The sequence below is a fragment of the Schistocerca piceifrons genome, chromosome 9, assembly GCF_021461385.2.
Source record: "Schistocerca piceifrons isolate TAMUIC-IGC-003096 chromosome 9, iqSchPice1.1, whole genome shotgun sequence".
NCBI classification, from domain to species: Eukaryota; Metazoa; Arthropoda; class Insecta; order Orthoptera; family Acrididae; genus Schistocerca; species Schistocerca piceifrons.
Window position 1 is genome coordinate 172,579,200 of NC_060146.1, and position 144,179 is coordinate 172,723,378.

Genomic DNA, 144,179 nt, shown 5'->3' on the forward strand with positions numbered 1-144,179 from the left:
CATTAAACCTAAGAACAGTTTTGAAAGTGCCATTACATATTTGTACACATGAGCTATAACTTCCAAAAAACCACGTGTGTTAGCCAGTCCAGAGATAATGACAGTTATCTACAAGACCACCACACTAAGTAATATGGGATCGAACACCCACGTGTAAGAAAACTTCATACGTCTGACTACTTTACAAATGAGTTAGTGTGTTAAACATTTGACTTTAAGCATGTAAGGAAGAAAAAATTTTAGGAAAGGTTTGAAATCCATTAGGAAGATTAGTTCTCTCGTAATGAAAAACTGGATTAATATAGTGTGCGTAATTTGAGTTCTGTTTTGAGCATTAGCTCGTGTTTCACGCACCTCAACGTTTAGTACATCTTATCTCCTGTGTCTCGTACACACCATATTATTTTGCAGGCACATTCAGTGGTATATTTAGATACTGTCTGCAGAGTACGTCGCGAACAGAGATAATAATAAACAATTACGAAGTTAAAACATCATGTCTGGTGCTAAAGTTTGGCTGCATGAAAAGCTAAAATGTAGTAAGCAATAAATTTGTTTTTTTCCACAGTTTTGTGGGGGGGGGGGGGGGGGCAGCGAGAAAAAGTTTTGTAAAGGTTCTTATAGACGAATGATTACTGTCCGCCCCGTCTGTTACGCTGCCTTAAGGAAAACTCGTATTTTCTAACTGTAGTATTTGCTCATTGTGTCAGACATTTAACGTCAGATTATACCATTCGATGAGCAGATTATGACAACATTTTAAAATTTTAAATTCAGCGAATAATTACGCGCAATGTTAGAACTCGATTATTTGTTGCCCCTGTAAGCCTTTAAACAGGCAACTTGCACCTAGTTTTAGGTTCCGTGCTAGCGGTGTAATAATACAGACAGATGCAACTCACGATTATGTATTCCAGCTGAATGTTATATTGATATGCCGGCCGGAGTGGCCGTGCGGTTCTAAGCGCTGCAGTCTGGAACCGAGCGACCGCTACGGTCGCAGGTTCGAATCCTGCCTCGGGCATGGATGTGTGTGATGTCCTTAGGCTAGTTAGGTTTAAGTAGTTGTAAGTTCTAGGCGACTGATGACCTCAGAAGTTAAGTCGCATAGTGCGCAGAGCCATTTGTTATATTGATATTCTGAAATTTATGGACATGTGTGTTTGTTATATTGATATTCTGAAATTTATGGACATGATATGTTTTTAAAAACGTATATTCGTTAGTTAAAATTTGAGTAAAAATATAAGAATAAAAAAGAACCTTCTTAAGCGTTAAAATTTTTGTTGTATTCAGAGTTAAATTTCTTCTTTTAAAGTGTTTCTTCTTATTCTTTCTTCAGACTTCCTATGAGTTAACCTACTCCAAGCCTTAAGAGTGCTATTCCCAGTATGTTGCCAAACAATTTTTTTTAAGTTACCGGCTCTTTTGGTAGAGAACTTCCATATAGGGAATTAAGTGGATAAATTTATTATCGCCTCTCATATTAATTACGTAGATGACATAATTTCCAGGTATCCACATTACAATGTAATTCTTTGTAATGGAATACAGTTAAGACTTGGGACGAAGTAGGAGGTCTGTCGTGATGATTCTTTCGGACGGCCTCGTTAAAAGAGTAGGACTATTCCTAATCTGTGGATCTTCTCCTTTGCTGCATGGTATTCTTAACAACTCTGTACCATGCTGATGTATTGTCACATGTTGTTGTTGTTGTAGTCTTCAGTCCTGAGACTGGTTTGATGCAGCTCTCCATGCTACTTTATCCTGTGCAAGCTTCTTCATCTCATGTCACATGTACGTATTTTAAATGAATCGTTCGCCCACACAGTCTCCCAGTAGGTGTCTGGTTGATCGTATTCTATATTGGTTGGAAAAACAAGCCCTAAGCAAAGAAGGGGTTGTTGAAATGTGGAAGGAGTGTATATATATTGTCACAGAAGAAGCTGAGTAGCACAGTATTCGTGTCGTAGTGGTTATGATACTAGACTGTTGCATGGAGGGTCGTGAGTTCAAAACTCACCTGAACTCTATAACTTCAGTACTTTCCAGTACATTCTAGAAATATCAACAAATGTCAAGAATCATTGTACTGGAATGTTCTGTAACTGTATATATACTGTCTGTGTTCTGGGCGGAGGCAAGTCGCTCCACGCTCTTGTATGTGCAAGTGCTGATTCCAAAATATGTATAATTAATGTAGAAGGTACATTAAACTAAGAACAGTTTTGAATTGCAACCAAATATTTCTACACATGAGCTATAACTTCCAAAAAACCATGTATGTTAGCCAGTCCAGAGATAATGGCAGTTACGTACAAGATCAGCACACTAAGTGCTGGATAGATAGATGGATAGATAGATAGATAATACGAAGATCAGATGAGGGACATGGTACTACGAGAAGAATTTGACACAGTACTGAAAGGCCTAAGTCATAAAAAGGCCCAGGGAGTACAAGACTCTTCGTCAGGACTACTCACAGCCCTGGGAGAGCCATTCATGACAAAACTCGTCCATGTGGGGTGCAAGATGTATGAGATAGTCGAAACATCCTCGGAGTCCAAGAAGAACGCAACAATTCCACTTCCAAAGAAAGCAGGTGCTGACAGGAGTGAAAATTACAGAACTATCGGTTTAATAAGTCATCGTTGGAAAATACTAACAGGAATTATTTACAGAAGAATGGGAAAACTGGTAGAAGCCTACCTCCAGGAAAATCAGTTTGGATTCCAGAGAAACGCAGGAACACGCGAGGCAATACTGACCCTACGACTTCTCGTAGATGATAGGTTAAGGGAAAGCAGACCTATGTTTACAGCATTTCCAGCTTTTGACACTCTCTTTCCAATTCTAAAGGTGGCAGGGGTAAAATACAGGGAGCGAAAGGCTACTTACAATTTGTACAGAAACCAGATGGCAATTATAAGAGTCGAGGGGCATGAAAGGGAAGCAGCGGTTGAGAAGGGAGTGAGACAGGGTTGTAGCCTATCCCCCATGTTATTCAATCTGTATACTGAGCAAGCAGTAAAGGAAACAAAAGAAAAATTCGGAGTAGGATTTGAAGTCCAGGGAGAAGAAATAAAAACTTTGAGGTTTGTCGATGACACTGTAATTCTGGCAGAGACAACAAAGGCAGCAAAGGACTTGGAAGAGCAGTAGAACGGAATGGACAGTATCTTGAAAGGAGGATACAAGATGAACACAAGAAAAGCAAAACGAGGATAATGGAATGTAGTCGAATTAAAACAGGTGATGCTGAGGGAGTTAGATTAGGAAATGAGACACTTAAAATAATAAATATGTTTTGTTACTTGGGAACCAAATAACTGATGATGGTCGTAGTAGGGAGGATATAAAATGTAGACTGGCAACGGCAAGAAAGGCAGTTCTGAAGAAGAGGAATTTGTCAACATCGAATATAAATTTGTGTTAGGAGGTCTTTTCTGAAAGTATTTATATGGAGTGCATCCGTGTTTCGAAGTAAAACGTGGAGGATAAACAGTTTAGACAAGGAGAACAGAGATTTTTGAAATGAGGTGCTACAGAAGAATGCTGAAGATTAGATGGGTAGATCAAGTAACTAACGAGGAATTACTGAATGGGATTGGGGCAAGTTCTTGGCACAACCTGGCTGGAAGAAGGGATCACTTGATAGGAAACGTTCTGAGGCATCAAGGGGTCACCAAGTTAGTACTAGAGGGAAGTATAGGAGACAAAAATCGCAGAGTGAGACCAAGAGATGAATACGCTAAGCATATTCAGAAGGATGTAGGTTGCAATAGGTACTGGGAGATGAAGAAGCTTGCACAGGATAGAGTAGCATGGAGAGCTGCATTAAACCAGTCTCAGGACTGAAGACCACAACAAGAACACTGTTTTCTCGTCTTTTGTCACTCACATTGACACAGTCTCGTGTTGTCATGTGGTTCATCCTTAATGAACTAACGTCTACGAAATTGGCTTGGAGGTAGAATTCTCTAACATGTTGTAACTTGTAGTCACTTTTACTTATGTCGCTGGGGGATGCATATTTGTGTTGCTCACAGTTCAGTTGAGAAGAGCTTTGTCAATATATTTACTGCCTTTCAATTACCATTGTTATCATTAAGGGACATTTTGAAGTTTTCAATCTTGGCTGCTTTCGGCAACAATTCAATTTACTATATTTGGCACGATTGGCCTATTTTGGCCTTACAGGTGATTTGCAGCGCAGTCTATAAAGAAGCAGTTCCAAAATACAGCACATACCGTACAAGTTTGGCTTACTGACGTATTTTTCTTCCTATGGCCAGTCTCCATTTTATATTATCTCTAATCGACCGTCATAAGCTATTTTGCTGTCGAATTAGCAGAACTCGCCTACTTTTCGTGTCTCATTTCCTGATATAATTTCCTCAGCAACGCCCGATTTTATTCGATTCCTGAATTCCAATCAAGAACAACCGCCAGGATGAGAAACATAAAAGTAGATATCCTCGGAGTAACGAAGTAGCTTAAATCACTTAATAAAGGCAAGGCCTCCGGTCCAGATTGTATACCAGTCAGTTTCCTCTTAGAATATGCTGATAAAATTGCTCCATATTTAGCAGTTACATACAACCACTCGCTCACAGAAAGATCCGTGCCTAAAGACTGGAAAATTGCTCAAGTCACACCAATACCCAAAAAGGGAAGTAGGAGTAATCCGCTGAATTACAGGCGTATATCACTAACGTCGATTTGCAGTAGGGTTTTGGAAAATATGCTGTATTTGAACATTATGAAATACCTCGAAGAAAACGATTTATTGACACATAATCAGCATGGTTTCAGAAAAAATCGTTCTTGTGAAACACAACTAGCTCTTTATATTCATGAAGTAATAAGTGCTATAGACAGGGGATGTCAAATTGACTTCATATTTTTAGATTTCCAGAAGGCTTTCGACACCGTTCCTCACAAGCGTCTTCTAACCAAACTGCGTGCCTACGGAGTATCGCCCCAGTTGTGCGACTGGAATCGTGATTTCCTGTCAGAAAGGTCACAGTTCGTAGTAATAGACGAAACTCATCGAGTAAAACACAAGTAATATCCGGCGTTCCCCAAGGAAGTGTTATAGGCCCTTTTTTGTTCCAGATCTATATTAACGACATTCGAGACAATCTGAGTAGCCGTCTTAGATTGTTTGCAGATGATACTGTCATTTGCCGTCTTGTAAAGACACCAGATGATAAAACGACTTGCAAAATGATTTAGATAAGATATCTGTATGGTGCGAAAAGTGGCAATTGATCCTGAATAAAGGAAAGTGTGAAGTTATTCACATGAGTACTAAAAGAAATCAGCTCAATTTCGATTACGCGATAGGTCACACAATTGTGAAGGTTGTAAATTCACCTAAATACTTGGGATTACAATTAAAAATAACCGAAACTGGAACGATCACATAGATAATATTGTGGGTAGAGCAAACCAAAGACTGTGATTCATTGGCAGAAGACCTAGCAGGTGCAACAGGTCTACTAAAGAGACTGCTTACACCACGCTTGTCCGCCCTATTCTGGAGTACTGCTGTGCGGTGTGGGATCCGCATCAGGTGGGACTGACGGATGACATCGAAAAAGTACAAAGAAGGGCAGCTCGTTTTGTATTATCGCGAAATAGGGGAGATAGTGTCACAGACATGATACGTGAATTGGAACGGCAATCATTAAAACATAGGGAGAAGTGATCATCACGATAAAATAGAGAAATGAGGGCTCGCACAGAAAAATTCAAGTGCTCGTTTTTCCTGCGTGCCGTTAGAGAGTGGAACAGTAGAGAGACAGCTTGATGGTGGTTCATTGAACCCTCTGCCAGGCACTTAATAATAGTGAACGCGTAGATGTAGATGTAGACGTAGACTACAATCGATTATTCTTGTTTCAGCAGTGTTTATGTTCATCTCCTTACTTCTTTTCAAGATACCACCCATTCCAAGTACATTGCCCTCTCTGACAGAATTACAATGTCTTCTTCATGAACTTCAATTCCCTTCCGAGATTTATCTTTTGTTTCGTCTAATGCTTTTTCATTGTGCAGACTGAATAAAAACAGGGATACGCTACAAACCTGTCTCACTCCCTTCTTAAGTACTGCTTCGCTTTCACGTTTTTCGACATTTGGACTGCATTCTGTGTTCTGCACAGATTGTATATAAACTTTCACTCCTGATATCTCATCCTGGCTACTTTCAGAATTTCAAAGAGTGTATGCCAGTCAACAATGTCAATAGATTTCTCTAAGTCTACAACTACTATAAATATAGGTTTGCCTTTTCTATTTATCTTCAAAGATAAGTGTTAGCTCACGTGTTCCAAGATCGTCCGAACTCAAAATGATCTACCCATAGGTCGGCGCCTCTAGTTTTTTTTCATTTTTCTGTAAATAATTTTAGTAACTATTTGCAACCATGGCTCACACTCCGGTAATATTCACACCTGTCATACTCTGTATTCTTTTGGATTGGAATTTTACATTTCTTGTTGAAGCGTGCAGTTATTTCACCTGTCTCTTGCATCTTACACATCAGTTAGAAGAGTTAGGTCGTGGATGGCTCTCCCGGGGATGTCAATAATAATTTTTGTTCCAACCTAAGCATTTCAGTGCCCTTTTCGTAGTATCATATCTTACATCTCCTCTTCATGTGCTTCCTGTTCCCTTTCTACAGTACTGTTTTAAGTTTCATTTTCCTTATGCGGCCCATTCACGTATTCTTTCTTCCTTTTCAGCTCTCAAATGGCTCTGAGCACTATGGGACTTAACATCTGAGGTCATCAGTCCCCTAGAACTACTTAAACCTAACTAACCTAAGGACATCAGACACATCCATGCCCGAGGCAGGATTCGAACCTGCGACCGTAGCGGTCGCGCTGTTTCAGACTGAAGAGCCTAGAACTGCTCGTCCACAACGGCCGGCTCGTTTTCAGCTTTCCCTTCTTTGCTGAGAACTGGTTTTCCATGTGAGCTTCTGATTTTCGTGCAGATGCTTCTTTTCTCCGGACGTTTCTTTAATTTTCCTATAGGTGATGTCTATATTTCCCTTAGTTATAGGTCGGCCAGTGTGGCCGAACGGTTCGAGGCGCTTCAGTCTGGAACCGCGCGACCGCTACGGTCGTAGGCTCGAATCCTGCCTCGGGCATGGGTGTGTGTTACGTCGTTAGGTTAGTTAGGTTTACGTAGTTCTAAGTTATAGGGGACTGATGACCTCAACGTTAAGTCCCATAGTGCTCAGAGCCATTTGAACCATTTGACCCTTAGTTATACCTGCGCTTACTGTCTTGCATTTATCCTCTATCCATGCCTTCTTAACTGTTTCGCGCTTCACGACGACGTGTGCATTCACTTTCACCTGATTCGTTTGCTGCATTTTTATGTTTTCTACTTTCGTCAGTTCAGTTCAGTATCTTGTTCGAGGACTTCTCCCAGGCTTCGACTTTTTATGTGTTTGATTCTGTGCTGCATACTTTATTTGTCTCTCCATATTCGTCTCCTGTTGGATACCTACCCCCGTTTCAGTCAATAGTTGCATAATCATACGTTTGAATCTCTCAACAACCTCTGCTTTCTTTCTTTCTTTCTTTCTTTCTTTCTTTTTTCTTTTTTTTTCTTTTTTCAAGTTAAGCAGGTACTGACCCGTGCGTGGCTCGTGTTCGTGCCATCTTTTATTTAACACCCTGTTTTTACCGTACTGCCGCCTCGTTATGTTAATTTTCAATTATTGGTGTCACTGAGTTGTTGCCTTGCATGCCCGTGAGTGGCAGCAGCAACGCTTATCGATATAGGCCCCTTCCGTATTATCTTTGATGGACTGCTCTTACTTCCTGGCCGTCGTGTGTCGTCCAACGAGTTGGAACGCGCCAGAAGGGCAGTTCGGACCGGGCGATGAAGTCAGTTGGAACGCACCTGCAATGGAGTTCGGACCTGGCAGTTGTAGAGTTGAGACGCGGCAGGTGTCGGTCGGGTTGGAACTGCAGTGAGGTTGTTGAGACGTGGCAGGTGTCGGTCGGGTTGGAGCCGCAGTGAGGTTCGGATAGCCCGACCGTTGCCAGCACACATGGCTTCAGTGGGCACGGTCTTGGTTGATCGTCGGTTGGTCGTCTTACCGGACGGCGTGTATTTGCTGGCCGATCGCTTATGGGACGGCGGTGTGTGTCTCAAGACGTGGTTTGTCCTTGTGATTGTACAGTCACTGCTTTAGCATTGGTCGCGTTCTTCGTCCAAGTGTTTGTGAAACTGTGTGTAGCCTGTGATGTCGACTGCCCAGTTATTTTAGTGCTGTCTCCTTACCGATGTGTAGCAGTTGGTCGGACACGAAAGTTGAGTTTTGATTTAACCTACCAGCAAGTCAAGACTGTTCACATTGTATCGTTTGGATTTCGTTGTCGGCTGTTGGGACATACCGCGAGCAACATCGTGGTTTTCAAGTCGGAAAGTTCTAGCCACCCTCCGGTGCAGTTTCACTGTATTTGGTTATTTGAATTGAAGTGCACCAGCGGAATCTTCTGCCTTGTGGCCGTTAACGTTCCGGATATCTGCCCTGGCCATTGACGTAAATTTCAGGAAGTGTAGGCCGGCCGGAGTGGCCGAGCGGTTATAGGCGCTACAGTCTGAACCCGCGCGACCGCTAAGGTCGCAGGTTCGAATCCTGCCTCGGGCATGGATGTGTGGAAGTCCTTAGATTCGTTAGGTTTAAGTAGTTCTACTAGGAGACTGATAACCTCAGCAGTTAAGTCCCATAGTGCTCAGAGCCAAGCCGGCTGTGGTGGCCGAGCGGTTCTAGGCGCTTCGGTCCGGAACCGCGCTGCTGCTACGGTCGCAGGCTCGAATCCTGCCTCGGGCATGGATGTGTGTGATGTCCTTAGGTTAGTTATGTTTAAGTAGTTCTAAGCTCTAGGGGACTGATTACCTGAGATATTAAGTCCCATAGTGCTCAGAGCCATTTTTTTGCTCAGAGCCATTTGGACCATTTGAACCAGTAAGCGTAGTTTCCTCATAGTGTTGTTACTGTCCATCACGGTGTGTAGTTTGGCAGCTCCATGTATGATTGGTTGTGGGTGCCAATATCTTCTACGTTGTTCCGTTGAACTCACTGTTGTGCCCTGGTCGGGAAAAGTGGAAGTTATCTTGTCGGTGGGTCCGTTGACCGTCAGTCGGTTGGGCTGTCGCCGGATCGTGAATGGTTGGCCCAACTGCCTGTCTCACCTAAGCGAGCGTTAGTGTTCGTATTCCTAGCCGACCCTAGAACATCTGAGTGCCCTTGGATGTTCTGACCTATTTTTTTTCTTGTTCTTATTGTTTGTACTTGTATGGCTTCTGGCCGATTTTTTTCTTTTTTCAGATTAGAGTTGTCTTGCTCTTAAGGCTTTCAGCCTAGTTTAAAGTCCTGTTTCACGTAAGCCCTTCAGCTTTTTAAAAATTTTAATGTTGTTGAGTTTTTAAGTCTTCGGCCTTCAGCCGATTTTGAGTTAAAGTTGTTTCTAATGCCTTCAGCCTAAATTAAAGAACTGTTTCAAGTAAGGCCTTTGGTAATTAGAAAAAATAATGTTATGGAGTTTTAAGTGTTAGGCCATCAGCCGATATGAATTTAACTTGTTTACTTCAGCCTAATTAAAGAACTGTTTTAAGATATGGCTTGCCTTTTAAATTTCTGATTATGCTTGCGTTTTAAGTTACTGGCCTTCAGCCGTCTTTAAATTAAAGTGGCTTTCAGTCTGTAATTAAGTACCAAAGATTAAAGCTGTGTGTTTTAAAAAAATTTTTTTTTGGGCTCTTGTAATGTTTGGTCAAATAATAAAGTTCTATGTTCGAGTGTAACTGACAGTCCCTTATTTTGGCACATTTCCACAATTTATACTATCTGTCCTGTCCTGTGGGATTAGCAGGGAGTTTCAGGTACTATCTCCTCATTTCCTATCTCTTTGTGTTTATTTGGTATTAATCTGTGGTTCATAACAATAAATTGTGATCAGAATACACACTGTCCCTAAAATGTCGTGCAGTGTAAAATCTGTGTCTTACCACTATACAGGGTGATTTTTTCCACCGTGTACAAACTCTAGGGACTGACCGATGAGGGGATACAGAACAAGAAAGGTCTAATGAACTTATGTCCGGAAATGCATGGTTTCCATGCTGGAGACCATTTATTCAATCATACATTTTTACAGACACTACAGTCTAATACACGGCCTACCATGCAGCCGCAGTTACAGTATGTGTTAAAAATGGTTTGCATGTGCCTCAACGCACGTGTGTAACCGCCGTACCATATTCTGTCTCACACGATCACATCGGTCAGGCTGCATCCGAACAGTGTGAAAGGCAGCACGAATACGTTGGTCCATTGTCTCCACTTCTGGAATGGGCTCTGCATACACGATGCATAAGCAGAAATAGCACGGGTTGAGATCCGGTGAACGAGCAGGCCATGCAACTCGACGCCCTCGTTCGAACCGTCGACCAGGGAAAACACGACTGAGAAGCGTGCAGACGTTAACGGCGAGATGCGCTCGGGCACCACTATGTAGCAGACAGATGACCCTTTATCATCAATGGCACTTGGCCCAGGAGCGAAGGGAAAGTCATCCGTAAAAAACGCCGATAGTTCTGGCGTGTAATGCGACGTGGAAGGAAGGCTGGTCCCAAAATACGGTCGCCAATTACCCGGTCCACACATTCCGGCTGCAATTATACTGATGATTCGCTGTCACCATACCACTGTCCCACAGATGACTGTTATGAAAGTTGAAGATACCGCTCAGCATAAGGCGGCCTCATCTGTGAACAGGATGGATGACACAATTGCCTGCTAACTGCTAACAGTTAGGAGTACATCCTGAGGAAGGCGTCTTGCAACAGTCGCCGAAAAGTCGGAATTTTTTGGTTGGCAATGCGGCCTCAAACCCAGAAGAACTTTATTGACTGTGTTATTTTCAGTGTATCGTGTTTTTCTGTAACTGACACCATCTTTCCCGATTATTTTTGTGCGTTAATATATAACTCATCAAAGAATTCAAGTTTCGCGCGACGAGTATGCCATGTAACAAACTTGAACAATTTTGCAGGCCAAAGTTGCTCCGTAAAGATGTGAGGTTCATATTCTCGATATATAGATGATGATGATGACTCCCATACTGCTTTACAGAGCGTAGGGGAACGACGCGGGAGACCCGCGCCGCCTTACTAGGCAAGGTCCTAGTGGAGGTGGTTTGCCATTGCCTTCCTCCGACCGTAATGGGGACAAGACGACACAACAACACCCAGTCATCTCGAGGCAGGAAAAATCCCTGACCCCGCCGGGAATCGAACCCGGGACTCCGTGCTCGGGAAGAGTGAACGCTACCGCGAGACCACGAGCTGACTTTTTTATTTGCTAAAAAAAAAAAAAAAAAAAAAAAAAAAAAAAAGGCTCTGAGCACTATGGCAATTAACTTTTCAGGTAATATGTCCCCTAGAACTAGAACTTAGAACTACTTAAACCAAACTAACCTAAAGACACCACAAATATCCATGTCCGAGGCAGGATTCGAACCTGCGACCGAAGCGATCTCGCGGTTCCAGACTGTAGAGCCTAGAACCGCACGGCCACCCCAGCCGGCTATTTATTTGCAGATGGCTGACACACTCAAGTAAAGATTGCGTGTAAGTGACGCAATATAGCTGATTATTATGTCATTTTCACTCTGCACCGGAGTGTGCGCTGATATGAAACTTCCTGGCAGATTAAAACTGTGTGCCGGACCGAGACTCGAACTCGGGACCTTTGCCTTTCGCGGGGAAGTGCTCTACCAACTGAGCTACCCAAGCACGACTCACGCCGCGTCCTCACAGCTTTACTTCTGCCAGTACCTCGTCTCCTACCTTCCAAACTTAAGATAAGCTCTCCTGCAAACCTTGCAGAACTAGCACTCCTGAAATAAAGGATATTGCGGACACATGGCTCACCCACAGCCTGGGGGATGTTTCCAGAATGAGAAATTCACTATGCAGCGAAGTGTGCGCTGGTATGAAACTTTCTGGCAGATTAAAACTGTGCGCCCGACCGAGACTCGAACTCGGGACCTTTGCCTTTCGCGGGCAAGTGCTCTACCAACTGAGCTACCCAAGCATGACTCACGCCCCGTCCTCACAGCTTTACTTCTGCCTGTACCTCGTCTCCTACCTTCCAAACTTAAGATAAGCTCTCCTGCAAACCTTGCAGAACTAGCACTCCTGAAATAAAGGATATTGCGGATACATGGCTTAGCCACAGCCTGGGGGATGTTTCCAGAATGAGAAATTCACTATGCAGCGGAGTGTGCGCTGGTATGAAACTTTCTGGCAGATTAAAACTGTGCGCCCGACCGAGACTCGAACTCGGGACCTTTGCCTTTCGCGGGCAAGTGCTCTTCAACTGAGCTACCCAAACACTATGCAGTGGAGTGTGCGCTGGTATGAAACTTTCTGGCAGATTAAAACTGTGTGCCCGACCGAGACTCGAACTCGGGACCTTTGCCTTTCGCGGGCGAGTGCTCTACCAACTGAGCTACCCAAGCACGACTCACGACCCGTCCTCACAGCTTTACTTCTGCCAGTACCTCGTCTCCTACCATCCAAACTTAAGATAAGCTCTCCTGCAAACCTTGCAGAACTAGCACTCCTGAAAGAAAGGATATTGCGGAGACATGGCTTAGCCGCAGCCTGGGGGATGTTTCCAGAATGAGATTTTCACTCTGCAGCGGAGTGTCCGCTGATATGAAACTTCCTGGCAGATTAAAACTGTGTGCCGGGCCGAGACTCGAACTCGGGACCTTTGCCTTTCGCGGGCATGTGCTCTACCAACTTTTAATGTTAAATTCTTTTTGACTGCTGCAACGTTTTCTCATGTACCTATAAATAGGCCTACATCAACATCGATTAACTTTAACAAGAGGTATCCCGATGATTTGCCTAGAGGAACAGGGAACTTTTTGACTGAGAAACTCCACAAGTTCTATCGGGTTTATTACGTGAAGCTGCAATATCCCTTTCTGTGCAGTAACTACATCATTTATCATTTCTTCATACTCTGGTTTTGTTTGTAAATACATACGTTTCAGTAATTGTTCTTAAATGATTACATACGTTAAAACTCCTTTAAGCCCTATGTCTGCCTCCTTAATGAATCTTTCTTTTCTTTCCATCCCAAATTTTACCGTGTCTCCTTTTCTTTCATCATGCTAACAGTTCTGTTTACCCCTCATAATATGACACTCACCGCTGTCACTTATTCTTTGGAATCCATCTTCGTTTTCTCTGCGCTTTCCCTGTATCACATAGCAGTTCCTTCATCCAGCGTACCGAATAGTGTCATACTTACCTCACCGACGAAGTTCAGCAGGCTTCTCTTCTTTCTGGTCTCATGCCCTGCCAACTGGTCTACCAAACTTTGTAACTCTGTTAGCTTTTCTATGTCACGAGTCACCTGTTGGTCTGCCAAATGATTTTACATTAAACCTACAGAAAGTTCTTTTAGAGTGTCCCTACATCTCTGTACTACACGTCTGCCATATCTTTCTGCCTTTTGAAAACGTTCAGTTATAGAATCTAAACTTACATATGTTACTGTCCTCCATGTGGTTCTGTATATTTCTACTTCTCCTAAATTATCATAGTATAACCCTGAAGACTCATCCATTTTTGAAACTTCGTAATTCGTTGTCAATGATTTTGCATTAGCGCTTGCCGTGTCTGCAGGAGCATAATGAGGAACGTCATTTAATTGTATTATAGGTTGTAAGGGCACAAGCGGCAACCAGAAAAGTGTGTGTTCTTAAGAAAAGAGGTGATCTTGTTGGGTCATTGTATCATGGACAACGGAACATCACTGGACGTGGTAAAAGTGGAGAAGGAGAAGGTGAAGTTCTTTCCAGAGCCAAGAACAGAGAAGGAACTGAAATCGTTTCTAGGTCTAATTGGGTGCTACTCCATGAATGCTGAAGAAAGATGTAAAATTTGAATCGGATGAAAGCCAAAGCAACGCTTTTGAGAAGCTAAAGGAGCAATTGGTTAACCCCCCACTATTCAGATTTTACAGAGCTATTCATAGTTAAACAGATGCAAGTAATTCAGCTTTAGGCAAAGTTCTGCCGCAAGGTAGGTAAACAAAATATTTAATTGAATGGAGAGCTGCCAAAACTGTGATCATTAATCACTGGAAACAACCTAGGTATCATTTCAGTAACATGGGCACTTGTCTGTATTCGTAATTTGATAGTGTGCGTCTCCTCCTTCAGTACAGTATCCGCTTTTATGTTCAGGCATCGAGAAGTACTTTGCTTATCCTAGTTGGTCCAAGATACTGGAGATATTTGATAGTGGAAATATATCGCTTACAGTGAAGTCATTTAAATGCCTGTAGTCAACTACAGCTCGCCTGTTTGCCAATGGCATCTCTTTCTTTGGGACTAATGATAAAGGTGCGTTACATGTGGCCTAGTTTTCGGCAGTTGTCATCTTTCAGTATCTGTTGTATCGACTCTTGCAAAACCTGTTTCTGTGTTTCAGGTTTTCTGTACCGTATAGTGTTTATCACTGTGCCTGCGTGTTCTGGGGTATCAGAATTCTGTGTATGTGTGTGACATTTTGTCGCCTGGTGGATGACATACATCGACATACTTTGTCCAAACTTTAGTAAACACCAGCATGACTTCCTGTTTATCCTACGGCCTCGTCACCATCTTTTACTTCACGTACCTTTGCCAGTTGCGACAATTCTTCCATCACAAAACTGTCGCTCTTTGTTATTCTGATCGCACATACTACGCACCTGTCATTTAGCACTTTTACTAATGACTCCAGAAAGTACACCTCTTGCATAATTTCTTGTTTCAGGATCAACACATACCTTTTGCTACACTATGTGATCGAAAGTATCCGGACACCCCCAAAAACATACGTTTTTCATATTAAGTGCATTGTGCTGCCACCTACTGCCAGTTACTCCATATCAGCGACCTCAGTAGTGATTAGACATCGTGAGAGATCAGAATGGGGCGCTCCGCCGAACTCACATACTTCGAACTTGGTCAGGTGATGGGTGTCATTTGTGTCATACGTCAATACGTGAGATTTCCACATTCCTAAACATCCCTAGTCCACTGTTTCCGATGTGATAGTGAAGTAGAAACGTGAAGGGACACGTACAGCACAAAAGCGTATAAGCCGACCTTGTCTGTTGACTGACAGAGACCGCAGACTATTTAAGAGGGTCGTAATGTTTAATAGGCATGGTGTGGGTGTGGCGAATGGCCGGTGAACGTCATCTGCCAGCGTGTGTAGTACCAAGAGTAAAATTCGGAGGCTGTGGTGTTATGGTGTGGTCGTGTTTTTCATGGAGGGGGTTTGCACCTCTTGACTTTGCGAGGCCCTATCACAGCACAGGCCTACATTGATGATTTAAGCATCTTCTTGCTTCCCACTGTTGAAGAGCACCTGTTCATAATGCACGGCCCGTGGCGGAGTAGTTACACGACAGTAACATCCCTGTAATGTCGTGGACGTGCGGTAGCGTTCTCGCTTCCCACGCCCGGGTTCCCGGGTTCGATTCCCGGCGGGGTCAGGGATTTTCTCTGCCTCGTGATGGCTGGGTGTTGTGTCCTGTCCTTAGGTTAGTTCGGTTTAAGTAGTTCTAAGTTCTAGGGGACTGATGACCATAGATGTTAAGTCCCATAGTACTCAGAGCCATTTGAACCATCCCTGTAATGAACTGGGATGTTTTGGATCGCCGACTTCGTGCCAGGCCTCACCGACCGACATCGATACCTCTCCTCAGTGCAGTATTGCCATTCCCCAAGAAAGATTCCAGCGCCTGATTGAACGTATGCCTGCGAGAGTGGAAGCTGTCATCAAGGCTAAGGGCGAGCCAACACCATATTGAATTCCAGCATTACCGATGGAGGGCGCCACGAACTTGTAATGTCATTTTGAACCAGTTATCCGTATACTTTTGATCACATAATGTATCTCACGGTACTTTACTGTCCTCCTTCAACTGCAGTGTCTTTACCTCTCTTGCCAGATTTCCCTTTGCATTCCTGAATGGCCTCGAACTCATTTTCTTTCAGTAGCTCCTCCACAGTTATGGGTTTATCTTGCTCTTTTAATCTTAACACTTTTCCCATAAATCTAACTTGACGCCGCATTAAAAAATTTCTACTTATCAACCCGCTATATGGGATGTTTGATCCTGACCCACACACATGATACTTGTGCCGAACTTCTCCGTCACCTTCGAAACTTACGTGTATTTTCATCGCACCTAACGCGCATACCACTTCACTGGTGACATCCATCAGCCGAAGACTTTCTACTTCATCTATTCTATCTGCAAAGTTTTCAGGAATCCTCCTTTGCGTTAACAAATACAGCGGGATGTGCGCCTGTAGCTGTTAAGCATTTTAATTTCATCTTTACACAATACAACACTAGCACATCATTTTCTGTCGCACATTCTATCACCCTAACTGTAGCCTTATTTAAAGTCACAATATTCGACAGTGCTGCTTCGTCACCCTTTGGTTTCCCTGTGCTTTCTATACATTGGCACTGCAACCTTTCTCTATGCATCACAAGAACCTTCATGACAATCCTTAGCAAAGTGCGCTGTTCGTTTACTCTTGAAACAAGTCAGATCTTTTACCACAGTGCGTGGGCCACCGTAGTTCTCTGTCAGATTACATTGTGGTATCTCCATTCATGCAGTAAATGTAGTTCGCTGACCCCTTTGCAATTCCCTTTTAACGTGCTGGATGTCTGTTTCCTTCATTTTCTTGCCATGGATTCCGAGCCTGCGTCACCTGGTTCATCACAACCATAGAAGAAATTTGTAAATTGTTTTGCCATCATAGCGAGAACCCTTTCTTCATCCTTGTTTCTCCCACCCTTAGTTGCTATACGCTCTCGTAACCTACATGTACAGCATCTTAACTCTTTACTTTCCCTAGGCGACTTCATGGTATCTTTTCTGCACAGTCATTGTCTGCGGGGCTATTCCTCTTCCTCTCATTGACAACAGAACTTATTTTCCCCGTAACGCTAATTTCACCACTACAGATAATCCAGCTCCGTCGCCACGATTTCCGACTATCGTCCGTATTCGATCGTTCCTCAACCTGTGTATAAAACATTACTGTTCTCTCTACGTATGACACCGTTTATGGTTTCCCTAAAGTATCTCTTCATTTCGTCAGTCTTATTTTCTCATGAGGATATTGGCTCCCCGTGACCTTAGCTTCGCTGAAATATTCTGCAAGCGTAATGGTTTATCGTCGGCTTGCTTTTGTGAATCTCTTTTAAAATACGTTTTATCTCTTCCCACGCACCCGATCTCTCGAACATGCAGTCTCGATCTTGCCTCAACTGAAATTTTTGCTTTAACAAATTTAAACAAGATTCCATGTGCCTCTGGCATCACTAGTTCAAATGCGGGAACTACACTGAAGAGACAAAGAAACTGGTACACCTGCCTAACATCGTGTAGGACCCCCACGAGCACGCGGAAGTGCCGCAACACGACCTGGTATGAACTCAGCTAATGTCTGGAGTAGTGCTGGAGGGAACTGACACCATCAATCCTGCAGGGTTGTCCATAAATGCGTAAGAGTACTAGGGGTTGGAGATCTCTTCTGAACAGCACGTTCAAGGCCTCCCAAATATGCTCAATAATGTTCATGTCTGGGGAGTTTGGTGGCCAGCGAAAGTGCTTAAACTCAGAAGAGTGTTCCAGCAGCCACTCTGTAGCGATTCTGGACGTGTGGGGTGTCGCATTGTCCTGCTGGAATTGTCCAAGTCCATCGGAATGCACAAGGGCTTGAATGGATAAAGGTGACCAGACAGTATCCTTATGTACATGTCACCTGTCAGAGTCATATCTAGACCTATCAGGGGTCCCACATCACTACAACTGAACACACCCCACACCATTACACAGCCTCCACCAGCTTGAACAGTCCCCTGCTGACGCAGAATTCATGGATTCATGAGGCTGTGTCCATACTCGTACACGTCTATCCGCTCGATATAATTTGAAACGAAACTGTTCCGACCGGGAAACATTTTATCAGGTATCAACAGTCCAGTGTCGGTGTTGACGGGTCCAGGTGAGGTGTAAAGCTTTGTGTCGCGCAGTCATCAAGGGTACAAGAGTGGGCCTTCTGCTCCGAATGCCCATGTCGATTATGTTTCGTTGAATGGTTCGTCAGCTAATACGTCTTGATGGCCCAGCATTGAAATCTGCAGCAATTTGCGAAAGGGTTGCATTTCTGTAACCCTGAAAGCTTCTCTTCAGTCGTCGTTGGTCCCGTTCTTGCAGGATGTTTTATCGGATTCCTGATATTCAAGGTACACTCGTGAAATGGTCGTACGGGAAAATCCCCACTTCACCGCTACCTTGGAGATGCTGTCTCCCATCGCTCGCTTGCCGGCTATAACACCACGTTCAAACTCACTTAAATCCAAATAACGTGCCATTGTAGCACCACTAACCAGTCTAAAAACTGCGCCAGACACTTGTTGTCTTCTATAGGCGTTGCAGACCGCAGGGCCGTATTCTGCCTGGCTACATATCGCTGTATCTCATCAAGCATGCCTATATCAATTTCCTTGACGCTTGGTGTATATGCCTTTTTATGCAACAGTGGATCCCTAAAAGTTAAAAGAGAGTCTGTAGAGTTTTAGTGAACGACAGATACTGTCTACAGGACAGCGATACAGATGGCCGTAATGTAGGTGCAACCACAACGGAGGGGTATCTGTTGGGAGGCCAGACAAACGTGTGGTTCATGAAGAGGGGCAGCAGCCTTTTCAGTAGTTGCAGGGGCAACTGGATTGATTGATCTGGCCCTGTAACATAACCAAAACGGCCTTGCTGTTGTGGTACTGCGATCGGCTGAAAGCAAGGGGAAACTACAGCCGTAATTTTTCCCGAGGACATGAAGCTTTATTGTGTGATTAAATGATGATGGCGTCCTCTTGAGTAAAATATTCCGGAAGTAAAATGTGGGTTCCTGTAGTCATGTCCAAGTTCATGAACCACGGGCAACGTATGAGGGCCAAGTGGTCCCGACAGTCGGGATACCAGTTACTTTGGAATAAGGCTGGGCATCTCGGACATATTCTGAGGCGTGGTCACCTTTGTGCTCATACGGCAAAGACTACCAAATCCACCGGTTAGTCCCTCAGCCGTTAGGGGTAAAACCCAATGGGACTCAGGGCAAGTAAGGCTAGCAACCTGCTTCCCTGGTACTTTAAATATGATGCTGGCAACAATCAGAGCAAAATGCCTCGGACCTTTGGAGGTGACGGAGTCCCACCTCTAACTGACAAACCAGGGACTCCTGAGATACGACTTGGCAAACAAATGGTAATGAGATGGGGAGCTATTAATATCAATGGGGGCTACTCTGGGAAGAAGGTAGAGCTGGCAGAGGCTGCAAGTAAGATGGGGCTGGACGTTTTAGCTGTTAGTGACATTCGGGTAAGGGGTGAGAAAGAAGAGGAAGTGGGAGAATACAAGGTCTACCTGTCAGGAGTCAAAGCAGGAATAACACAATGGGGTGTAGGGCTTTACATCAGGAAAGAAATGGAACCCAGCGTAGTTGCAGTAAGGTATGTAAACGAACGACTGATGTGGATAGATTTGACAGTGTCTAGCAAGAAAATTAGGATTGTGTCAGTATATTCGCATTGTGAAGGGACTGATCAAGATAAGATGGATAGTTTTTATGAGGCACTCAGTGATGTAGTTGTTAGAGTAAAGGACAAGGACAGTGTTCTGCTCATGGGTGATTTTAACGCCAGGATTGGAAATCGAACAGAAGGGTATGAAAAGGTTATGGGTAAATTTGGAGGGGATATGGAGGCCAACAGGAACGGGCAGCAACTCTTGGATTTTTGTGCCAGTATGGGCTTAGTAATCACAAACTCCTTTTTTAAACATAAGAACATTCACCGGTATACTTGGGAAAGCAGGGGAACCAGATCTGTCATTGGCTATATAATAACAGATCAGGAATTCAGGAAGGCTGTGAGGGACACACTTGGATTCAGGGGATTCTTTGATGACACTGATCATTATTTAATCTGCTGTGAAATTGGGATTGTGAGGCCGAAAGTGCAGGAGGTCAGGTCCATATGCAGGAGGATAAGAGTGGAGAAACTTCAGGATAAGGAAATCAGGCACAAGTACATAACAGCGATCTCAGAAAGGTACCAGTTAGTTGAATGTAGTCAATTACAGTCATTGGAAAAGGAATGGACAAGGTACAGGGACACAGTACTAGAAGTGGCTAAAGAATGTCTTGGAACAGTAGTGTGTAAAAGTAGGAGGAAGCAAACAGCTTGGTGGAATGACAGTCAAGGCAGCCTGTAAAAGGAAAACGAAGGCGTATAAAAAATGGCTACATACTAGAACTCAGGTAGACAGAGAAAGTTATGTTGAAGAAAGAAACAAAGCCAAACAGATAATTGCAGCATCCAAGAAGAAATCTTGGGAAGACTTTGGAAACAGGTTGGAGACATTGGGTCAAGCTGCTGGAAAACCATTCTGGAGTGTAATTAGCAGTCTTCGAAAGGGAGGTAAGAAGGAAATGACAAGTATTTTGGACAGGTCAGGAAAACTGCTGGTGAATCCTGTGGATGCCTTGGGCAGATGGAGGGAATATTTTGAAGAGTTGCTCAATGTAGGTGAAAATACGATCAGTAATGTTTCAGATTTCGAGGTAGAATGGGATAGGAATGATGATGGAAATAGGATCACGTTTGAGGAAGTGGAGAAAATGGTCAATAGATTGCAGTGCAATAAAGCAGCTGGGGTGGATGAAATTAAGTCAGAACTCATCAAGTACAGTGGAATGTCAGGTCTTAAATGGCTACACAGGATAATTGAAATGGCCTGGGAGTCGGGACAGGTTCCATCAGACTGGACAAAAGCAGTAATCACACCAATCTTTAAACATGGAAACAGAAAAGATTGTAACAACTACAGAGGTATCTCTTTAATCAGCGTTGTGGGTAAAATCTTCTCAGGTATTGTTGAAAGGAAAGTGCGAGTATTAGTTGAGGAGCAATTGGATGAAAATCAGTGTGGGTTTAGGCCTCTTAGAGGTTGTCAGGACCAGATCTTTAGCTTACGACAAATAATGGAGAAGTGTTATGAGTTGAACAGGGAATTGTATCTATGCTTTATAGATCTAGAAAAGGCATATGACCGGGTTCCTAGGAGGAAGTTATTGTCTGTTCTACGAGATTATGGAATAGGAGGCAAACTTTTGCAAGCAATTAAAGGTCTTTACATGGATAGTCAGGCAGCAGTTAGAGTTGACGGTAAACTGAGCTCATGGTTCAGAGTAGTTTCAGGGGTAAGACAAGGCTGCAACCTGTCTCCACTGTTGTTCATATTATTTATGGATCATATGTTGAAAACAATAGACTGGCTGGGTGAGATTAAGATATGTGAACACAAAATAAGCAGTCTTGCATATGCGGATGACTTAGTTGTGATGGCAGATTCGATTGAATGTTTGCAGAGTAATATTTCAGAGCTAGATCAGAAATGTAAGGACTATGGTATGAAGATTAGCATCTCCAAAACGAAAGTAATGTCAGTGGGAAAGAAATATAAACGGATTGAGTGCCAAATAGGAGGAACTAAGTTAGAACAGGTGGACGGTTTCAAGTACTTAGGATGCATATTCTCACAGGATGGCAACATAGTGAAAGAACTGGAAGCGAGGTGTAGCAAGGCTAATGCAGTGAGTGCTCAGCTACGATCTACTCTCTTCTGCAAGAAGGAAGTCAGTACCAAGACTAAGTTATCTGTGCACCGTTCAATCTTTCGACCAACTTTGTTGTATGGGAGCGAAAGCTGGGTGGATTCAGGTTACCTTATCAATAAGGTTGAGGTTACGGATATGAAAGTAGCTAGGATGATTGCAGGTGCTAGTAGATGGGAACAATGGCAGGAGGGTGTCCACAAAGAGGAAATCAAAGAAAAACTGGGAATGAACTCTATAGATGTAGCAGTCAGGGCGAACAGGCTTAGATGGTGGGGTCATGTTACACGCATGGGAGAAGCAAGTTTACCCAAGAGACTCATGGGTTCAGCAGTAGAGGGTAGGAGGAGCCGGGGCAGACCAAGGAGAAGGTACCTGGATTCGGTTAAGAATGATTTTAAAGTAATAGGTTTAACATCAGAAGAGGCACCAATGTTAGCACTGAATAGGGGATCATGGAGGAATTTTATAAGGGGGGCTATGCTCCAGACTGAACGCTGAAAGGCATAATCAGTCTTAAATGATGATGATGATGATGATGATGATAAAATAGTCCCCCATTCGGATTTCCGGGCGGGGACTACTCGAGAGGACATCGTTATCAGGAGAAAGACAACTGGCGTTCTACGGATCGGAGCGTGGAATGTCAGATCCCTTAATCGGGCAGGTAGGTTAGAAAATTTAAAAAGGGAAATGGATAGGTTAAGTTAGATATAGTGGGCATTAGTGAAGTTCGGTGTCAGGAGGAACAAGGCTTTTGGTCAGGTGAATACAGGGTTATAAATACAAAATCAAATAGGGGTAATGCAGAAGTAGGTTTAATAATGAATAAAAAAAAAATAGGAGTGCGGGTAAGCTACTACAAACAGCATAGTGAACGTATTATTGTGGCCAAGATAGACACGAAGCCCATGCCTACTACAGTAGTACAAGTTTATATGCCAACTAGCTCTGCAGATGACGAAGAAATTGAAGAAATGTATGATGAGACAAAAGAAATTATTCAGGTAGTGAAGGGAGACGAAAATTTAATAGTCATGGGTGACTGGAGTTCGACAGTAGGAAAAGGAAAAAAAGGAAACGTAGTAGGTGAATGTGGACTGGGGATGAGGAATGAATGAGGAAGCCACCTGGTAGAGTTTTGCACAGAGAATAACTTAATCATAGCTAAAACTTGGTTTAAGAATCATAAAAGAAGGTTGTATACCTGGAAGAATCCTGGAGATACTGACAGGTTTCAGATAGATTACATAATGGTAAGACAGAGATTCAGGAACCAGGTTTTAAATTATTAGACATATCCAGGAGCAGATGTGGACTCTGACCACAATCTATTGGTTATGAACTGTAAGTTTAAACTGAAGAAACTGCAAAAAGGTGGGAATTTAAGGAGATGGGACCTGGATAAACTGAAAGAACCAGAGGTTGTACAGAGTTTCAGGGAGTGCATAAGGGAACAATTGACAGGAATGGGGGAAAGACATACAGTAGAAGAAGAGTGGGTAGCTTTGAGGAATGAAATAGTGAAGGCAGCAGAGGATCAAGTAGGTAAAAAGACGAGGGCTAGTAAAAGCCCTTGGGTAACAGAAGAGATACTGATTTTTAATTTATGAAAGGAGAAAATACAAAAATTCAGCAAGTAAAGCACTCAAAAAGGAATACAAACGTCTGAAAAATGTGATCGACAGCCTAAGCAGGGATGGCTAGAGGACAAATGTAAGGATGTAGAAGCTTATCTCATGAGGGGTAAGATAGATCCTGCCTACAGGAAAATTAAAGAGACCTTTGGAGAAAAGAGAACCACTTGCATGAATATCAAGAGCTCAGATGGAAACCTAGTTCTAAGGAAAGAAGGGAAAGCAGAAAGGTGGAAGAAGTATATAGAGGGTCTATACAGGGACGATGTTCTTAAGGACAATATTATGGAAATGGAAGAGGCGGTAGATGAAAATGAAATGGGAGATATGATACTGCGTGAAGAATTGACAGAGCACTGAAAGACCTAAGTCGAAACAAGGCCCCGGGAGTAGACAACATTCCATTAGAACTACTGACAGCCTTGGGAGAGCCGGTCCTGACAAAACTCTTCCAACTGGTGAGCAAGATGTATGAGACAGGCGAAATTCCCTCAGACTTCAAGAAGAATATAGTAATTGGAATCCCAAAGAAAGCAGGTGTTGACAGATGTGAAAATTACCGAACTATCCGTTTAATAAGTCAAAGCTGCAAAATACTAACGCGAATTGTTTACAGACGAATGGAAAAACTTGTAGAAGCCGACCTCGGGGAAGATCAGTTTGGATTCCGTAGAAATGCTGAAACACGTGAGGCAATACTGACTCTACGACTTATCTTAGAAGAAAGGTTAAAGAAAGACAAACCTACGTTTCTAGCATTCGTAGAGAAAGCTTTTGACAATGTTGACTGGAATACTCTCTTTCAAATTATAAAGGTGTCAGCGGTAAAATACAGGGAGCGAGAGGCTATTTACAATTTGTACAGAAACCAGATGGCAGTTATGTCGAGGGGCATGAAAGGGAAGCAGTGGTTGGAAAGGGAGTGAGGCAGGGTTGTAGCCTCTCCCCGATGTTATTCAATCTGTATATTGAGCAAGCAGTAAAGGAAACGAAAGAAAAGGTCGGAGTAGGTATTAAAATCCATGGAGAAGAAATAAAAACTTTGAGGTTCGCTGATGACATTGTAATTCTGTCAGAGACAGCAAAGGACTTGGAAGAGCAGTTGAACGGAATGGGCAGTGTCTTCAAAGGAGGGTATAAGATGAACATCAACAAAAGCAAAACGAGGATAGTGGAATGTAGTCGAATTAAGTCGGGTGATGCTGCGGGAATTAGATTAGGAAATGATACACTTAAATAGTACAGGAGTTTTGCTATTTGGGGAGAAAAATAAGTGATGATGGTTGAAGTAGAGATTATATCAAATGTAGACTGGCAATGGCATGGAAAGCGTTTCTGAAGAAGAGGAATTTGTTAACATCGAGTATTGATTTAAGTGTCAGGAAATCGTTTCTGAAATTATTTGTATGGAGTGTAGCCATGTATGGAAGTGAAACATGGACGATAAATAGTTTAGACAAGAAGAGAATAGAAGCTTTCGAAATGTGGTGCTACAGAAGAATGTTGGAGATTGTAGATCACGCACTAATGAGGAGGTATTGAATAGGATTGGGGAGAAGAGAAGTTTGTGGCACAACTTGACCAGAAGAAGGGATCGGTTGGTAGGACATGTTCTGAGGCATCAAGGGATCACCAATTTAGTATTGGAGGGCAGAGTGGAGGGTAAAAATCGTAGAGGGAGGCCAAGAGATGAACACACTAAGCAGATTCAGAAGGATGTAGGCTGCAGCAGGTACTGGGAGATGAAGAGGCTTGCACAGGATAGAGTAGCATGGAGAGCTGCATCAAACCAGTCTCAGGACTGAAGACCACAACAACAACAACATTACATGTGATGATGTGGGTACTAGGGTCGAACGAAAAGGATCTAATAAATTAGCAACAGTTACAGTTGTTTTACAACTTTCTGTAATTCTGAGTCACATGCGACTGTGGACGAACATCTTGTTTCCTTCAGAGCGCGCTGCCCTTTTAGTTTAGAGTGTATACGAAGTCGGAACTGGAAATATACGTCTAAAAAATCTGGACTATGGTTGGTGTAAAATGAAAATGTTATATAAACTTAGAAGCTTATACCGTAAAACTGGTAAATTCAAGACGAAAAAACCAAGGACAACTAGTTGTGCTTGACCTAAGGAACCTTCTTCAAGGATGTAGCGGTGTCACACCAGATAACTTATTTACCTCTGTTCCTCTTGTACAAGAATTTTATAAGAAGAAATTGACCCTCTGAGGTACCTTCAGAAAGAACAAGGCAGATATTCGTAGTCCTAAATTGTCTTCAAAGATAAAGTAATAATGGTCTAATATGTACCGATAAACGCAAGCTGTAATTTTGCTAAGTAGAGAGCATCATAATAAGAGAACTGAAAATGTAATCGAAAACCGAAAACCACAAACAATTGTCTATAACAAAACAAAACAAAAGGCTGTGTTGATACAATGGCTGAAATGATCTGCGGAATTTCCACAAACTGCACAACACGAAGATGGCCGTATGTTCGGTTCGTGAACTTCATTGACATAGGGTCACTAAATGCGGTCACGAAGTATTATGTAAACCGAAAAATCTTACGTGAAAAGCAGATTCTTCACATATTCTCTTCTAGAACTAGGAAAGGAGATGGTAATCCCACATGTGAAGAAGAGGATACAAACTCTATTCGGCGTACACATAGTTATTACAGATGCCTTACAAACCTGATCCAGGAAGAGAAGGACACAAAAGTAGCAGGAGGACCAGTGAAACTAAAAGACCGACGTCAGTTACGTCCAAAAAGAAAAACTGGAATTAAGTGTTTGAGTTGCAAGAAGTTCATTTGTGATACCCACTGGAAGAAAATGCAAAGAACAGGGTGTCTCGAAAGTTGCACTTAGTGAACATGAAATGTAAACCAACATGTAGTACACTTAAATAGTACTGGTAGCACTCTATAAGAATGTTAGAATTAAGTTATCCTAGTGGAAAATAAAACACAAAAGGAAGTGAAAAATAAAACAAGTTATTTCCTACGATGTAATAGTGCAGAAACATAAAAATAGTACTGTAATTTGTAATCCCGTTGTTTGTTTGAAAATGCTAGTTTTGATGTACATTGTTAGTAAAAACCGTTGGGACATCACAATTGTTGTTTTATTCTGCTTTTTCTAAGTTGAAGATGATTATATTGTGTTAATTCGAGTTTTCTGCCTGAAGTCCACTTGGATCCCTCTCAGTGCTTTAAAGTGGTACAAAATCACAGCAGTCTGAAGGTTAATACATATCGGAACTGCTGTCTTTCCAATACTTCGTGTTCACATGTCATGATCAGTTTCGTTTAATCGATGTAAGCACTGAGTAATTTCTCAGCATTTCGCTGTATTGATTTCACACCTTTAAGGGTCAGTTTGCGTTTCGACCAATGGGAAGCTTCCGCAGGTTGCAAGCCACAATTAAAACATTTTCCATTTGTTATGTATCCAGGTGGAAAACGTTTTAGTTGTGGTTTTAATGTTTTGACTAGAGCGATGTCGCTCAAATTTCCTTTTAACCACACGTAAGATAACATTTTCTTCTGAAGAAGGCGCCCCTAGTTGCCGTTGAAAACTAGTTAAAGAATTTTAAATTCTATTTGCAACCGGTTGGCTGGAAATTTGCGACATTGTGAAGTGTTTGGATCATTTTGGTACCGATCGGTTGCGATTACTCCGCGATTAGGGCCGGCCACGGTGGCCGAGCGGTTGTAGGCGCTCAGTCCGGAACCGCGCGACTGCTACGGTCGCAGGGTCGAATCCTGCCTCGGGCATGGATGTGTGTGATGTCCTTAGGTTAGTTAGGTTTAAGTAGTTCTAAGTTCTAGGGGACTGATGACCACAGATGTTAAGTCCCATAGTGCTCAGAGCCATTTGAACCATCCGCGATTAGGAATGGGACACTGTGCTTGCATGTAGCAAAATGGAAACTTGCGGATTGCTCGTATCTGACTCTATGGCAGCTGATTATAGCGCAGTATATTTTCTTTTCTCTTCATCGTACTGTAAATTCAACGTTGTTACCCTCTCCTGAATTGTGAAATAGTTTTTGCTACTTTTAAAACCATGATGTGAGAACGTGATCTTCCGATTACCTGTCGCGAGTTTGCCTCCTGTACCGCTTGCTTTTACGAGGGTCACTTCAAAAGAAATGCACACTATTTTTGTAAGAATACAGTTTTCATTCTGCATGTGTGAATGTTTTACAGTATGTTGATACATCCTTCTCGCTTGTTTCCAAACTTAGTTCACATGTCAGTCAAAAAACCATGGAAGCGATCACAAAACTGGGATGGACAACACTGAAACACCCGCCTTACAGTCCTGACCTGTCTCCATGTGACTATCATCTCTTTGGGAAACTGAAAGACTCTCTTCGTGGAATAAGGCTGTGCACTCTGCCAAACAGTGGCTCCAACAGGTTGGCCCAGAATTTTACCGTGCGGGTATACAGGCGCTGGTGGCGTAAGGCAGTTGAGAGGGATGGGAATTATGTGGTGAGATGAAAATTTGGTTCTTAAAGGATGTATCTACACACTGTAAAACTTTCAAACATGTAGAATAAAAGATGGATTTAAAAAAAAAAAAGTGTGCATTTCTTTTGGAGTGACCCTCGTAATAGGCCAGTCACATTAGTGTGACCACCTGTCAAAAGCCTCAATAACACCTTATTCAGCGATGACCGCTGCAAGACCTGCTGGAAGAGAGCCACTGAGGGTCTGGAAGGCACCAACAGGATCTGGAGCCAAGCCGACTCCAGCGTCGCCGCCAGCTGCGGTAGGTTTCTCGGCTGAGGATCCGTGGCGCGGGCAGAGCAGTCGAGGCGGCGCCACAGATTCTCGATTGCATTTAAGTTCCAGGACTTTGATCGCCGGGTGAGTACACCTGTGTCAAGACGTCGGCCAAAGACTGAAAATGTCTAATGAAGGTGACTGAGTAGGAGGTCACGATCGACTGGGGGTTGATACCGCGGCAGGAATCGATCTCACGGCCTCCAGTGAAGTCGGCGAACGTGAAGGAGACGGGCGTGGTGATTGCGAGAGGGAAACGCCACAGCTTGATGACTTCCCTACATCGTCACTTTTGGATGGTATCAGTTTTTCACCCTAAAGCGAGCAGAAAATTAAGGGTTAAGTTGTTATTCCGACTTAACAGCACGTCAATAAAATTACAGGTACGTAATTGAAACGCCCGCTAAATCACGCAGGGCTAACAGGTAATTACGATTGTGGAAAGGGCCAAGGAAGTTGCGGCCGGATTCATTTCACAATTGTAATTTATTATCATTTAGTTCACAAATACACTTTTGAAAGAATTAAATTTGCTTCGCGGCTGAAGGCCTCCAAACAGATGCTTTAGAATAAGTCCAATTTTGAAATGACATGACACACAGTTAAATTTACGAATAAAATATATCGTATACATATATGAGATCAGCATGCGGAACGACTGAAGGCCGCCGTATTAAATCTTTAAAATTCCAAATATACTATGATGATTACCGAAGGCAGAAGGCTATAATATTTTAAGATGCCACAAGGTGCACAGAAAGAGATAAACAAACGCAATAAGATGGCTGAAGGCCGCAAAGTTGAATTCTGCACATTAAGGAAATATACAGAGTGTTACAAAAAGGTACGGCCAAACTTTGAGGAAACATTCCTCACACACAAAGAAAGAAAATATGTTATGTGGACATGTGTCCGGAAACGCTTACTTTCCATGTTAGAGCTCATTTTATTACTTCTCTTCAAATCACATTAATCGTGGAATGGAAACACACAGCAACAGAACGTACCAGCGTGACTTCAAACACTGTGTTACAGGAAATGTTCAAAATGTCCTCCGTTAGCGAGGATACATGCATCCACCCTCCGTCGCATGGAATCCCTGATGCGCAGATGCAGCCCTGGAGAATGGTGTACTATACCACAGCCGTCCACAATACGAGCACGAAGAGTCTCTACCTTTGGTACCGGGGTTGCGTAGACAAGAGCTTTCAAATGCCCCCATAAATGAAAGTCAAGAGGGTTGAGGTCAGGAGAGCGTGGAGGCCACGGAATTGGTCTGCCTCTACCAGTCCATCAGTCTCCGGATCTGTTGTTGAGAAGTGTACGAACACTTCGACTGAAATGTGCAGGAGCTCCATTGCGCATGAACCACATGTTGTGTTGTACTTTTAAAGGCACATGTTCTAGCAGCATGAAATCATGATAACGTGCTGCTCTGACCGTAGGTGGACGAAACTAAAATGAGCTCTAACATGGAAATTAAGCGTTTCCGGACACATGTCCACATAACATCTTTTCCTTATTTGTGTGTGAGGAATATTTCCTGAAAGTTTGGCCGTACCTTTTTGTAACACCCTGTATATTGCAACAATCGCTAAAACAATACATTAGGTTTAAAAATTTCCTTTTTGCAATACCAACGGTGGAAGGTCCACAATAACTTGTAAAATCTTTCAGAGGAAATTACAATAACCTTTCAAGAGCAGAGGGCGATAATGTTTGAACGTGAAGGAAACTCTGAGAACATGTTTCCAGGGCTGAAGGTCCATAATTAACCTTGCCATATTAAAAATATAAAATACAGTTAAATTACAACAACATTAAGACTGCCAGAAGGATAATTAAGAGAACGGCACTTAGAGTCCCCAGTGCATCGGTCTGCCCTCGTTCACTTAGGCGAGACAGGTGGTGAGTCCTGCTACACTTCATTCGTGCCAACCCAAACAAGGGACAGTGACGGACCGACCCACCAACCGCTTGCTTGCCACGATGGAGTACACGAGAATTCAAGACCCCTAAAAAATTACAAGTATCACTATCCCCAAACAAACGCGTATGTGAACTGAGCTGCTAAAACTACACACCATGCCGCGCGGGATTAGCCGAGCGGTCTAAGGCGCTTCAGTTATGGACTGTGCGGCTGGTCCCGGCGGAGGTTCGAGTCCTCCCTCGGGCATGGGTGTGTGTGTTTGTCCTTAGGATAATTTAGGTTAAGTAGTGTGTAAGCTTAGGGACTGATGACCTTAGCAGTTAAGTCCCATAAGATTTCACACACACACACATACACCATGTTGGGCAGCAACAACAGGTGAGGAAAAGACACTGCCTGCAAACTACATCAGTGCCCAGGGCAGGTAACCGGAACACTAACGGCCACAATGCAGAAAGTTCCACTGGTTCACTCGAATTGTAGTCAACCAATATAGTTAATTGCACCACATTGTGGCTAAATTTCATCAATAGAAACATTCTGTGTTGCTCACAGAGAAACCTCCCCAACAGCGAACCACCGAAACGACCCACACAACATGAATGGACGTGGCTTGGGTAGAGGAAACCACTACTCAACTTTGACGTCCTGGGTCGGTGAACCACGAAGCTCGTAGCGATCGGACAGCTCCACACACGCTCCAACACTGCGCAGGGACCGGCAGCGGACCCAGCCGACTGCACCGCGCGGAGAAAACTTCCCTCGTCCGCAGCAACCGACTGACCGCCTCAGAATGCTGGTAACATCTAAAATAGTCGTCAGTGGACATAACGCGAACTACACAGACAACCTGACAAACACTGCACGAAGACCTGAACGACACCCAATAGTAACTACGCATGCATGAAGACACATCGGGAGTCGATGCACGCACATACGCCGACTCATGAACGATCGGCGAGCCAAAACGCGTCGTCCGGTAGGACTACCGACCGCAATCGGGAGAGCCATGTCGACGCAGACCTGCTCCAACCCGACTGCACTAGTGCCGCATTGCATCTCCCTGACTGGCAGGTCCGGACAGCTGTAGACGCGTTCCAACTGACTGGCAGACCCGAACTCATGGCCTGAACTCACTTCCGACACACAACGACCGGGAAGTAATAGCAGTCCAGCAAAGATACTACTGGAGGGGATATATCGACAGTCGGCTGTTGTGGCCGAGCGGTTCTAGGCACTGAAGTCCGGAGCCGCCCTGCTGCTACGGTCGCAGGTTCGAATCCTGCCTCGGGCATGGATGTGTGTGCTGTCCTTCGGTTAGTTAGGTTTAAGTAGTTCTAAGTCTAGGCGACTGATGACCTCAGATGTTAAGTCCCATAGTGCTGAGAGCCATTTGAACCATTTGCTATATCGACACGTGCTGCTAACGCCCCTCACGGCCAGACAAAGCAGCAAATCAATGACAGTAGTAATTTAAATTAACGTAGTGAGGTGCAAGTACGTTAAAAACAGGGTGTAAAATACATGACGGTGGGAATACGAGCCACACACATCTCAGTAATAAAATTTGCTTTCTCTTCCATGGAACATTGTGGACGTTTACCACTTATGTGGAGAGGCAAGTTCATTGTGCCTCCTCTTCGTTTTCAGTCTTGTAAAGCAAATGGAGCATTCATTACTACTGCACTTAGTAAGATACTTCCAAATTGGGGATGGTGGCATTCTGCAATACAACCGATGTGTAAGGAAATTACCGTATAGATTAGGTGGTGGCGAGTACTGTGTACTGCACATACACACAGGACAAGCCACATGGCAACAGCTATCCAAGACGTACCAAAAAGACTCAACCGATATAACATGTACAATGAATAGGTGTTCAACACGTTCCCCCTTGAGATCTACGACATATGCGTTATTCAAATTGTTCCCACACTCCAGCGAGCCTGTCTTGAGTTACAGCTTCCACAGCTGCTGTTATGAAATGTCTCTGTTGATTCGCTGTTGTTGGTGATGGAGGCACATAAACAGTCTTTCATAAACCCTCACAAGAAATAATCACATAATCAGGTCCCGTGACTTCGGAGGCCAGTAATGTAAGGCTGAATCAATTAGTCCAGAGCGACCGATCCATCGTTCAGTAATCTTTTGATTTAAAAATTCTCGCACTTTCATTCGCGAGTGTGGCGGTGCCCCATCATGCTCGTAAATGAAGTCGTTCGAATCAGCCTCCAACTGTGGGAAAGGAAAGTTCTCAAGAATGTCGAGATATGTGCTTCCTGTAACAATGTTCTCGCCCAAGATTGTACTGTACATCTTTTCCCGTGAAACTGCACAAAGCACATTAAATTTTGGAGGGTCAGTCTCATTTTATACAGCTTCATGTGGTTGTTCCGTACCCCGTATTCTCACATTATGGCGGTTCACCTTTCCATTTAAATGGAATGTTGCCTCGTCACTAAACACTAAGCGTGGAGCAAAACTGCCATCCTCCATCTTGCTAAAAACGAAATTACGTAACTCCACACTTTGTTGTTTGTCACCTCCACGAGAAGCTTGCAGTAGCTCAATTTTGTATGATTTCATATCCAAACGTCGACGCAACACGCGCCAGACGGACGTCGGGGGCATGTTGAGCTGTCGAGCTGCACGGCGAACGGATTTCTGCGGACTCCAATAACTATGGCGGGATGCGTTCGACGTCTCTGTCAGACGTTCGGGGACGGACCGGGGATTTGCCTTTACACAAACAACCTGTTTCTCGGAACTGTTCATGCCGTCGTGTAATGCTCTGTGTTGTAGGAGGATCCACACCATGCCTAGTACGAAAGTCACACTGAACATTTGTTACTGATCTGCACTGTGCAAAACATAGAACACGAAACGCTTTCTCTTGTACAGATGTTATTTTTACTAGAACTGAAGTGTGCGCACACTGCTGTCACCTAGCGGGAACCATGTAAACTCGAGAGTTTGCTCTTTCTAACAGTACGTTCCTCACACACATATCCGAAGTAGCATAATAGTTATGATTTTTTTTAAATCAGATGATCGTTTTTTATTTACTCTGTATTACTCTTTCTGATGTACTGTACCGATTCGTATGCAATTTGTTGGTCGCTCATTTCTAACTGTGGACATTGTTATGAAAGTAGTTGCTGAACTATTTCCCCAGTTTCTGTGATAATCTAGTATTTCAAAGCAATGGTGGTTTTGCAAAAATCATTACTCACGTTTGAAAAAAAAACGTTTTGTTTAGAAAAAAATGGTTCAAATGGCTCTGATCACTAACAGATGATGTGTGTAAAATCTTATGGGACTTAACTGCTAAGGTCATCAATCCCTAAGTTTACACACCACTTAACCTAAATTATCCTAAGGACAAACACAAACACACCCATGCCCGAGGGAGGACTCGAACCTCCGCCAGGACCAGCCGCACAGTCTGAGACCGCTCGGCTAATCCCGCGCGGCTGGGAGTTAACATCTGAGGTCATCAGTCCCCTAGAACTTAGAACTACTTAAACCTAACTAACCTAAGGACATCACAAACATCCATGCCCGAGCTAGGATTCGAACCTGCGACCGTAGCGGTCGCGCGGTTCCAGATTGAAGCGCCTAGAATCGCTTGGCCACTCCGGCCGGCTTTGAGGAGAGCTAATTCTTTTAAATTTAATCTTTTGGGGGTTTTATTTGAATTTTCTCTTTGGGGTTCCTTCGTTGTGCTTGGTTAAATGTTTACTTGTATAGCGGGAAGTGACTCCTGGTTAAAACTCGGAGAAGGTGTTTGATGTTACTGCCGCCTCCGGCATTTGTCTTTTCAATTAAGTGTTGTCATCCCTTCGAGTGACCTGGTGTCACTCCTCGTTAATTAATGCTGGTTTATGTGTACTTAATTTTGAATTGGACATTTGAATTAATATTTTAGAGCGCAGTATAGCACTAAGGCAACCTCATTGTATACCACCTTGTTCCCTTGTCTAGTACCTTAATTTTCATTGGCACGAGTTAGCTGCACTACCGGTTTTACTGGTGTGCTCCCTTCAAAATCTTGTCTTGTATAAGTTTGCCCCATGTGTGTCTGGGAACACAGAGATGAGCTTTACTCTGACTTCAGTGCTAGTCAGTTAATGGAATCTTCATTTTGGCTTGGCTTCCACTGAAGAGTTTCGGTGGAGCGTAGTGTGTTTGATTTGTTATTCATTTAATTACTGTAAGTATGTTTATTTAATGGGGAACAAGACATTTAAAGACTGTTGGTATTAACTCCCCTAGTTACGGGGTATTGCTAATTCGTTCCAAATGGCCTACTACTTATTCAATGGCAGTCTGTTGATTAGTTGGTTACGGTGAGTACAAATTCACGCTATTTATTTGTTGCCAAAATTGTTAAAGTGTATGTGTCGTGATTCAACCACTAGCTACGAGTTTGAGCTAAATTGATATAAACCTTACATTGCCTCCTTAAAATTTGTTGCCAGTAGAAACCCCTAAGAGAACTAAGTTTTGTCACTGCTTATGTTAACCCTTACCGGGAGCAATATTTCATGTAGTTAAATTTTGTCTTAAACTGTGTATTTTTCTGATGTAATAAACGAGTGATAAAAGAAAAAAGCAAAGGGGCCTGGTTCTTCCTGTTGTGTCCGGTTTGTAACACGTATCAAGCAGTAGCATTAGAGCTTAGGAAAACGAGTGGATTACGAAAAGACGTGCAGCTAACGATACCGTTGCTAGGAGACTAGTGTTTGCAACATAGCCGACAATGGACGACTAACAAAGCAGCGACGATCGGCAGTTGTGTTACTTGTTCGTGAAACGAAAAGCCCTTCTGCGACTCAGAGGCGGTTTCTGCAACAGTTTAACACACTGCGCGCCCCTTGCAAGAGAACCATGCACAAGCTGTATGATCAATTTATACGGGAACGGTCAATACTGGAAGCGAAGCGAACTCGTCCGAAGCGTCTTTGTTCGCCGGAGATTATTGAGGCGGTGCGGGTGGCTCTACAGAGAAGCCCCGGCAATTCGTGCACAAAGGCAGGAGTGTAACTGGGCGTATCCAGTCGCTCAGTTCGACGGATTCTTACAAGCTACCTCCGGATACAGATGACACGATGGCCAATGTGCTTTTCGTCCAAAGCGCTGGAAGAGTTCATTTGTTAGTTAGGAAGGGGAGGCCGACAATGACTGCCACCTTAGGCCGGTCAGCGACGACAGAATCGATGTAAACGCCCTGCAGTCTTTCTCAAACGATATCACAGGAAGTATCCCGTCAAAAAATTTACTTTTTGCTTTACTTGTCGCTTTATATGTCAGGTTCTTGATGATGGCTCATCATTTCGTTAATGGTTATAGTTATTGTCATATTTATTTATTTATTTATTCAACCTGATCAGATTAGGGCCATCAGGCCCTCCCTTACATCTGACCAGTGTTCCACACATGCAGCATTTCACAAATCAGAGTTACATCACGACAATAGTTTAAATAAGAAAATTAGATTACTCTAGTGACAATATGAATAAAGAGTAAGTGCTGGCAGTATTTTTACAACAGGTGCTATACATACAAATTATGATAAAAGCAATAATAATAACATTAAAAAAATCGAATAATAATGATAAACATGAGAAAAATTGTCAATAGTAATGAAGATTTGTGCAGATGTACCTGAATAGTGTAAATTCGCGTAGTCGTTTGTCTTCTGTTTTTGTTTTGAACGGCCAGTGTCGGTTGGTTACAGTCAGTGTGCTCCCTGCCGTCGTTGGATAAGCAGCTGCAGCAGCAAGTCGTATACTCGTAGCTCACTCATTTGTTACATAGTTTAATTCTTAATTTCTTTGCGTGTTTTTGGTACTTGCATTGTTTAATTCATAAATTTCTGGCGTATATAGTATTTGAGAGTTGTAGCATCGCGTTTTAGTACCTGAATAGTGTAAAATAGCGTAGTCTCCTTCCGCCGCCGAGCAGTGTGTCAACAGCGCGCAAGTAGCAGCATTACTGCATTTACTAGGCGATCTTGTATTTTAATAACCATTTAAATTTTGTGTCGATTTGTTTGCGCTCTCTGTAGATTAGTTCAGACGTTCTTTGCACAACAGTTTTTAGCATGGATAGGGACTGCAACTGCTGTGTTCGGATGCAGGCTGAATTGGCATCCCTTCGCTCCCAGCTTCAGGCAGTGTTGGCTTCGGTCACACAGCTTGAGGCTGTTGCCAATGGGCATCACTGTGGGGTTCCGGATGGGGGTTTGTCGGGGACGGCCAGCTCGTCCCACGCATCCCCCGATCGGACTACGACTGTGGTTGCCCGGGATACTGGCCGCATTGAGCTGATCCCTCACCTGTGGTAGAGTGGGAGGTCGCCTCAAGGTGTGGCAGGGGAAGACATTCTGGAGGGCTGAACGGAAGGCCTCTCCAGTTTGTCTGACGAACCGGTTTCAGGCTCTGTCTCAGGCTGATACTGTTCTTCGGCCTGACATGGCTGCTTGTCCTGTTCCAGAGGTTGCCCCTCAGTCTGCAAGATCCGGGCGGTCGCAGAGGGTGGGCTTACTGGTAGTTGGGAGCTCCAACGTCAGGCGCGTAATGGGGCCCCTTAGGGATATGGCAGCAAGAGAGGGGAAGAAAACCAATGTGCACTCCGTGTGCATACCGGGGGGAGTCATTCCAGATGTGGAAAGGGTCCTTCCGGATGCCATGAAGGGTACAGGGTGCACCCATCTGCAGATGGTCGCTCATGTCGGCACCAATGACGTGTGTCGCTATGGATCCGAGGAAATCCTCTCTGGCTTCCGGCGGCTATCTGATTTGGTGAAGACTGCCAGTCTCGCTAGCGGGATGAAAGCAGAGCTCACCATCTGCAGCATCGTCGACAGGACTGACTGCGGACCTTTGGTATAGAGCCGAGTGGAGGGTCTGAATCAGAGGCTGAGACGGTTCTGCGACTGTGTGGGCTGCAGATTCCTCGACTTGCGCCATAGGGTGGTGGGGTTTCGGGTTCCGCTGGATAGGTCATGAGTCCACTACACGCAACAAGCGGCTACACGGGTAGCAGGGGTTGTGTGGCGTGGGCTGGGCGGTTTTTTAGGTTAGATGGCCTTGGGCAAGTACAGAAAGGGCAACAGCCTCAACGGGTGCAGGGCAAAGTCAGGACATGCGGGGACCAAGTGGCAATCGGTATTGTAATTGTAAACTGTCGAAGTTGCGTTGGTAAAGTACCGGAACTTCAAGCGCTGATAGAAAGCACCGAAGCCGAAATCGTTATAGGTACAGAAAGCTGGTTGAAGCCAGAGATAAATTCTGCCGAAATTTTTACAAAGGTACAAACGGTGTTTAGAAAGGATAGATTGCATGCAACCGGTGGTGGAGTGTTCGTCGCTGTTAGTAGTAGTTAATCCTGTAGTGAAATAGAAGTGGATAGTTCCTATGAATTATTATGGGTGGAGGTTACACTCAACAACCGAGCTAGGTTAATAATTGGCTCCTTTTACCGACCTCCCGACTCAGCAGCATTAGTGGCAGAACAACTGAGAGAAAATTTGGAATACATTTCACATAAATTTTCTCAGCATGTTATAGTCTTAGGTGGAGATTTAAATTTACCAGATATAGACTGGGACACTCAGATGTTTAGGACGGGTGGTAGGGACAGAGCATCGAGTGCCATTATACTGAGTGCACTATCCGAAAATTACCTCGAGCAATTAAACAGAGAACCGACTCGTGGAGATAACATCTTGAACCTTATGATAACAAACAGACCCGAACTTTTCGACTCTGTATGTACAGAACAGGGAATCAGTGATCATAAGGCCGTTGCAGCATCCCTGAATATGGAAGTTAGTAGGAATATAAAAAAGGGAGGAAGGTTTATCTGTTTAGCAAGAGTAATAGAAGGCAGATTTCAGACTACCTAACAGATCAAAACGAAAATTTCTGTTCCGACACTGACAATGTTCAGTGTTTATGGAAAAAGTTCAAGGCAATCATAAAATGCGTTTTGGACAGGTACGTGCCGAGTAAAACTGTGAGGGACGGGAAAAACCCACCGTGGTACAACAACAAAGTTAGGAAACTACTGCGAAAGCAAAGAGAGCTTCACTCTAAGTTTAAACGCAGCCAAAACCTCTCAGACAAACAGAAGCTAAACGATGTCAAAGTTAGCTTAAGGAGGGCTATGAGTGAAGCGTTCAGTGAATTCGAAAGTAAAATTCTATGTACCGACTTGACAGAAAATCCTAGGAAGTTCTGGTCTTACGTTAAATCAGTAAGTGGCTCGAAACAGCATATCCAGACACTGCGGGATGATGATGGCATTGAAACAGAGGATGACACGCGTAAAGCTGAAATACTACACACCTTTTTCCAAAGCTGTTTCACAGAGGAAGACCGCACTGCAGTTCCTTCTCTAAATCCTCGCACAAACGAAAAAATGCCTGAAATCGAAAAAGTGTCCAAGGAATAGAAAAGCAACTGGAATCACTCAACAGAGGAAAGTCCACTGGACCTGACGGGATACCAATTCGATTCTACACAGAGTACGCGAAAGAACTTGCCCCCCTTCTAATAGCCGTGTACCGCAAGTCTCTAGAGGAACGGAAGGTTCCAATTGATTGGAAAAGAGCACAGGTAGTCCCAGTCTTCAATAAGGGTCGTCGAGCAGATGCGCAAAACTATGGACCTATATCTCTGACGTCGATCTGTTGTAGAATTTTAGAACATGTTTTTTGCTCGAGTATCATGTCGTTTTTGGAAACCCAGAATCTACTATGTAGGAATCAACATGTATTCCGGAAACAGCGATCGTGTGAGACCCAACTCGCTTTATTTGTTCATGAGACCCAGAAAATATTAGATACAGGCTCCCAGGTAGATGCTATTTTTCTTGACTTCCGGAAGGCGTTCGATACAGTTCCGCACTGTCGCCTGATAAACAAAGTAAGAGCCTACGGAATATCAGACCAGCTGTGTGGCTGGATTGAAGAGTTTTTAGCAAACAGAACACAGCATGTTGTTATCAATGGAGAGACGTCTACAGACGTTAAAGTAACCTCTGGCGTGCCACAGGGGAGTGTTAAGGGACCATTGCTTTTCACAATATATATAAATGACCTAGTAGATAGTGTCGGAAGTTCCATGCGGCTTTTCGCGGATGATGCTGTAGTATACAGAGAAGTTGCAGCATTAGAAAATTGTAGCGAAATGCAGGAAGATCTGCAGCGGATAGGCACTTGGTGCAGGGAGTGGCAACTGACCTTTAACGTAGATAAATGTAATGTATTGCGAATACATAGAAAGAAGGATCCTTTATTGTATGATTATATGATAGCGAAACAAACACTGGTAGCAGTTACTTCTGTAAAATATCTGGGAGTATGCGTGCGGAACGATTTGAAGTGGAATGATCATATAAAATTAATTGTTGGTAAGGTGGGTACCAGGTTGAGATTCATTGGGAGAGTCCTTAGAAAATGTAGTCCATCAACAAAGGAGGTGGCTTACAAAACACTCGTTCGACCTATACTTGAGTATTGCTCATCAGTGTGGGATCCGTACCAGATCGGGTTGACGGAGGAGATAGAGAAGATCCAAAGAAGAGCGGCGCGTTTCGTCACAGGGTTATTTGGTAACCGTGAGAGCGTTACGGAGATGTTTAACAAACTCAAGTGGCAGACTGCAAGAGAGGCGCTCTGCATCGCGGTGTAGCTTGCTCGCCAGGTTTCGAGAGGGTGCGTTTCTGGATGAGGTATCGAATATATTGCTTCCCCCTACTTATACCTCCCGAGGAGATCACGAATGTAAAATTAGAGAGATTAGAGCGCGCACGGAGGCTTTCAGACAGTCGTTCTTCCCGCGAACCATACGCGACTGGAACAGGAAAGGGAGGTAATGACAGTGGCACGTAAAGTGCCCTCCGCTACACACCGTTGGGTGGCTTGCGGAGTATAAATGTAGATGTAGATGAATATCTTGGTGTGTAAAGTAGATGTTTAATAGTATAGCGAGTTTTGGGGAAGGGAGATTTAAGGAGGGGGAAAGAGGGAAGCAATGAGGTGAAGTGCATTCATGTACAGAGGAAGGCATTACTGTTGCTTTAGTAGATACGTCATTGACTGTTTTTTGAAGCTGGGCATGTTTTTATGTTCTCTAACATAACGAGGGAGGTTATTACAGAGTAAAGGACTTGGAGAAGGTGACTGAGCGATGCAGTGGAACGGAGAGGATTTTATTATGATGAGAACGTGTGTTTCTGTCATGTTGATCTGACATAAGCGTTAAGGACGAGGAGAGATATGAGGGACAGTGTATATTTATAAGGCAGTAGATGAGACAGAGTGTATGGAAATCTGTGCGTTTGTCTGCAACAGCCAGGAAAATTTTTCATATGCTGGTGAAATGTGATCAAAAAGTCGAACGTCACAGGTATATCGGACGCAGGCATTCGTGACCAGTTCCAGACGTCGCGAATTTTCCTGAGAGAGGCCTTGTAGGATAATATCGCTGTAGTCAATGATTGGGAGTATAAGCGTTTGTACGAATTTCTTTTTCAGATCGAAAGGTAAGAGTGTTTTATATTTTTGTAGGACATGAAGGAATGCCGATGCTTTTTTGCACACTGCAGTTACGTGCTCTGTCCAATTTAGATTTTCATCTATTATTACTCCCACAAACTCTTTGCTGACGGAGAGAAGTTAATATTTGTTCCATTTAGGATAAGCGATGGTACGGATTCCCGATGTTTTGGGCTAATGATCTTAGAGTGACCAACAAGTACCGCTTGGGTTTTAGATGGGTTTAGATTTAGTCCTATGTCCTGTGCCCATTTTGATAGTGCATCGAGGTCAGCATTGAAATTTTCAATGGCTTTCTTAAGATTGTTTGGTTTCGCACTTAGATACAACTGAAGGTCCTCAGCATACATATGATATTTGCAATAGGTCAGAACCGATGTCACCTCAAGACGTCGAAGTCGACAGTATCAAATGCTTTGCTGAAATCTAAGAAGCAAATGATAGTCGCTTCTTCTCTGGCCATGGCAAGTTTCAGGTCATCTGTCAACTTTATCAGTGCCGATGTTGTGCTTCGGTGTTTACGGAAACCTGATTGGTATTCGTCTAGTAGGTTATTAGTAGTTAGGTGGAAGTAAGACACTGCGCGAAATTCGAAAAAGTTTTCAATGGAAAATAGGTGTTGCTACGATTTTCCATTTGTTTGCATATTACATAATATGTTGCTGTGTATGAAATTTAGCTAACATATTGAATTTTTCTTTAAACTTGAGTAGAGGTCTCAATTTGTTACCAATCTCGAGGAAATTGATGTCATGTAGCACACTAATTTGCGATCGCGCAGCGCTAGCGATTAAGCTAGAGTGAAATATCCACAACAGCACTCATATGTCATAAACAGTTTGAGATACTGAAATAAGGTTTAGGTAAATCATAGCATGCATGTGGTTATAATGCAAATCTTCGTTATCTAACGTGTTATTCAGATAACTACACACTTATTCGATGAAAGAATCTCATTTTTAAGGGCCGTCGATAGTTGGTGAAAAGAGAAGTGCTATGGGTTTCGGAGCAACATAATTGGAGACGTTACACTTTTATTTTGTACCGAGGATATGGCTTTTCGTAAAATACTGACCTCAGTTCCTCACTTAAACTAAATGAACCACTGTTTCAGAATTCTCACGCAACTGCATCTGCACATCACATTAGTGGCATGATAGTGTGTAAACTCTGCTGCGCCGTCCGCTGTGGCCGAGCAGTTGTAGGGGCTTCAGTCTGGAACCGCGCTGCTGCTACGGTCGCTTGTCCGCAGCTCGTGGTCGTGCGGTAGCGTTCTCGCTTCCCGCGCCCGGGTTCCCGGGTTCGATTCCTGGCGGGGGTCAGGAATTTTCTCTGCCTCGTGATGACTGGGTGTTGTGTGATGTCCTTAGGTTAGTTAGGTTTAAGTAGTTCTAAGTTCTAGGGGACTGATGACCATAGATGTTAAGTCCCATAGTGCTTAGAGCCATTTGAACCATTTTTTGCTACGGTCGCAGGTTCGAATCCTGCCTCGGGCGTGCATGTATGGTTAGGTTTAAGTAGTTCTAAGTCTAGGAGACTGATGACCTCAGATGTTAAGTCCTATAGTGCTCAGAGCCATTTGAACTATTTCAATATAATTCAATAAACACATTTTAAGTCTACATGTAATTATATCTTATCCGTTATACAAATATGAATACTGCATCGTTCTAATGTATTATTTTTACATTTGTTCAGAATGGAAATCACAGAACCTAGCCAAATGCATCTCTGTTTCCTACTCGACCTTGCCGCACTACGTGCCTCAAAGAACATTTTTCCAATTTTTACTTAATAAGTCATGTTCACATAAATTATTAGGTGTTAGTCCACACTACAATGTCAACATGCTAAATAATAGTGTGCATGCGCAGTATTACGTTTTATCACAGGTGGATTAAATATTAAAAATCTGTTTATCGATTTATTTCCTTGCATATTCGACAACAAAGCTAACTCATCCCGTAGCTGAAATCATGACCTGTTCGTTGGTTTGTCGGACATATTGGTCCGTGGATAATAGTGCATGGTACCAGTATGTTTCAAAAAGTTGTGCGGGCAAATGCGATTTTGCAGGGGTCATGTCTCAGATTCTATTGATCACGGCGGTAAGGGATTCAAGTGTCTGGGATGGCCCTTGCCTTAGCGACCATTTGTATACGTATCGGAAGAACGCACACTACAGGGTTCAAATTTAAACATCACACACTTCCTCCAGCCCAGGTAAACTGAGGAAATCAGTTGGTTCTTTTGCATTATGTGTGGTCTAGAGTGGACCTTAGGTGACCTATAAATTATCATTTGTTCCAGGGTGGTTCCTGTGGAAACCCCGGAAAACCATCGTTTTTGCGTACCGAAAGTACCAATTGAGAGGATGCTCACTTTTATAATTTCTATTTATGGCAACTCACGAAACTTTTACCATACGTTCTTGAGATGATCTTCTCGAGGAACTTCGATACTGTTTTAGAGATCATTGTCCGTTGAAGGTTAATAAACTTATGCAAATAAACTAAGCACATAATATCCGATACGAGGCGTAGTTTTGACTGACGTAATGAACACATGACAGAGTTTTTAGGGTCATCGCATGTGTTCTGAGGTCACCAAACTATGTTTTTAGTCAGTATTTTCCACCACTGCAATTGCTATGCTATGTTTGTATAATGGGTGACGATGATGATGATGATGATTGGACTGTGGGGCGCACAACTGCGCGGTTATCAGCGCCCGTACAAATTCCCAACCTTTGCTCAGTCGAATCTCGCCACTTTCATGAATGATGATGAAACGATGACGACAATACAAACATCCAATCATCTCGAGGCAGGTGAAAATCCCTGACCCCACCTGGAATCTTTGCATAATGGGGACCTCACACCCAAACAAATGTGCCCAAAGCTGTACAGCGGTGAAAAAATGTGCCACGAAGGGTCTTAATAAATTGACGGAAAAAAATCACAAGAAAGAATTCTGCGACATAAACCAAACTTGGTGAGCGTGTTCCTACATCTAAAACATGAAATCTGTTCAAAGTAGCGCCACTATGAGGATGCAACTCATGTTTCCTTTACATAAACGCTACAATGGCCTTGAGCCTTAGTTATCTTCGACATTGGACGTCGTGAGTTGATGTTACCTTTAAGGCGACAGAGACGTCATTATCAGCACCTCATTGAGTTTGAACTAGACACTGTAACAGGACTATGAGAAACTACACTCCTGGCCGTTAAAATTGCTACACCAAGAAGAACTGCAGATGATGAACGGGTATTCATTGGACAAATATATTATACTAGAACTGACATGCCGCGCGGGATTAGCCAAGCGATCTTAGGCGCTGCAGTCATGAACTGTGCGGCTGGTCCCGGCTGAGGTTCGAGTCCTCCCTCGGGCATGGGTGTATGTGTTTGTCCTTAGGGTAATTTAGGTTAAGTAGTGTGTAAGCTTAGGGACAGATGACCTTAGCAGTTAAGTCCCATACGATTTCACACACATTTGAACATTTGAACAAGAACTGACATGTGATTACATTTTCACGCAATTTGGGTGCATAGATCCTGAGAAATCAGTACCCAGAACAACCACCTCTGGCAGTATTAACGGCCTTGATACGCCTGGGCATTGAGTCAAACAGAGCTTGGATGGCGCGTACAGGTACAGCTGCCCATGCAGGTTCCACACGATACCACAGTTCATCAAGAGTAGTGACTGGCCTATTGTGACGAGCCAGTTGCTCGTCCACCATTGACCAGACGTTTTCAGTTGGTGAGAGATCTGGAGAATGTGCTAACGAAGGCAGCAGTCGAATATTTTCTGTATCCAGAAAGGCCCGTACAGGACCTGCAACATGCTCTCGTGCATTATCCTGCTGAAATGTAGGGTTTCGCAGGGATCGAATGAAGGGTAGAGCCACGGGTCGTAACACTTCTGAAATGTAACGTCCACTGTTGAAAGTGCCGTCAATGCGAACAAGAGGTGACCGAGACGTGTAACGAATGGCACCCCATACCATCAAGCCGGGTGATACGTCAGTATGGCGATGACGAATACACGTTTCGAATGTGCGTTCACCGCGATGTCACCAAACGAGGATACGACCGTCATGATGCTGTAAACAGAACCTGGATTCATCCGAAAAATGACGTTTTGCCATTCGTGCACCCAGGTTCGTCGTCGAGTACTCAATCCCAGGCGCTCCTGTCTGTGATGCAGCGTCAAGGGTAACCGCAGCCACGGTCTCCGAGCTGATAGTCCATGCTGCTGCAAACGTTGTCGAACTGTGCGTGCAGATGGTTGTTGTCTTGCAAACGTCCCCATCTGTTGACTCAGGGATAGAGACGTGGCCATGCGGATAAAATGCCTGTCATCTCGATTGCTAGTGACACGAGGCCGTTGGGATCCAGCACGGCGTTCCGTATTACCCATCTGAACCCACCGATTCCGTATTCTGCGAACAGTGATTGGATCTCGTCCAACGCGAGCAGCAATGTCGCGATACGACAAACCGTAATCGCGATAGGCTACAATCCGACCTTTATCAAAGTTAGAAACGTGATGGTACACATTTCTTCTTCTTACACGAGGCATCACAGAACGTTTCACCCGGCAACGGCGGTCAACTGCTGTTTGTGTATGAGAAATCGGTTGGAAACTTCCCTCATGTCAGCACGTTGTATGTGTCGCCACCTGCGCCAACCTTGTGTGAATGCTCTGAAAAGCTAATCATTTGCATACCACAGGATCTTCTTCCTGTCGGTTAAATTTCGCGTCTGTAGCACGTCATCTTCGTGGTGTAGCAATTTTAATGGCCAGTAGTGTATATGTACCTTCTGTGATATTTCAGAAAGACTTGGCAGGAATGTAGCCACTGTACATGATTGTTGGCAGCAGTGGTCTGGAGAAGGTACGGTCGCAAGAAGGCCGGGCTCGGGACGGTCACATGACACTACCAATAGGGAGGGCCATAGTTTTGGCGTATGCTCTGGCGTCGCACTGCACCTGCAGCAGTAATCTAAGCAGCAGTTGCCACCACATTTACTCAACCAACTGTTACAAATCGTACTTCAAGGACAGCTGCGAGTCAGATGCCCTGTAGCATGCATTCCACTGACCCCAAACCACCGCCATTTGCGACTACAGTGGTGTTAAGTGAGAGCCCCCTGGAGGTCAGGGTGGAGGTCTGTTGTGTTTTCTGATGGAAGCCTCAGTTGCAGCGGTGGCTGTGTATTGATTAGGAGACCATATGAGGGACTGCAACCATTGTGTCTGCATACTAAACACACTGGACCTATACCTGGAGCTATCATCTGGGGTGCGATTTCGCGTGACAGCAGTAACACTCTCGTGGGTATCGCACGCACCCTGACTGCAAATTTGTACTTCAGTTTCGTGATTCAATCTGTCGTGATGTGATGAGAACAGAATTGAAGGGGGTGTTTTCCAACACGATAACGCTCACTCACTCTCCACTGTTGTAGTCCGACATGTCTACATGTTACCTTGGCCTACTCGATCACCAGACCTGTCTTTAATCGATGACATAAGGGACATCATGAGACGACAACTCCAGCATTAATGGTCCCTGTACTGGCCGACCAAGTGCAACAGGTATGGAACTACATCCCACAAACTGACATCCGGCGCCTGTACAACACGGTGCATTCACGTTTGCATACTTTCATGGCAGTAACACCAGTTATCAATGTACCAGCATTTCAAATGGCTTACCTCGGATTCACATTAATCTGTGAGTTTGCAGTATTTATTATTATTATCCGTAAACATCGAAGCACAACATCCGCTCTGATAAAGGTGACAGATGACCTGAAACTTGCCATGGACAGAGAAGAAGCGACTATCATTTGCTTCTTAGATTTCAGCAAAGCATTTGATACTGTCGACTTCGACGTCTTGATGTGACATCGGTTCTGACCTATTGAAAATACCATATGTATGCTGATGACCTTCAGTTGTATCTAAGTGCGAAACCAAGCAATCTCAAGAAAGCTATTGAAAATTTCAGTACTGACCTCGATGCACTGTCAAAATGGGCACAGGACATAGGTCTAAAACTAAACCCATCTAAAACCCAAGCGGTACTTGTTGGTCACTCTAAGCTCATTAGCCCAAAACATCGGGAATCCGTACCACCTGTTATCCTAAATGGATCAAATATTAATTTCTCGCCCTCAGCAAAGAGTTTGGGAGTAATAATACATGAAAATCTAAATTGGACAGAGCACGTAACTGCAGTGTGCAAAAAAGCATCGGCATCCCTTCATGTCCTACAAAAATATAAAAAACTCTTCCCTTTAGATCTGAAAAAGAAATTAGTACAAACGCTTATACTCCCAATCATTGACTACAGCGATATTATCCTACAAGGCCTCTCTCAGGAAAATTCGCGACGTCTGGAACTGGTCACGAATGCCTGCGTCCGATATATCTGTGATGTTCGACTTTTTGATCACATTTCACCAGCATATGAAAAATTGTCCTGGCTGCGTGCAGACAAACGCAGAGATTTCCATACACTCTGTCTCATCTACTGCCTTATAAATGTACACTGTCCCTCATATCTCTCCTCATCCTTAAAGCTTATGTCGGAACAACATGACAGAAACACACGTTCTCATCATAATAAAATCCTCTCCGTTCCACTGCATCGCTCAGTCACCTTCTCCAAGTCCTTTACAGTAGCGGGAACCCGACTCTGGAATAACCTCCCTCGTTATGTTAGAGAACTTAAAAACATGACCGGCTTCAAAAAACAGTTAATGACGTATCTACTTAAGTAACAATAATGCCTTCCTCTGTACATGAATGCACTTCACCTCATTACTTCCCTCTCACCCCCTCCTTAAACCTCCCTTACCCAAAACTCGCTATACTAGTAAACATCTACTTTACACACCAAAATATTAATGTACATCTGCACAAACCTTCATTACTATTGCCAATCTTTCTCATGTTTGTCATTATTATTTGATTTTTTTTGCTGTTATTATTATTGCTTTCACCAGAATCTGTATGTATAGCACCTGATGTAAAAATACTGCCAGCATTTATTAGGTCTTAGTCATGTTTATCATTATTATTTGATTTTTTGTTTTACTGTTATTATTATTGCTTTTATCATAATCTGTATGTATAGCAACTGTTGTAAAAATACTTCCGCAATTACTTTATTAGGTCTTAGTCACTACTCTTTATTCATATTGTCACTATAGTAAGCTAATTTTCTCATTTAAACTATGTTCATGATGTAACTCTGATGTGTAAAATGCTGCATGTGTGGAACACTGGTCAGATGTAAGAGAGGGCCTGATGGCCCTAATCTGATCAGGTTAAATAAATAAATAAATAAATAAATAAATTACAGTAATACACATTTAGCAAAACAAAGAAATATATATGAAAATGAACATGTGAAATTATATATAGTACACAAGTTTTAAAACGGCTCAGACTACACGCGGATGTTGATGGACTCGATCCAGCGGAGTGCCTCGTGGGATGCTTGACGGAGCTTCTCAATGCCACCCGGGAAGCGCCTGATTGGACAGTCATTCACAGTGTGGCTGCTCATTGTTTGGGTGTCACCACAGTCACACACACTGTCACTTGAAAAGCCCCACTGGTGAATGTTGTATTTGCACCTACCCTCTTCTGTCCGATATCTGTTTAACTGCACCCACACATCCCTTGGTTGGTGGAAGCCAGGAACTGGAGCTGCTGGATTGTCTACGAGTTCGTGGTTTCGGGTTCTTGTAGCTTGCCACTCACGTTTCCACTCTGTGTCCTGGTCGAATCCTGTGGATAGCATTTGGACTCCCATTTCATATGCTGGTCTCCTAGATTTGAGGCGTTTCCTGGGCAGTGATAGCAAATCGTCATGAAGAGGGATCGAGTTGTTTTCAGAAACTTGCTGACAGACCGCCTTTCGACGGAGATCTGGTGGACAGATGTTTGAAAGCACTGGTAGCCAGCAAGTACGTGTAGACGGGGCTGTACTACTAATTACTCTCATAACTAAGTTCAGTTGGACGTCTACTTTCACTACGTGGGCGCTTCGGAGCCAGACTGGTGCACAGTGTTCTGCTGCAGAGTACACCAGTGCAAGGGATGCTCCTCGGAGGACTGATGTGGTTGCTCCCCATATACTGCCTGCCAGCTTTCTCACAAGGTTCACTCGTGTTGGTATCTTCTTGGGAAAGTTGGAAAGGAGTTTTTTTGTATGTTAAAGTTCTGCCCAGAGTGACTCCCAGGTATTTTGGGCTTTCGTTGTATCTGACTGTGCCAAGAGGGCTGAACTGTGGACTGATCTTTGCTGATGAAAGGCGATTAGAGAGGTGGAACAGGCTTACCTCGGTTTTAGAATGATTTGGTCTCAGTCGCCATGTCTCAAAATACCCATAAAGTTTAGTAAGGCTGTTCGTTAGGTGTTCTTCACATTCAGAAAGGCGATTTAAACATAATTCCAACGGCGATTACGAAATTAACAACAATATGAGTTTGCAGTGTTAATCTCTTAAATATGTTACCTACACCAACGTATTCACGAAATGTCATGACTCTACATTAATAATTTTTTGTGTTGCGATTGTTTGCGGTCAGTGTGTGTCTGAAAAGACCTTAAATCAGTTCCATAATTTACGTAAATCTGGAAAGACTGTTAATGCAATGAAGTATTCTTTCTCTTCAGATACAAAACATAAGCTGGGCATTTTCGATAAATTACAAACGATGAACAAAGTATCCATAAACAATGTAAAGCAAACGACATTGTGTTAACCTTATATTATGCACACTTATTTATTGTGTCAAAGTAAACAAACGTGTCGAGGCATAAAAATAAACTGTCAGAAGTTTAGTGACCTACAGAATTCGTTTTATATAGGCAGCAGAAGGCAACCAGCGGAAAATTGCTCCTGTTGGAGCACAAGAAAGGCCAATATTTTTCTCAAGTCTGGGACAGTAAAGTGGGGAGCCAGCTTCTCGATCATGACTTCGCCCTCCTCACCAAATATATTGGCATGCAAACATATCCACACTTTTCTGTGCTGAAAGAGAGTAGCAGACAGTGAAGGTAGAAGAGAGAGGAGACAGTGTATGTGAGAGAGAAAGAAAGAGAGATGGGGGGAGACAGTGATGGGGGGGGGGGGGGGGGGAAGAGAAAGTGGCAGTGGATGAGAAAGAGAGACGGATGAAGAACATAGCATTCGGAGCCAGAGAAGGAGGAGACAATTATGGTTAATGAGACTGTGGCAGTAAAGGAGAGAGGTGAATGGAGATAGGAGCAGTGAGAGCATAAGAGAGGATAAATGAAAAAGAGAGACGAGTGGAGACGATGCATACCAGAATGGCGAACTTCAGTACGTAGGTATAGGGTAGGGACCATTTTCGACCGAAATATAAAGTACGTAGGTGCAGGGGAGAAAATAAGTTTGACCACCATAGAATTTTTTAACTGGCGAGGTATGGTGGAGGCAGCGGCAATGGGAAAGAGAGAGAAAATAAGACAGTGTAACTGAGAAACGAGACAGTGGCAATGCGACATACTGTACATCAACGGGAGAAAAAGGAGACAGTGGGACCAAGATATATATAGTGGTATTAAGTGCTATGAAGGCACAACGACACTGTGGGTCTGGGTAAAAGGACTTAGAATTTTCTGTGTTGCCGGCCAGTGTGGCCGAGCGGTTCTAGGCGCTTCAGTCTGCAACCGCGCGACCGCTACGGTCGCAGGTTCGAATCTTGCCTTGGGCATGGATGTGTGTGATGTCTGTAGGTTAGTTAGGTTTAAGTAGTTCTAGGGGACTGATGACCTCAGATATTAAGTCCCATAGTGCTCAGAGCCAATTTCCTGTGTTAAAACGGCGTGAATCTATTCGCATACCAGACCAGCTGTGTGGCTGGATTGAAGAGCTTTTAGCAAACAGAACACAGCATGTTGTTCTCTACGGAGAGACGTCTACAGACGTTAAAGTAACCTCTGGCGTACCACAGGGGAGTGTTATGGGAACATTGCTTTTCACAACATATATATAAATGACCTAGTAGATAGTGTCGGAAGTTCCGTGAGGCTTTTCGCGGATGATGCTGTAATGTACAGAGAAGTTTCAGCATTAGAAAATTGCAGCGAAATGCAGGAAGATCTGCAGCGGATAGGCACTTGGTGCAGGGAGTGGCAACTCACCCTTAACATAGACAAATGTAATGTACTGCGAATACATAGAAAGAAGGATCCTTTATTGTACGATTATATGATTGCGGAACAAACACTGGTAGCAGTTACTTCTGTAAAATATCTGGGAGTATGCGTACGGAACGATTTGAAGTGGAATGATCATATAAAATTAATTGTTGGTAAGGCGGGTGCCAGGTTGAGATTCATTGGGAGAGTCCTTAGAAAATGTAGCCCATCAACAAAGGAGGTGACTTACAAAACACTCGTTCGACCTATACTTGAGTATTGCTCATCAGTGTGGGATCCGCACCTGGTCGGGTTGACAGAGGAGATAGAGAAGATCCAAAGAAGAGCGGCGCGTTTCGTCACTGGGTTATTTGGTAAGCGTGATAGCGTTACGGAGATGTTTAGCAAACTCAAGTGGCAGACTCTGCAAGGGAGGCGCTCTGCATCGCGGTGTAGCTTGCTGTCCAGGTTTCGAGAGGGTGCGTTTCTGGATGAGGTATCGAATATATTGCTTCCCCCTACTTATTCCTCCCGAGGAGATCACGAATGTAAAATTAGAGAGATTAGAGCGCGCACGGAGGCTTTCCGGCAGTTGTTCTTCCCTCGAACCATACGCCACTCTAACAGTAATGACAGTGGCACGTAAAGTGCCCTCCGCCACACACCGTTGGGTGGCTTTCGGAGTATAAATGTAGATGTAGATGTACCAAAAGTTTTGCTGAGGAAGGCAGAATAAGTATTGATACAGCTGGGTCCACATTTTTCTGTAAGATCTTTTTAAAGAGGAACACATCTTTGTCTTTTTTCTTCTCCGACATGAGCATTTTGCCTCTGGTTAATATCTTGTGTGTCAATGGTTATTGCTTTGTTACAAAAAACATTTAAACTTTAAAAACATCTAAGCAAGACGCTGTACAAATACGGTAATAATTTTATCGTGTTCTAGGGCATTTCCCGATTCCAAAGACATCTTTACATTTTCCATAGCTCAGCTGTAGGCTGTTTTGGCTATTTTAGTGAATATACAAAGCTTCCATTGAAACAGGCCATCTTGGCGTTCATCCCCCTTTCTCGCCTTGGGCTTTCCCCAGTGTCACACCCTGTCTGCAAACCAGCCACCCTCAGCTAATTCGTTCATGATGCAGCTCTATCCAACCCTCCTGAACAATCTGGCCTGGCCATATACAGCAAATGTGGGCTCTCCACTGTCAGCCCTGTAATAACTACAAATCCCAGTCCTCGACCACATTCAGTAGTTAGTCAGTCAGTGTATACTCCATTGATCATCTTGAACAATAGATCGTAATTATGTGGAACGAGTCATTTTACATTCATATTGCAGAATAATTCGTAAATATGGCTATATGCTGAACATTTACAAGTTTTATTCATTTTTTTAGTATACAGCTGTGAATTAGCAATTCCTACCCACCACCTTTTACCCATTAAAATAATAGAAATTCTTCGACAAACTCAAGATGTTGTCGAGGAGAAACTATTGCAGTTTGTTTTCAAACTTTTCTTTGCCGTCTGCCAGATATTTTTATCATTGGGTAAGTGATCAAAAATTTTAGTTGCAGCATTGTGCTCCCTTTTATGTGCTAAAGACACCCTTAACAATGAGTATGAATGTCATTTTCCCTTTGGTATTGCAGTTGTGCACATCAATGCTCCTTCTGAACTGCAGTGGTTTATTGACAGCAACATTCATGAGGGAACAAATGAAGGGTTTATTTCAATAGTGGTACAAGACCATTTTTGTTCATTCTGAGATACAGAGTCCTGAAGTTAAAAGAGCGCTGAAAAATCTGCAGTTGAGATACCAGAAATATTCAAGTATATGTACTTGAGTTAAAAGTTCAGATTTTTCAGCGCTCATTTAACTTTGTATCTCAGAATGAACAAAAATGGACTTGTACCACTATTGAGCTAAGCCCTTCAAATATACTATGAGGAAGTAATCAGAATGCCCAACTCCTTAAACAGGTTCTACAAGATGATCGTACGTGAGCACCACATATTGTTCTTACAGCACGTTTTTGAGCAATGAAGGCTTTCTTTCTTAAAGATGAGTTACCCTAGGACATTATACCAAATGGTATTATTGAATGAAAGTATGGAGAATATGTCAAGTTACCGATTTGTCTCCGCAAATGTAGCTGAACTAAGTTATCTTAGTAGTTTCGAAAAGGTCAAATTCTCATCAATATGGACACCTAACAGTTTTGAAGTTTCCACCCTATTTGTTGGTTCCTCATCATGGGTGACACTTATAATTTGTGCAGTATCCCTAAATACACAGATCTGAACATGTTGCGTCTTTTTAAATTGAGGGTAAGAACATTTGCAGAAAACCAATTAATGATGCTTTTAAGAAAACTGTTCACCATTCTTCTGTTTCTGTATGTGTACTTGGCCTGAATACCATACTACTGTCATCTGCAAAAAGAACTAATTCTACTTGTTGTGGATTAGACAGAAGATTGTTTACATATATGAGGAACAATAGCGCACCTAACATTGAGCCCTGGGGAACCCCACGTATGATTTCTCCTGTCAGAATGTCCCCATACTACTTTGACTGAACTACTAAGTACAACTTCCTTCATGCTTCTGGTCAGATACGACATTATTCCCTATGAGTCGCATAAAATTGAGACGTTGGCAAATAGCGGCCCATGGGCCACATGCAGCCTGCTAGGAGTTTTGTGGCCTGCTAAGATGAGTCAGCAAAATCAGCCTTAATTCTAAAATTAAATGTGCTTACAGCAATAGACGATATGAGATTAGCACAATAAATAAATTTATTAAAACTCTACTACTTCATGTAATTTATATTTTTTGATTTTATGATAAAATTTATACCCTTTATTTAATTGCAATCTTTCATGTATAAATTTATATGTTACATTTAAAATTCGCAATTGCCTAGTGGTAGAAACCTTCTACCTTTCGATTCATGTGTGTGTTCTTGTCGTATACTGTAGACTCAGCAGTATTTGGCCTGTAATGCGGCAACTACGAATCTCAGCCCCCCGATAACGAAACCAGCCGAAACTTTTAATATTGCAACTCTGAGTCGGAGGGTGCGTAGATTTTTGAAAGCCCGCAAGATTCATCATCCATTATTTATATGTACTTCACCGTTTGCATCTATAAGAAACAACGATTCATTAACATCTACGTAACACATACGGAATAATGGGACTTCATGATTACTCTGCAGAACTTTCATATGTTCATCTTTTGTACCAAGCGAACGTTTTCATGTTAGTAAGTGGCGACCAAACAAGTATTCAAGTTGTTCTGTATAATCTATGAGGAATGTGTAGACGTACCATCAGATTTTCCGAAAAATATCGTCCACAAAAATTCCGAAGGTAGTAACGGCAGATACTTGCAAGAACTATAGTACAGCCAGCCTAAAAATTCATGCACCCAAGCTGCCGCCAAGAATAGTATACAGAAGAACGGAAAAGAAAACTGAGGACCTGCTGCATGACAATCAGTATGCTTTAGGAAATGTAAAGGCAACAGAGAAGCGATTTTGAGATTGCGCTAGTGGAAGCAGTACTTAAGAACAAGACATGTTCATACGATTTGTCGACATAGAAGCATTCGACAACGTAAAATGATGCAAGATGTTCAAATTCCCAGAAAACATAGGCGTAGAGTACAGGGAAAGATGAGTGATGTACATCCAGCGGAAAAATAATCCTACCAGAGCACCAGGCTCCTATTTAAAAGACTCTGGCTGAAAGTTGGGGTACCAGATGCATTTTTCTACTTTCATTAGCACCTTTTCGCAGTTGTTAGATATCTGTATATTAGGAACATATCGTAAAATTACTTGCTGTGCATAGTCGTCTTGAAATCTACGGTTCGTTTTAGGTACGTTAGATAACGAATAAAGATTTCTGGAAATGGGAAGATGGCACTTCTACCTAAATGGCTGGAGAATATACCACTATAATTCGAGCAATTAGCAGCGTTTTTTTTTTTTTTATTTAAACTTCACCTCATACTTTGGACTTATTTATCACGGTGACAAAGATATCAAAATAATTTGTTCAAGACCGTGATCGGGATCCTAGGAATATATCGTAAAAATTACAGCTATTTGCTGTGCATAGGCGTCTTGGGATTCGCGGGTCGTTTTGGTACAAAAATCGTACTTTTTTTGAAGGGGGGGGGGGGAGTTCTGAGGAACCACTTACGAACTAATGGTGCCCCCATTGCCCCTTAACACCCATCGAAGACCACATCAAATGCAAAAAGAGCGAATCGATTGGCTCAACTTGCCTAAACAGGAGGGAGTGCGTAATATTCATACTTTGACTCCGTACTGTTGGATGTAGAAATTGTCCCTAGCTCCAGGGCTGTCACAAACACTTGTCTCTACCTCTCTATTACAGTTAGAACCCAGTAATGAGCCCCCGAAAAATCCTGTTTTTAAGCTCGGCCTTTGGTAACATATTAGTTACCGCAGCCTTTCACATGCGTACCGATATCTACAGCAATCAAGACGAAAAAAATAAGATCAGGAACGAAATGTTCTTAATAAAAAGGGTATAAGATGGCGTTGTAATCTACTACCTTTATTGTTCAATCTGTACGTGGAGGAAGAAATGGCAGAGATAATACTAAGATCCGCAGTGGGAATTAGATTCAGGGTGCAAGGATATCAATGATAACATTCGCTAATGACATGGCTATCCTTACTGAATGTGAAAAAGAATTACTGGACCTGTTGAATCGAGCGAAGAGTCTATTGGACACACACTATGGATTGAGAGTAAAGCGAAGAAAGATTAAGGTAATGGGGAGTAGCAGAACTGAAATTAGTGACAAACTTAGAATCATAATTTGTGAACACGGAATAGAGCAATTGAAGGAATTCTGCTACCTCTGAAGTAAAATAACACATGTCGGACGGAGCGTACTTCCTCAGGCAAAAGGAAGGAACAGCTCACAACGTACGTCTGAAGGATAGCACTGTGTGGCAGCGAGTCACGGACGGTGGGAAACACGAAAAGAATAGAGTCGATGCGTTTGAGATGCGGCGATATGGAAAGATGATGCAAATTAGGTGGACTGGTAAGGAACGAGGTGCTCCACAGAATCGGTGAGGGATGAAATGTATGGGAAACACTGACGAAAAATGTGGTGTCACCGCCAGACACCACACTTGCTAGGTGGTAGCCTTTAAATCGGCCGCGGTCCGTTAGTATACGTCGGACCCGCGTGTCGTCACTGTCAGTGATTGCAGACCGAGCGCTGCCACACGGCAGGTCTAGAGAGACGTCCTAGCACTCGACCAGTTGTACAGCCGACTTTGCTAGCGATGGTTCACTGACAAATTACGCTCTCATTTGCCGAGACGATACTTAGCATAGCCTTCAGCTACGTCATTTGCTACGACCTAGCAAGGCGCCATTATCATTTGCTATTATCTTGTGATGCATGTACCGTCAGACCGATGTTCACCAATTATGGATTAAAGTTAAGTATTCCAACAGCTACGTACTTTATTTGCTAGACTCAAATCCTTTAACTGTTCCAGACCTCATGGCAGCCTGCGCGAGCTTAAACGCGTGCCTTTCGGCTACCCGTCATTGTGGATTGGCTGTCTTGCCAGTCCACAACAAAAAGAAAGGATGACAGGACATGAATCAGGGAATAACAACTATTGTACTAGAGGAAGCTTTAGAGGATAGAAACTGTAGAGGGAATACATGCAACAAATAATCGTGAGCGTAGATGTTTGTCTGAGATGAAGACTTTTGGACAGAAGAGGTAGTCGTGGTAGGTCAGATCCAATCAGTAAGTGAGAAAAAGATTGTCCGTAAGTGCAGAGTGTATAATGAGTAATTACAACAATTGCTGCATCGAAAACAGTAAGTTTGACCCTACAGAAAAGTTTAGTAACTATGTAAGTCTAGTTGTAGAGTAACTGATGTCTTGGAACTGTCCGGTCGTAAATATGGACTCTTTGATTGCTCTGGACGATGACTCATCTGAACGACAACATGTGAAAAAAATATTCAAATTAGTGTGAAATCTTATGGGACTTAACTGCTAAGGTCATCAGTCCCTAAGTTTACACACTACTTAACCTAAATTAGCCTAAGGACAATCACACACACCCATGCCCGAGGGAGGACTCGAACCTCCGCCAGGACCAGCCGCACAGTCTGTGACTGCAGCGCCTGAGACCGCTCGGATAATCCCGCGCGGCCGACAACATGTGAGAAATTAGTTCATTTTATTAGATGAATGGTAAAAAGGTTTACCGAACTTGATACAATCCTTTGCTACATGAGAGCTTGATAACTCGCTGCTGTCACTGACTGTTAAATCATAACTAGATGCAGTAATGAACAAACTCTTCTCTTGAAGTGCAATGTTCAGTATTTACAAAAGTACACATCCATCTGAGACTTGAATAACTCTTTAGTTCTTACATCTACATCTACATCTACATTTATACTCCGCAAGCCACCCAACGGTGTGTGGCGGATTGCACTTTACGTGCCACTGTCATTACCTCCCTTTCCTGTTCCAGTCGCGTATGGTTCGCGGGATGAACGACTGTCTGAAAGCCTCCGTGCGCGCTCTAATCTCTCTAATTTTACATTCGTGATCTCCTCGGGAGGTATAAGTAGGGGGAAGCAATATATTCGATACCTCATCCAGAAACGCACCCTCTCGAAACCTGGACAGCAAGCTACACCGCGATGCAGAGCGCCTCTCTTGCAGAGTCTGCCACTTGAGTTTATTAAACATCTCCGTAACGCTATCACGGTTACCAAATAACCCTGTGACGAAACGCGCCGCTCTTCTTTGGATCTTCTCTATCTCCTCCGTCAAACCGATCTGGTACGGATCCCACACTGATGAGCAATACTCAAGTATAGGCCGAACGAGGGTTTTGTAAGCCACCTCCTTTGTTGATGGACTACATTTTCTAAGCACTCTCTCAATGAATCTCAACCTGGTACCCGCCTTACCAACAATTAATTTTATATGATCATTCCACTTCAAATCGTTCCGCACGCATACTCCCAGATATTTTACAGAAGCAACTGCTACCAGTGTTTGTTCCGCTATCATATAATCATACAATAGAGGATCCTTCTTCCTATGTATTCGCAATACATTACATTTGTCTATGTTAAGGGTCAGTTGCCACTCCCTGCACCAATTGCCTATCCGCTGCAGATCTTCCTGCATTTCGCTACAATTTTCTAATGCTGCAACTTCTCTGTATACTACAGCATCATCCGCGAAAAGCCGCATGGAACTTCCGACACTATCTACTAGGTCATTTCTATATATTGTGAAAAGCAATGGTCCCATAACACTCCCCTGTGACACGCCAGAGGTTACTTTTACGTCTGTAGACGTCTCTCCATTGATAACAACATGCTGTGTTCTGTTTGCTAAAAACTCTTCAATCCAGCTACACAGCTGGTCTGATATTCCGTAGGCTCTTACTTTTTTTATCAGGCGACAGTGCGGAACTGTATCGAACGCCTTCCGGAAGTCAAGAAAAATAGCATCTACCTGGGAGCCTGTATCTAATATTTTCTGGGTCTCATGAACAAATAAAGCGAGTTGGATCTCACACGATCGCTGTTTCCGGAATACATGTTGATTCCTACATAGTAGATTCTGGGTTTCCAAAAACGACATGATACTCGAGCAAAAAACATGTTCTAAAATTCTACAACAGATCGACGTCAGAGATATAGGTCTATAGTTTTGCGCATCTGCTCGACGACCCTTCTTGAAGACTGGGACTACCTGTGCTCTTTTCCAATCATTTGGAACCCTTCGTTCCTCTAGATACTTGCGGTACACGGCTGTTAGAAGGGGGGCAAGTTCTTTCGCGTACTCTGTGTAGAATCGAATTGGTATCCCGTCAGGTCCAGTGGACTTTCCTCTATTGAGTGATTCCAGTTGCTTTTCTATTCCTTGGACACTTATTTCTATGTCAGCCATATTTTCGTTTGTGCGAGGATTTAGAGAAGGAACTGCAGTGCGGTCTTCCTCTGTGAAACAGCTTTGGAAAAAGGTGTTTAGTATTTCAGCTTTACGCGTGTCATCCTCTGTTTCAATGCCATCATCATCCCGGAGTGTCTGGATATGCTGTTTCGAGCCACTTACTGATTTAACGTAAGACCAGAACTTCCTAGGATTTTCTGTCAAGTCGGTACATAGAATTTCACTTTCGAATTCACTGAACGCTTCACGCATAGCCCTCCTTACGCTAACTTTGACATCGTTTAGCTTCTGTTTGTCTGAGAGGTTTTGGCTGCGTTTAAACTTGGAGTGAAGCTCTCTTTGCTTTCGCAGTAGTTTCCTAACTTTGTTGTTGTACCACGGTGGGTTTTTCCCGTCCCTCACAGTTTTACTCGGCACGTACATGTCTAAAACGCGTTTTACGATTGCCTTGAACTTTTTCCATAAACACTCAACATTGTCAGTGTCGGAACAGAAATTTTCGTTTTGATCTGTTAGGTAGTCTGAAATCTGCCTTCTATTACTCTTGCTAAACAGATAAACCTTCCTCCCTTTTTTTATATTCCTATTAACTTCCATATTCAGGGATGCTGCAACGGCCTTATGATCACTGATTCCCTGTTCTGTACATACAGAGTCGAAAAGTTCGGGTCTGTTTGTTATCAGTAGGTCCAAGATGTTATCTCCACGAGTCGGTTCTCTGTTTAATTGCTCGAGGTAATTTTCGGATAGTGCACTCAGTATAATGTCACTCGATGCTCTGTCCCTACCACCCGTCCTAAACATCTGAGTGTCTCAGTCTATATCTGGTAAATTGAAATCTCCACCTAAGACTATAACATGCTGAGAAAATTTATGTGAAATGTATTCCAAATTTTCTCTCAGTTGTTCTGCCACTAATGCTGCTGAGTCGGGAGGTCGGTAAAAGGAGCCAATTATTAACCTAGCTCGGTTGTTGAGTGTAACCTCCACCCATAATAATACAATGCTGACTGCTTCACCTGAGGTCATGAAATGGGAAGAGCTCTATATTGGCCTCTGTGCGAGGGCGCCGCTGCGGCGGGAGGGAGTGTCTTCTTCATCTCTTCCATTCCTCGTTGTGGACTGCTGCGAGACACCGCTAATGTGTGTGGTATAAATGTGCATTGCCGACTTTGGCGTGACGCTGCGATCTTTCGACGATGCCACAGCACCTTGTCAAGTTTTGTGGGGAAGGTGGAAACAGCGGGTTTCTCAGGATTTGATGAGTGGTGCGAATCTGGAATAGATGGCCATGATTTTTTTCAAAAGCCAGTTTCACAACCTAATACGCAAGAACAACTTGAAACTTTCCATAAATTACTGTTTCATTTGTAAAGAACAAAAGTCGGCTCCGTTTACAAAGATATGCCAAATTTAATACTAGCTGTAAATTCTTAAAAAAAAAAAAAATGTAACACTTGACAATCTCACCGTAGTATCAGGGCTACATGGCCAGGCATGTAAAGGATAGATGGCCATCGCACAAAGCACTTTCAAAGAGAAGTTATGAAAAAACTTTTAACACTTTAAAAATGTTTTATTGAACCTCTCAAAGTAAAAAATACTTCGTAAAGATATTAACCGTAAGTAAATTATAACTCAAAAGAACATCATTTGTAAAAATCAATCTATAATTCTTGAAATTTTGTAATATTTTTATTAACTCTTAGGAACATATCAGTTATGTATAGAAAATAATGAGAAATCTTCTCATTATGCAGTTAGTTGAACCCAGAACTAAGACCAATTTATGAAAATGAATGTTTACTTTATAGGCTTAGATTTATATTTTAAAAATTGCATTACGACATCGATGGCACACATCAACATGTGATGTGCAGGATTGATATAACCAACGCTTACACCTGAGACACTGAATCCAATAAAGGGTTTCATCTCCAGAATGAGATTTTCAGTCTCCTGCGGAGTGTGCGCTGATATGAGACTTCCTGGAAGATAAAAACTGTGTGTCGGACAGAGAAGCGAAATCGGGACCTTTGCCTTTCGAGGTTGGCTCAAATCGCTCTGAGCACTATGGGACCTAACATCTGAGATCATCAGTCCCCCAGAGCTTAGAACTACTTAAACCTAACTAACCTAAGGACTCCACACACACCCATGCCCGAGGCAGGATTCGAACCTGCGACCGTAGCAGTCACGCGGTTCGGGACTGAAGCGCCTAGAACCTCTCTGCCACCGCAGCCGGCTTGCCTTTCGAGGGCAAGTGCTCTTCGTGAGTCGTGCTTGAGTAGCTCTGCCCACGAAAGGCAAAGATCCCAAGTTCGAGTCTCGGTCCGGCACACAGTTTCAATCTGCCAGGAAGTTTCAAGGGTTTTATCTGTTTCTGAGTAGTCTTCGCCGAGTCCAGCGCATGCGTCCTCTTCTTCAAGAAGCTCGTCACTTGACTCTTCCTTGTAGTGAAGGTCACTGACAAGTCTAAAGAGTCGGAAGTGACTTCAACCTTCCTGGTCGGAGCCATTTACAGTAGTTTTTTCCCAATAGGTCTAGGTTCTTCTTTTGCATCAACTTTTAATTTTAACTAAACACTCATTTTGGTTTTGTTTCATACGGTACAACCTAGGTTTCGGGTTATTAGCGCTTATTCAAGTACATTACTGATTCCCAAAGATGATAATGCACAGGTAAACATGATGACAAGGCAAAGATAATCATCTCAACTTCTTAAGGTATCGATCCATAGCCTTAATGTAAAGTTACATCAATGACAATTTTTTAACAAATTGCATATATTATTACACATTCCGGAATTATACCACAATAACCGGACTAAAGCTATGCATCAGCCAAGAGCTTTTTAACTACGATGGACTGGGGCCCAAAGTTTTGTTTGCATCCTGGGTTTGTGATCTCATATTTTATTGGGTTTGCTCGTTTAATAGTATGTGTCTTTTAATTTCAAAAATTTCAAACTGGTTGAGTTTGGACCCCTTTTCCTCTGTGTGTAGGACTTGTACATCTATTGTGTATTTGTGGTTATTGTTCAGGTAATGTTCTACAAAGGTTGAATCAGGCTTCTTCAATCTCCAGCTTCTGTGGTGTTCTTTAAGCCTGGTGCAGATTGACCTCCACGTCTGTCCATTGTAGCAAGACTGACACTCACGGCATGTGATTTTATAAACACAACTTTTTCTGATCCTGATTGCTTATCTTTTGCATTGAACAAGAAACTATCTATTGTCTGAGGGACATAGAAAAATACAGGGAAACCCTTTCCCTTCAAGATGTTACTTATGCTACCTGATGTTTTCCCTATAAAAGTTAATCTGCACCTTTACTTTTCCAGTTTGTGTTTTTCAGTGGGGACAATACAGACCTGGCTTACTTCTTTAATCTTTTTACCTAAAATTTTATCAATGGTGTTGGGGTCAAATTCATTATTTATGGCTATTGTTTTTATTGTATTAATTTCCTGTTCAAAGTCTTCTTGGGACATAGGGATAGAAAGGAAACGGATCATGTGATGGAATGCTGCATGTTTGTAGGTTACAGAATATTGGGAAGAAGCTGGAATGAAAGTGTCTTTTTTCGGTAAATTTTAAATTTATGGTTACTGTATCCTATCTTTAAGCTAATGTCCAGGAAATTTATGGTGCCCCCCCTCCCCCAACTCCATGCTGACCTTTATCTTAGCGTGCCACTTGTTCATATTTTCCACAAATTTATAGAGTTGTCTATTGGAACGTTTCCACACACAAAGAATAACTTTTACATATATGTACCAATACAATATGTTTCGTCAGTGGTTCTCTCCTAAGAAATCATCCCCCTCCTGTCCATGATCATTTCTGTTAGTAAGGGGGATAAAGATGAGTCCATTGCCAGACCATCTGCTTACTGATAATATCTTCCTTGAAAGCGGAAATAATTTTGATCTAAACGACATTCCACTGTACTAACGAGGCTCATCTGCTCTTCTGGATTAATGTTGTGTGAATACAATGACTGTGACACAGTATCTACGCTGTCAGTCTTGCTAGATTGGACAGACTGGAAGGTCAATCTGTACCATGCTCAAAGAACACCACAGAAGCTGGAGACTGAAGATGCCTGATTAAGCCTTTGCAGAACATTACCTGAACAATAACCACAAGTACACAATAGATGTACAAGTCCTACACACAGAGGAAAATGGAGCCAAACTCAGCCAAATTTTAGAAATTAAAAGACAGATGTGTATATCCCCACACCTATTATGAAAAGAGCAAACCCAATTCAATTATTCACCTCTTTTAGATGACATCACAACTGCAGGATAGAAGCATAACTTTGGGCCTCAGTCCATCGTAGTTAAAAAGCTCTTGGCTGGTGCATAACTTTAGTCCAGTCGTCGTAGTGTAATTCCTGAATGTGTAATAATGTACGTAATTTGTTAAAAATGGTCATTGACGGAACTGTACATTATGCTATGGATTGATGCCGTAAGAAATGGCTCTGAGCACTATGCGACTTAACTTCCGAGGTCATCAGTCGCCTAGAACTTAGAACTAATTAAACCTAACTAACCTAAGGACATCACACACATCCATGCCCGAGGCAGGATTCGAACCTGCGACCGTAACTGTCGCTCGACTCCAGACTGTAGCGCCTAGAACCGCACGGCCACTCCGGCCGGCGATACCGTAAGAAGTTGAGATTATTATCTTTGCCTTGTCATCATGTCTATCTGTGCATTATCATCTTTGGGAATCAGTAATGTACTTTAAAATGGGCTTACAACTCGAAATCTAGATTGTGGAATAACACTAATAATAAAATTGTGAAACAAAGCCAAAAACAGTGTTTCTTTAGTTAATTTGCAATGTTTCACCAAGAATCCACAGTTGATTCAAATAAAATGATTTTAATTTGAACTTTTTAATATTTACTTCTGACCTGTAACATTTCTAGGTCTACGTGTGTTTGTTTGAGGTTCCGGTAGTGCTGGCAAAGGTGAAATATTGTCCAGAAGTTTTGCAAAGGGTGACCTGGTTCGTTTCATTTGAAAGTACAGGTCAAATAAGTCTATCGTCTGGTCTTGTAGAAAGTCCTGTTAGAAGTGACGTTGCTCTTCTTTCATGGGATTTTTTGTCTTTTTTTCCTTTTTCATTATTAATTTTATTTTTTAGTCCGAGTTTCATAGCTAGACTTCGTACGCGGTCCCTCGCTAAGGGAAAACCATGGATCTTCATTTTCGTTAGTGATGGACAAGCCGCAATTCATTGGCCGAACCCAAACAAGAGCTAGGCCTCTTTGTCCTTAATAATGATGTGGAAATTGGTCATGTTGTTTTTCCATTAGACTCCAATGTACACCGCCGGTCGGAGTGGCCGAGCGGTTCTAGGCGCTTCAGTCTGGAACTGCGCGACCGCTACGGTCGCAGGTTCGAATCCTGCCTCGGGCATGGATGTGTGTGATGTCCTTAGGTTAGTTAGGTTTAAGTAGTTCTAAGTTCTAGGGGACTGATAACCTCAGAAGTTAAGTTCCATAGTGCTCAGAGCCATTTGAACCATTTGAACCAATCTACACCACCTATGTCAGCAGAAAACTATATTAACGGATGCTACTTTTAAATATGTAGCGAAACGCTTTCTCCAGTTATATGCGATCCCCAATTACACTGGAGGTTGTTACATATCGTTACTGTTCAAGATTATAAGAGACAAAAAGAAGGAAACATATTTGAAAATTATATAGTGTGTTCAAAATGAATGTAGAAAAAGGCAACAGTCTTTCAATCCAGAGAAGGTGGTAATTCACTACGCTCAGATCATCCTTGAGAGTATCAGGGTTGCCTTCCCATCGTTCAAGATTACTTGGTAATGAGTTTCACTTGGCTCAAGCTCGGTAAATACAATTGTAATTCTTATTTTAAGAAAACCGTATTACTGTTGAACGATAAAGGGCCATAGCTCCTATAGAATATTATTTCATAATAGAAGGAACTACGATTTGTCCATAATGCACAACGTCAAAAGCTGACAAAAAAGCCTAAAGATAAATTGCCATTATACAGAGTTTACAAGATTACATGTGGCAGTTGCCCGAAATTTTACATCGGCCAAACAGAAAGAGCCTCACTAACAAGATACAAGGAACATGTCCCTACTAAAGTTGGAGATGGCACGCGTGGTTCGACATTCGCCGAACACTTAGTGCAAACGGCTCACACACCCAGCCCTCCGGATAATACTCAGCTTTTGCATTGCGAAGGGTGCGAGGTGGGATATTTTGGAAGAAATCCAAATTTTTAAACGCCTACTATATGACAAAAATAACCTTCTTAACGACCAGCTGCAGCAGCGAAATAAAAACTTATTTGAAGGTTTTCAACCGTTATTGCATCCGCCATAATTTTAGGGAGTAATCATTATACCCTTGCCAACATGTTTTTAGCACTCCCGTTTGTTGAATAGCTGGGATTATCTGGTATTTCAAACCCGTAGCTACTCTCATGCGGTAAAGTTCGATGATTAGCCCGAATATGCTAGGTTGGCTTAAAATTCACTACTGGCCATTAAAATTGTTACACCAAGCAGAAATGCAGATGAAAAACGGGTACTCATTGGACAAATATATTATACTAGAACTGACAGGTGATTACAATTTCACGCAATTTGAGTGCATAGATCCTGAGAAATCAGTACCCAGAACAACCACCTCTGGCCCCAATAACGGCCTTGATACGCCTGGGCATTGAGTCAGAGCTTGGATGGTGTGTGCAGGTACAGCTGCCCATGCAGCTTCAACGCGATATCACAGTTCATCAAGAGTAGTGACTGGCGTATTGTGACGAGCCAGTTGCTCGGCCACCATTGACCAGACGTTTTCAATTGGTGAGAGATCTTATGTCCTGGCCAGGGCAGCAGTCGAACATTTTCTGTATCCAGAAAGGCCCATACAGGACCTGCAACGTGCGGTCGTGCATTATCCTGCTGAAATGTAGGGTTTCGCAGGGATCGAATGAAGGGTAGAGCCACGGGTCGTAACACATCTGATATGTAACGTACACTGTTCAAAGAGCCGTCAGTGCTAACAAGAGGTGCCCGAGACGTGTAACCAATGGCACCCCATACCATCACGCCGGGTGATACGCCAGTATGGAGATGACGAGTACACGCTTCCAATGTGCGTTCACCGCAATGTCACCAAACACGGATGCGACCATCATGATGCTGTAAACAGAACCTGGATTCATCCGAAAAAAATGACGATTTGCTATTCGTGCACCCAGGTTCGTCTTTGAGTACACCATCGCAGGCGCTCCTGTCTGTGATGCAGCGTCAAATGTAACCGCAGCCACGGTCTCCGAGCTGATAGTCCATGCTGCTGCAAACGTCGTCGAACTGTTCGTGCAGGTGGTTGTTGTCTTGCAAACGTCCCCATCTGTTGACTCGGGGATCGAGACGTGGCTGCACGATCCGTTACAGCCCTGGGGATTAGATGCCTATCATCTCGATTGCTAGTGATACGAGGTCGTTGGGATCCAGCACGGCGTTCCGTATTACCCTCCTGAACTCACCGATTCCATATTCTGCTAACAGTCATTGGATCTCGACCAACGCGAGCAGCAATGTCGCGATACGACAAACCGTAATCGCGATAGGCTACAATCCGACCTTTATCAAAGTTGGAAACGTGATGGTACGCATTTCTTCTCCTTACACGAGTCATCACAGAACGTTTCCCCAGGCAAAGGCGGTCTACTGCTGTTTGTGTATGAGAAATCGGCTGGAAACTTCCCTCATGTCAGCACGTTGTAGGTGTCGCCACCGGCGCCAACCTTGTGTGAATGCTCTGAAAAGCTAATCATTTGCATATCACAGCATCTTCTTCCTGTCGGTTAAATTTCGCGTCTGTAGCACGTCATCTTCGTGGTGTAGCAATTTTAATGGACAGTAGTGCAGTAAACGCATTGCTCCCTTCACTTTTGATGTCCAACAAATTACTACAAATGTTAAGACAGTCGATATATCTTTGTTCCTTACAGGATAACGTATACGTGAATTTCGTTAGCCGCACCTGGCTATTCAAAAAAAAAATTTAAGTTTAGGAGTAGATGTTGGTACCAGTGTTACCAAGTACGCATGATGCGCTCTCGAGACTATAGCCAGTTTCCAGCACAACATCCGTTGCTGCCGTACTGCGGTCGCGAAGTGGGGCCGCGGCTGTTTCCCAGATAAGTTACTGCAATATGACGATGTATTACTATATCATAGTTTTTAGTTTTTGACGTTGTCCATTATGGACAAATCGTAGTTCCTTTTATTCTGAAGAAGTTTGGGTTATCCCAACTGCAACTTAGTTAAATCTAGGTAAACATTGCAGCTGAGGCTGTTGTTAATTTAAAATTAATATTGATACGGTTGCTAACGGGGCCGCGAAATGTTGAAAATATTAAAATACAGTTATTCCTAAAATTAGTTTATTGCTAAAATTAGTTATGCGTCATTCCCGCTACCGAGAGTCGCGTACGTTGCATAAGTCACGGTCTTTAAGAAACCTTTGCTTTTAAATTTCATACACGTTTTTTTTTCTTATTTTATTCATGGCTGTTATTTTCAACGACTGCTAAACTAAATAAGTTTGTGTAATATACTTTTTATACGCTACACAAAAGAATAGACAAGGTTTAAATATTTATAATATCCCCAATTTTGTAGGCTTCGGGAAGAATTTGACGAAATCGGTGAAATGTAATAAAATTTATTTTAAACGACGAAAAAATAATTTTTTCTATACATTTTTGGTGGCAAAAGTACAAACTCTTGGTCTGGCTACGACGTACAAAGAACTACAACAGCGAAGAAAGCCAGAGGTTACATTTCATCTTTCAGCTTAGTTGCTGAAGTTTTCAATATGTTCCTGATGTTTCTGCTCACCTGGTCGGCATACAGTCGCAAGGCCAAAAACTCACCAACTTAGCCGATTATGTAACTGGAAATTGCGATGGTGACGAAGAAGATGCGCTATTTCCTCCTCACATTAGGGTTACAGATTTGCAATCCCTTATGGAGAACGACTGACGCTTGTGATACTTTTCGTTCCGTTTCACTGCTTCGTATGAATCTGTTCGCCCAAACATCTTCAAGTTTGTGAAAAGTCTCATGCATGACAAAACTGGTAACTACATAACAACTGCCTCTGCGAAAAAGACCACATCATCAAAACGGACTCCAAAATCAGGAATACCTAAGCCTTTCTACAACAGATATTTGATTTACTCAGAAATGTTGAAATTGGCTAATTAGAATTTCTAAAGTGTGTTTCATACATAGTAGCGGAGGGCAGGACATAACATTAAAGGAAAATAGTTGATTTCAGTCAATATTTTCAAGTTTGAAATTTGTCATAATTGTTCAAAAAATGGTTCAAATGCCTCTATGCACTGTGGGACTTAACATGTGAGGTCATCACTCCCCTAGACTTAGAACTACTTAAATCTAACTAACCTAAAGCCGTCGGCACACGGACCGTGCATCCGAACGTTGAGCGTTGAGCGTGCCGAGTTTCTGACGTCATAGCGTGGAATGGTACGCTCGGAAGTCTTTCCGAACGTGCAGAGCAATATCTGGCATGTCAGATATTCTGAGCGTGCGTCTGAGCGTTGACCAATGAGGTGGCACAACGCCACCTACGTCACACGCGCGCCGTCTCCCTTCAGTACAGAGTTTCAAGCCTACATGTATATATGCCGTTTCTGAGCACCAGCAAATTGAGAATCATTGGAAAACCCGTTGTTAATTCTGTGATTCGTTCCAATAAAATAACGAGAAACATCATCTTCATGGCAAAAGAATTATTGTAACTTGCGTCTTATGAGAGTAGGCTATTTGAAGACAGTGACACAAGGATGATCCACTCAAAACGCATTGTTCTTGTACAATTTGTTATAATTAAATTTCAATTAGTAACGTATCTATGATAACGTTTTCTGCAACGGGTAACATACATGGATTACTCGCGAAATGAGTTGGTGTGTCGTTGGATTAGCGTAATTAGTAGTGTAACTATCTCGTATTTAGTTGAAGTTGGGGCGGTGGTTCGCGTCTAGACACTTCCGTATTGTATTTCTTAACATTAGCGTTTTTATTAGATTCTGATACTTTATTATTAGTTTAATATAAGGATATACTATGATATTTGATATTATGTAAATATAAGTTCACCTTTTTTTGAGGAGTGACTTTGTTCGGTTGGCTTAATCTACTTGACAGCTTGCGCTACTTCCATAAAGAAATTTTGCTCCTTTTCTTTTTCGCTTCGTAATTCACTTGTTGCAAAGATTCTGCTATTGGGTAGGAACAGTGATTGAGTAAGACTGACCTTGGGGTTTTAATAAAATGTGGGAATGATGAAATAATGTTTATCTTATGCGGAGAAGTATTCCAAATTTGTACCGCACTGTTTGTAATGGAACTTTTATGTGTCTCTGTCCTTATTGATTGGACATGGTACTTTCCTTTTCGTGGACGATGGAGGAAATGTGCGTTTTAATAGTGCTAATGGGGGAATTTTACGGGCGCCCGTTGAGTAAACAGTGTGATTTACGAACTAGAAACATCGCTCAACTGCCGCTGGAGTGCGTTGCGATCGCGTATACCACGATGGGGCCCCACGTACCGTATGCACAAGTCGCATCGTTCCTGAGCGTTCAGCAGCACGTTGAACTTGGCACGCTCAACGTTAACGTTCGACAGCACGGTCCGTGTGCCGACGGCTTAAGGACATCACACACATCCATGCCGGAGGCAGGATTCGAACTTGCGGCCGTAGCAGCAGCGCGGTTCCGGACAGAAGTGCCTACAACCGCTCGGCCACAGCGGCCGGCTCATAATTGTTTTATTTTGTATCTTTTACATTGGTACTGTATTTACAATATTATTTAAGAACGTTGTAAATAGTGGAGGACGTCGTGTAGAATTGGAAGAGTTTGCCGGGTTTGTGAAGTTAGCCTGCCACGATTAGGTAGAGGTTGCGAAGTTCGTGGGTGCCACTCGGGGGCGCTTTGGGAAAATTGGCAGAATTCCAGTGTTTCGTTTTCCATCGGCAAGGAGAAGTTGCCCAGTTAGGACGAGCCGCTCGAAGCTTCTCACCTATCCACTCACTCCTCCGCATTTAGCAGTGAAATACCTATTGCACTCTTAATGTTGCTTCTCATATCACGAAAGGTTGTTTTGACTTTGCTGCAAAGTGAATCAGCCCTCCGACAACCATATGTCTTTCGAATTCTGAGTATGTTTATCGCAGTCTTAGTATATCTGTGTTCCTAAACTTCCTCTCAACATTTCTGTAATCCGTACTTCCGTCGATCAGTTGAAGTAGCCCTTCTGTTACACAAAGTTTCCTACAGTTACCTTCCTTATACACTCATGCTCATAAATTAAGGATAATTGTAGAATGTGGTGCCACACAACGTGGCACTACACAAAACTGGCGCTAATAGCATAGGTACATAGGGAACACACACGAACGGATCTCTAAGCGCCGGCCGCGGTGGTCTAGCGGTTCTAGGCGCTCAGTCCGGAACCGCGCGACTGCTACGGTCGCAGGTTCGAATCCTGCCTCGGGCATCGATGTTTGTGATATCCTTAGGTTAGTTAGGTTTAAGTAGTTCTAAGTTCTAGGGGACTGATGACCACAGATGTTAAGTCTCATAGTGCTCGGAGCCATTTGAACCATTTTTTGATCTCTAAGTCCACGTTATTGGTGATAAGTAAAGAAAACCGTCCCGAAACACTTGTGCTACAAAACGCCACTGTTTCCTGCCCATGTACCCCCACATTTGTGGTGTCACCGCCAGACAACACACTTGTTAGGTGGTAGCCTTTAAATCGGCCGCGGTCCATTAGTATACGTCGGACCCGCGTGTCGCCACTGTCAGTGATAGCAGACCGAGCGCCGCCACACGGCAGGTCTAGATAGACTCCCTAGCACTCGCCCCAGTTGTACAGCCGACTTGGCTAGCGATGCTACACTGACAAATACACTCTCATTTGCTGAGACGATAGTTAGCATAGCCTTCACTACGTCATTTGCTACGACCTAGCAAGGCACCATAGCATTTGATATCTATCGTGTGAAGCATGTACAATCAAGAGCGATGTTCTACAATTATGGATTAAAGTTAAGTATTACAGCAACTGCGTCCGTTTTTCTAAGTTCTCATTTTCTTCTAATGTTCCAGACCTCACGCCAATCTGCGTGAGCTTAAAAGCGTGCATTTCGGCCTCCTCTAGCAACACGGTGTTGGCTCTTCTGGCAACACTTCAACATTAATATGACATATGATCACCATGCACACGTATGCAGGCCACACAACGCGTTGGCATACTCTGGATTAGGTGGTCAAGCAGCTGCTGGGGTATAGCCTCCCATTCTTGCACCAGTGCCTGTCGGAGCTCCTGAAGTGTCCTATGGGTTTGAAGACGTGCAGCGATACGTCGACCGAGAGCATCCCAGACGTGTTCGATGGGGTTTAGGTCTGGAGAACAGGCAGGCCACTCCATTCGCCTGATATCTTCTGTTTCAAGGTACTCCTCCACGATGGCGTCTCGGTGGGGCCGTGCGTTATCATCCATCAGGAGGAAGGTGGGACCCACTGCACCCCTGAAAAGGCGGACATCCTGGTGCAAAATGACGTCCCGATACTCCTGACCTGTTACAGTTCCTCTGTCAAAGACATGCAGGGGTGTACGTGCACCAATCATAATCCCACCCCACACCATCAAACCACGACTTCCATACAGGTCCCTTTCAAGGACGTTGAGGGATTGGTATCTGGTTCCTGGTTCACGCCAGATGAAAACCCGGCGAGAATCACTGTTCGTACTATACCTGGAATCGTCCGTGAACATAGTCTGGGACCACTGTTCCAATGACCAAGTACTGCGTTCTTGACACCAGGCTTTACGGGCTGTCCTGGGACCACAGGTCAGTGGAATGCACGTTGCAGGTCTCCGGGAGAATAAACCATGTCTGTTCAGTCGTCTGTAGACTGTGTGTGTGGAGACAACCAATCCAGTGGCTGCGGTAACGTCCCGAGCAAGGCTACCTGCAGTACTTCGTGGCCGTCTGCGGGCACTGATGATGAGGTATCGGTCTTCTTGTGGTGTTGTACACTGTGGACGTCCCGTATCGTAGCGCCTGGAGACGTTTCCTGTCTGCTGGAATCGTTGCCATAATCTTGAGGTCACACTTTGTGGCAAAAGGGGGGTCCGTGCTACGACCTGCTGTGTTTGAACAGCCTCCAGTCGCCCTAGTATTCTACCCCTCATAACGTCAGCAATAAATGTTCTTTGAGCCGGCCGCGGTGGTCTAGCGGTTCAGGCGCTCAGTCTGGAACCGCGGGACTGCTACGGTCGCAGGTTCGAATCCTGCCTCGGGCATGGATGTGTGTGATGTCCTTAGGTTAGTTAGGTTTAAGTAGTTCTAAGTTCTGGGGAACAGATGACCACAGATGTTAAGTCCCATAGTGCTCAGAGCCATTTGAACCATTTTTTTGTTCTTTGAGCCATTTTCTACACACAGTCACCATTAGCACGTCTGAAAACATCTGCCCACTTACCCACTGCACCGTACTCTGACATGCACCAACACACCTCTGCTGCCAGCGTCACCGTGCGACGACCGCAGGTCAAATGCACCACATGGTCATAACCCGAGGTGATTTAAACCCGCAAACCGCCCACCAGAGCGTTGTTTCACCATCAGCATTATCCTTAATTTATGAGCATGAGTGTAGATTCGTTTGACTGTCCAGCTTTTGTGATTGCCGTTTTTAGAGACGTCCATCTTATCCATCTTAACTGCCTACTGTGGTATTCATTATCGCAGTATCTACAGCCATAGAGAACATCACGTTCTCCTCATCGTTCCTCATCACATGAGTACCCTATTTCTCTCTACGTTCAGTCTTCTTGACGATTCTCTTCTTCTACAGGTTATTTCATTATTAAATCGTGACCTGAGGTCATATTTGTTTCTGTGCAAGCTTTGCGATCTTCTTCCTCGCTTTAGAATCTCCGTTTGGCAGTGATGTAATCCAGCTTCCCGGATGTCCAGGTTTATTCCAAGCATATCGCCGCCTCTTATCATTTACGAACAGTGTTTTCGCTGTTATTAACTGAAATTTATTACCGATCTCAGTCAGTCTTTCTCCTTTCCAACTTCTATTTCCAAGCCCATAACTATTCCTTCCACCACAGCCGCGTTCCACTCCGCCATGATTATTTGATCGTCATCTCTTTATAATTCTTTATGGAAACACGACCCATAGGCAGAAGAGGGCGCTAGTAAAGAGGTAATAAAAGTCACCAAAATCGTAGACTCAGTAACGTAATGTAGGAACCTTTCTTTCTCATTTATTTATTTTCTGAGTCATCAGGCTTTGTACTGGTTCGGTGCGGCCCGCCACGTTTCCCTCTCCTGTGCCAACCTCTTCATCTCAGAGTAGCACTTGCAACATACGTCCTCAGTTATTTGCTGGATATATTCCAGTCTCTGTCACAGAAACCAGACGGTCGCCATGTTTCTTAATTGTGCCTGACTATTTACTGTGTGTCTTCATTAGCATCGTCAACCCTGTGTTTTTATATTTTAACTTCCACAACTTTCTGCCAGTTTACTATTTTTCAAAAAGTCACTGTTTTATCACCCGTTTTTATTGTTTGTTATCTTCTCGTTATCTTTTTTAACTCAATACAGGAAAAAAAATATATTCCAGCCTCTGTCTTCCTCTACAATTTTTGCGCTCTCCATTCGCCTCCACTACCATGGAAGTTATTCCCCGATATCGTAACAGATGATGTATTATCCCCTCATTTCTTCTTGTCAATTTGTTCCACATATTCCTTTCCTTGTCGATTCAACGAAGAACCGATTCATTCCTTACCTTAACAGTCAACCGGTTTTTCAACATTCGTCTGTAGCACCACGTCTCAAATGCTTCGATTCTCTTCTGTCCCTGTACTCCCACAGTCCATGTTTCACTACCATAGACTGCCGTGCTCCTATGTTTGATACTAGTAGACTTGTCTTTGCCTGGAATACACTTATTGCCAGTTCTAGTCTGTTTTTACGCCCTCGTTGTTCCTCCTTCATGGGTTATTTTGCAGCCTAAATACCAGAATTCCTCAACTTCGTCTCCTTCGTGATACCCAATTCTGATGTTAAGTTTATCGCTGTTCTCATTTCTGTTACTTCTCAGTATTTACCTCTTTTTTTATTTATTCTCAGTCCATGTTCTGTTCTTATCAGACTGTTCATTCCATTCAACAGATCGTGTAATTTTTTTTCACTTTTACTGTGGATAGCAATGTCATCAACGAATCGTATCACTGACGTCCTCTCACATCGAACTTGAATCTCACTCGTGAACCTTTCTTTTTTTCCGAAACTGCTCCTTCGATGAAAGATTGAACACTACAGGTGAAACATACATTCCTGCCTTACACTCTTTTCAATGCGAGCGCTTCGTTCTTGGTGTTAAAGTCTCATTGTCCCCTCTTGGTTCTTGTACATACAGTATATTAGCTGTCTTTCCCTATAGCTTACCCCCATTTTTCCCAGAATTTCGAACATCTCGCACCATTTTTACACTGTCGAACGCCTTTTCCAGGTCGACGAATCCTATGAACGTGTCATGACTTCCTTATCTGTTTCTTCCATCATCAACCGCAACAAGAGATCTGCCCCTCTGGTGGCTTTACCATTCCTAAAGCCATCGTGCTGTAACACACCCTCAGTTTTCTTTTCCATATGAATAGTCGTTAAGTAAAAGGTTCCATACGTCGAATGACTGTGTCCAACAGTAAAACATATATATTTTTTTCAATATGTAGCAACAACATCTATACCTAAAATCAAAATAGAACATGTAAAAGTGGCATACAGTCCATTTGTAGGAAATCTTTTCAGCTAGACAAAGTACATACAACTAGACATTGCGTGAAAGATAATTATATGAGATTCGAGTCCTTCCTCGGGCATCGGTGTGTATGTGTTTGTCCTCAGGATTATTTAGGTTAAGTAGTGTGTAAGCTTACGGACTGATGACCTTAGCAGTTAAGTTCCGTAAGATTTCACACACATTTGAACATCCGATAATTATATGAGACATGTGATGCATCTTACTTTCTTTAACCATAAAGCACATATCATTTAATAAGTAACGGAAAACTGTGAAGGACAAATATGCAACATGCGTACTCCACACCAAAAAGAGATATGTGCCAAAACAAAGTGGAACTTGTATCCGTATCCTAATGTTTCCTTAAGCCGATATCAAATATTCCGCTGCTCAGATATCTGTATCTTCCCGTTCATGATTCTGGGTGCACGTGTTGCGAGTATGTCAGACAACAATATGTGTTTGAGTGAAAAAATTTTACAATATATTTTCTGGAAAGAGAGGCAGTTCTTTCATTTCTAAATTGGTTCATCCTGAAAATAATACCTGGATACACCGTAGCCTGCAAAATTCGGCAAACAAGGCAACATTATTTATGATTGTATTATACTGCCCGGCCTGTGTGGCCGAGCGGTTCTATGCGCTTCAGTCTGGAACCGCGCAACAGCTACGGTCGCAGGTTCGAATCCTGTCTCTGGCATGGATGTATGTGATGCCCTTAGGTTAGTTAGGTTTAAGTAGTTCTAAGTTCTAGGGGACTGATGACCTCAGATGTTAAGTCTCATAGTGCTCAGAGCCATTTGAACCATTTGTATTATACTACATTCCGTATCACGGAGCTGGACGGCGAAATCTTTCCACCAAGGTAGGAGAGGTGAATACCACTATGTTAAAAGGAGAGTTAATATACCCATCAGTTAAGACTATTACAGTAGTAAACGTAGCGAGACCGTGGAGGTGTGAACTTAAGACGCGTGAATTGCTACTGGGGAAAGTATCCGCCAGCCACACACCTCAAAATAATCCACACTATTCGCGCTTCCTTACGGCGCCAGCATTTAAACACCAATATAGTGAGTAACCACTGAATTAGAAGTAATGATGGTCGAAGCGCATTCGGAGGATGGTCATGCCGAAACTGCCTCGCCGTGAAGTACACTCATGTTCATAAATTCAGAATAATAGTGATACATGGTGGACCACGCTCTGGTGGGCGATTTGCGAGTTTGAATCACCTCGGGGTATGACCCTGCGGTGCATTTGACCTGCGGTCGTCGCACGGTGGCGCTGGCAGCAGTCCACATACGCAGAGGTGTGTTGGTGCATGTGAGAGTACGGTACAGCTAGTAATTGTGCAGACGTTTTCAGACGTGCTAATGGTGACTGTGTGTTGAAAATGGCTCACAGAACACATATTGACGACGTTATGAGGGGTAGAATACTAGGGCGACTGGAGGCTGGTCAAACACAGCAGGTCGTAGCATGGGCCCTCCGTGTGCCACAAAGTGTGATTTCAAGATTATGGCAACGATTCCAGCAGACAGGAAACGTGTCCAGGAGCTACAGTACGGGACGTCCACAGTGTACAACACCACAAGAAGACCGATATCTCACCATCAGTGCCCGCAGATGGCCACGGAGTACTGCAGGTAGCCTTGCTCGGGACCTTACCGCAGCCACTGGATTGGTTGTCTCCAGACACACAGGGTACAGACGACTGAACAGACATGGTTTATTCTCCCGGAGACCTGCAAGGTGCATTCCACTGACCTCTGGTCACAGGAGAGCCCGTAAAACCTGGTGTCAAGAACACGGTACGTGGTCATTGGAACAGTGGTCCCAGGTTATGTTCACGGACGTGACCAGGTATAGTCCGAACAGTGATTCTCGTCGGGTTTTCATCTGGTATGGACCAGGAACCAGATACCAACCCCTTGATGTTCTTGAAAGGGACCTGTATGGCGGTCATGCTTTGATGGTGTGGGGTGGGATTATGATTGGTGCACATACACCCATGCGTGTCTTTGACAGAGGAACTGTAACAGGCCAGGTGTATCGGGACGTCATTTTGCACCAGTATGTCCGCCTTTTCAGGAGTGCAGTGGGTCCCACCTTTCTGCTTGATGGATGATAACGCACGGCCCCACCGACACCTCAACCCCATCAAGCACGTCTGGGATGCTCTCGGTCGACGTATCGCTGCACGTCTTCAAAGCCCTACGACATTTCAGGAGCTCCGACAGGCACTAGTGCAATAAAGGGTGGCTATACCCCAGCAGCTGCTCGACCACCTGATCCAGAGTATGCCAACCCGTTGTACGGCCTGTGTACGTGTGCGTGGTAGTCATATCCCATATTGATGTCGGGGTACACGCGCAGGAAACAGTGGCGTTTTGTACCACATGTGTTTCGGGACAGTTTTCTCAACTTTTTACCGATACCGTGGACTTACAGATCTGTATCGTGTGAGTTCCCCTCGTGCCTACGTTATTAGCGCCAGTTTTGTGTAGTGCCACGTTGTGTGGCACCACATTCTGCAATTAGCCTTCATTTGTGAGCATGAGTGTATTTTGTTTCACTGTGGCGATGCTCACGGGACACGGGAAGAGGGGTCTTTTGCGCACGCCGCAAGTGGCTATTGTTAAGCCGCCTGCATCGTGGTAAGCTGCTGCGGCGTACGACCCTGTTCACACTATTGAGATCCCGAGTGCATCGAAATAAGCATTCACTCAATTCCGCTGAATACGTAATAGCTCCGGTTACTATTTTCCATACATGTAAATCTCCATTTTCCCCAGTAGCTTTCACACAATCTCTAGTTTCATTTACTTTGTCGTGCCATAAGGGGGCGATCAAAAAGATTCCGCTAGAAGGCCGTACAGTCCAGAATCGGTACGCCAATCAGGCAAAACCGCCGTTAGAACTGAGGCGAACGTCTCACCGACGCACCAGGTTGAACATACCCCTTTTGATAATAAAATTATAAACAGCCGACCAGTTGCATTGGATAAAGAATTCTTTACCTAGGTTTCGACAAATATAAATTTGTCTTCTTCAGAAGGTGGTAATTTTACATTAGTAAGGTCTAATGTACCATCGCCGTTTTTACAAATTTCGGCATAGATCCATTTGTCAAAAATGAAATATAGCTCTAGAATTAGGGTTTGTCACGTAAATATAAATTAGTACATGGATCTTGCAGAGCTCACAACCGAAATGTAAAATTGCCACCGTCTGAAGAAGACAAATTTATATTTGTCGAAACCTAGGTAAAGAATCTCTTTATCCATTGCAACTGGTCGGCTGGTTATAATTTTATTACGTGGAACCGTCGCTGTTGTGCAGCTATGTTTAAAATACTGATACCCCTTTTGGTAAAACACCGCATCCTGCTACGTGAGCCGTCCGCTGTGACCGAGCGTTTCTGGGCGGTTCGGTCTGTAGTCGCGCGACCGCTACGGTCGCAGGTTCGAGTCCTGCCTCGGGCGTGCGTGTGTGTGGTGTCCTTAGGTTAGTTAGGTTTAAGTAGTTGTAAGTTCTAGGGGACGACCTCAGATGTTAAGTGCCATAGTGCTCAGCCATTGAACCTGCTACGAGAAGAAGTCGGTAAATGCCTTCAAGGACCGTTTTTTATAAGGGACTGAAGGGGTGATAATCGCGTGTACAGAGATATCAGGGCTACAGGCCGGTGTTCGACAGTCTCTGGCTTGACTTTCCGAGTTGAGGCAAGCTTCCCACAGTGGCCGACGTCTTGCGTCGAATCGGAAACGACACAGAACTTAAGCACCATTTCACAGAGGTAGTTTTCGACACAATACACATGTCAATGGACCTCTAGTGTTTTTCCTGCACCAGCCTAGAAAATCGACACAGCACGTCACTCCTGTTTGGGCGCATCTGATAGTAACGTCGCCATAGTTCACGTTTCTGCAGTTACCGCAAGCACGTCGGAAAGGCACGAATGCAACATTAATTCCTTGCCTACATGTCGGTGCTTATATACCCGCCTCGGTGCCGCACTGCGTTGCATTTGCTCTGAAGTAACGCCTTCAAACGAAAGCTCTTTGATCGGCTCTTATAAAGAGGTTTTTTCCTCTACAGAGAATGTTTAGGTACCACTTTTTCACTTTTGATTCTGATATGAAGTATCGATTTTGTTGTTATATACTGTATCATATTTTATGTTTTACAGAGGCCCTAGCCATGCGAAAACGTTTTCTTGATGACTACAAATTATAACACAAATTAATACACTGCAGTTCCCGGCCACCTTTTAGTTTTTTGTAAAGGAGAGCCAGGCAAAGTGGCAAGGCCATGATACTCGCATTTTTTTAACTGAGTACCAATAGCACTTAAATCATTGAAATCAGTGATTGTATTAGGTCTACAACTTTGCTTCCGCCGTTTTGAAATAGACGGCAATAGCAGCAAGTGGGGTTCAGGTGGTTGGTCATAGGTGTAATGCAATAATAATCTTAGGCATCTTTAAACATAATGCCATAAAAATAATAGTCGTTTTGTGATTGCATTATAAGGTTATTCTCGATTAAGTACGTCAACTTACGTATCCATTTCTCGCCATTTGCGGGAAGCGGTGGTTGGGAAGGGAGTGAGACAAGGTTGTAGCCTATCCCCGATGTTATTCAATCTGTATATTGAGCAAGCAGTAAATTAAACAAAAGAAAAATTCGGAGTAGGAATTAAAATCCATGGAGAAGAAACATAAACTTTGAGGTTCGCCAATGACATTGTAATTCTGTAAGAGACAACGAAGGAGCTAGAAGACCAGCTGAATGGAATGGACAGTGTCTTGAAAAGAGGATATAAGATGAAAATCAACAAAATTAAAACGAGGATAATGGAATGTAGTCGAATTAAAGCAGGTGATGCTGAGGGAATTAGATTAGGAAATGAGACACTTAAAGTAGTAAATGAATTTTGCTATTTGGGGAGCAAAATAACTGTTGATGGTCGAAGTAGAGAGGATATAAAATGTAGACTGGCAATGGCAAGGAAAGCATTTCTGAAGAAGAGAAATTTGTTAACACCGAGTATAGATTTAAGTGTCAGGAAGTCCTTTCTGAAAGTATCTGTGTGCAGTGTAGTCATGTATGAAACATGGACGATAAATAGTTTAGACAAGAAGATATTAGAACGTTTCGAAATGAGGTGCTACAGAAGAATTCTGAAGATTAAATGGGTAAACCACATAACTAATGAGGAGGTATTGAACAGAATTGGGGAGAACAGAAATTTGTGGTACAACTTGACTAGAAGAAGGGATCGGTTGGTAGGACATGTTCTAACGCATCAAGGGACCGCCAATTTAATATTGGAGGGCAGCATGGAGGCTAAAAATTGTAGAAGAAGACCAAGAGATGAATACACTAAGCAGATTCAGAAGGATGTAGGTTGCAGTAGGTACTGGGAGGTGAAGAAGCTTGCACAGGATAGAGTAGCATGGAGAGCTGCATCAAACCAGTCTCTGGACCGAAGACAACAACAACAACAAACATGAAGAAATCTGCAGCTGTGGCTCTTAAAATGCTGGGTAAGACCAATGATGAGGGAACTATTAGTGGAAGAACGTGCAGAGAACGTTTTCAACCCCTTAGGAACGGTGATTTTGATGTCGGAGACCGGCATGGCGGGTGAAGACAGAACGGTTTCATGGCTACTGAAACAGGAGAAGACAGTCACAGTACACCATTATCGAAAGCAGTTGATGCGCTCGAGCCCAGCACTGAAACACAAACGGCCACAATACAAAGATAGACACGCAAACGTTATTTTGTAGCAGGTCAGTGCTCGACCCCATGTCGCAAAACTCGTCAAAATATACATGGAAACGTTGGAATGAGAAGTCGTATCCCTCCCGTCCGTATCCTCCACACGTTGCTCTCTCTGATTACCACCTTTTTCGATCAGTGGCATACAGTCTGGCTGACCAGCAGTTACAACCATATGAACAAGTGCAAATTGAATCGATTCGTGGATACCCACAAAAAGCGCCCAGTTCTTCCGCCACAGGATTCGTACGCTACCTAAGAAGGTTGTTTAGTTGCAATAGCATGAACATTCTTCCATTACAACCTACACACCATACGGCGCACAGTCATACTCTTATAGACGTAATCGCAACGAAACAGACTGACAAAGTAAGAGATGTTGGTCAAACATCGGCCCCTGGCCTCTCAGCATATGATGTAATATTCTTGGCCTACTCTGTGCAGCCCCCAAGGATCAAATCTCGTTACATAACTTGTAGGAATATGAAACGTATTGACCTTGACGCTCTAACAGCCGATTGCTCAGAAATCTCATGGCATCAAATAATCAGAGAACCTACAATCGACGGCAAAATTAATGAACTTGGTGATAAACTCACTGCCCTCTATGACAAACATGCACCTGTGCGCAAAATCCGTGTAAGAAAATCTCCTGCTCCATGGCTGACAGCTGAATTACGTCAAATGATGACTAATAGGGATGCTGCCCACAGGCGTTTCAAGGCTGATCCGAAACCCGAGCGTTTCGAAGAATACAGAAAGCTACGGAACAGAGTGAAACAATGCATTCGCAATGCTAAAATCAGGCACGCTCGCTCCCTTGTATGCAGCGATCTGACGCCCACGACTCTATGGAAGAATCTCCGTAGCTTGGGGGTCGGAAAGGCAAAATCGGAAACTACTTTTCATGTGTCAGCTAACGAATTAAATGAATTCTTCTCTGCACCTCTGAATACCAACACGGCTGATAATTACCGTCCACAAGAATCCCTAAACAGGATAACTAACAACGATAGCTTCCATCTAAAACATGTATAAACAAATACGGCAAGAAAAGCAATAATGAGAATCTCTTCTGATGCAATAGGCAACGACAGTATAGGTATAACCATGATTAAGAATGTTGCCGATATCTTAGTACCTGTCTTAACGGACATATTTAATTTTTCCCTCTTGTACGGAATATACCCCACTGCATGGAAAAGAAGCATAATTCGACCCATCCCTAAGATCGAAAACCCGCAACTGCCTAGTGATTACCGACCAATTAGCATACTGCCTGGTGTTTCCAAAGCACTCGAATATATTGTTCATGACCAAATCACTGAACGCTTGCAGGAATTCAGCCTATATGACAAATTTCAATCCGGTTTCCGTAAACGTCACAGCACAAACACTGCTCTAATTAAAGTAACAGATGACCTGAAATGTGCCATCGACAATCGAAAGGCAACAATATTGACGCTACTGGACTTCAGCAAAGCTTTTGACACTCTTAACTTTGACATATTGCTCAGAAAAATGAAACAGCTTAATTTCTCTGATAGTGCAATGAGATGGTTTGAAAGCTACTTAAAAGACAGACAGCAATGTGTTGTCTGCGTAAATGAAAAATCTTCCTGGAAACATATTTCCTCAGGAGTGCCACAAGGATCAGTCTTAGGACCACTTTTGTTTTCTTTATATGTCAACGATATTTCGTCGGTTCTGTCCTCCTGTAAATATCATTTCTATGCCGACGACCTCCAGCTCTACCTAAGCGTCAGACCTGAAGACGTAAACACTGCAATCGCTCAGATGAATGATGATCTGTCTTCGGTAGTGACATGGGCGAAAAGCCTGGGGCTTACACTAAATGCAAAAAAGACGCAAGTAATCTTAATAGCCCATCAGAAATTAATAAGTTCAGATTTCCGCGAACGGCTACCTCCTATTCTGCTCGACAGTACTCCAATACCATATCAGAAAACAGTTAAGAAGTTGGGTGTAACTTTGGATGAGCATCTCAACTGGGCGGAGAATACAGTCGCAGTGAGCCGAAAGACGTCTGCTTGTCTCTATGCTCTCAAAAAGTTTCGGAACATATTTCCACAGGACTTGAAACGCCAGCTCGTGCAAGCACTCGTTCTACCGAACCTCCACTATTGTGATGTGATTCAACAAGGCACGAGTAGTGAAAACAAAAGACGGCTAGAGCTAACCATGAATGCCTGTGTGCGTTACACCTGCAACATTCGCCGATATGATCATGTTAGTGCTTCATACTCCGAGCTACGGTGGCTGCGGCCGGACAAATTGCGTGACTACCACACTCTATGTCTACTTCACAGACTCCTCGTCGCGCAAGCACCCCAGTACCTTGCTTCAGAGATTAAAAACCTGTCATGCCATCATAATCGAAACACGAGGTCACTCTTATTTGGTATCCTAACTGTGCCCACTCACAAAACAAAAACTTTTGCAGACTCCTTCTCAGTTGCCGCTGTCCGCCTCTGGAACAAACTGCCCCTTACCTTGCGCAAAATTCAATCTCCTGCTGCTTTTAAGAAGAAGTTGAAGCATTTCCTACTATCATCCTCATAAAGTTCTCCACAAAATTAATGTACCAGGCCAATCCTCTCATCTGTCAAATAGCAAAGCTAGCGTCTCCTATCTTGCTCCTGAGATGCCTTCCTCTTCATCTATCTCTATTAGCCAGGCAATCTTCTTTTCCTTTATATTTCCTTAATTATGTTTCATCATGTCTATTCTTCTCCTCCCCTCACCATGAGTCTCCCTCATACTCCCTGCTGCCAGCACTCCTATCTAAAATTTGTCTCTTCAATAATGTCTAATTATAACAGTACTTATGATCTACGAATATAAACTCTATATATATGTATTTTTCCAGGTGTACCTTTCTAATTGTTTATTTCACTTTTTGTACTAGATGTAGTTTAACATGCCTACTAAAACGTATGAATGTAAAATAAGTAGAATGCCTGGTTAGATGTAAGAGAGGGCCTGATGGCCCTAATCTTGCCAGGTTAAATAAATAAATAAATAAATAAATAAATAAATAAAGATGGGAGAATGTAGTGGTCAGCGATGGGCAGTACTGTGATTCATAATTTTTTTGTAAGTTATTCACAATAAAGCCCCGAACCTCGAGAAAAACGGCGAAAGCAAAGTTGCAGATTTCGTAATTCTGCACTATTGATGAACAATATAGATTGCTTTAATCACATTAGGCTCAAACAAAGTACTTTGAACAACTGAATTTTCACGAAGTGTCAAAACGGTCACTTTGCATGACATGAGCGGGTTTAGTGGTCACATAACTTTAAACCCAAAAATGAGGTACAAAAAACCTGTTTTAACAAAGAGGTAGGTATGATTTGTTGTGAAACATGAATGCGATTACTTTTTTGACAAATTGAATTCGAACTGTGTTCCTCAACTCTAGTAAAAAAAAAAATGGTTCAAATGGCTCTGAGCACTATGGGACTTAAGTGCTGTGGTCATCAGTCCCCTAGAACTTAGAACTACTTAAACCTAACTAACCTGAGGACTTCACACACACCCATGCCCGAGGCAGGATTCGAACCTGCGACCGTAGAGGGAGTACAATTGGCACTGCCCTTCTGACCTTGATTTGGGAAATTTTTCTTCGCAGTACACACACTTCGTGTCTTCATCGATATCGTCAGAAAGAGCTCTTCAAAGATTGGGTTTTCTGCTCGTCGCAATTTTCTCTCTACTGCCGTTCTTCAGTCCGATTGCTTTCCGTTCTTCCTTCTTTTTACCTTCTCTTTCTCTTTTTAAGTTGGCTATAATTTCGCACCTTACAAGCGCTCATCTACATACTTTGCCGCGATTTACAATCGGAATTAGGTATCATTTCGTAGGTTGTACATCGTATATAGGAATATTTAAAGACAACGGACATTGTCACGTATACTTTGTAAATACACTGATGGCCACCGTAAATGCAACACCAAGAAAGACAAGAGTTAGCACAACAAAATTTATTTTGTAGATAACATGTTGACCAAGTATCAAATGATTACGTTTACAGACGTCTGTGACATGTGGTTCCTGCCAGAATCAGTAGCCAGAGTAGCCGCCATTGTTGGAGATCACCGCTGCCACACGTCTCGGCGTTGAGTCAAAGAGACGTTGGATGTGTTCCTGGGGTACAGCAGCCCAAGCAGCTTCCACACGTTGCCAAAGATCATCTGGTGTGGCAGCTGGGGATGTAATCTGGGTCACTCGTTGAGCAACCATGGACCACATGTTTTCTATCGGCGAAAGATCCGGAGAGCGAGCCGGCCAGGGAAGCACTTCAATCTGGTTATTGACGAAGAACCTTTGGACAATGCGTGCCACGTGTGGTCGCGCATTATCCTGTTGAAATATGGCTGTGGCCGAGCCCTGAAGGTAAGGAAGGACAACTGGCTCCAGCACCTCGGATATGTAGCGCCGGCTATTTAAAGTACCGGCAATGCGTACTAGAGGCGTGCGAGAGTAATATCCAATACCACCCCATACCATAATACCCGGTGCAAGACCAGTGTGGCGGTACATAATGCAGCTGTCCAGCATCCTCTCTCCACGGTGTCTCCACACTCGAATCCGACCATCGTGGTGCTGTAGACAGAAGCGTGCCTCGTCAGTAAAGACAACGTCATTCCATTCCGCCGTCCACATCCGTCTGTCATCACACCATTGGCGACGGAGACGTCTGTTGTTGTGCATCAGTGGTAGATGAAGCAATGGACGTCTTGCGGACAGACCACTCTGCTGTAAACGGCGTCGAATGGTACGCACAGACACTGGATGATGCGTTACACACGCAATGTGCTGTGCTACGGTTCGGGATGTCACTGAGCGATCCGTCACTGCCATGCGCACAATTTGCCTATCAGCACGTGCAGTGGTGCACCGAGGTGAATGCGATCGACCACGTCGGTCCGTCGTACCCTCCTGCATCCAACGGTCACATATCCGCATTACAGTTGTTTGGTTTCGTCCAACACGACTAGCGATTTCTCTGTATGATAATCCACAATCTCGGTAAGCCACTATCCTTCCTCTGTCGAACTCGGATACTTGATCAAAAGATGTTCGCTGTTGTCTACGAGGAATAACTGATCGTCTTGTGAAACAACCACAAGGTAAACACACGTGCCGAACGTACACTCGTCGAAATCGCCAAGCCTTAAATGGCGCTATGAGGTGGCGCCACAGGCGCGCGTGATGTGCGTCTGCGCTGAAATTCTAATCAGTTGCATATCTCATCGCTGCAAACCCATGGTGCAAATTTCACTTAATTCGGATGCTTCCTTCAGGGTGTTGCATTTACGGTGGCCAGCAGTGTAGTTATTACCGCTTATTGCATGAAAGGTGAAGGAGTGTTTTTATTATCAAAACGGCGTAATGAATGATTGCCTATACTAGTAGAGGTTGGAACGCCAGTGGAAATGAAACAGCAGGCGTAACTCAGGCCCTGGGTGGAAAAGCCCGCACAGCTGTGTTGGTCCTGCTTAACAGAGGAGGCAACCCTAGCCGGACGGTCGGGGCACCTGAGCGCTGAAGCACAATAGTGTGGCGGCTGGCTAGCATTGTAGCTAGGCCGGAAGGATAACCGGAAACTCTGAAAATCTGGGGCGCAGCAGAGAGGAACAAGGAAGCGTTACTTCGGAAATCACGCAGGCTGAGTTATTTCCGAGGATTTTTACTCTGAGGAGCGTGCCATTGATTGAATTCCTAATTTACGGGGATAAGTATTTCTTCGCAAACTTTCCGCGCTGGGCAACAAAAGACTGAGATATGGTTGGTCGGCGTTCGGAAGAATCTGTAGATAGAGAGAATGTTCCGTGGTTTCGAGAATATAATTCGCCTTCTGCAGTTACGAGGGAGGGGAGCTGAGCTTCACTGGAAAGCCAGCAGTGGAGAGAAAGAGGTCTTCCATTCTCAGCAACCCGTGTTTAACGGTCGCTCAGTATCAGATTTGTTGCTACAGACGAACTTGCTGTCTTTACTCTCAGGAGATTTTATTGTTAGAACGGTTAGGCACTGTACTGTTGCGAACTTATACGATCCTGGACTTCGGTAGGGCGTCGTCGTTGAGTACGCAGCGTTCAGTAATTGAGAGCACTTCCTTTGTCTATACTCACGTTGAGACGTTATTTGAACTCCGACCTTGTGGCTGGGAGTTCGCGTTTCTCGTCTGCAGAACAAAGAGAGGAGAAGACAGTATTAGATTATACTAGTCAGAGGACCGTCGTCTACCGTCCTAGTGTTTGAATGAGGTGGTTTTTATATTTTGTGGCTGGAGTTCTTCCGTCGTCGCAGACGAGTACGAGAACCATCACACCGACGCACCAGAAGCAGTACATACGGTGATGTTGCTGATTGCTTCAGCTTATAAGGGCTATTAAGCTAAACAGCTGTGGTTACGTAAATTTTATTTCCACTGAGGTTGCACACCACTGTAGATAACCTTTGAAAGTAGTGTCTTCTAGTGTTTGGTACGAAAATGACCTCAGTCATCTCGCGTTATTTATATTAGATCGCGTACCCATAAAAAAGCTGCAGATTTGTGCCACTGATCAATCATATTAGTTAGGAAATCCATATGTATCTCTTTACGTCGATTGGACATTGATATACAAACATTTGTAATATATGAAGGGATTTTAATCTACAATAAGTGAATAAGCAGAAACAGAATTTATCATTTGCAGTTATTGGTTCCCTTGATCATTCATTTTCATTTATGTTTACGTTGTAATTTATATGTTAAAGAACAAGAAGGAGGAGATAATATCACCATTAAAAGACCCTAAGATCTGCTTTAGGGAGTACTCATACAGGGCCAAATCTTCATTTTCGCGTTCAGTATTTTCTGTTGCCACATTCATTTTCACCCGCCTGGAGCAGCAACTTGGATTCTCTGTGTTTGTTTGCTGCTTCTAGGTCTGTCATAGGGACATGCTGTAAGCATCGCCGTGGAGCCGTTATTTCGTCCGCTGCCTTAACGTCCATCAAGACGACTAACCACCAAGAGAAAATTATTTTAATTCCGAGGAGCGGCTCAGCAGGAAGAGCTTCACAAAGTGAGCACGTCGATAATGCGTTGGTTCACCTGTGACCCTTAAGCAAGCAGTTATTCGGCTTGGCATTAATTGACGGAGTTGTTGGATGTCCTCTTAAGAGATATCGTGCCAAATTCTGCCCATTTGGCGGGTTAGATCATCAGAATCCCGTGGTGGTTCGAGGCCCATACTCACAATGGTGCAAACGTTCTCAGTTGCACAGAGAGGCGGCGACCGTGCTGGCCCAGGAAGGCTTTGGCAAGCACCAAGACACTTTACGGAAAAACGACGTACAAGAAAGAATTATCTGAATGGGATGGAAATCGCTAGATGTGATGTACAAGCACAGACAAACAAATTATTACAGTGTCAGAAAAATGGTTCAAATGGCTCTGAGCACTATGGGACTCAACTGCTGTGGTCATAAGTCCCCTAGAACTTAGAACTACTTAAACCTAACTAACCTAAGGACATCACACACATCCATGCCCGAGGCAGGATTCGAACCTGCGACCGTAGCGGTCGTGCGGTTCCAGACTGTAGCGCCTTTAACCGCTCGGCCACTCCGGCCGGCACAGTGTCAGAAAAATTGGATGATTTATTCGAGAGAGCTGCACAAATCGAACAAGTCAATAACGCACTGGCCCACTTCTGGAGCTTATGCAAGCAGTTGTTCGGTTAGGCACTGATGGATACATATCGTAACAAATAAGCCCTCGGTCACAAGTATGTAACTCTATCCTGTTATTATTAATGCTTACGATATACCTGAATCAGCTGCATCACAATTTCATGTATCTAATTTTGAATGTACAGTAGCCTAGTTGTTTCTGCGGCTACTAGATGACGCTCGTAGCAACACCATGTAAACTTGCCCACACTTTCTAAAGTGGGCACCTCAGTCTTGTTGCAACCCTTGTTCACAGTACGAGCAGCCCTTAGCGGCTCGCCATCTCACAACTGTTCATGGCATCGCCTTTCCGGCTTAGATCTTTTTTAATATGTGACTTGCAAGTACTGCATCTTTTCGAGTGACGTACAAGAAAGAATTATCTGAATGGGATGGAAATCGCTAGATGTGATGTACAAGCACAGACAGACAAATTATTACAGTGTCAGAAAAATTGGATGATTTATTCGAGAGAGCTTCACAAATCGAACAAGTCAATAAGGCACTGGCCCACTTCTGGAGCTTATGCAAGCAGTTGTTCGGTTAGGCACTGATGGATACATATCGTAACAAATAAGCCCTCGGTCACAAGTATGTAACTCTATCCTGTTATTATTAATGCTTACGATATACCTGAATCAGCTGCATCACAATTTCATGTGTCTAATTTTGAATGTACAGTAGCCTAGTTGTTTCTGCGGCTACTAGATGGCGCTCGTAGCAACACCATGTAAACTTGCCCACACTTTCTAAAGTGGGCACCTCAGTCTTGTTGCAACCCTTGTCCACAGTACGAGCAGCCCTTAGCGGCTCGCCATCTCACAACTGTTCATGGCATCGCCTTTCCGGCTTAGATCTTTTTTAATATGTGACTTGCAAGTACTGCATCTTTTCGAGTGACGTACAAGAAAGAATTATCTGAATGGGATGGAAATCGCTAGATGTGATGTACAAGCACAGACAAACAAAGTATTACAGTGTCAGAAAAATTGGATGATTTATTCGAGAGAGCTTCACAAATCGAACAAGTCAATAACGCACTGGCCCACTTCTGGAGCTTATGCAAGCAGTTGTTCGGTTAGGCACTGATGGATACATATCGTAACAAATAAGCCCTCGGTCACAAGTATGTAACTTTATCCTGTTATTATTAATGCTTACGATATGCCTGAATCAGCTGCATCACAATTTCATGTGTCTAATTTTGAATGTACAGTAGCCTAGCTGTTTCTGCGGCTACTAGATGACGCTCGTAGCAACACCATGTAAACTTGCCCACACTTTCTAAAGTGGGCACCTCAGTCTTGTTGCAACCCTTGTTCACAGTACGAGCAACCCTTAGCGGCTCGCCATCTCACAAGTGTTCATGGCATCGCCTTTCCGGCTTAGATCTTTTTTAATATGTGACTTGCAAGTACTGCATCTTTTCGAGTCAGTACAAACTTTAATTTTATTAATGTACTATATACCTAATGTTTTAGTACAGTTAGTCTAATTCTGAAGACGACGCTCATAGTAGCGTCGAAACCAGGACAGTTTTGACTTAATATTTGTGACCGAGGGCTTATTCGTTACAATATAATTCTGACACGGTCCCTGAACCTTAGTAGCTATGTTCAAAGTTTTACTCATGGATACAGTTGTTGGATGTACTCCTGAGAGATACCGTGCCAAATTCTGTCAAACTGGCGCGTTAGATTGTCAAAACCCGAGCTGGTTGTAGGGCACTGCCCATAATGCTCCAAACTTCCTCAACTGTGGAGACATCCGGGGATCTTGCTGGCGGAGGTACGATTTGGTAAGCACGAAGACAACCAGTAGGAACTCTCACCGTGTGCGGGCGGGCATTATCTTGCTGACATATAAGCCAAAGGTGGTTTACCACGAAGAGCAACAAAACGGTGCATAGAATATCGTTGACATGCCGCTGTGGTGTAAGGGTGCGTCGGATGACCAAGGGGTCCTATTATGGTTCAAATGGCTCTGAGCACTATGGGACTTAACCGCTGTGTTCATCAGTCCCCTAGAACTTAGAACTACTTAAACCTAACTAACCTAAGGACATCACACACATCCATGCCCGAGACAGGATTCGAACCTGCGACCGTAGCGGTCACGCGGTTCCAGACTGTAGCGCCTATAACCGCACGGCCACTCCAGCCGACGGGTCCTATTATGACAGGAGATGGCAGCCCACACCACCACTCCTGATTATTAAGCAAGCGATGGTCCGGTTGACCGTCTTTTTTAGTCACAACTCTTCTGAATGGTTTGATGCGGCCCGCCACGAATTCCTCTTGCATCCTACGTCCTAACTATTTGCTGGATATATTACAATCGCTGTCTTTCTCCCGAGGTTTTGCCCTCTACAGCCCCCTCTAGTACCATGGAAGTCATTCCCTGATCTCTTATGTCTGATCATCCTATCCCTTCTCTTTGTCAGTATTTTCCACATATTCCTTCCCTCTCCGATTCAGCCAGTACCTCCTTGTTCCTTACGTTGTCAGTCCATCTAGTTTCCAACATTCGTCTGTAGCACCATATCTCAAATGCTTCGATTCTCTTCCGGTTTTCCCACATTCCATGTCTCAATACCATACAATGCTGTACTCCAGACGTACATCCTCAGAAATTTCTTCCTCAAATTAAGACCTAAGTTTGATACTAGTAGACTTCTCTCGGCCAGGAATGCCCTTTTCGCCATTGCTAGTCTGCTTTTGATGTCCTCCTTCCTCCGTCCGTCACTGGTTATTTTGCTGCCTAGGTAGCAGAATTCATTAACTTTAGCTACTTTGTGACCATCAATCCTGAAGTTAAATTTCTTCCTGTTCCCATTTCTGCTGCTTCTTATTACTTTCGTCTTTCTTCGATTTACTCTCATTTCGCGTACTCATTAGACTGTTCATTCCATTGAGCAGATCATGTAATTCTTCTCCACTTTCACTCCAGATAGCGAATCGTATCATTGATATCCTTGAAATTTAATTCCACTCCTGAACCTCTCGTTTATTTCCATTTTTGCTTCTTCGATGTACAGATCGAACAGTGAAAGACTAAAACCCTGTCTTACACCTTTTTTAATGCGAATGCTTCCTCTTCCACTCTCATTATTCCATCTTGGCTCCCTTACATGTTGCATATTACCCGGCTTTCCCTATAGCTTACCCCTGTTATTCTCACAATTTCGAACAACTTGCACAATTTCACATTGTCGAGCGCTTTTTCCAGGTCGACAAATCCTGTGAACGTGTCTTGATTTTTCTTTAGTCTTCCTTCCAATATCAACGGCAACGTCATAATAGTCTCCCTGGTGCCTTTACCTTTCCTAGAGCCAAACTGATCGTCATCCAGTACACTCTCAATCTTTTTTTTCCCATTCTTCTGTATATCATTCTTGTCAGCAACTTGGATGCATGAGCTGTTGATTGTGCGATAATTCTCGCACTTGTCAGCTCTCGCAGTCTTCGGAATTGTGTGGATATTATTTTTCCGAAATTGTCAGACGGTATGTCGCCAGACTCATACATTCTACACACCAACATGAATAGTCGTTTTGTTGCCACTTCCCTCACTGATTTTAGAGTTTCTGCAGGAATGTTATCTATTCCTTCTGCCTTATTTGACTTTGTCCTCCAAAGCTCTTTTAAATTCTGATTCTAATACTGGGTTCCCTACCTCTTCTAAATTGACTCCTGTTTATTCTTCTATCACACCAGGAAAATCTTCCCCCTCACAGACGCTTTCTCATATCTGCTCTGTCCTTTGCATTTAACAGTGGAACTTCCGTTACACTCTTGATGTTACCACTCTTGCTTTTAATGTCACCGAAGGGCCTAACAATCCAGTATCTTACTTCGGTGTCCGCCCCCGGTAGCTGAGTGGTCAGCGTGACGGAATGTCAATCCTAAGGGCCCGGGTTCGATTCCCGGCTGGGTCGGAGATTTTCTCCTCTCAGTGACTGGATGTTGTGTTGTCCTAATCACCATCATTTCATCCCCATCGACGCGCAGGTCGCCGAAGTGGCGTCAAATCGAAAGACCTGCACTAGGTGAACGGTATACACGACGGGAGGCCCTAGCCACACGGCATTTCATTTCATCTGACTTCGGTCATTGAAAAATTGTTTATTTCGTGTGAATGCTTTGTAAATATGGAAATTTTCTTGGAAAGATTGGTGTCTGTCTTTACTGATTTTTAAGATATTCGTATCTTTTCTTAATATTGCTTTGTCTATGGTGTTCTTGTTCTAGATGACGCGCAAATGTTGAATTGGTTTGTCCTGTATTTAAATGCTCTGACGTGTTCATTACATCTTGTATCGAATGTCCTGCCAGTCATTCCAATGAATATCGTCTCACAGTCTCTGCAATTGAGCTGATGATACCAAATTGCTAATAACTGTCTGGTTTTGATTTCAGTTTTGGGATTTTATTTTATTCAGTTATTTGTTTTGTAAGCAATGTTTATGCTAATAACTGTCTGGTTTTGATTTCAGTTTTGGGATTTTATTTTATTCAGTTATTTGTTTTGTAAGCAATGTTTATGCCTTGTTTTTTGAGTATGTTACCTATTTCATGTGTGAATTTGTTGTGGTAGGACATTGCATGCCATTTTTCTGTAGTAGTGGAGGTTCCATGTGTTGGTGTAGGTTGATTATTTTTTTCCATTATTTGTGTCCTTATTTTGCTGTTTAATTTGTCTACCATTATTTCTTTATCGTCCATTTTTCGATGCTATTTCTTTTAAAGTGGCTACCTCTTTCTGGCAGTCAGAAAAGTTTAGCGGGATGCTGTTCTGTCTGCTTAACACGTATCTGATTGCAGTCTGTTTGTGATTATGCGGGTGGTTTAAAGTTGCATTTAAGATAATGTCATCTATCCATCATTTTGATTTTCAGCTCCTTTTATTGGCTGTGTTTGCAGTTAAAATTGCTGGAAGTGAGGTCCACTAGTTGTGCAAAACACCGTTTTTCTCAGTACCCAAACATGTTTCGGCACCACTCTGCCATCATCAGCGGGTTTTCGTTTTTATTTATTCTGCAATGTGAACATTTTTGTTAAATGATTATGAAACTATGTGCATTTTTAGTTCGAACAACGGATCGTTTCTTTTTGTAAATACCTTTACATTTGGTGTGCATGAATTTTCTTGATCACTTGTGTGTTAATTACTGCAGGTAGCTTGTCATCTGCAACCAAACGATGTTGATGAGAAAGTTTTTGCTGGGAGTTAACCTATCTTCTAGAATGTAATTTAGTTTTTCGCGATGCTTTCGCGCCTATATTCGTTTTTACTTACGTTTTCGTGTGGCAAGCACTTCCATTCTCCGCATCATGCTGAGGTGTTGTGATGCACAAGTAACTATAACAAGTACACTCCTGGAAATGGAAAAAAGAACACATTGACACCGGTGTGTCAGACCCACCATACTTGCTCCGAACACTGCGAGAGGGCTGTACAAGCAATGATCACACGCACGGCACAGCGGACACACCAGGAACCGCGGTGTTGGCCGTCGAATGGCGCTAGCTGCGCAGCATTTGTGCACCGCCGCCGTCAGTGTCAGCCAGTTTGCCGTGGCATACGGAGCTCCATCGCAGTCTTTAACACTGGTAGCATGCCGCGACAGCGTGGACGTGAACTGTATGTGCAGTTGACGGACTTTGAGCGAGGGCGTATAGTGGGCATGCGGGAGGCCGGGTGGACGTACCGCCGAATTGCTCAACACGTGGGGCGTGAGGTCTCCACAGTACATCGATGTTGTCGCCAGTGGTCGGCGGAAGGCGCACGTGCCCGTCGACCTGGGACCGGACCGCAGCGACGCACGGATGCACGCCAAGACCGTAGGATCCTACGCAGTGCCGTAGGGGACCGCACCGCCACTTCCCAGCAAATTAGGGACACTTTTGCTTCTTGGGTATCGGCGAGGACCATTCGCAACCGTCTCCATGAAGCTGGGCTACGGTCCCGCACACCGTTAGGCCGTCTTCCGCTCACGCCCCAACATCGTGCAGCCCGCCTCCAGTGGTGTCGCAACAGGCGTGAATGGAGGGACGAATGGAGACGTGTCGTCTTCAGCGATGAGAGTCGCTTCTGCCTTGGTGCCAATGATGGTCGTATGCGTGTTTGGCGCCGTGCAGGTGAGCGCCACAATCAGGACTGCATACGACCGAGGCACACAGGGCCAACACCCGGCATCATGGTGTGGGGAGCGATCTCCTACACTGGCCGTACACCACTGGTGATCGTCGAGGGGACACTGAATAGTGCACGGTACATCCAAACCAATACGGTAGCAAGGTGCTCCCCCACTTCGGCAGAGGTGCGAGAGGAGCTGAAGAACGACCATGTTTCAGCACTCTGCCGCTGGATCTTGTGCTGTTAAGACCTGTCTTAGGTGTGCTCTGTAAAGACAAAAGAGTGGAGACATGATATGCATGTGGAATATTTAAGAGTAGTTTGAAATAATAATTTCTCTATTTCAGGAACTTTTGTGGGGAGAATTAAATTTCAGGCAGGTAATATTAATGGGACCGTAGTAATCTTCGGAAGTGACCAACGGTCACAATGAAACCACGTGTAGCAATAAGTTGAAATACTTCCGTGTGCTTAAGCTGAATTACTGGCGTGTGTACTATAAGTTGAAATATTTAAGAAATGGCGTGTGCAGGACTTGAAATTAGAGACGAGTACTTCCGCGTGGTGAGTACTGTGTGAGTCTCAATCTGTGTATCAGACAAAGGATAAAGAGAAGTACTCGTCCATGGTATCAGTTGAGGACTCATGTGTGTGATGAATATGTTCTTAATATTACTTTGCATGTTATGTTTCCGTGTGACGCTTGATTCAAACTATAATACTCTGAAAGAGAAGCAAGGTGAGCCAGCCGTCTATCCAGCAACGCCACTTGGCTTGCATTGCACAGGAAGACGTGCATATATCTCCAGAGTTCATAGCAGGAAAGTAGAATTACAAAGTGGGGCAGTGTCATGTGAAACTGGGATAAATACTAATTGAAGTGGGAAAGCTGAAAGTGATAATGTTGTGACTATTCCTTGTGTCGTATTTCATGTTGTAGTGTGGTGTATGTCATGTAATTTAAGTATGTGTGGTTTGCATGGGAGAGTAGCAAGGTAGTTTCAGAGGTAGTGGGTTATGCTTGTTCCTTTTGAGCCGCTCAGTCTGGAGGAAAGTTTTGTGATGATGATTGTGAGAGTCGAAGTGTGAGATATAGCAAAAAGATCCACCATCCTATCCAGAAAGTGCACTGTAGCGTTAAATAATTACGAGACCATAAGGTAGAGAATCACCAATGTAAAGCCATGCCCACTGGGCGGAATTTCTCATGTGTTATTGTTGTAGGTTATAGAATTTTTGTGTTTAGGTTATAGAATTTATCGGAATAAATGTGAAAAGAAAAAGATTGGTGGACTTTTCCTTCGAATTGTATGTTGTCATGATATCCCAAATTTATAATGTGTGCGCCATTCATATTCAGTGCGATGGCCACGTGTTGATAAAAGCCGTTAAATAAAAAAAAGGAAAATGTGGTATTGCCAGTGCGTAGTGAACAGTCAGAGTTCTGTAAATTACTGATAGTCAGATGTAAGTTTCCGTTGCGTATTATTCATATAGGAGGATAATTTGTAACTTAATTGTACGAGAGTTCATGTTACTCGATAAATAAGAATGAATCCACTCGCTTGGCAGACCACTCATCTTGCAGGCCTGACTGCTTGATGCCACAGTATGAGCAAGGCATGTGGGTGCCTCTCACCTAAGCACCTAAATTACCATTGTATTCCTCAAGTACATTGTCCGTGCAGTCGACCGTATGCGACACCACAGTTTTCATTGACTCATCTTGCAAAAACGCCAATATTTCATCTGAAACTTCTTTCTCACTCAGCCAAATTCCTTCGGTTCCTTCTACACGAAATGTCGCCTTCGGTAACTGTTGTAGATATAATGCAACGTTCCCTTTGTTTATCGCTCCCATTGCTTCGTATCACCATCACTAGCACCGTAGCACTGTTGTCAGCTACTCGTCGACCAAGCAGTTCAAGAGCTCGCAATTGCATACCTCCAGTTCCGCCCCCTGCTGCCACAATACTGTCGTTAGAATGAGATTTTCACTTTGCAGCGGAGTGTGCGCTGATATGAAACTTCCTGGTAGATTAAAACTGTGTGCCGGACCGAGACTCGAACTCGGAAGCTTTGCCTTTCGCGGACTTTCAGGTGGTAGGGCACTTACCCACGAAAGGCAAAGGTCTCGAGTTCGAGTCTCGGTCCAGCACACAGTTTTAATACTGTGGTTGCATGGTAGACAATATGCGGGGCGTGGAATGCCGTAAACATCGTTGGCCTTTTGCGACCTCACATTCTAGGAGTGATTCGTTTTAGCCTCTGATGAAGTCTCTTGCAATGGAAGACAAAAAGTTAGGCAGAGAATAATGCCTTGGACCACGGCCTAATGCCTATCAATCAAATATCGGCCATGTCGTAAATACTGGCCGAGGAAGCGTGGATTGTGTGATAATTCGTCTTGTTTACAGCCAGTGACGACACATCCAGACGATTTTTCGTACTTAATAAAAACAGCAGTTCCGCATTATGCAGTCGGCCGCTGTGGCCGAGTGGTTCTAGGCGCTTCAAACCGGAACCGCGCTGCTGCTGCTGTCGCAGGTTCGAATGCTACTTCGGGCATAGATGCGTGTCATGTCCTTAGGTTAATTAGGTTTAAGTAGTTCTAAGTCTAGGGGACTGATGACCTCAGATGTTAAGTCCCATTGTGCTTAGAGCCATTTGAACCCAAATCGTGCACAAACTCCTCTACACCTGGCTTTCGTCGTCTTACAGTAGCACTTCCACAATTACTGGTTGGATGTACTTCAATCTCTGTCTTCTACCAACAGTATTTGCCCTCTATGGCTCCCTTAAGGATCTCAAGAAATATTCCCTGATGTCTTGAAAGATATCCTATCACTTCTTCCTGTCAATGTTTTGCATAGATTCCTGTTCTTTTTAATTCTGTGTAGTACCTCTTCAATTCTTATCAGTCCACCTAATCCTCAACATCCACATATAGCAACACTTTTCAAATAATCCTCTTTTCTTCTTCTCTGGTTCCCTCAGAATCCATGATTCGCTACCATACAATTCTGTCCTCCTAACGTACATTCTCAGAAATTCCTTCTTCAGATTAAAGCCCGTGTTCGATACTATTTGTTTTGGCCGGGAATACCCTCTTTGCCTGTGCCAGTCTGTTTTTTATATCATCTTTGCTTCATTCATGATGTCTTATTTTGCTAATAAGGTACCAGAATTCCTTCACTTCGTGTACTCCGTAGTCGCTAGTCTTATTTCTCCTGTTCCTCATTATTATTGTCTTTCTTTGCTTCACTCTCAATCCACGTACTGTGCTTATTACACTGTTACTTCCATTTAATCGGTCCTGCACTCCTTCCTCGCTTTCTGTGAGTATAGCTGTTCATCAGCGAATACTGTCGTTAATATGCCTTTCCACTGAACCGTAATCACCATCCAGTACCTTTCTTTTATTTCTGTCACTGCTTCTCTCGTGTACAGCACGAGCAGTTGCGGCAAAAGGCTACATCCTATCTTATATCCTTTCATTCGTAGTCTATCATTCTTATTTTCCCTCATGGTCCTTGTGTACATTGTGCATTACCCGTATTTACCTGTTGGTTGCTCCGATTTTTCTGAGGATTTCAAATATCTCGTACGCTATTACATCGTTGATCGCTTTTACTGGGTCTAAATGTTCGATGGAAGGGTCGTGAGGGTTCTTATACATTTCGGCAATTATGAAGAGAAACGCCAGAACTGCCTCTCTGATGGCGTTGCCTTTCGTAAAGTTAATTTCTCTGCCCGAGGACTCGGTGTTGGTGGTGTCCTTATCATTTCATCAACATCATCATCAGTGACAGTGACTAGATTGGACTGTGAAAAAAATTGGACTGTACAAAACTTCGAACTTTGTACAGGCGCTGAAGACCACGCAGTTGAGCGCCCCACAATCCAAGTATCATGATCATCATCATCGTAAAGTCAAAATGATAGTTATGTAACAGATCCTCAATTCCGTTTTTCATTTTTGGAAGCAACTTGCATACATTAGATGATAAACTGACTGACAAGGGGAGGCCACGATGTTTGGAGGGTCGCTGGATCGAGTCCCGTTCGTCAGTCTTTTTTTTTATTTTCAACACAGTCATTTCTTTTATTATTTATATTACAATTGATATAATGGGAAAAATGCGTGTAATCGGATGAAATTTTATTACATTTGCAATGTTATTTGGCGCCGGCCGCGGTGGTCTCGCGGTTCTAGTCGCTCAGTCCGGAACCGCGCGACTGCCACGGTCGCAGGTTCGAATCCTGCCTCGGGCATGGATGTGTGTGAGGTCCTTAGGTTAGTTAGGTTTAAGTAGTTCTAAGTTCTAAGGGGTTGATGACCACAGATGTTAAGTCCCATAGTGCTCAGAGCCATTTTTCTTTTTTTTTGTTATTTGGCAGTCTACAAATTTTTATTATCACAAATAAAATAATATTCATAACTATCGACTAGTAAACGACCAAACGCATAAAACGATACTGAAAATGCATGCTTGTCCGTGATTTGAGAAATCCTTCACACCTGGAAGGAGCCCGAAACGACTTGTTACCTCCAAGTTCATGAGCGGTACAGACGGCTTTCGAAAGATGTACTATTAATCGTCGCTTTCTACATTACGAGTACAATGGCAGGATGGTATTTTCCGTAAAAACATGGAAAACATGAAGTTAAACGGCACCAGCTGCATTTAATAAATACTATGTTTCCGCATACACAAGGTCTTTTGAGGTTTTCCGTGGGGAAACAAACCTCGTTAACATTTTCAAAAACGTCTCTTCCAGACGATAATTTGGAAGCAAACCATGCATAACGCAGCATTTCCGTAAATATCGGCGCTGCTAATTGGTCATACAGTATCGACTGTATTTTAATAGCGTCTTCACGAGAAACAGTTTCTCGTTCTCTTTCGATTAAATACGAAAAATTTTGAAGAAACGTACAAGTATACATTTTCAGTATCACTTTGTGCGTTTGGTCGTTTACTAGTCGATAGTTATGAATGTTATATTATTTGTGATGATAAAAATTTGTAGACTGCCAAATGACATTGTAAATTTAATAAAAGTTCATCCGATTACAGGCATTTTTCCCATTATATCAATTGTAATATAAATAGTAAAGAAAATGAATGTGTTAGAAATAAAAAAAAACTGACGAACGGGACATGATCCAGCGACCCAGCGATTACGGGGCTTTAACGCTAACCACATTTATTTTTATTTTTTTTTTAATCTCATTTTGTTCGTTTTCGTTCGTTGTATCTGTTCGGGGCGGACGTCGTAAGACACCCGTTTAAATTCATCGTTGATCGATTAACTCAGTTTTTTGTTACAGAGGGTAGCTAACCTTCTGACCGAACACGCTGACCTACCGTGCCGGCGGAACAAAGGCAGCGTGTACCTCACAGGCAAGCACGTTGCCTAGGCGCTAGCGAATAGGTGCATACCACTCGGCTGCCGCCGGTTCATGGTAAAAATGGCCACGCACAGTTATATATTGGGCGACCGAAATTATCTTGCGATTTTCTCAATAATGCTTGGGAAGTACGCGCTACTGCTTACACATTTTGTTGTCCTAATGGAGCACTAAGAGTGTACGAAGTTTGCAGTAAATCCGCGTTCCAAACGTGGCCCCCCCTTGTGCGTGATTGTTCTCGCACTTACACGCACTTGCTGTCTTCGACATTGTGTGGGTATAGTGTTTCCAGTTGCCTTATGGTACGTCTGCATGCTCAAAAAGTCACAGACTGTGACAGCCCTTTAAGCATTAATACAAGGAAAACTACTTTCTGCAAAACAGTCCCTTGTGGATTTCAAAATGATATAAAAATATCTCTCAGTTGATCTCATTACTACGAAAGATACAGTGTTCTTTATATCTAGTCTGCCGTTGTTCCATGGCGATGCCCGCTTCCGAGCAATAAGAGGAAGAGTACAGTAGGAGAGCTTCTCGCCTCACTATTTTCGTACATTCTCTGGCGTCCGCCCAGATCACTCCTGCGAACGTTCTTGTCGAACAGCAGCTCCTGTTTTCTTTGTTGATTTGGCAGCAAAAATTATCTCACTGATGAACAGTTTAAGCGATTCTTGCTAGAATATTCTATACATTATGAACTAAAACGCACACGATACTGTCTAATACTGTACAAATATTTATTACTTATTTTACATACTTGGTTTCGGCTGTTACGCCATCATCAGTCCTTATATGTGATGATGAACTACAGTTTCAAATACTGAAATTTATTCCTGAAATTCATCATAACTGTAACAAGTATAGATGTACCACACTGAATCTGTCTGCTCTTCAGTCCTGAGACTGGTTTGATACAGCTCTCCATGCTACTCTATCCTGTGCAAGCTTCTTCATCACACAGTACCTACTGCAGCCTACATCCTTCTGAATCTGCTTAGTGTATTCATCTCTTGGTCTCCCTCTATGCTTTTTACCCTCCACGCTTCCCTCCAATACTAAATTGGTGATCCCTTGATGTCTCAGAATATGCCCCACCAACCGATCCCTTCTTCTGGTAAAATTGTGCCACAAGCTCCTCTTCTGTCCAATTCTGTTCAATACCTCCTCATTAGTTATGTGATCTAATCATCTAATCTTCAGCATTCTTCTCAAACACCACATTTCGAAAGCTTCTATTCTCTTCTTGTCTAAAATATTTATCGTCCACGTTTCACTACCATACAAGGCTACACTCCATACAAATATTTTCAAAACGACTTCCTGACCCTTAAATCTATACTCGATGTTAACAAATTTCTCTTATTCAGAAACGCTTTCCTTGCCATTGCCATTTTACATTTTATACCCTCTCTACTTCGACCATCATCAGTTATTTTGTTCCCGAAATAGCAAAACTCATTTACTACTTTAAGCGTCGCAATTCCTAATCTAATTCCCGCAGCATCACCCGATTTAATTCGACTACATTCCATTATCGTCGTTTTGCATTTGTTGATGTTCATCTTATATCCTCCTTTCAAGACACTGTCCATTCCGTTCAACTGCTCTTCCAGGTCTTTTGCTGTCTCTGTCAGAATTACAATGTCATCAGCGAACCTCAACGTTTTTATTTCTCCTCCATGGATTTTAATTCCTACTCCAAATGTTTCTTTTGTTTCCTTCACTGCTTGCTCAATGTCCGCAGCTCGTGGTCGTGCGGTAGCGTTCTCGCTTCCCGCGCCCGGGTTCCCGGGTTCGATTCCCGGAGGGTCAGGGATTTTCTCTGCCTCGTGATGACTGGGTGTTGTGTGATGTCCTTAGGTTAGTTAGGTTTAAGTAGTTCTAAGTTCTAGGGGACTGATGACCATAGCTGTTAAGTCCCATAGTGCTCAGAGGCATTTGAACCATTTTTTTGCTTGCTTAATATACAGATGAAATAACATCGGGGATAGGCTAAAACCCTGTCTCACTCCCTTCCCAACCACTGCCTTCCTTTCATGTCCCTCGACTATTATAACTGCCATCTGGTTTCTGTACAAATTGTAAATAGCCATTCGTTCCCTGTATTTTACCCGGCCACTTTCAGAATTTGAAAGAGAGTATTCCAGTCAACGTTGTCAAAAGCTTTCTCTAAGTCTACAGATGCTAGAAACGTAGGTTTGCCTTTCTTTAATCTATTTTCTAAGATAAGTCGTATGGTCAGTATTGCCTCACGTGTTCCAACATTTCTACGGAATCCAAACTGATCTTCCCCGAGGTCGGCTTCTACCAGTTTTTCCATTCGTCTGTAAAGAATTCGCGTTAGTATTTTGCAGCCGTGGCTTATTAAACTGATAGTTCGGTAATTTTCACATCTGTCAACACCTGGTTTCTTTGGGATTGGAATTATTACATTCTTCTTGAAGTCTGAGGGTATTCGCCTGTCTCATACACCTTGCTCAGTAGATGGTAGAGTTTTGTCAGGACTGGCTCTCCCAAGGCCGTCAGTAGTTCTAATGGAATGTTGTCTACTCCCATTTCGACTCAGGTCTTTCAGTGCTCTGTCAAACTCTTCACGCAGTATCCTATTTTATTTTCATCTACATTCTCTTCCATTTCCGTAATATTGTCCTCAAGTACATCGTCCTTGTGTAGACCCTCTATATACTCCTTTCACCTTTCTGCTCTCCCTTTCCATCTGAGCTCTTGATACTCATGCAAGTTCTTCTGTTTTCCTGTAGGCAGTTTCTATCATACCCCTAGTGATATGCGCGTCTACATCCTTACATTTGTCCTCTAGCCATCCCTGCTTAGCCATTTTGCACTTCCTGTCGATCCCATTTTTGAGACGTTTGTATTCCTTTTTGCCTGCTTCATTTACTACCTTTTTATATTTTCTCGTTCATCAATTAAATTCAATATATCTTCTGTTACCCAAGGATTTCTATTAGCCCTCGTCTTTTTACCTACTTGATCCATTGCTACCTTCACTATTTCATCTCTCAAAGCTACCCATTCTTCTTCTACTGTATTTCTTTCCCCCATTGTTGTCAATGGTTCCCTATTACTTTCCATGAAGCTCTCTACAACCTCTGGTTCTTTCAGTTTATCCAGGTCCAATCTCCTTAAATTCCCATCTTTTTGCAGTTTCTTCAGATTTAATCTACAGTTCATAACCAATAGATTGTGATCAGAGTCCTCATCTGCCCCTGGAAATGTCTTACAATTTAAAAGCTGGTTGCTGAATCTCTGTCATACCATTATATAATCTATCTGAGACCTACCAGTATCTCCAGGCTTCTTCCACGTATACAATCTACTTTTATGATTCTTCAACCAAGTGTTAGCTATGATTATGTTCTGTGCAAAATTCTACCAGGCGGCTTCCTCTTTCAGTCAAACTCATTCCATATTCACGTACTACGTTTCCTTCTCTTCCTTTTCCTACTATCGAGTTCCAGTCACGCAAGAAAATTAAATTTTCATCTCCTTCCACTATCTGAATAATTTCTTTTATCTCATCATACATTTCATCAATTTCTTCATCATCTGCGGAGCTAGTTGGCAAATAAACTTGTACTACTGTGGTAGGCGTGGGCTACGTATCTATCTTGGCCATAATAATGCGGTCACAATGCTTTTTGTAGTAGCTTACCAGCATTCCTATTTTCCTGTTCATTATTAAACCTACTCCTGCATTACCCCTATTTGATTTTGTATTTATCTCCCTGTATTCATCTGACCAAAAGTCTTGTTCCTGCTGCCACCGACCTTAACTAATTTTCACTATATCTAACTTTAACCTATCCATTTCCCTTTTTAAACTTTCTAACCTACCTGCCCGATTAAGGGATCTGACATTCCACGCTCCGATCCGTAGAACGTCCGTTTTCTTTCTCCTGATAACGACGTCCTCCTGAGTAGTCCCCGCCCGGAGATCCGAATCGGGGACTATTTTACCTCTAGAATATTTTACCCAAGAGGACGCAATCATCATTTAACCATATAGTAAAGCTGCATGCCCTCGGGAGAAATTACGGCTGTAGTTTTCCCTTGCTTTCAGCCGTTCGCAGTACCAGTACAGCAAGGCCGTTTCGGTTAGTGTTACAATGCCAGATCAGTCAATCATCCAGACTGTTGCCCCTGCAACTACGAGGTGCATTCAAGTTCTAAGGTCTCCGATTTTTTTTCTAATTAACTACTCACCCGAAATCGATGAAACTGGCGTTACTTCTCGACGTAATCGCCCTGCAGACGTACACATTTTTCACAACGCTGACGCCATGATTCCATGGCAGCGGCGAAGGCTTCTTTAAGAGTCTGTTTTGAGCAGTGGAAGATCGCTGAGGCAATAGCAGCACGGCTGGTGAATGTGCGGCCACGGAGAGTGTCTTTCATTGTTGGAAAAAGCCAAAAGCCACTAGGAGCCAGGTCACGTGAGTAGGGAGCATGAGGAATCACTTCAAAGTTGTTATCACGAAGAAACTGTTGCGTAACGTTAGCTCGATGTGCGGGTGCGTTGTCTTGGTGAAACAGCACACGCACAGCCTTTCCCGGACGTGTTTGTTGCAGTGCAGGAAGGAATTTGTTCTTCAAAACATTTTCGTAGGATGCACCTGTTACCGTAGTGCCCTTTGGAACGCAATGGGTAAGGATTACGCCCTCGCTGTCCCAGAACATGGACACCATCATTTTTTCAGCACTGGCGGTTACCCGAAATTTTTTTGGTGGCGGTGAATCTGTGTGCTTCCATTGAGCTGACTGGCGCTTTGTTTCTGGACTGAAAAATGGCATCCACGTGTCAACCATTGTTACAACCGACGCAAAGAAAGCCCCATTCGTGCCGTCGTTGCGCGTCAACATTGCTCGGCAACATGCCACACGGGCAGCCGTGTGGTCGTCCGTCAGCATTCGTGGCACCCACCTGGATGACACTTTTCGCATTTTCAGTTCGTCATGCAGGATTGTGTGCACAGACCCCACAGAAATGTCAGCTCTGGAGGCGATCTGTTCAACAGTCATTCGGCGATCCCCCAAAACAATTCTCTCCACTTTCTCGATCATTTCGTCAGACCGGCTTGTGCGAGCCCGAGGTTGTTTCGGTTTGTTGTCACACGATGTTCTGCCTTCATTAAACTGTCGCACCCACGAACGCACTTTCGACACATCCATAACTACATCGCCACATGTCTCCTTCAACTGTCGATGAATTTCAATAGGTTTCACACCACGCAAATTCAGAAAACGTCGCCATTTTAAGTATTTAAAACAGTTCACATTCTCGCCGCTGGAGGTAAAATTCCATCTGCCGTACGGTGCTGTCATCTCTGCGACGTATTGACAATGAACGCGGCCTCATTTTAAAACAATGTGCATGTTTCTATCTCTTTCCAGTCCGGAGAAAAAAATCGGAGGCCTTAGAACTTGAATGCACCTCGTACTGGAAAGGCTGCTGCCCCTCTTCAGGAACCACACGTTTGTCTGGCCTCTCAACAGATACCCCTCCGTTGTCGTTGCACCGACGGTACGGCCATCTGTATCGCTGAGGCACGCAAGCCTGACGCATATTCAAATACAGAAGTACGTAAACAGGCAGAATACGGCGCTGCGGTCGACAACGCATTTGTAAGAGAACAAGTGTCTGGCGCAGTTGTTAGATCGGTTACTGCTGCTACAATCACAGGTTATCATGATTTAAGTGAGTTTGTACTTGGTGTTATAGTCGGTGCACGAGCGACGGCAGCATCTTCGAGGTAGCGATTATGTGGCGGTTTTCCCGGATCACCATTTCACGAGCGAACAGTGAATATCAAGGGTACGTCGCTGCCGCCGGGCAAAGATCTTACAAGAACGGACAACTGAAGAGAATCGTTCAACTTGATACAAGTGCAACTATTCCGCAAATTGCTGCAGATTTAAATACTGGGCCGTCAACAAGTGTTGCCGTGCTCACCATTCAACGAAACGCCATCGAGAGGGGCCTTCGGAGCCGAAGGACCGTTCGTGTGCCATTGATAGCTGCGCGTCACAAAGCTTTACGCCTCGCCTGGGCACGTCAACACCGACATTGCACTTTTGATAACTGGAAACATGTTGCCTGGTCGGACGAGTCTCGTTTCAAATTGTATCGAGCGGATGGTCGTGTGCGTGTATGCAGACAACCTCACGAATCCGTGGACCCTACATGTCAGAAGGGGAGTGTTCAAACTGGTGGAGGCTGTGTAATGACGTAGGACGTGTGCAGTTGCATTGATATGGGATCCCTGATACGTCTAGATACGACTCCGACAGGTTAAACGTACGTAAGCAACCTGTCACATAACCTGCATCTTTTTATGTCTATTGTCAACGGACTTGGGCATTTCCAGCAGGACAATGCAACACCCCCATATCCAGAATTGCTACAGAGTGACTCTAGGAGCACTTTTCTGAGTTTAAACACTTCCACTCCCCAGACATGAACATCATTGAGCATATCTGGGATGCCTTGCAACATGCTGTTCAGAAGAGATCTCCACTGCCTCGTACTCTTACCGATTTATGGCCAGCCCTGCAGGATTCGTGGTGTCAGTTCCCTTCAGCACTACTTCAAACGTTAATTGACTCCATTCCCCGTCGTGTTTGCTGCATTTCTGCGTGCTCCCGGGGGCGCTACGCGTTATTAGGCGGGCGTACTAGTTTCTTTGGCTCTTCAATGTACCTAGAGCGACATGCGAAAGATCTCTGCGGGATCGGGACTCCAACCTGTGTTTTCCGCTTATCATTAGCGGTCGCGTTGCCATTAGGCTATCCGAAAGCGCTTCCCGGAGTGACGCAGGCTTCCGTTCGTCACACACCTGTGTATTTCTACTCATAGATTATTAATTCATTACCCACACTCGCACATCTCGTGATTCCCCTGCAGGTTTTAGAATCGGGAGAACGAGAAGTCATAGATTACCGTTGTCATTTTCGTCACAGGCCCGTCTTCGCCCTTAATACAGAGGTGTCTATCGAACCTGTGACCATAGCAGCAGTGCGGTTCCAGACTGAAGTACCTAGAACCGATCGGCCACAACGGCCGGTGATTGGCTGTCATTCATGGCTTCCACTCACGGATGTTGCACTAGACTACAGCATCTCGGAAGTTTTAAAAATTGTCTGACTTGTTAGATGGGGTCTGACAGTGTGGTGAGTAAGTTGAGCTGTTTTCGAGTACACTTAATGTAAAATATTTTTGTTGGGATCATGGTTAGTCGTTTCGTTTCATGAGGCAGAAAATCCCAGCATTAATTAGATTCAGTTGTCAAGGGATCGATGTGGCTAAATTTTCCTTGTGTTAATTTTATCGATAACTTCTTAAAAGTGGGCCATCAGACTTCTTAATCAGGGATTCTGATGCGTCTTAGTCATATTGTAGAGGGACCTCTCCTAAACACCTGGCTAGCGGCTTTACATGAGGCGGACCCTATTTTCTGAGCGAAGCGATCCTGAACTTTCATCCGTGTCTCCTATATGTATAACATCGCTCGTTACATTCCACCAAGCGAGTGTAATGCAACGGCATAGGTTCACTGCTTCTACGCTGACGGTATAGGTTCAAATACTGATCATGTCCTCCTTTTTCCGATTTTATCGAGCAGAATATCATTCAGTAGTACATGACATGTCCAGTGAGGAAAGATGACAGGGGGTGGGACAGCGTGGCCGAGCGGTTCTAGACGCTTGAGTCTGGAACCGCGCGACCGTAACGGTCGCAGGTTCGAATCCTGCCTCGGGCATGGATGTCCTTAGGTTAGTTAGGTTTAAGTAGTTCTAAGTTCTAGGGGACTGATGACCTCAGATGTTAAGTCCCATAGTGCTTAGAGCCATTTGAACCACTTTGGTGGGATAGTGACACGCTGGCTACATTCCCCTTCACATCCAGTGATGCTCATCCGTTGAGGACGACATGGAGGTCGGTTGGTAACGCTGTGCCTTCTGAGGCCTGCTCGGATGGAATTTGAGTACATGACATCCAAAATTATTTCATCCAAATGCATTCCATTTTGACGACTACGTGATTTTTAGATGCAGGTTAAAATTTCCACGAAAGAAATTCAAAGCTCTGCCGACTTCTTGGTGCTAAATACAGAAAAAAGCGCTTCCCTTGACCCTACGTCGCCGTACTTTTACTGTAGTCGTTTAAAGCGGCGCCCTATTCCTTTGAACGCAGGTAAAGCTTACTGTTACTCCTTCACTAGAGCACGCAAGCAAGAGCGTTAACTACTGCCCACCATTTTATCATGATGCATGAAGTCAAATCGCAATAAAGATCATCTTCCCTAAGAACACGAACCGGCATAACACTGAATCAGAAGTGAGAATGCCTGCAGTCTCGCAGTTTAGGATGGCACGGTGGTCGGTCGGTACCGTTGGGTCTTCCGAGACCTGTTCAGATGGAATAAATAGCTAAATAGGAATGTGAGTAAGCGGCTCTGAACAGCATAGTGAACGCATTATTGTAGCCAAGATAGAAACGAAGCCCACACGCACCACAATTGTATGAATTTATGTGCCAACTAGCTGCACGGGTGATGTATGATGAGATAAAAAAATTATTAAAGTAGTTAAGGGAGAGGAAAATTTAATTCTGATGGCGAAAATGAATTCAGTAGTAGGAAAGGAAGTGTGCCGTGCGGGCCCATCTTGCGTGCATTTGAAAAATCCTGCCACCTTCTGTGCTACGCGCTGTCTGTCAGTCTGACGCTCCCTGGAGGCTGTTTTTGCCACGTCACACGTGCTGTGGACTGGGAGTAGTCTTCTCTCGCGGATCGTGCTTCAGGAGTTGGTCGCCTCATGTGGTCTCACCCCTCGTTGGGTCACTGAGGCAACAGGGTTGCATTTGGATGTTCAAATGACAGGCATGATATCACGCCTTTATGCCAATTTAGTGGACTTGTGGACCATTGACTATTCCTGTTACTAGCTGCGATCAGGTAAGCGTTTTTCCAGTTCTCCAGTCATTCTTCTCACCGTCCAGTGTCTAAACGGTTCGGCCGAACTTTTATTGTATGTCTGCAGTCGGCACCCACAAACTCTTGTCAGAACCAGTTTGTGGTGTCTGCAGTCGGCAGATGATGGTTGAAGTGATCGCTATGGCAAAAATCTACTAATATCAGTACTGCTGGCCTCTTTTTCAAATCACAACCGAAGTAGAATGTGCCTACACATCGGCCAGAGGCCTGAAGATGACGTAGTGAAACGCTGAAGATGGTTGCCAAATAAAATAAGGTTGCAAACTAGACGACTAAACAGTGTTCTTTTTTTTTCCTTTATTGTATTTCAATTCCCCATCGGGGCGGGCTGGCAGAAGCATATGCACTGATCTTCAGCCCAAAGACATAGGACAAACAGCAGAAGACAGTTAAAAATAACAAAGGAGAAAATATGGTGAACATAGATATAAAAAAAGGGGGAACATTATGGAAGACAATGGACAAAAAAAGGGCGACTGTAAAATGGAGGTAAAAACCGTAAAAAAGTAGCGCACACAGAAAACCACACACTGGGATACTTAAAAGAATACAAGGCGCAGTATACCGGAGCATAAAAGTCTCGACGGATGGCGTAGCACATAACAAACATTGACGGCGAACCTCAAGGCAGTATACAATTAAAATCACATCTCTTGACGCACAGGAGAAACAGCACTAAACACAACACTGACGTGGCACACTTACGATGATCAAAACGGCGGATCTGCCACGTGCAAGGAGATGAGGGAGAAGGGAAGAAGGGTGGGAGGGAGGGAGGGAGGGGAAGAGAGGGGCCAGATGGGCAGGGAGGGTGGGGGGCACTCCGAAGATAAACGGTGTTTCATTTGACATCCTTTTATTGTATGTTTTTACCCATTGCCCTAAGAGCGAATTAAGCCGAACACGTGAACTGAAGTATGTGTTAGTGGGAAACTGGACTAGGGTAGTCCATGCCGGTGTGTTACATACAGGGTGGTCCATTGATAGTGACCGGGCCAAATATCTCACGAAATAAGCCTCAAACGAAAAGACTACAAAGAACGAAACTCGTGTAGCTTGAAGGGGGATACCAGATGGCGCTATGGTTGGCCCACTAGATGGCGCTGCCATAGCTCAAACGGATGTCCTGCGTTTTTTTAAAATAGGAACCCCCATTTTTTATTACATATTCGTGTAGTACGTAAAGAAATATGAATGTTTTAGTTTGACCACTTTTTTCGCTTAGATAGATGGCGCTGTAATAGTCACAAACGTATAATTACGTGGTGTCACGCAACATTACGCCAGTGCGGACGGTATTTGCTTCGTGATACATTACCCGTGTAAAAATGGACCGTTTACCAATTGCGGAAAAGGTCGATGTCGTGTTGTTGTATGGCTATTGTGATCAAAATGCCCAACGGACGTGTGCTATGCATGCTGCTCGGCATCCTGGACATCATCCAAGTGTCCGGACCGTTCGCCGGATAGTTACGTTATTTAAGGAAAGAGGAAGTGTTAAGCCATGTGTGAAACGTCAAACTCGACCTGCAACAAATGATGATGCCCAAGTAGGTGTTTTAGCTGCTGTCGCGGCTAATCTGCGGTTCCTATTAAAAAAAAAAATCGCAGTTGATATCCGTTTGACCTATGGCAGCGCCATCTAGGGGGCCAACCATAGCGCCATCTGGTTTCCCCCTTCAAGCTAAAAAAGTTTCGTTCTTTGTAGTTTTTTCGTTTGGCGCTTATTTCGTAAGATATTTCGCTCGGTCACAATCAATGGACCACCCTGTATACTGCTGCGTTGGTGCAACGGCTAGCACACCTGCCTAGTAAACAAAGAGCCCCAGGTTCAAGTGCCAGCTGTAGCACAAAATTTGGTTCATTTCTTCAGCCTCTATCATTAAATTAGGCAAGAAAGTTATGCATTGGTGGTATGGTACGTTGCTGAAAGTGGAACTGATTCTGATATTGTTCTGTCTCCTCTCTCGTTATCTGTTGACTTATTTTGAAGTCTGGAACCGCAAGACCGCTATGGTCGCAGGTTCGAATCCTGCCTCGGGCATGGATGTTTGTGATGTCCTCAGGTTAGTTAGGTTTAACTAGTTCTAAGTTCTAGGGGACTACTGACCTCAGCAGTTGAGTCCCATAGTGCTCAGAGCCAACTTATTTTGAAATCTGGAAGTACTGTATAGCTTTGGTCAGCTTCTACCGGCACCAGATTACAGGTATTGCCGGCGGCTGGCAACTCACACACGACGGTCGGTGTGCTTTTGTAGGAAGAGTAGAAACCTTATTCGTACCTGATATATCTTGCATCGTGCTTTCGGGAATATAACTCAGTAGGGAGTGGTTCCATTATGATGTGCGAGCAGGGATTAGTTACACATGTTGGGCGTGCTTTGGTAGTCCAACAGAGTTCGCCGTGCTGTTGGCACCAACAAACTGTTGTCAAAGCCGGTTTGTAGCGTCACTGGCTAGTATGTTCTCATTTATTGGGAACGCCCTTTCGGGAATCTGTTTTAGCTCCACTGCAAGCGGTTCCACTGTGACGTGTGATGGGCAAATGAGGCACTCATGTCATGCGTGCCTGCTGTATTAGAAAACGGAATGCATTGAACATAAAAGCAACAGAGAAAAATATATACAAAAAGAGGACGGAAGCGTCAAAAGAGTTGAGAAGTTTTCGTATTTGAGAGAATGGACACAGTTAAGTGGGCCAGATAACGACACAAGTAAAGAAAGATCAAAGAAAATGGAATTAGCATACAATCTCATCCATAATCGATATAATACAAGATCAGTAACATTCCAGGTAAAAATTAAACATTACGCAGCAGTAATTAAACCGAACACCTTCATATCTGAATGTCTAACGCTGAATAAAAGAGTGAGAAGAAGAAAAGGGAAACACTTAGAAACATTTTAAAGCCACAAAAGAATAAAGATAACAACTGGACGAAGAGGAGAAATGAAGATCTATATAGAAACATACAAACAATCACAGACACAATAAGGAAGATAAGGCTGAAGTTTTACGGTCATATTTATAGGATGAATGACAATAGGCTAAAGAAGAAACTTTTTAACTTCATTTCCAAATTAAAAAGGACCACAGGATGGCTGGAAGCGACAAGAAAGGACATGAGAAAATTTAACGTCACAGAAGACACCATACAGGACAGGGAAAGCTTCAAGTTACTGATCAGTACTATAAATTTCCTGTCCAACAACAAAATTCGCAGCCTAGGAAGGTGATGTCATCGAACGGAGGCAGGCCGTCAAACAACACATGAAGAAGTTCCGGGAAGGAAAAAAAAACAATAGCATGTGTTTGTTCTACGCGATCTATAATCGGCCAAATTCTATGATAAAAAAATAATGTAATAGAAAAGTCTTATTGGCACAATCCTCAGAAACTTATTTCATCTAAAGTAACATACGTTATATTAGAAAGAAGGAAACATATGCAAAAAAAAAGTAAATCATTACTAAACTTAATACAGAAAGACAAACCAAAGGTTGTCTTCAAATAAAAACAGTAATTTATATATACTGATATAAACATCTTTGTCATAATCATCTCCTAAACTCTCACGTCTGTTGTGGAACGCCTGAAGACAGAAACAACACAGTACCCTCTCGATTCAGTATATTATATTCATAGTCGTAATTGCACTCGTAACGTATAGTGTTGTCATGATATTTGGCACTTCTTCCCCCGTTTCTTCCTCCGTCTCTTCCTTGGGATCTTTTAAAGTGTGGGCCACTTCAAGATCAGCATTGCGTGTAGTTCTACGAATTATTGCAGACTGTGATTTTTTGCGTGTGTTCCGTGCTGAAGATAGATCACATGCGGAATGGACAGCATTTCCACTTCGTCTGAGCATTTGGTTTATCGGAGACTAAAGAGAGTTGTGGGGCCTCTGGTGGAACTGCATCTGTCAGAAGAGTTTACTCCGGCGACACACTCATCATGGTACAAAAAGGTTTACTTAACAATATTTACAACCGGTTTAGCACCACAATTGTATATTCACTTGTCTATTCATTTCACAATATGTAGGAAACGAGTCGCACCTCGGTCATGTTTCTTTGGACCATCATAGAACACACAATAACTGGGTTTTTCATATTTTGCTTTAACCATTTCATTTCTTGTCTTACTATCCTTTAAATGAATCACAGTACACAATTGATTTATTAAAAGCACCTCTCACAGAAATAATTTTTCAGAATCTTATACTGCCCTCAAGGCAGAATGTGTTATCATGAGCCACAGCTCAAAATAAGTGGACAAGTCATATGTTGAAACTTCCTGGCATATTAAAACTGTGTGCCGGACCGAGACTCGAACTGTGGACCTTTGCTCCGCTGCACAGTGAAAATCTCATTCTGGAAACATCCCCCAGGCTGTGGCTAAGTAATGTCTCCTCAATATCCTTTCTTCCAGGAGTGCTAGTTCTGCAAGGTTCGCAGGAGAGTTTCTGTGAAGTTTGGAAGGTACGAGACGAGGTACTGCCAGAAGTAAAGCTGTGGGGAGGGGTCGTGAGTCGTGCCTGGGTAGCTCAGTTAGATGCCGGCCCTGTAGCTCAGCGTGTTCGGTCAGCGGGCTAGCTAACCTCTGTAATAAAAAAGACTGAGTGAACGGATCAATGAACAACCTGAACGGATGTCATTGAACGTCCACCCCGAACATATACAACGAACAATATAGGACAAAATGAAATCAACAAAGAAAAAGAAAAAGGTTGATAGAGCAATTAGAGCGCTTGCCCGCGTAAGGCAAAGGTCTAGAGTTCGAGTCTCGGCCCGGCACAGAGTTTTAATCTGCCAGGAAGTTTGATATCAGCGCACACTCCGCTGCAGAGCAAAAATCTCATTCTGGAAGTCATACGTTATGAATAGACTTCGTTCATCATAAAACCATGGCTAATAAACGCAATGTCCAAATAAATATTCACAAAGCAATTTTTTGGGTTCATTTGGCCGAGAAATTCATGTTAATAAATATTTAAAAGAAGCAAATTACTTTTATTGTTTCAAGCCTATGTAGCATTTCTGTATTGTTAATCTCTGTTGCCATAATTCAAACGACTATTGCAACGTAGTGTGGAGCATGATCATAATCCAACATCACCTACTGGCTCAAGGCCCAATTTTCCACTCTCTTCAGTAAATGATTGACATAAATAAATAAATAATAAATCGTTGACACAAATTAAAATAATAAAATGGTGAGAAAATTCACAGCGTGGTCAATAAGATAACTGTCTGTAATTATTAGCCATTTAAGTTAAAATGGAGCTAGAATAACGATGAATTAAGAATAGAAAACTTTCTAAAACAATAAATAAAAGAAAACAATGATGCATATAGACAGTTGAAATAATTGCTCCTTGCTCCTGTAACAACAGCTGGCTACATCTATATAGCATCAATGTTTGATGTGAAAAAGACGGAAGGTAGCAGCCCCCCCTCCTATAGGTATGCGTAGCATCACTTACATGAGCTGTTTTCCTTAACTATCTCTTTTATCTACATTTATTATGGCAACCCTGGTTAAGTAGGAGACTATTTTGCAGAAAATTTGAAAATAAACAGTGAAAGCTGTTCCATCACTGTCAGCGCTAGATTATTATAGCAATGAAATGTATCGATTTCCTATAAGTCTATCTACGTTGTCAAACATTATTAACGTTTCTACATTGATGTTCACCACTCAGTTGACTATTCCATCAGTAGTCGTCACAGCCGGCCGCTGTGGCCGAGCGGTTCTAGGCGCTTCAGTGCGGAACCGCGCTGCTGTTACGGTCGTAGGTTCGAATCCTGCCTCGGGCGGGGACGTGTGTGATATCCTTAGGTTAGTTAGGTATAAGTAGTTCTAACTCCTAGGGGACTGATGACCTCAGATGTTAAGTCGCAAAGTGCTCAGAGCCATTTGAACCATCCACTTCGCTAACGACTGCGCCACCTCGGTGTTTCAGAAAATTTAAATCATGAATTCTAACCAAGTGTCACGGTATTAGTGGCACTCGGACTTAGACACGCTTACTCTACTTTTGCTGTAAACCATTTAGAATTTCAGTCACCAATTTCACTTATTGGTTATCGTACACATTCTGGTGTTGATAGACGCCACTGAATTATGGGCAGTGGCGTTGGAGCTTGATGATATTCCACTAGTACGGTGGCTGAAGATGTGCTCAGCACCTCATGCAGGGGAACACCATAACTGAGCTGATAGGTTATTTGAAAAACTAGCAACGCAGTGAATGTAGCCAGATCATCGTTCGGTGAAGAATCGTTTGGCTAAGTATGCCTCTGTCTCTAGCTTGGAAAAGGACCGTTGGGAAAGCAACGTCTCAGGTATGTGAAATTGGTTGGATTCTGTTTTATGTGTGTTGGTTTGTTGGCTCAATTTTTTTTATCTAGTTTCCGGTGTGGTAACGTCTAAATTGTGTGACTGGATTCGTGATTTCCTCTCAGAGATGTCACAGTTCGTAGTGATAGACGGTGAATCATCGAGTGGAACAGAAGTGATATCTGGTGTTCCGCAAGGTAGTGTCATAGGCCCTCTGCTGCTCCTGATTTACACAAATTATCTAGGTGATAATCTGAGCAGCCCCCTTAGATTGTCTGTAGATGACGCTGTAATTTACCGTCTAGTAAAACCACCAGACGATCAATCCCAATTTCAAAACGATCTAGAGACAAATTCTATTTGGTGCGAAAAGTGGCAATTGACACTAAACAAAGAAAAGTGTGAGGTCATCCACATGGGTACTAAAAGAAATCCGATAAATTTTGGGTATACGATAAATCGCATAAATCTAAGGGCTGTCAATTCGAGTAAATACCTAGGAATTACAATTACGAGCAACTTAGATTGGAAATACCACGTAGATAATATTGTGGCGCAGGCGAAAGAAAGACTGCGCTTTGTTGGCAGAACACTTAGAAGATACGACAAAACCACTAAAGAGACAGCCTACATTACACTTGTCCGTCCTCTGCTGGAATATTGCTGCGCGGTGTGCGATCCTTACCAGGTAGGATTGAGGGAGGACATCGAAAAAGTGCAAAGAAGGGCAGCTCGTTTAATGTTATCGCGCAATAGGGGCGAGAGTGTCACTGATATGATACACGAGTTGGCGTGGCAGTCACTGAAACAAAGGCGGTATTCTTTGCGGCAAGATCTATTTACGAAATTTCAGTCACCAACTTTCTCTTCTGAATGTGAAAATACTTTGTTGACACCCACCTACGTAGGGAGAAATGATCGTCATAATAAAATAACAAAAATCAGAGCTCGAACGGAAAGATTTAGGTATTCCTTTTTCCCACGCGCCATTCGAGACTGGAATGGTAGAGAAGTGGTATGAAAATGGTTCGATGAATCTTGTGTCAGGCATTTAAGTGTAAATGTAGATGTAGAAAATTCTTAAGAAAGTGACTGCACACCTCTGAGTGAAGAATTTATTGTTGTCGGTTGCCTGGCTCTGACTACTTGGTCTCTTGCAGTCATTTCGTCCCTGGTGGAAAATTTTGTCAACCTGTGAGGGTTGTTTATTGTGACATGCATATGCAGGTTGTCCAGCGAAGTTCTCCCAGATTTCAAAATTAAATATCTCGAAAAATAAGATAGATAGGTGTATGCAACAAAAGGTATGTTTATTGTGAAACTTCTAACAAGATTAGGCAAAAGTGAAACGGAAGATTCTATATAGTTCGAAAAACTGGTAACAGGTGGCGTTGTAATCGGATAATTAGTGCCTGTATATAATGCGGCGCAGTTCAGACTGATCAGTTGCTATGGAGTAATACAGTTGTACTGGAATACCACAGATTGGAACACAGACCTACGGCAACGAGGCGCAGTTTAAAAGACGATTCAGTGTTCTAAAAGGAACCGATGTGAAAAGCAATCGCAAGCTCTTGATCAAATTCCGACGGACAGGCAGCGTGGCTGATGATCCAGCGGGGAATGTTGACCCCCAGGCGAACTGTAGTTACTCATAAAAATGTCGTCACGGTTTCTGCAGTTATTCAGGAAAATCCGACTAACTGTGTCGGATATTTTCCTTCACTCGTACTGTGGTAGCTCGCTTCTGGCCAAATTTTCATAAGTCTAGGTCAACGGGAAGTATTGTACAGGTTTTGATGAGTGAGTTTGCGAGTATCAAAATATGTGACATAAATAGCCGTATATTGGTTGAATTGGCTTAAAATCATGTTTTACACCGCCAAATAGTATGTGACATAAATTTCAGCTTGGTATGACTACCTGTTACTGACAAAAAGGGGTCTTAACAGTGGGACAGACAGACATCAGATGGGCAGCAAAATGATCCTACACTGAAGAACCAAAGAAACTGGCACACCCGCCTAATATCGTGTAGGGCCCCTGGGAGCACGCAGAAGTGCCGCAGCACGACTTGGCATGGACTCGACTAATATCTGAAGTAGTGCTGGAGGGAAATTGCACCATGAGCCCTGTACGGCTGTCAATAAATTCGTAAGAGTACGAGAGGGTGGAGATCTCTACTGAACAGCACGTTGCAAGGCATCTCAGATATGCTCAATAATTTTCATGTCTGGGGGGGTTTGGTGGCCAGCGCAAAGGTTTAAACGTATAAGAGTGTTCCCGGAGGCAGACTGTAGCAATTCTGGATGTGTGGGCAGTCGCATTGTCCTATTGGAATTGCCTAAGTCCGTCGGAATGCATAATGGACATGAATGGATGCAGGTGATCGAACAGGATGCTTACGTACCTGTCACCTGTCAGAGTAGTATCTAGACGTATCATGAGTCCTATATCACTTCAACTAACCACGTCCCACACCATTACAGAGCCTCCACCAGCTTGAACAGTCCCCTGCTGACATACAGGGTCTATGAATTCATGAGGTTGTCTCAATGCCCGTACACTTCCATCCGCTCGATACAATTTGAAACGAGACTCGTCCGACCAGGCAACACGTTTCCAGTCATCAACAGTCCAATGTTGGTGTTGACGGGCCCAGGCTAGGCGTAAAGCTTTGTGTCATGCAGTCATCAAAGGTCCACGAGGGGGCCTTCATCTTCAAAAACCCTTACTGATGACGTCGATGGCCCAGCATTGAAATCTGTAGCAATTAGCGGAAGCGTCGCACTTCTGTCACTTTGACCGATTCTGTTCAGTCGTTGTTAGTCCCTTCTTGCAGGATCTTTTCCCAGCCGCAGCGATGTCGGAGATTTGATGTTTTACCGGATTGCTGATATTCACGGTGCACTCGTGAAACGGTCGTACGGGAAAATCCCCACTTCATCGCTACCTCGGATGTGCTGTGTCCCATCGCTCGTGCGTCGACTATATAACACCACGTTCAAACTCATTTAAATCTTGATAACCTGCCATTCTAGCAGCAGTAACCGATCTAACAACTGCGCCCTTTTCTTTTTTTCTTTATTGTGATTTTGGTCACCTTACACAAGGCGGGCTGTCAGCAGCAGAGTACGTCGCTCTTCAGCCTTGAGTTTTACAATAAGTAATACATAGAGGTTGCACAGAGTATACAATCAAAACGGTGGGCAAAAAATGTAGACACTTAAAAAACAAAAAACATCGAGCCGTTCACGCTGGACGAGAAACATCACTAACACTAGTTGACACGGCGCACAGAACATGGATGATGGCGATGGCACACGTGAACATTGGTGGCGTGACGGCGAACAAACACTAAACTCAAACGAAGGCACACACACGAGACACTGATGGCGATGATCTCCAGCGCGCGAAAGTTCACGTAGCGTGTGCGAGTCCAGGGACCTGCCAAGAGAGGAGGAGAGGGATGGGGGGGAAAAGGAGATAGAAGGGAGGGAGGGTGCCTAAAGGAAAGGACACCGGAAGTGGGGGGCAGGATCAAAGTTGATAGCAGGGGTAGATGGAGGGGAGGAGGACATCATCAGGGAGAGGGAGCTGGTGGAAGCCACCTTGGGAGAGGGTAAGGAGGGTGGAGAGACGGAGAGCAGGTGGGACGTGGGGATACAGGCGCGGCAGCTGGAGGGGGTGGGAGCGGATGAGCGAGACAAGCGGGTGAGGAGGATCGAGTTTGCAGGAGGTGTACAGGATCTGTATCCTTTCAAGGAAAATGAGAAGGTTGGGGAACACAATGAGATCGTACAGGATCCGCATGGGGGAGGGGAGACGGATGCGAAAGGCGAGGCGAAGAGCATGGCGTTCAAGGATTTTAAGGGATTTATAAAAGGAAGGGGGGGCGGAGATGCAGGCCGGATGGGCGTAACAAAGGATAGGGTGGATGAGGGATTTATAGGTGTGGAGGATGGTGGAGGAGTCCAGACCCCACATACGGCCGGAAAGGAGCTTGAGGAGACGGAGGCAGGAGCGTGCAGGAGAGGCGAAGGTCGAGGATGACGCCAAGGTACTTAAGGGTGGGAGTGAGGGCGATTGGACAGCCGTAGATGGTGAGGTAGAAATCAAGGAGGCGGAAGGAAGGGGTGGTTTTGCCTACAATGATCGCCTGGGTTTTGGAGGGATTGACCTTGAACAACCACTGGTTGCACCAAGCGGTGAACCTGTCAAGATGGGATTGAAGGTGTTGGGAGCGCTGCAGGGTGGGGGCATTGGCAAGGAAGGTGGTGTCATCGGCAAACTGGAGAAGGTGGATGGGGGGTGACGCCGGCGGCATGTCCGTCGTGTACAAAAGGTACAGAAGGGGGGAGAGGATGGAGCCTTGGGGCACACCGGCGGAGGGGAAAAAGGTGTAGGAATCCGGGTTATGGATGGTGACGTAGGAAGGACGTTGGGAGAGAAAGGAACCGATCAGACGGACTTAGTTAATGGGAAGGGCGAAGGTTTGGAGCTTGAAGAGGAGACCGGAATGCCATACGCGGTTATAAGCACGTTCGAGGTCCAGGGAGAGGAAGGTTGCGGAGCGACGGGAATGAAGCTGTTCAGAAAGGAGATGAGTGAGGTGAAGGAGAAGGTCATCGGAAGAGAAGGACGGTCGAAAGCCACATTGGATAACGAGAAGGAGGCGGTGCTGGCGGAGATGCTGGTGGATGCGACAGGTGAGGATAGATTCCAGGACCTTGCTGAAGGCCAAGGTAAATCTGATGGGATGGTAGGAGGAGATGGCGAACGGCGGTTTGCCAGGTTTAAGGAACATCAGGATACGGGAGGCTTTCCACAGGTCGGGGTAGTAACCGGTGGACAGGACTACATTGTAGAGCCTCGCCAGAGTGGAGAGGAAAGAGACAGGAGCGTCACGAAGGTGACGATAGGTGACACGATCGTGACCAGGAGCGGTGTTGCGTTTTGTGCGGAGTGTAGCAATGAGATCCTGTGTAGTGATAGGGGCATTGAGTTCTGTGTGTGCAATGTTGTCCAAGTACTGGAAACCAGGAGCGAGGGGAGGGACATAGGTGTCAGTTCGATCGCAGACATCCGGGAAGAGGGAGTAATCGAACTGGGGATCATCGGGGATGGAAAACACATCGGAGAGGTAGAAGGCAAAGTGATTGGCCTTACTAAGGATGTCAGGGAAGGGGTGATCGTCATGGAGAAGAGGATAGTAGGGGGAGGGTTTTGTTCCGGTAAGGCGACGGAAGGCTGACCAGAACTTGGGAGAGTTGATAGGTAGGGTTCCATTTAAACGGGTGCATGTCTGTCGCCAGTCCCGGCGTTTCTTAGCCGCGAGCAAATTACGAATGTGTCGCTGGAGTTGCCGGTGGCGTCGTAGAGTGTCCAGGTCACACGTGTGGAGGAAGGCATGGTAGATATGGTGGGATTCACGGAGGAGGAGGACGGCCTGTGGGGGTAAGGTAGGATGGTGGGGGTGGGTGGCGACAGTAGGGACATGGGCCTCCGCGGCCTCAGACAAGGTCTGCTGGAGAAAGGAGGCGGCATGGGTTACATCGTAAGGATGGTGGTAGGTGTAGGGGTGGCTATCGACCTGGGTGGAGAGGGTATCCCGGTAGGAATTCCAAATTGGCATGGGAATAGTCATGGACGTACTTAGGGGGAGGGTCATTATGAGGGTCAGGGTGGGGGCGACGACCGTCTGAAATGGTGAGGAGGACAGGGAGATGGTCGCTACCAATAGGCTCCAGGATATCCACCGTTATGCGACCAAGGAGGTTGGGGGAGGAAAGGATAACATCGAGTGGAGTTGAATTTGGGACGGGTGTGCTGGGGGATGGGGATGAAGTCGCCTTGAAGGGAGGAGAGGAACCGATGCCACTGCCGTAACTGGGCGGCGGAACGACTATGGATGTTGAGGTTGGTGGCGATCACGTAGGAGGAGAAGGTACGGTCAATGTGGGAGAGGAAGCCGAAGGGAATAGGGGCGTTATGGCGGACATAGATGGTGGCGCAGGTAACGGTAAAACCGGGAAAGAAGAGACTAAGGATCAGGTGTTTGGTGGGGTCGGGAAGGAGAGATTAGAGCCGAACGGGGATCTGGCGGTGGTGACCAATGGCAACTCCGCCACGGGCAATCGGGAGGGGATTATCGGAGCAGTGGAGGAGATAGGGCGAAGTGTGGACGGTGTGGTGGGATTGGAGGAAGGTTTCATTGAGGAGGAAGGCATCCGCGCAGTGGGTGGCAAGGGTGTGCAGGAAGAGGTTCTTGTTGGCGGGAAGGGAGCGGATATTGTTGAAAAGGATATGAAGCTGTCACGCCATGTCAGGGATTTAGACAAGGGTGTCAAGATGGGAGAAGGTGAAATGGGCCTGGCTGTTGGAGTAGGTGGCATACATTTTGAGTTGGAAAATGGAACGGGCAGCGAGGGATATCTGTTGGAGAGTGTGGGGGCGCTGAAAAGGATGAACATTCTGAAGGACGATGGAGAGGAACCTGATGATGTCCTCAGCGGTAGGGGGTGGGCGAAGGGAATTACCGGGAGGGGTGGGGGCGTCCACAGGATGGACAGGGACGGTGAGTTCAGGAGTGGTCGGAGAGGGTCGGGCTTTACACTTTTGGGAGTAGGTGAGGGGAGAGATTGCAGGTATTGCAGGAGGGAGGGGATTGAAGGTTAGGGCACTGCCAGAGGAAGTGTACTTGCCTAGAATGTGGGCAGGTGGAGGCCTTGCGGCACTCGGCTGTTGGGTGTGTGTTATAGTGCAGACACCTCTGGCAGCACAGGGATTGAGGAGGGGAATGGGTCGACCTTGTAGCACTGGTTGAAGAGGAGGGCACCCTCCTTCAAAAGATGGTCAATGGAGGGGGCGTCCACGGAGAAAACCCACATAAGGCGGATGGGGCCGGCTGAGTTGAAAATGCGGCAGACCGCCTGCACCTCCAGTGTGGAATGCGCCTTGAGCTCCACCAACACCTCCTCCTCCGTGATCATCGGACTAAACCGAGTGATGATGGCGGTGAGGGTCGGTGTGCGACACGGGGGTTGGGGTTGGCTGGTAAGGGGACGGAGAAGGAGCAGGGGTGAGGGAGGCATTGCCAAAACGGGTGATGGGGAGGCGGGAGAGGATGTCAGTATGGAGGGTTGGGCTGGGGGAGGAGATGAGAACGGAATCCCGTCTGGGAGTGAGGAGAGAGATGGGGGCACCAGGGAAGTGTTGGCGGAGGAGGGAGAGATTCCGGGCCTTGAGAAGGGAAGGATCGGGATGAGAGAGGAGGTATTTGTATAAAGATGGGGGGAGGAGGAGGAGGAGGAGGAGGAGGAGGCGGAGGGAGCAGGGCCAGGCGGGGAGACATTCATGGCATTCTGGGGGGGGAAGGAGGATGGGGCAGACCCTTCTTGGGAGCGGAGGAGGTGGTGGTGCCACTAGGGCGTTTAACAGCGGCAGAAGGGTGGGATGAGCGACGGGAGCTATAGGGAGGTGATGGGAAGGGGCAGGTCCCGGTGTGGACGCAGCAGTCACCGCCGGAGATGGTGACGGTGACGATAAAGGCGATGGGGAGAGTTGGGCATGGCCAGTGGCCCGACAGGCCACCACCCTAGCTGGAGCTGCAGTGACAGGCTGGGGGAGTGGGGGGAAAGGATCAGAGGGAGAGGAGTGTGAGGAAAAAGCTGGAGAGGGGGCGACAAAGAACAAGGGCGAAGGGAGAGTGAGAAGAGGCGGGATGGAAAGAGGGGGGGTGTGACTGGGCACACCATGTTATGGTGGTGGTGGCGGCAGAGGGGAAAGTATAAACGATAGCTGTGGTGGTAGTGGTGGTGGGGGCTGACATGACGACAGGGAGAAACAAAAATGCACAGGACGAAACAGAAAGGACAAAGAAGGCGGACGGATGGAGACGGACGGAGACGGACGGAGCCGCAGCGATGTCGGAGATTTGATGTTTTACCGGATTGCTGATATTCACGGTGCACTCGTGAAATGGTCGTACGGGAAAATGCCCACTTCATCGCTACCTCGGAGATGCTGTGTCCCATCGCTCGTGCGTCGACTATATAACACCACGTTCAAACTCATTTAAATCTTGATAACCTGCCATTGTATCAGCAGTAACCGATTTATCAACTGCGCCCTTTTTTTTTCTTTATTGTGATTCTGGTCACCTTACACAAGGCGGGCTGTCAGCAGCTGAGTACGCCGCTCTTCAGCCTTGAGTTTTACAATAAGTAACACATAGAGGTTGCACAGAGAATACAATCAAAACGGTGGGCAAAAAATGTAGACACTTAAAAAACAAGAAACATGGAGCCGTTCACGCTGGATGAGAAACATCACTAACACTAGTTGACATGGTGCACGTAACATGGATGATGGCGATGGCACACGTGAACAGTGGTGGCGTGACGGCGAACAAACACTAAACTCAAACGAAGGCACACACACAAGACACTGATGGCGATGATCTCCAGCGCGCGAAAGTCCACGTAGCGTGTGCGAGTCCAGGGACCTGCCAAGAGAGGAGGAGAGGGATGGGGGGGAAAAGGAGATAGAAGGGAGGGAGGGTGCCTAAAGGAAAGGACACCGGAAGTGGGGGGCAGGATCAAAGTTGATAGCAGGGGTAGATGGAGGGGAGGAGGACATCATCAGGGAGAGGGAGCTGGCGGAAGCCACCGTGGGAGAGGGTAAGGAGGGTGGAGAGATGGAGAGCAGGTGGGACGTGGTGATACAGGCGCGGCAGCAGGTGGGGGTGGGAGCGAATGAGCGAGACAAGCAGGTGAGGAGGATCGAGTTTGCGGGAGGTGTACAGGATCTGTATCCTTTCAAGGAAAAGAAGAAGGTGGGGGACCAGAATGAGATCGTACAGGATCCGCGTGGGGGAGGGGAGACGGATGCGATAGGCGAGGCGAAGAGCATCGCGTTCAAGGATTTTAAGGGATTTATAAAAGGAAGGGGGGCGGAGATCCAGGACGGCTGGGCGTAACAAAGGATAGGGTGGATGAGGGACTTATAGGTGTGGAGGATGGTGGAGGGGTCCAGACCCCACATACGGCCGGAAAGGAGCTTGAGGAGACGGAGGCAGGAGCGTGCAGGCGACGGTCGAGGGTGACGCCAAGGTACTTAAGGGTGGGAATGAGGGCGATTGGACGACTGTAGATGGTGAGATAGAAATCAAGGAGATGGAAGGAAGGGGTGGTTTTGCCTACAATGATCGCCTGGGTTTTGGAGGGATTGACCTTGAGCAACCACTGGTTGCACCAAGCGGTGAACCAGTCAAAATGGGATTGGAGAAGGTGTTGGGAGCGCTGCAGGGTGGGGGCAATGGCAAGGAAGGCGGTGTCATCGGCAAATTGGAGAAGGTGGACGAAAAAGAATGGACAAAAAAGGGGGACGGGGGACAGGGGACTGGGACGGGGGCCTTGGGACGGGGACGGGGGCCGGGGGACGGGGACGGGCGAAGACCAGAGTCCCACACTGACGGCGACGGCGACGGCGACGGCGATGGCGGGTGGCAGGAACGCCGCCGCAGCTGCTGCCGCTGTCGCGGACGGGGCTGGGGCCGCTGCTGCTGCTGGGCTGGCTGGCTGGCTGGCTGGCTGGACCGCTGCCGGCTGGACCGCTGCTGCTGGCCGGGACCGCTGCTGCTGGCCGGGACCGGGACCGCTGCTGCTGCTGCTGCTGCTCGGCTGGCTGGCTGGCTGGCTGGCACCTGAAAAACCTAGCACTTCGATTAGTGCTGGAATGGCACAATCGAAGGGCGGTAACCTTGCGGAGTACCGCCGGAGATCCAACTGCGCCCCATACTTGTTGTCTTATATAGGCGTTGCCGACCGCAGCGCCGTATTCTGCCCTTATACATACATCTGTATTTGAATACGCATGCCTATACCAGTTACTTTGGCGCTTCAGTGTACGTCATTACATCGATTGTCATAAATATATCTTCTGTGGCGCCACCCATCTTACTGTGTCCTGAAACCCAGGCAGGATTCTTGTCATATATTAAACAGGCCACACAAAAGGTATCTGTAAACTGTTTCGTTGTCCGAGTCACTATTTACCATCAACTGACACGGCACGTATCATACCGACTTGAGACTGTAATGACACCGCATCATTGAGCAAGTAGACACCAGTGTAGCCTACACAGGAATTTGTGAGACTGGAGTTTGCACGTTCTTTTCCTATTCTGGCCAGGTTTCGAAGTGAGCTGCTCAATGCGCAACGACATGCCCCCTGGCTAGCACAACCAGTAATTTGGACAGTACACATTAGATTAGTAAGATATTGAGGCCGGCGGTTGTACCCTGTCTTCCAGTTCCTTGTGAAGTTATCTTTCAACAAAATAAGGCAAGTCGGCATGGCGCACACGCTATCCTAAACTTTCCAAAGCGATATTGACTGAAACCCAAACCTACGTTTCTAGCATTTGTAGACTCAGAGAAAGCTTTTGACAATGTTGACTGGAATACTCTATTTCAAATTCTATAGGTGGCAGGGGTGAAACACAGGAAGCGAAAGGCTATTTACAATTTGTACGGAAACCAGATAAGAGTCGAGAGACATCAAAGGGAAACAGTGGTTGGGAAGGGAGTGAGACAGGGTTGTAGCCTATCCCCGATGTTATTCAATCTGTATACTGAGCAAGCAGTAAAGGAAACAAAAGAAATATTCGGAGCAGGAATTAAAATCCATGAAGAAGAAATTAAAACTTTGAGGTTCGCCGATGGCATTGTAATTCTCTCAGAGACAGCAAAGGACCTGGAAGAGCAGTTGAACGGAATGGACAGTGTCTTGAAAGGAGGATATAAGATGAACATCAACAAAAGCAAAACGAGGATAGTGGAATGTAGCTGAATTAAATCGGGTGATGCTGCGGGAAGTAGATTAGAAAATGAGACGTATAAAGTAGTAAATGAGTTTTGCTATTTGGGGACCAAAATAACTGATGATGGTCGAAGTAGAGAGGATATAAAATGTAGACTGGCAATGGCAAGGAAAGCGTTTCTGAAGAAGAGAAATTTGTTAACATCGAGTATAGATTTAAGTGTCAGGAAGTCTTTTCTGAAAGTATTCGTATGAAGTGTAGCCATGCATGGAAGTGAAACGTGGACAATAAATAGTTTCAACAAAAAGAGAATAGAAGCTTTCCAAATGTGGTGCTACAGAGGAATGCTGAAGATTGGATGGGTAGATCACATAACTAATGAGGAGGTATTGAATAGAATTGGTGAGAAGAGAAATTTGTGGCACAACTTGACTATAAGAAAAGATCGGTTGGTAGGACATATTCTGAGGCATCAACGGATCACCAGCTTAGTATTGGAGGGCAGCGCGGAGGGTAAAAATCAAAGACAGAGGCCAAGAGATGAATACACTAAACAGATTAAGTAGGTACTGGGAGATGAAGACACTTACACAGGGTGGAGTAGCATGGAGAGCTGCATCAAACCAGTCTTCGGACTGAAGACCACAACAACAACTTTGTTTATAAATACAGCATCATATATGAAAAAATTTGAACATATCATACGGGACCAACAGACCTGTTAATCGCCGATTTTGATGAGTTTTAGGTATGTTGTAGAGGGAGATGTGGTGCTACAGACGAATGTTGAAAATTAGGTGGACTGATAAGGTAAGGAATGAGGTTCTACGCAGAATCGGAGAGGAAAGGAGGATGTGGAAAAAACTGACAAGGGGAAGGGACAGGTTGACAGGACATCTGTAAAGACATCAGGGAATGACTTCCATGGCACTAGAGGGAGCTGTAGAGGGCAAAAACTGTATAGGAAGACAGAGATTGGAATGCGTCAAGCAAATAATTGAGGACGTAGGTTGCAAGTGCTACTCTGAGATGAAGAGATTAGCACATGCGACAGCCCCTAGTTTGCAACATAATCGATGTTGAAGTTTTATGTGTACTTGTTACTGCTGTACCAAGAGATGTGCAAAATAGTTTATTAAAATTATTTGAATTCAAAATGCAAATACTTGTTTTTTTTCGAAATGCAAATACTTGGTTTTTTCTGTTTTAAACGTAAGTACAAAACGGTTTTGAATAAAAATATTTAAACACAAAATGAAAAACACATATTTACAAAATACCTTTATTCAAATAAAATACCCCTAGTTAACGAACATTTTACGTATAATTTATTTCACTAGTTTTAAAGGCAATAATTTTTTAAATATTTCATCTTTCATGTACCGTCTGTGCGAAATTTTTATTCCATCAATATTTTTTGTTTTTTTGTGTTTACAGTTGGATATCTGTTCAAGGAATCTAAACTCCTCTCATTATCTTTCAAATACTGTAGTGTTTCCAGATCTGTTCTAATGTTGGCACTATTACCGGCTACAGTATAATCACCTCAACAAACATGTAATAAGATTGACTTTTTTATCAGAATGTTACAGGCTCTTGTCGTCTTTGTATTGTTTCATCTTCCGCGACTCTGAAATAAACTTTCTCTAACGTATTCTATGATAACCTTCAGTAACCAGTTCAATTTGATAGAAAGGAGAAGATATAGATGCTAATACGCCATCCTTTGTTTTCGGTTCCGCTAATTCATAGGATCTCTCAGAACGCCTATTTACACTTTGTTTAACAATTTCTACCAGCAATTCATAGTACATATGTTTGTCCATCTGCAAGCTGTTTAGCATTCCTCGCATTTTCACTAGTTATGGCAGAAGACGTCCATAGTAGGTATCTTTGTTCCCTTCCAAACTTTTGATGCTGTCAGGAATAGGTTTGAACATTATTCAGCAAGAACATTATTCATTAGGAAACTATATTTTAATTTCTTTAAAAGCTGTCAATCCGAGTTTTCTTAAAGTTTCATTTAGAGTATCCTTGAAAGTGAGTAGTTCCTGAACAGAGTTATATTATGTATTCCATCGAGTTGGGCATGGATAAGCAGGGGATCTTCCAGTTGATTCTAAATGCGTTTCAAAAGCTTTAGAAGACCTTAATCACATATTCCAAAGCGCTTGCCATTTTGACGTGGTTGCATAACAATATTTTTTGTATGTGTTTCTTTGAAGTATCTAGAACGTATTGAACGTAATATCTGTGACCTCCCTCCCTCCCTCCTTCCTTCACTTACTTTTGAGGTCACTGAGCATTATCAGATGATTTTCGCACGTATTACGTTAAAATAACAATAATGATAAATACATAAGTGTACCCAAGCCTAAATGCCTTTTCTGATAGATAGGGCCATGGTCATATTCACTTGATGACTACACCTTTATCGATTATTGCGCCATCTGCATGTGTCATGGAACTATTTTTGTTTAAGCAAATGTCTCATTAAATAAATGCAAACTTACGAACTACGAAATAAAGAATTCATCAAGACAAGCATTTTGCAGTTTACTCATACATATTTTAAGTATTTGAAATAAAATAGAGAAGGTATTTTAAATGTATTCCAAATGCAAAATAAAAGTAGGTATTTTACTTTTTGTACTTGCACTTCAAATACATGTATTTCATGCAATTCATATCTGTGACTGTAACATTACTCCTTTTGGACAAAGCGAAAGAAGTGCAGCGGGTAAAGTTTCCAGATATGACGCTTACGGTACCATTTAAAATCTTGCCCGTGTACTTTTTCTTCAATGTCATCATACAGAATGTCATTACATAGTGTATGTCATACGAAAACATTTCATTTCAGTAATTTCATTAATACATCAATCATTTCAACAAACATTCTTCACATGTGCATCCCATTTGTGGTCCCCAGTTAAAATGCCAAATATTTGGATAACATTTGTTTGATTCTTGGGGAGGACTGATCGACCAGACCCTTTACTATTAAATCTTTGTAGATGAAAGAAAAGCAAACACCTGCACCATAAAAATTGTCTCCCCCAAATGTAAAACCGTGTGATTTTATTTTTAAAGGCAGCGTAAATTTTTCACGGAAAAAATTCAAAAATCTCCTAGCTTTCTGAAGACTAATAGAGAATCCGCTTTGAGAGAAGATTCCATAAAACTACATTCCTCAATTCTGCATCAGTTCAGTGGTCTTGTTTTCATGAGAATGGTCATATTCTTGTAGTTCACAATGAAATTAATCGAAGAAAGAACGATCTTTGTCGATTCAAATGACGTTTTTCGCCATCGCTTCTGGAAACCCCGTGTGGCAGTAAGGCAGTTGCTTTCATTAAAGGTGCGTGGTGCTTTACGAATCTGTGTTTTCGTTTCTTCTGGGAGAAATACCATCCGGAATACTGTTGGAACACATTAGGCTTGCAAGAGATATCGAGAAAGACCATTCTGTGATCTATTCTGTGACAGATAGAATAAACATGTGAAGAAATTGTGCGGTAATGATTGATACACGAGGTTAAGTAAATTATTAGCCGCAATTTAGTTATATTTTTGTAGTACTGTCGTTTTACGTTGATGACGCTTGCTTTGTTTATTTGTTGTTATATCTTCGCAATTTTCAAGCTACTAGGTTAGTTTCGTTATCGCTGCCGTGCTGTTAATCAAGGCTGCTCCGCTGTCTATTTGCACCAAAGAAGAGCAACGTTCAGTGATCCCATTTTTTTGTGATCGGAAGGCGTATCAGGGGCCGAAATTCATCGAAGACAATGAAGGAGCCGGACGACCGTTTACCGCCACAAATGAAGAAATCATTGAGCTCGTGAAACGACTCTCTTAGACAGACGATTAACTATTGACGAAGTGGCCGTTCTTCTGCAAATTAGTCATGGTTCTGCCTACGAAATCATCCAAAACGGACTTGGGTTTCATAAAGTTTGTGTAAGATGGGTCCCAAAACAACTGACACAGTTGCATAAGTAACGTGCTTGGACATCTGCAAAAAACATTTGAATCGCTATGGTAACGAATGGGACAACTTCTTAGGGGATCATTACTGGTGACGAAAAATGGGTCCATCATTACGAGCCGAAGAGTAAACGACAGAGTATGGAATGGAAACATCCAAATTCGCCGTGCAAGAAAAAGCTGAAGATCCAACCGTTCGCAGGAAAGCTGATGCTTACTGTTTTTTGCGACGCACAAGGTCCAGTACTGCAACATTATGGGGAAAGGGGCACAATAATAAACAGTGTACGTTACAGTGAGATGCTTACTGCCAGGCTAAAGCCTGCAATTCGAAGCAAACGCCGAGGATTGCCGTCGAAAGGTGTTGCGTTGTTGCACAATGCCCGTCCACATATTGCTGCCCACATTGCTGAAACGCTCCAGAAACTCAAAATTTGAAGTACTGGATCATCCTCCATATAGTCTCGATATTGCCCCTTCTGACGATCACTTGTTTGGTCCACTCAGACAGGCATTAAGGGGCCGTCGATTTGCCTCGGACGAAGCAGTGAAAGAAGCGGTGCATTCCTGGCTCGTAGCTCAACCTTCTTTTATGAGGGCATCAGGAAGCTTGTACAACGATGGACCAAGTGCGTTGAAACGCAAGGAGATTACGGCGAAAAATGATGTTCTTGTAAGTTTCCTATTTGACTACAATAAAATTTTATAGCTACTGTGCGGATAATAATTGACTTACCCTCGTATTAATGAAATTACTACAGCGAAAATAACTATATTTGTATTACATACACTATTTAATTATATTCTGTATCATGAAAGTGATAAGATGAGTACACGGGCTGCACTTGAACCTGTACCAGTGGCGTAATAGACGCGAACTTTGGCCGCCACGCTACTTCCGCTCGGTCTTAATGTGTCGAGTGTTACGGCTACAGGAGATAAGCATAGAAACTTCAACACCGATTTTCTCGTAAGCTAGGTCCAGTCGCAAGAAAATCCGATAGCCAGGTACTCATGACAGATCTTGCTACATCATACCGAAGACTCACCAGAATACGTGATTAACAGGTGTGATGATCCCTTTGTCAGTCTGACAAATTCTAATGCATCATCTAGGATAAAGAGTCAAAAGGGCTCTCACACATTTCTCGCAAGAGTCCTCAATTACACGAACATTCATTTCAATAATAATAGACTTCCTGCACTAAAGCCTTAAGCATAACTTCACAGCTTAGAATAGCATCAAGGATGTGGTTTGCTCAGTAGAAATGGCAGCTGATACGGCTAAACTGAATAAAAATTAATAAACTGTATTAGGTCGAAAAGCGAATGAATTAATAGAGAAACATTTAAAGAAAAATCCAATAAAAGCAGCTAAAGAGGAAAACCAGTTGCTTGAACGCATCAACAGGCATCTCAGTGAGGACAATGTGCTGATAGTTCTACAGTAGGGCCCTTATCTTCCCGTGTTAAATAAATTAATTTAAAAAGTTGAATAATCAACAAATTCTATGACTGATAGCGGTATTTGAAATACCATTCCTATCCTAACCTCTCTCGATACAGGGAGCGTTCCTTTTGACCTGTGCAGAAGTTCTTTAGGTATGTCACACGCTGAAAACATCTGCTCATGGGTTGTCGAGAGCCTATAACGTCACCACCCACCAACCACTGCCATTAATTAGCTCTGGCACAGAGTTTAAGCAGCTTATAATTATGTAACTACATCTGTCATCCAGGGTCAGTTCGATTTTATGCACAGCTCTGTTGTAACTGTTGTTGCTGCTACGGTTGGCAGCTCTGTGTGCTGAACGTCGCACCCTGTACACCGCACATTACACACAGATTTAGTCACGTGTAAACAATCAGTAGTTTTGCTGTTCAGGCTGATTCGGCTGAAAAGGTAAAATTCAGACAAGGAATAACCTTTTTGCTCGTATGACGCGTTTCGGAATTTATCCATCATGAGATATCTACGAAAAATAAAACATGAGAATGTTTTATAAAATGTAATAATGTATAGCTATAGAACTCCACTTAACTGAAATCGCTTGGCACCAACAATACTATATTTATCCAGGAGCAATTGCTGCACGTAGATATGGTGTTTCAAGTTGATGGGTAACAAACATTTGCAGACTACGAATACACGTATGCAGACTGTGGACCAAGAAAATATTTTTACCACCCTGTAGTCACTGAAGGCTTTATGTAATAGCCTTAGGACACCCAAATGCGTTTCATTAATCACGTATCCATCTACACGATCCAGTGCCACTAATGTGACCATCACCTATGTTCGACGTCAATGTGCAATAGCCACAGGACCAGGTGGCAGCACTGACATTCGACGTTATACAGGCTGAATCACTAACTGTTGCCACCAAGAATAAATCCGAAAGTATGACAGAAATTGAAAAGTTTGTGGGCCGAAAGTTGCATGGGACAGCGAGGGCCATAACATGGCGTTGGTTTTTTGTAGCTAGGTGGGGTCGCGTCAGAGATATGAAGGTCAACTTTGTTTTTTTAAATGGGATGCTATAGTTTGGTACTTATATTCTGATAGCGGCTATTGAGACCAATCCAATGATGTGTAACAGTAAGGTCTTTGAAGGTCATTGAAGTCCAAAAAGGTGGCATGAACGTCCATTTACAGAATGTGTTCGAACTGATGACCATTGGTATCAATGAAGTGCTGCAATCTTCTTATCATGGATTGAGTGGTATTCCTTATCACATCGGCACTTATCGAAGCACATGTCCTGACAATTCTCTCTCGCATATCTTCAGGTGTGGCTGGAACGTCTTTATAAACAATGTCTTTCACGAATCCCCACACGAAAAAGATCCAGAGGCGTCAAGTCTGGCAAACCAGCCGGCCACCACACATCTCCTCCACGTCCAATCCAATGATTTGGGAATTGCCTCTGCAACTCATTTCTAGCAGTCAGGGAAAAATGTGCCGGACACCCATCGTGTTGATATCACATTCTGTTCCTTGTTCCTAAAGGTATTTCTTCCAATAACAAACCTTATGTTTCTTGGAGGAATGTGGTGTACTTCCTACCATTAAGATTTCCGTCGATGAAATAGGGGCCTTTAGTTCTGTCCTCCAGAGTCCACACCATACATTCACCGACCACGATTTTTGGTGTGCAACTTGCCACAGCCATAATGGATTTTCAGTTGCCCAATAACGCATGTTATGCAACTTAACATTTCCATGGTTCGTTAATGTAGCCTCGTCAGTAAATAAAATCAAATTAATAAATGTGTCATCCCTCTGAATCTGAAGTAGAGCCCATCGGCAGAATTCAATGCGACGCATAGAATCCGTACCAGTTAATACTTTGAGGAGACTAATATAGCAAGGATGATATTTATGGCGATGCAGAACACGAACAACACTACTCTGGCTCATGCCAGATTTCCTTGCGATTTGACGCGAACTAACACAAGGATCTCGAATCACAGTGGCAAGAGTACCAATTTCCGTTTCCTCGTTAGTAACTTTCCTCTGCCGGATATGTTTTCGATGCGTTAAAAATCCTGTTGTTCTCAATTTATCATACACATACACTCCTGGAAATGGAAAAAAGAACACATTGACACCGGTGTGTCAGACCCACCATACTTGCTCCGGACACTGCGAGAGGGCTGTACAAGCAATGATCACACGCACCGCACAGCGGACACACCAGGAACCGCGGTGTTGGCCGTCGAATGGCGCTAGCTGCGCAGCATTTGTGCACCGCTGCCGTCAGTGTCAGCCAGTTTGCCGTGGCATACGGAGCTCCATCGCAGTCTTTAACACTGGTAGCATGTCGCGACAGCGTGGACTGAACCGTATGTGCAGTTGACGGACTTTGAGCGAGGGCGTATAGTGGGCATGCGGGAGGCCGGGTGGACGTACCGCCGAATTGCTCAACACGTGGGGCGTGAGGTCTCCACAGTACATCGATGTTGTCGCCAGTGGTCGGCGGAAGGTGCATGTGCCCGTCGACCTGGGACCGGACCGCAGCGACGCACGGATGCACGCCAAGACCGTAGGATCCTATGCAGTGCCGTAGGGGACCGCACCGCCACTTCCCAGCAAATTAGGGACACTGTTGCTCCTGGGGTATCGGCGAGGACCATTCGCAACTGTCTCCATGAAGCTGGGCTACGGTCCCGCACACCGTTAGGCCGTCTTCCGCTCACGCCCCAACATCGTGCAGCCCGCCTCCAGTGGTGTCGCGACAGGCGTGAATGGAGGGACGAATGGAGACGTGTCGTCTTCAGCGATGAGAGTCGCTTCTGCCTTGGTGCCAATGATGGTCGTATGCGTGTTTGGCACCGTGCAGGTGAGCGCCACAATCAGGACTGCATACAACCGAGGCACACAGGGCCAACACCCGGCATCATGGTGTGGGGAGCGATCTCCTACACTGGCCGTACACCACTGGTGATCGTCGAGGGGACACTGAATACTGCACGGTACATCCAAACCGTCATCGATCCCATCGTTCTACCATTCCTAGACCGGCAAGGGAACTTGCTGTTCCAACAGGACAATGCACGTCCGCATGTATCCCGTGCCACCCAACGTGCTCTAGAAGGTGTAAGTCAACTACCCTGGCCAGCAAGATCTCCGGATCCGTCCCCCATTGAGCATGTTTGGGACTGGATGAAGCGTCGTCTCACGCGGTCTGCACGTCCGGCACGAACGCTGGTCCAACTGAGGCGCCAGGTGGAAATGGCATGGCAAGCCGTTCCACAGGACTACATCCAGCATCTCTACGATCGTCTCCATGGGAGAATAGCAGCCTGCATTGCTGCGAAAGGTGGATATACACTGTACTAGTGCCGATATTGTGCATGCTCTGTTGCCTGTGTCTATGTGCCTGTGGTTCTGTCAGTGTGATCATGTGATGTGTCTGACCCCAGGAATGTGTCAATAAAGTTTCCCCTTCCTGGGACAATGAATTCACAGTGTTCTTATTTCAATTTCCAGGAGTGTATTTAGATGAACGACGTGTAGGGTAGGTTCGTTGAGGATATCTTCCAGCGTATAAGTCTCTATCTCTCAGTGAGTTTCGTTGGCATTCTCCGTAAATGAGAAGCATATCGACTTGTTCTTCGAAGGAATTCATCATTGTGAATGAGGTATTCGCTTGATTCGACGATACTAGTCTTACCATTCCTATCAGTGTTGTATTGCGAAACCGTCGAATGGTGTTTACATGTGAATGGCACGTTAGATCGATACGCCGTACTCAGCGAATATTTACTATTTGCACGACAGACGAGAGAGAATTGTCAGAGCATGTGCTTCGATAAGTTCAAATGGCTCTGAGCGCTATGGGACTTAACATCTGAGGTCATCAGTCCCCTAGAACTTAGAACTACTTAAACCTAACTAACCTAAGGACATCACACACATCCATGCCCGAGGCAGGATTCGAACCTGCGACCCTAGCGGTCGCCCGGTTCCAGACTGAAGCACCTAGAACCGCACGGCCACTCCGGCCGGCGTCTCGATAAGTACCGAAGTAATAAGGAATGCCACTCAATCCATGATAAGAAGATTGCAGCACTGCATTGATACCAGTGATCATCACTTCGAATACCTTCTGTAAATGGCCACGTTTTTTTTACTTCGTTGACCGTCAGAGACATTATTGTTATACATCATCGGATTCGTCTTGATAGCCGCTACTGACGCGACCCCACATAGCAACAAAAATCCAACGTCATATATGGATGGCCTCGTTGTCCCATGCAAGATTTGTTCCACGAACTTTTGAGCTACTACGATACTTTCGGAGTTATTCTTGGTAGCAATAGTTATTGACTCACTCTGTATAAAGCGTGTCGGGACAAAACGGAAAATAGTGTAGACGTTGTCGTAATGCGATGTATCTGACGTCCGAAATAGCAAGATCACTGGCTTTCAGCACAAAGGTGGAAACATTTCCGAAACGGCTGAATGTGTAAAGTGCTCGCATGCCTTCGTGGTTAAAGTATACAGCGCAGGGCAAAAAAGGCACTGAGACCTAATAGTCAATGGAAGGCAGGATTCGGTTACGATTGTAGAAGGGGCCGTAATCAGTTACTGTTCGTTGTCTTTTACAGTTACACACAGTTTATTTCAAACCAATAATTCCAGACTCAACAGTAAATAAAAGAATACCACACGTTATTAATGAAGGAATAAACAAATGTGTAAATAATACTATTTTTAGTGCGTTACAATTTAGCAAATCACCATAAAATACAGATACATACAACGTTTAAAAAAAACAAGCCACTGTGATAACGGCTGGAGGCCTTACACGCCAAGAATAAATTAAGAATGTTTAAGAACTCGCTGCAATTGCAACTTACAGGTACTGAAATATTACAAAATAAGTGGCCACAAACACAGCAGAAGGTGAAACTTCCTGGCAGATTAAAACTGTGTGCCGGAGCGAGACTCAAACTCGGGACTTTTGCCTTTCGCGGGCAAGTGCTCTACCATCTGGGCTACCCAAGTACGACTCACGCCCCGTCCTCAGAGCTTCACTTCTGCCAGTACCTCGTCTCATTCCTTCCAAACTTTACAGAAGCTCTCCTGCGAACCTTGCAGAACTAGCACTCCTGAAAGAAAGGATATTGCGGAGACATGGCTTAGCCACAGCCTGGGGGATGCTTCCAGAGTGAGATTTTCACTCTGCAGCGGAGTGTGCGCTGATATGAAACTTCCTGGCAGATTAAAACTGTGTGCCGGACCGAGACTCGAACTCGGGACCTTTGCCTTTCGCGGGAAAGTGCTCTACCATCTGGGCTACCCAAGTACGACTCACGCCCCGTCCTCAGAGCTTCACGTCTGCCAATACCTCGTCTCATTCCTTCCAAACTTTACAGAAGCTCTCCTGCGAACCTTGCAGAACTAGCACTCCTGAAAGAAAGGATATTGCGGAGACATGGCTTAGCCACAGCCTGGGGGATGTTTCCAGAGTGAGATTTTCACTCTGCAGCGGAGTGTGCGCTGATATGAAACTTCCTGGCAGATTAAAACTGTGTGCCGGACCGAGACTCGAACTCGGGACCTTTGCCTTTCGCGGGAAAGTGCAGGAGAGATTCTGTAAGGTTTGGAAGGTAGGAGACGAGATATTGGCAGAAGTGAAGCTGTGAGGAGGGGGCCTGAATCGTGCTTAGGTAGCTCAGATGGCAGAGCACTTCCCCGCAAAAGCAAAGGTCGCGAGTTCGAGTCTCGGTCCGGCACACAGTTTTAATTTGCCGTGAAGTTTTATTTCAGCGCACACTCCGCTGCAGAGTGAAAATCTCATACAGCAGAAGGTATCAGACGCCAGGAATGGTAGCAAACAAAGTTTTAAGGCTTACTGCTAAAATACAGATATCGAATTATTTTTTCAAAGCGAATGACCACAATCACCGCTGAAGGCCTTACACGCCACGAACGGCAATTATATAAAAAATTTAGAATCCTACTGTAAAACAGCATATACAAGCAAAGATTAATTAAAAGAAACAAGCAACTGACCACCAAATGGGTGAAATAAGATGACGATAACCTTGTAACACAACCCTTACACTGCTAGATTTATTCCAGAAGGAGACCGGAACAATTAACTAGACATACATAACGTTCAATTTAGGCATTACAGGGTATAGTAATAAATAATACAATAATAAAACAGAAGGACCAGTCACAGACGGTGCTCTACGAATCGACCTCTGAGAAGGTCCGGCAACAAACACTTTCGCGAGGGACGAGATAGGCAGCCAAGAGTTGCATTCACTTCACAAGATGGTAACTCAGACTAGTGGCAGTCTGACGAATGAGTAATGATAGTCTTGCTGAAGATAGCTGACGTCCGATAAACCAAATACAACGATGGAACAACACGCCAAAGCCGGAGCCAGCGGACAACATTACACCCCAGAATACTGTGCTCAGAGTGCCCGGAACGAGAAAGGAATCACTACCACCAGAGTAGAAGAATCACAAACGGCCTACCATCAAGAAAGCTGTCGAAACCATACACCTTATCGGACAGCAGCGGCAAGGCAAGGAAACGTACACTGCCGTTACATACACTAACCCCCAGGGCAGGTAACCGGGGCATTAGTGGCCACCAGGCAGAAAAAACACTGCTGGTTGAACTTAACCAATTGTAACAAGCTGAACGAGGTAAATAGTAAGAAGGAAAGCTAATCAGATCTGCGTTCTCCAAGCCCTCCACTCGCTGCTCTTCGCCTCGGCAATACTACGAGCAGCAACAAGAGCCCAAGTCACTGGAGAATCACGAGATATCACAATGGTGGAGGTCTCTCTACTTGAATTGAAATGCACTCATCTTAAAACCTGCAGGATCCGGTTTACAACGAGGTCGTGCACCGTTGTGACCACAGACCTTCGATCCGGCAGTCCATGCGCGCCGCCAGTGGTCCTGGCGTGTTCTCACACCTCGTTCCTCCTGAGTCCCCAACCAAACTGCCACTCTCACAAGACCGGACAAACAACGACGTCGCCCCAAAGATAGGGCAATAGTTACAATGTATCTATAACCGCCGCTGCTGCCACTAGCGGACAGGCAATGCTTGTGAAACGAGTGACGCCAGTCAAGACGAGAAGAAGACAAACAACCGCAACCACTCCAACTAAAGCATATGGTCTAGCCTCCAACAGAAGGCGGAAACCTATAAACAGCAACGAGACGAGCCTCAGCATGGCTCAGGCACGATACAGGGTGGTCCAAAAGTACGGAAACACCTTCATAAAATTCAAATGGAGTAGCAAACAAGGAAACCGACTCCCTACACACGAGGAACGGGAAGGGGGAAACTTTATAGGCTACGCCGCCAACATGGCGGCGATCTTGAAAGCCGCCATCTTGGATTCAACTCCAAAATTTCAAATGGGAATATGGTCAAGTGACAATGCCGTTGTTATTTTAGACGTAGCGTTATTCATTCTCTGGTTATAGCCAGTTACATGTGGCAGCGGTGGGACGCTCGGCAACATGTGTGTTGTGTGCCGAAGAGGCATTACGCCGATGTTACAGTCCCGAGAGATCACCAACAGTCATAGGAATGGCTCGATATGTTGTCCATTACGTTGGATTGTTAATTCCATCCTCCGAACCCAGTATTGATGAACTTTGACAAACACATCTGGCTGAATTTGACCACACGCATCAACAATGCGCTGCTTTATGATGTTGCAAATCCCGTATTTTCACAGGATAAACCATTGCTTTGACATGACCCCAAAGATAAAAATCCAAAGGAGTCAAATCTAGTGAACGTGGTGGCCACTCCCTACGACCAATCCACTTTTGAGGGAACTGCACATCCAGGTATCCTCGCACATTGTGCCCATAATGTGGTGGGGCTCCATCACGATGGAAGAATTCCGGAAATGTCCCATCTTCCCTTAACAATGAGGGAAACACTTCTTCGTCCAATAACCTCAGATAACCATTGATTAAAATGTTAGCATGAGTAAATGATACCTAACAGTTAAACACATGTAACATATCAGGCATGGGATAGTCACTTTGCACCGTTTCAGACTCCATTTTATGACTTCTCAGTACGTAATACTCACGCTGCCGAGCGTCTCACTGCTGCCGCAAGTAATTGGCTATAACCCGAGAATGAATAAAGCTATGTTTAAAATAACAACGGCATCGTTTTTCTGGTGAAATTCTCTATCTGTTTGATATGTCACATGAGCACAGTCCCATTTGAAATTTTGGAGTTGAATCCAAGATGGCGGCTTTCAAGATGGCCGCCATGTTGGTGGCATAGCCTATAAAGTTTCCCCCTTCCCGTTCCTCGCGTGTAGGGACTCTGTTACTTTGTTTGCTACTCCATTTGGATTTTATCAGGGTGTTTGCGGACTTTTGGACCACCCTGTAGAAAGCCCGCAACGAGGCAACTATAGTGCTCCACGGCCATAGATGACATGCGTGACGGACGGCTGTGGAGCTGTGTACAGGCGAAAAGATGTGCAGCTGTGAGCAACTGACACAGCCCAGATGAGCCAAAGGGCTCCCTATAGTCGGGACTTTCAACCCGGCTACCAACAGTGTCTCATAAATGACCGTTCAGCGAACGTTGTTTATGGGCCTCCTGGCCATGTCCCAGGTTCACGCATCCATGCTGACTGCTGTTCATCGGTGACGAAGGCTGGAATTTGGACGCCAGTACCGGAACTGGGCGTCCACTGTGTGGCGACAAGTGGCTTATTCAGATGAATCACGTTTTATGCTCCATCGGATTTGGGTTGGGTTGTTTGGGGGAAGAGACCAAACAGCGAGGTCATCGGTCTCATCGGATTAGAGAAGGACGGAGAAGGAAGTCGGCCGTGCCGTTTCAGAGGAACCATCCCGGCATTTGCCTGGAGCGATTTAGGGAAATCACGGAAAACCTGAATCAGGATGGCCGGACGCGGGATTGAACCGTCATCCTCCCGAATGCGAGTCCACTGTGCTCCATCGGACAGATGACCATTATCGTGTACGGAGTGAAAAGTGCAAACACCCTGCAACAATCGTCGAAAGGATACAGACTGGAGGGGAAATGTTCTCGAGGCATTCTATGAGTGATCTCGTCATTCTGGAAGGCAAATTGGATCAACACAAGTGTGCAACTATCCTTGACGACCATGCCCGCTCCTACTTGGAGTATGTTATTCCCGCGCACGATGGTGTTTACCAGCAGGACAACGCAAGGTGTCACCCAGCTCGCAATGTACGCGCTATGTTCGAAGAGCTCATGGGTAAGTTTACCGTACTCTCTTGATCACTAAATGCCCTACATGTGAATCCAGTCGAGACATCGGACCACCTCGATGGGTCTGTATACACCATGGATCCTCCGACGAGAAACCTAATGCAGCTTGCCACGGCACTGGAATCGACTTCACATCCCTGACGGTAACCCAAAGAACTTCAGTGACTCTGTTGGAGCACGTTTCGCAACCACCCGCGCCGAAGAGGTGGTTATTCAGGTTTTTGACAGGTGGTCACATTAAAGAAACTGGACAGTGTATAGACCTGTACTTTGTTTTCACGTAATGTGCACTAGTCGCTGTTTCTGTAGAAGTGTCCACATTGTAATACACTGCTTCCTCAGTTCATCATTATCATCATCACTTTCAGCATTAGGTCTTTTCTTTTTTGCCAGTTACGGTACCCATCGCTTCCTTGACTTCTTCTCCCAACTTGATTAAATCTTCTTAGCTGGAGAGGTAATCTACCTATTTTCATTCTCTCGAAATTTTCGATTCAGTTCCTCACTTTTTTGTATTTTTTTGAGGATGTTAAATACTTTCAGTTCTCCCATAACTCATGAAGACTGTTAAATATTTTAAGTTAAAATTGTTCAAATGGCTCTATGCACTATGGGACTTAACATCTGAACTCATCAGTCCCCTAGACTTAGAACTACTTAAACCTAACTAACCTAAGGACGTCACTCACATCCATGCCCTAAGCAGGATTCGAACATGCGACCGTAGCAGCCGCGTGGTTCCGGACTGAAGAGCCCAGAACCGCTCGACCACAGCGGCCGGCTATTTTTTTCAGTTCTTCCATAACTCACGAATTTCGAAATCTGTCAGCTTCTGTTCCATCCCTTTGCTGCTCTCACCTCTGTTGCTTGTAATTTTCTTGGCCACTGTGCTATATAAAACAACCGTGCACAACTGTAGTTGCGGGTTGCCTATCTGACGGTTTCCAGGGGCAACAAAAATTTCATTTTCAATATTTTCTACAGTTAACGACCTAATTTAAAAATCTGAAATGCTGTCACAATCTACTCATTAATAGGTATAATCTTACGATAATGGTTTAAAACAGTTAGACAAGTACTCCAGTTACATATTATGTATATTTCTTGAGGTAGCTTAACTCATGGCGTGCAAATTCACCCACTATTTGAGAATGAGAACGCCTAACGACTTCCAACAAACTTCTTACACATAATTTCAAGCATTTACGGAACTTTTCTCCTAGGCACCACCCACGAAATGACGAATGGAAAATTGTTTATCGCTTACCACATTTTCTTTGTTCGCGGAATAAAGCTACCGCGTCGTGTACGAATTTTTAACTTCTTACTTATTCACTACTAATTCCGTTCGCAATACATTTCGCAGACCGATCCACCACAGGAAGAACCTACAGAACTATGTCAGTTCGTGTGATATGACGTCATAAACATTAAGATGCTTGAAAAACTAGCTTCTCCATAAAACGGAGCACAAAGTATTAGAGGATGAGACCGTTTAGCGACTCCCAAAGGACTTTAATTTAAAACTTTTTCTAAATATTTTCCGTTTACATCCTTGTTGTTGTTGTTGTTGTGGTCTTCAGTCCTGAGACTGGTTTGATGCAGCTCTCCATGCTACTCTCACATGTGCAGGCTTCTTCATCTCCCTGTACCTACTGCAGCCTACATCCCTCTGAATTTCCTTTGTGTATTCATCTCTTGGTCTCCCTCCACGCTGCCCTCCAATACTAAATTGGTGACCTCTTGATGCCTCAGAACATGTCCTACCAAACGATCCCTTCTTCTTGTCAAGTTCTACCACAAATTTCTCTTCCCCCAAAATTCAGTACCTACTCATTAGTCATGTGGTCTACCCATCTAATCTTCGGATTTCTTCTGTAGCGAAACATTTCGAAAGCTTCTATTCTCTTCTTGTCCATACTATTTATCGTCCGTGTTTCACTTCCATACATGGCTACACTCCATACACATACTTTCAGAAACGACTTCCTGACACTTAAATCTATACTCGATGTTAACTTCTTCAGAAACGCTTTCCTCGCCATTGCCAGTCTACATTTTATATTCTCTCTACTTCGACCATCATCAGTTATTTTGCTCCCCAAATATCAAAACTCCTTTACTACTGTAAGTGTCTCATTTCCTAATCTAATTCCCTCAGCATCACCAAATTTAATTCGACTGCATTCCATTATCCTCGTTTTGCTTTTGTTGATGTTCATCTTATATCCTCCTTTCAAGACACTGTCCATTCCGTTCAACTGCTCTTCCAGGTCCTTTGCTGTCTCTGACAGAATTACGTCATCGGCAAACCTCTAAGTTTTTATTTCTTGTCCATGATTTTAATCCCTACTCCGAATTTTTCTTTTGTTTCCCTTACTGCTTGCTTGATACACAGATTGAATAACATCAGGGATAGGCTACAACCCTGTCTCACTCCCTTCCCAGCCACTGCTTTCCTTTCATGCTCCCCCATCCCGCGACTGTTATAGCATCTGGTTTCTGTACAAATTGTAAATAGCCTTTCGCTCCTTGTATTTGACCCCTGCTACATTCAGAATTTGAACGAGAGTATTCCAGTCAACATTGTCAAAAGCTTTCTCTAAGTCTACAAATGATAGAAAAGTAGGTTTGCCTTTCCTTAATCTATCTTCTATGATAAGTCGTAGGGTCAGTATTTCCTCACGTGTTACAACAGTTCTACCGAATCCAAACTGATCGTCCCCGAGGTCAGCTTCTACCAGATTTTCCATTCGTCTGTAAAGAATTCGTGTTAGTCTTTTGCAGCTGTGACTTATTAAACTGATTGTTCGGTAATTTTCACAACTGTCAACACCTGCTTTCTTTGGTATTGGAATTATTACATTCTTCTTGAAGTCTTAGGGTATTTCGCCTGTCTCATACATCTTGCTCATCAGGTGGTAGAGTTTTGTCAGGGATGGCTCTCCCAAGGCTGCCAGTAGTTCTAATGGAATGTTGTCTACTCCCGGGGCCTTGTTTCGACTTAGCTCTTTCAGTGCTCTGTCAGACTCTTCACACAGTATCATATCTCCCGTTTCGTCTACATCTACGTCCTATTCCAGTTCCATAATATTGTCCTCAATTATATCGCCCTTGTATAGACTCTCTATATACTCCTTCCATTTTTCTGCTTTCCATCTGAGCTCTTGACATTCAAACAAATGGTTCTCTTTTCTCCAAAGGTCTCTTTAATTTTCCTGTAGGCAGTATCTA